Below are 127,948 nucleotides of genomic sequence, written 5' to 3' on the forward strand. Positions count from 1 at the left end.
CTAAGGCCACAGAGCGAGTGAGGACAGGGACAGGGAGAGCCGCTTCACTCCTTAGTATGGCATTCATAGGCTGAGAAGCTCTGAAGGTGAGGGTTCTAGTTTGGTGGGAAGCCACATGCGGCAGGCCTGTGCGTGGTTGCAGAACGGTTTTTAGTTGGCCCTGTGGTATGTACAAGACTCTCCCTGCATAAGATTCTTTGCATAAATAAATGGTGACCAGCTGTTAGGGCTTGTTTCAAATAGAAGTCTGGGAGGGAGAAGGTCAGACTCCCATGAAAGGCAAAATGTTACAATGATAGTCCAGCCCAGTCTGGCACACATCTGCCTAGAGACACTCACAGACTGGAAGCACTGGCTGGGATCTATCCCCAGGGCTGGGCTAGAGGGTCTGATAGTCTCTTTAAGTGCCCGCCACCAGTAGAGCTCCGCTCACCCAGGGAGCTGTGGTTTTTTTGTTGTTTGTTTGTTTGTTTGTTTGTTTGTTTTTTCAGTAGGGAACACATGAGACCGGGCTCCTGTTGGGGGCCTGTTTGGTGGAGCCCACATAGTACCAGTGACTTCTTCTCTCTTAACGGATGCCCTCCCCCATCCCCTGCCGCTCTCCTTGCCGCATAGCAGACTTTGAGACGGTACAGGTTGGCTGGGAAGGGAAAGGTCTCCTTCCTTAGGGCGCAGCCCCCAGCCTGTGCATGGTGGTCATGGCCCACCAGCTGTTTGTGACGCCTTGATTTGGGAGTAGCTGGTGACAAGTAAGGCAGAAAGTCACCCTCAGTCTGGGTGATTCTCCAGTGCCATTCTTTGCCTGCTGCCGGTGCAAAGCCACCATGGCAGTCTGGTCTGCCCCCCAGCCAGGCTCTCGGAGGGAGGCAGTGTCCTGTCCTGCTTGTACCCCTCCTCTCCCCCTTTCCCCGCCCCCCCCCCCAAACAGGGAACTCTGTCACTCTCCTCAGACATTTTGGATTATTATTATTACTGCTTTTCTTTTTTTGTTTTTTCCTCTGTGAACTCATTCATTCATTCACCCACCCATTCTGAAAAGATTTAGTTTGTATCTGCAGCATGCCAGGCCCTGGGAATACAGGGGTAAGCAGGACAGACATGGTCCCGAGTCACTGGAACTGACATTTCCCTGGAAGGGAGAGCACAGTCGGACAAAACAGAAGAGATGGAAAGAATGGCAAGTTGGAGAGAGTGCTGCTGAAGAAACAAAGGGGAGAGGCAGCAACAGGAGAAAGTCTACATAGAGTGGCTTTTCTGAGGAGGTGAATGTGCTGAGGCCTAAAGACTGAGAAAGAATCCGTCAAGCGAAGAATAGGGGAAAGAGAGACTGGCGTATGCAAAGGTCCTGGGGTGGGGCAGAGCTTGGTTCCCTTGTTGCATGAAAACCATCAGCGTGGCTGGCAGTGTAGTGAGTGAAAGCAAACTGAGAATATTCATACGGGGTGGCAGGCCCTGTGGCAGGCTGGTGTGGAGAGGAGCTGCACAGGTTCAGATAAGGCAAGGAGGTTTCACGGGAGTCGGGTGTGCGGTGCACCGACAGTGTTCCTTTCTGAACATCTGGTATATTCATTCTAAGCGTTTACTGGGAGCCTCGTGCTTGCCAGGCATGGTGCCGAGTGCTGAGGCAGATTAAACTTAGGACACACCTCTTGGAAGCAAAGAGGAACCCACGGGGATCTGTACTTTGGGTGACACGGCGAGAGCAGGCAGCAGAGCAGCAGTAGGGGCTGTGGCTTCCATGAATTCTCCGTGAAAAGCTTTCCCAGAAGGCACCACTCCTTTCCACCAATCCCCCTTCTACCTGCCAGCCTGAGCCTGGGGTTTGTTTGGGTTCTTGCTGCCAGGGTGGCTAAGTGCCACCCAGACCTTGTGGAGTGTGAGCCCTGGGGTCACTGCCCTTGGGAGGAGAGGGCGGTCTGCATTAAGGCACAGAGGCCTCAGCCCTACCTGCAGATGTGGTAGGGCAAACAGCACTTCTTTTTTTTTTTTTTTTAAATGTTTATTATTTATTTTTTAGAGAGAGAGAAAGAGATAGAGTGTGCGAACAGGGGACGGACAGAGAGAGAGACATAGAATCTGAAGCAGGCTCCAGGCTCTGAGCTGTCGGCACAGAGCCCGGCCCGGGGATCGAACCCACGAACTGAAGTCAGCCGCCTAACCGACTGAGCCACCCAGGCGCCCTGATAAACAGCACTTCTTAAAGCTGTAGTGCACTGGGTGCTTGTCACTTCTCCTCCGTGTAGGTGGAGAAATTGAGCCCTGGCGAGAAAGTCACAGTTGCTTGACTAGCTGAGAATTCTCTTTTCGATTTCTTGTTTGAAAAGTACTTAAAGAAATCGATGCCTTTATCCGCACAGCTCACGGATCTACCTTTGGTGCTGCGAAGATGGCTGACTCTTCCTGAGAGCGTCCAGCAGCTGTGTCCTGGAGAGCCCTGGGGTTGTGCATCCCGTGACCTTTATTCCTGAGGAAGGAAGTTATGTCTGGCCTGAGAGGCTCTGCACCCTGGTAGTTTTGGAGGGATCATTTCTTTCCTTACTTTCTTTGCTTTCCTTGCAGGTTTGTGGGAGGTGTTTCTAGCTTTTACCATGCTACCTCTGGGTGGCGCTGTGGAGAACATTGTCAGTGCTTAGGTAGCTTTGGGATGTGGGCTTTCAGTGGGAGACACGAGGGTGCAGTGAGGAGGCTGTGGCCTCCAGTGCCATGTGGCCCGGCTTCTAGCTGTTTGACTTTGGAGAAATGGCTTCACTTCCCTGAGCCTTGGGTCCATCAGGGGAGAAGGGAGAGAGTCGGACAGTCATTCCTGGAGCGGTGACGACTCCTTGCTCGTCAGGTGCTTGCTGTTGAACAACTTCCCTGCGTATGCCAGTGATTGCAAACTTGAGTGGGCCTCACAGCCACTTGGAGGGCATGTGCGCAAGCCCCACCTCAGAGGTTCCCATTCAGTAGGTCTAAGGTGGGGCCTGAGAATCTGTATTTCTCACATGTTTCCAGGTGATCCTTGATGCTCTTGGCCCCAAGTCCCCCCTTCGAGAATGACTGCATGGAGCTTATTTAATTCAGTCATCATGGCAACCCCTTCAACTTGCCATTCTTGTAATTGTCACTTGGCTGTTCAGGAAATTAAGGATTGGAGCAGGAAGTAACTTGCCCCGGGTCACACAGACATGAGGTGCTGAAGCTGCGATTCGAATCCAGGGCTGTGCTGTGCAAAGCCGTTGTTAATAGATTCTGTGTAAGGATAGTTGTGAGCCCTGATGTGGTGACTGCCGGGCAGGGCTGAAATTCTCAGTAAATGCTGCCTCTGGTCCCTGTACCTCTTGAGACCAAAACTGGATCTTTATACAAGATGATAATTGATACTAAATGGTTTTTGTTACTGTTTTGTGGTGAAAACAGAAAAGTTGGATGAGAAAATCCAGACTTGGGAGGCTCGGGAGCAGGACAGGGGCTGACCCGTCACAGTGTTGTTGGCCTCCATGGCCAGGAGGGGCCGCAGACTCATTTGCGTAGCCTCCACTTGGTATCCTATAGTCCCTACAGCAAGGGGGCTCCCAGCCGGGGCTCAGGGAGGTCTGGGAGCTCCCTCTCTCCTCTGACCATGGGGCTGTGTGAAAGGGCTTCCTTTTTAATGTGGAAATTGGTTTGATGCAAGCTAGCCCAGCCTAGCAGCCTTTCCTCTTTCTCTGCCTCTCCTGGTGCCCTTGAGGACAAATTGTCCATGCTGTGAGTCCCCCAAGCCTGTATAAATAGCATGGGTGCTCTCACGGAGGGCTGAGCTCCAGGGAAGCAATGGGCACCTTAATGCTGGGCCTTATAGGGAGGGAGCTGGAAAGTGGAGAGAAGGCAGGGCAGGCCTGGCAGTGGAACAAGGAGGAGCAAAGGGTCAGAGGGTGGAAATGCAAACGGCCTGCTTGAGGTGTAGCTTTAGGCTTCTTCCTATGCTCCAGTCCTATGTCTGCAGCAATGGTTCCCCTATGGAAGCTTACCTTCTCCTCTGGCCAGACCATAGGCAGCTTGACTACAAACTTGAGGCTTTATTAGGATTGTCTCCTGCTGAGATAAGGGGCCAGGACTGCAGGGTTCCAGGAGGGGCCGGTCTCCTCCCCCAGTCTCAGCCTGCTCTTGGGGCTTCCTAGGAGCATGTTGGCTTTCTTTCTCGATTCTCAGTCCAAACGTTTGTGCTAGGTCTCCATGTGAATTCTCTGGAAGCTGAGTTATCACGGGGACTTTAGGTAGTCCTTTCTTTGCCTGCCCCACTCCACCCCACCCCACACCCTTATTTTTTTGCTGGCAAGAAGGAGTAGATTCTGGGGAGTCGTGCTCTCGCATCCAGCTCCGCCAGCCTGGAGCAGGCCCTGACTAAGCTGGTACCTTCATCTCAGTGAGCTCAACCCTAAACTCTCTGGGTCTTAACTGGATTAAGGGCCTAGATTGTTGCTGAGGAGGAAGGAGGTACCTCAGTAATTGCTGGTTAAATCTACCTAACAATAGCCACATGTGGAGCCAGATTTGAGGGTTATTAAATATGAGCACCATTCTTCCCCCAAACATGCCTTTGTTTGCAGAGCTGGGCAACCTGGGGAGGGGGAGAGAAAATGCTGCAGAGTCAGAAAGGGGCTTCAGAGGCCCTGTCTCCAGGAAGGAACACATGCTTGGTTCATGGCGAAGCCTGGTGACCAGTGTCCCAGACCTGGCCTGGGCAAGCCGCTTTCTGGGGGCACCTTGCTCACAGCCCATGGATGGACTGTGTCTGACTGTAAGCTCTGAAGTCCATGCGTGGGCAGCTGCTGTAGCAAAGCCAGTCCCTGCTGCTGTTTTAGACAGTCTTGTCACCCTGCAGCAGCCACCAACAGTCTCAGGGTGACACAGAGGGACGGACAGGGTACAGTGCAGGGCCATCCCTAAGCCGGCCCCTCTGCAACTAGTGGGGTACATGGCTACATGCATTTCAGCTTTTTCCTGGTGCCCTTTTCCCACACAAGAGAGTAAAGGGCAAAAAAGTGTGATTTGACGGCATGCCATTGGCTTCAAACTCCGGATGGCTCAGTTTCCCTGCTCTGCGCTGTATGGCCTGTGTGCAGACTTTGGGTGGCATGGGCTCCTTGTGACCAGTTGCTTTTTTGGAGACCTAAGGTGGGCTCGTGTGTGTGCGTATCTGTGTGATGGGGAACTGGGTCAGGGAAAGGCCTGGAATAAGGGTGGAGCTGCCTGTCAAGGGGGTGTTGGGCTCCTCCGTGGCTCTCTTGTCCGGAGCCACGCTTCCCCTGAGGCTTGGGCCTCAGGAAGCAAAGGTCCAGCAGGCTCTAGGGCCCTGGAGGCAGGGTAGCAGGTGTTGGCTGGAGCAGAGGCCACACGAAGTCTGGGCGCTCAGGAAGGGCTCATGGTCACCAGCCCCTGGTCTGAGGAGCCCCAGAGCCCAGGGCAGACCTTCCCTTCGGAGGTTTTCTCTCCTGCTGCTCATCAGGCAAGGTAAACGTTGTCGACCATGGAGAGCAGAGTGCCAAGTCCTGCAAAGGGGTGCCTTTGCAGGTGACGGATCCTTTATTTTTGCTTTAAATTATGGATTTAAGTGACTCTGTAAACTAGGTTACTAAAAGTTAATTTTTAGAAAGGAACCTCGAATATAATAAAGACAAATGAAAGATAGGGAAATTACATTATTTACATTATATGATAGATCAAGAACATAGGTATGTTCTTACGAAGAAGTATAGATTTCTTGGGAGGATGGGAGGTAGTTATCAACCCTCCCATCATGCTGGGGGGTAGCCAGGGGTCACGGGGGGGCAGCTGGGGCCAAATGGCTACAGTGTTTCTGAAAGGCACTTTGGCAAACATTAAAATATGTGCACTTGAAAATAGGTACAATGCTTTATCTTTTGTCTGTTTGTACAGGGCTCTGTTTCTTACAATGTTTTTCTCCCATTTTTTTTTTTTTTTTTCTGGTAGTGAGCAGCAAATTTTCCTTCTGTGGATACAGTTATCTAATATATTTGTTACAACACTTATTATGTTTATATATTTACATTATAGTTGGTCCCGAAATGCTGTTATACATAGTGTCTACCCTGCTTGGGGTCCACATCACCAAGGTCAAGAGACCTGTTTCCAAGAGCCCTGTAATACCACCTGTTCTCAGGATTAAAGGCAAGAGAGAGGGGTGGGGGGAGCAATGGGAAAAGTAGGTGAAGGGGATCAAGACGTACAGACTTCTAGTTATAAGATAAATCGTGGAGATGGTAAAGTACAGCGTAAGGAATACAGTCAGTAACATTGTATTAATTTAGTGTAGTGACAGATGATAACTGTACTTATGTGGTGAGCCCTGAATTACGTATATAAATGTTGAATCACTCTGTCGTACACTGAAACCCATGCAGTATTGTATGTCAGCCGTACTTGAAGAGGAAAAAAAAGAGTGGGGATAGGATAGAAGATGAGGGAGAAGAGAAGTGGGCTTTGGTGTCTGTCAGAGATTCAAATCCCAGGAAGGAATGTGGGCCAAGCCCCTGACGCTGCACCAGCACAAGGGCAGGACTTGGTGAATGGAGCAATTGTTCCCGGGTGTGTAGGGTTCCTGTGACTGGAGCTTAGTCACCTGGGCCCGGTGAGCGGCGGCTGTTGATCAGGTCCGGTCCCTGCTTCTTGGTGCGCCTGCCTTCCAGGCATCCCCACGGGACAGCAGTCTACCCCCAATCTCACAGACCTCAGGGGAAGGAGTGCCCAGACTCCTGCTTACTAATGCATTCCATCGTCAACCCCTCAGAGCCAGGAAGTCCTCCTGTGTGTCTACACTTAATCCCCCTCACCAGATCTGAAGCTTATTTTCTTTCGCTCTTTCTTTAGGGGGAAAAGACTGAGATTCTGCTCAGGCAAGACATTTGACTTGCGCAGCAAGCGGCTCTATGTTGCAATCTCCCTGTGAAATCACTTCGCAAGGAGATCCAGGAGGGGGAAGTGAGAGGGGCTGAGGAACGAGGGGTAACATCCCCGGCTTTGTCCTTTAACGGCTTTTGGAAGGGACGACATCGCTGTATGTGCTCATATCTGCCCTTGGGACTTATATCCTCAGCGGCGTGCTCCAGGTCTCCATGTGGCCATTTCAGAGGAATTCGAGATACACTCTGACCCTGCTCCTCCAGCACACTGCCTTGCACCTCCTCCAGGGCTCCCGAGCTCAGGGCACGCGTCTCTGTTCATCTGTTCACACAATCGGGCCCCTGGGAGGCACCCTCTGGCACACCCCGTCTCCCGCCCCTGGGGCGATCCAGCCCGAAGTCTTGTTACTTTGATGTCCTACAGCCCTTGACTCTGTCCACTTCTGCCCATCTTTGCAGCTGCCCCCTAGTCCAGTTGCCTTTGTCCCCTCCCCAGCTGCAGCAACATCCTAGCCATCCACCCACTTTTATCTTGCCCCCCTGTTGGACCGTTCTCCATGCAGGGCCCAGAGCCAGCTCTGCCAAATACAGACTGACTCTTGGACTTGCCTGCTTTAGCCTTCCAGTGGCAGCTCATTGTCCTTTGTATAAAGACCAACTCTTTTGTGTGACCTATGATCCCTTATCTGTGGTCATGATGCCCCTTGCCCTCTGCTTCCCAGGTGCTTTGGCCACCTTCTCCCATTTCCTCAAACATACTACTTTCTCTCCAGGGCCCTGACACACGCTCTCACCTTTTCCTGGACTCCTTTCTGCTCTACCCGAGTCTACCAGGTTAATTGTCCCCTTAGATGTCAACTCAGTGGTTACTTCTGGCAAAATCTCCCCTGACCCTCAGACTAGCTCCTGTGTTGTTAGGAAAGTCTCTCCTAGGAGCCCCTGGACTCCCCCCTGGTTAATCCTCCGAAACTTGATTTCGGCTCAGGTCGTGATCTCGCAGTTCATGGGTTCAAGTCCCGCGTCAGGCTCTGCATGGATAGCGTGGAGCCTGCTTGGAATTCTCTGCCTCTCTCTCTGCCCCTCCCCTACCTCTCTCAAAAATAAATAGATTACCAAAAACCCCGCCACCGCCACTACCAGCAAAAGTTCTCCTAGGCCAGAATTCCTTTCCTGCGGCGTCCCTAGCTGAGTTTGCAGGGAGGCGTTCATGAGCGTGGCCGTTTGATTGACAGCTGTCTCAACAGCCCCGCACACTATAAGCTCTAGGACAGAGGAGTCCTGTTGGTTTTGTTGGGCGTTTGACCCGGTGTCTAGTGTGAAGTTGGGCATGCAGTAGGCACGTCTGTGGAATGAGTATTTATGTCTCAGTTTTGACAAGGATGAGGACTTTCCCAGCCTCCCCTTTGGGGATTGTCTTGGAGCCCATGCCTAATTCCCCTGGCATCCTTTCTCTGGCCGTGCTCCTTTCTCACCACCTGGGTCACCTTTGGGGCAGGGGGTTCAGTGTTGAGACCAGACATGAGCCATTCACCCGATGCCTTATGTAGAGCAGTTGTCAAACCCTGACCTACAATAGCTTTGTGCTTTTGCATGGCTGGTGTGCCGTCCATGGATGGTCTTTGCAAATGGGATTATACGCGATTGCTTGTGGAAGGGCTCTTGTTTTTTTTTATAGGAACCCTGTGGTAAAGAAAAAAACCAATCCTTTGGTAAAGCAAATGATGACCAGCTAATTTGTCCCTCCTCTGACTTCAGGTTAGTGTATGTACTGAAAGAACTTTGTCGGCCATCTTTTAGAGAAATGAGTGGCATCAGCTGGCCAGAAAATCCTTGAGGGAGTGAGGTCAAGGGGCCCTGGTGATGATGAGGTCTTCTTAGTCACCTGGTTCTGCCCCTCAGTCTCAGAAGTGAGGCAAAGGGCATTTGGTATTTCCCACAAATGAATTGTGACTGTTTCCAAACTTTCCATTGGGTTGAAGAGCTAATTCTGGGCATCCTCTCCTACCGCCAACAGACCCTCTCTCTCTCAGCCCCTGTGTAGCCCTAGCAGGTCAGCATGGATGGGGGAAAATACCACCTTGATGGTCCAGGTGGTCTCCTGGGAATGTTGGCCTGGGTTTTCATCCCGGTTTTGTCACTGGCTCTCTGTGTAAGCTGGATCGTGACTTCATCTTCTGAACTCAGTCTCCTGCCCGATACATCTCTTACAGGTGTGTGGGGCTCACTCAAAGGTAGTGTTCAAATCCAGGAAAGCCTGAGGGTTGAAATATACCAGTTAGCAAATTCTCATCTTCTAGTATGATTTTCAAATGCTTGATCTTCTCGGGTTTTTTGTTTTTTTGTTGTTTTTTTTTGAGAGAGACTGGGAGGTAGTGGGGGAGGGGCAGAGAGAAAGAGGAAGACAGAGAATCCCAAGCAGGCTCCATAGCTGTCAGTGCAGAGCCTGACACAGGGCTCAAACCCACGCGCTGCGAGATCATGACCTGAGCCGAAACCAGGAGTCGGACGCTCAACCGACCGAGCCACCGAGCTGCACCTATATCTTCTGTTCTAATGTGTAACCTTCGTGCATAGGTTCACCTTACTTCCCTGGGCCTTAGTTTGCCCATCTGTGAAACAAGATGGGTTGATTCTGCGTTGGCACGGAGGAGAACTAAATTCTCTCTCTCTCTTTCCTTCCCCAGCAAAGGCAGACAGACATCCCTAATGAACTCCCAAGAATGCAGTCCTTCTCAGAAGAGCAATCGGATAGCCTGCCAGGACTAAGCTACCCAGGTTTGGTTCAGGGCTGAAGCTGTTTGCCGGTCATGGAGAGTAAATGCTCACAAATCATCTGGGAGGTACGGACAAGAGAAGCAAGGTCCAGGGAAGCTGACTTGCCTAATACTTGGGAGGTAAGGACATCTATGAACTGACAGCTGGCTTTGGAAAGATTGTTTGGGTGGATTCTCATGTTAGGAACATACTGAGCAGGTCTAACCCCAGGCCAGAGTGGGCCATTTGTGTGTTCCAAAGGAGGCATCAGCTTTCTTTCCTGCCCATCCCCACCGCCCCCCACCCGGGGCCCTTGACTTTGTCCTCTGATAAAGGTCATTGTGTTTGTGTCCTTTTGTCTGCCTGCTTCCCCTCCTGGGGTGAACACAGTAGACCCCCACAAGGATGCTGCCAGTTCTTGCCAAAACAGATCCGTGGCCATGGCCATGGCCCTTCCTGGGGCCTGGGGCCTGAGAGCTTTCTCTGGAACAAGGATTTGGGGCTGTGTGTCCTAGGATGTGTCAGCCTTTAGAAGCAAGCTGATTTCCCATCTTTGGAGAAGTCTTTCTGCTCAGAAGTGATCCACGCAGAGTTATTTGGGGGGCAGGGAGGAGGATGGGGAGAATGTGCTGCCTCTCTGTGTGCATCCAGAAGTTTGAGTGTTTCTGGACGCTCCTCACCTCGCTTTCTTTATTGTTGGGTGGCTCAGGAAGGAAGGGTCTGCCAGGTGGGGCCTGAGCTGAGATCTGGAGTGAGGAGCCAAGTAGGCAGTGCGGCATTTGGTTTGGGCTTCCCAGCTCTGTAGAGTGGTTGCTAGGGGGTCTGCCTCCCCGTTCAGACCAAGGGTTGGAGGTCCCACGGGAGAGGCACAGGTCCTCTCTGGCGTCTGTCCCTTCTCGTCCCCTTCTCTATTTTATTCTTTCCACTTTGCTTAAGAAATTGATGTAATGAAGATGGTCAGACTCCAGTATGCGACTTCCACACCCCAGATCTAGATTCCCCTCCCCCACTCCGCAGGCATGTCCCAGGGGCCACGTGCCCCTGCTCGCGAATCCGGGCATCTCAAACAGGCGCTTGGCTCTGACCTGGTTATTTAACAAATTCATTTGGGGGCGAACTCAGAGATGAGGATCGGAGGAGAGAAAGAATTGTCTTTTCTTAACTGTCCCCAGGACGCCTTGAGCAGGCTTGGAGGATTCTCGCTAATCTAATCCCTGTCAGAAAAGGAACGATAAAACAATTCAGGATTTAGAAGCCAAATCCCCTTCCTGCGCTTGCACTGTTTCTGTATCTCTCCCTTCCCATCTCCCCCCCGTCTGCAATGAAGCCGAGGTGCCTTTCTCGGTGAGGGTTTCAGTGGATAAAGGATTTCATACTTCGCTCTTTCATTTTTCATATTTAAATTTGCTTTGCTCTCCGGTTTGACTTTCCACTGACCCTTGAAGAATTGGCGTATTTCAAGGAGGGGGAAGAGATCTCATTATAGGAAATGAGAAAAATGGAGCAGAGTTTTAAAACTTTTAATGACTAAAACACAGTGTTCCAAATCGGTATTGCATCGGAGTTGAAGTCACTGTTTGGTTACAAGTCTTTTAGGCCTAAACGGGGTTGATGACATCTGTTTAATTTTAGATGTCTGGAATACATTCTGAAAATAATGAAATCCAAATGTATGACCAAATTAGAGAACAATTTTATCTGCGACAAAGAAGTTTTTAAAATAAGAGCAAACGTTTCGACCAAACAGAGTTTTAAAAGACCCATCAAACCTTTGGTCATCTTGCCTTGACTTTTCCCAGTGGATCTCCACGGTTGAGAGAACTTTCCTTTCCTTTTTGTGTGAATCAGACGTTATTAAGTAATTTTATACCCATTTTCCTATCCTTTCTCTGGGTGTGCGCCCTGCTCGGTGCTGCCAGCCCTGGAGAGACCTTGTTTAGGGGAGTGAGGAACCTTTCCCAGGAAATCTCTCTTGGTGAAGCATAGGGCTCAGGTCACAGACACTCAAGGGCCACTTGTTAGCTGTTCCCTAATAAGCTGAGCAACCTGGGAGGGGCCCCAGGGAAAACTGAAAAGTGCAAAGGCCTTGCTGATGGAGGAGGGTCCTACACTGGTCGTGTGCTGTGTGACTGGGGCAGTTCCCTGACCCTCTCTGGGCCTCACTTCTTCCATCTGTGTGAGCAGCTGAGGATTCTGGGAGCCTTGTTGTGCTGGCTTCTCTGCTGGTAGGTTCTGTTGTGGTGAGAACCCCCTCCTGTTGGGAGGTGTTCCGGATAGTTCTTCTCCCACTTCCTGGGAGCCCAGCACCTAGGCCGATAGGGAGACTGCCCATGTGAGTCTCCTTGTGGGCAGACAGACACCCCCATGTCTACTCTTCGCTGCCGGGGTAGATCCAGTGTGTAGACAACTCCTCCATCCTTGGCAAGACTTTGATGTATAGACAGTAAGTGAATTATGGTCGCAGTTTTACCTGAAGTCTTAAAATACTTGGCTGCTTGGCAAGGTCATTCTGCCTTTCCTGGGTGTTTGCACCTTCCGAACATCTGTAGACTCTTATCTCCCTGCCTTGTCCCCTTGCTCCAGGGTCAGCTCAAGTCCTCCCCTGAGAACGAGCCCCTTGTCTCTTGAGTTCCCCCAGTGACTCTGCCCAGTGCTGTTGGGCCAGGCTCAGCCGGCCCAGGGCCAGCTTCCTGGACCATCGTCTACACATTTCACTCATGGCTTGGGCTTGTCTTGCTTCCCAAAGACAGGAGAAGGTTTCCCAAGTGTTTGCCTTTGACCTGTGACCACAGAAAAGCCTGGAAATGGGGATTGTAAGCCTGTGGTGCTTGGGCTTAAAGGCCTGGGGTGAAGCTTGGGCTTAGTGAAGGCTCTGGGCCTGCTGGCATCTGTGGAAACGAGCAGGTTGAGATGTTGGCTGCTGTAGGCAGATGACAGATGGACAGATAATGCTCAGGTGAGTCCCGGCCTGTCCAGAATGTTGGGCTGGGTCTGTACCTTTTGTCCGTTAGCCCCTTGCTTGTGCCATCTGGCTCCTTCTCAGGACTTGATTTTGTGGTCACTGTCCCCCCTCACCCCTTAGGAGGCATCATTGCCTGTGATCTGAGCACGATCGAAGGTTGGCGTGATGGCAGGTATATTTGCAACATTCCTGGGAACTCTCAGAGCCCCCATGGTCAAAAGGCATGGACTCTGTTACCTCAAGGACAGTGGGCTGAAATCAGCAAGAAGGAATTCTGGAGGGGACAGAGCTGCCCCTCTGACGACAGGTAATTGGTAAGAAATGTGAGGAGGGAATTTCATTTAGGTCTGGGGGCTGGGGGACAGAGAGCATGGCCCCCTGGGCTGGGAGTCAAGAGACCTGGCCCCTGCTCCACGTGACCTTGAGTGGGCCACGCGCCTTGCTGGGCCTCAGCTCAAACTCTGTACAATGTGAAGTCAATACCAACCTGATAGGCTCACGGGGGAGCCCGGATAATAAATTAGAGTTGAAAATAATGATAAAGATGGCATTTCATGAAGGCCCAGACAAGCGTGAGGTGTTTTCAGTTGTGTTGGTACTAGTAGAGATTTATAAGGAGTAGTGAGATGATGGTAAGTTTATCCTTACTGTTGTTGTTGTTGTTGTTTTTAACCCATTCGGGATGTTGGGGTTGAAAGGATGTGGAAGTAGGAGGCAGGCCTTGGATTTCCCGGTTTCTTGTACCTAACTCTCTGTGTGGCTTTGGGCGAGTCCTGCCTGTCTTTGGGTCTTAGTGGCCCCGTCTGTAAAGAGAGGTCTGTAGTTCCCATTCTTCTTTCTCCACCGGGCCACTCACAGGGTGGCAGGGTGGCGTGAGCCAGCGATTTTGCAGCCTGGAAGCACTGTCGGGGTGGGTTGGGCTGGCATTGATCGCCGCAGTTGCTGGAAAGGGCATCCAGGCCAAGATATCTTGATGCAAATCCAAGGGCCAGTGCTGGCCTTGGGGACTGTTCTGAGCTGGACGTTCCGCTGTGGCCCAGGTGTACCCTGTCAAGTAACTCTGTCTGGAGTGAGGGGCTGAGTGGACCAGAGGTTTGTCAGTGTGGCTGTAATTACAGCTCGTGCTGGGCAGGCATTATGCGTAGCTTAGTGTTCTCATGATGGCGTAGTGAGTTCACAGTGTCAAGGTTGGTTCCGGCTGCTTGGTAGACTGAAGGCATAAGGAGGCATAGGCACGTTTTGCCAGATGCAAATCAGAAGGCAGCCCTGGGGGCCAGGCGTGGTGCTGTTTCATTGTTTGGTTTTGTTGTACCAGACTTTAGTTTTCTGAGCAGTTTTATGTTCACATCAGATTTGAGGGGAAGATCCAGAGAGCTCCCCCATACCACCCCCCCCCCAGAGGCATAGTCTCCCCTATTATCCACCTCCCTGATCAGGGTGGGACCTTTGTGACAACTGATGAACGTTCACTGACCCATGATGATCACCCAAAGTCCACAGCTGGCATTAGGGTTCGCTCTTGGTGTTGTCCATTCTCTGGGTTTGGACAAACCTATGATAATATGTATCCTCTGTTATCATATTGTATAGAGTACTTTCAGCTCCCTAAAAAGCCTCTGTGGTGTTCACCTCTGCCCCCCACCTGCAATTGATCTTACTGTCTTGGGAGAGGTGAAAGGCCCTTGGCTGTAACATACGGGCCCTGCCTGTGTGACTCCAGAGCTGGTGCTTCTGAGCATAAGGCTGCCGGCTTGGCAGGTAGTCCCCAGGCCCAGGGCAGGTGTGGCCCAGGGCAGCTCGGGCAGGGGAGAGGTAGAGCGTTGGCCCGGGCTGTGATTCTTTCTCCCCTTCTCTGTCACCCATTAACTCTGACATAATAAGGACATTGATCGCCACCATATGGACGCTGGGCCTCATGGGAAAGGCCAGAGACTTGGGGGAGGTTGGGTGGGTGGTGGGCGGAGAGATGAGGAGATGGGAAGAGGCAATCCTTCACATCATGGTGACTGAGCATCAGGTCTGCACCAGGGACTGTGCTAAATGCTGGAGATATTGCAGTAAGCATGACAGATGAAGTCCCTGGCTTCCAGGGCTCATATTCTGGTGAGGGACACAGACAGCACACACATATATAAATAAATACGAAAGTTGTCAGTTGTGACAAATACACTGTAGAACATTAAAATTGGGTGATGTGATGGTGAACTCTTTTAAACTGAGTGGTTAGGGACAGTGTCCCCGAGGAGGGGACATTTCAGTGGAGATCCGTGTAACAAGGGGTCAGCTGTGAGAAAATCAGGGAAAAGCATTACAGGCAGATGAACCCACAAGTGCAAAGGGTTGGAATAATCCTGGTGGGTTGAAGATGTAGCATGGACAATGCAGTTGGATTTAGGAACCAAGAAGAGAGCGGTAAATGAGGGTACAGGCGAGGGAGAGTGTAGACCTTATGGGGCTATACAGGGTAATGTCTGGGAGTTTGGATACGATTCCAAGTATAATGGGAAGCTCCGGTGGTGATAGTGGTGGTGTGATTGGATTTGTGTTCTAAAAAGATCCCTCTGACCACAGAATGGACCGTGGATTTCAGGGAGCTAAAGTGAAGACAGGAGATCGGTTAGGCTAGTACAGGAGTGTAGGCGCAAAAGGATGGTGCTGTAGGCTAGGAGGGCGCTGTGTGGGCAGAGAAGTGGGGCATCAGGGTACGTTTTGAAGGTAGAGGTACTAGGATTTTCTGATGGGTTGGCACTCCATCGCGGCGTTGTCCCAGCCGAGGATTACTCCCAATTTCGCTCCTTCCCTCAGCCCCACAGCCATTCCTGAGATGGGGAGAGGAGGAAGAGCAGGCTCAGGTGAGAGGCAGTTGGGGGTGTGGCTTTGGACTTGGTAAGTTCGAGAGCCCTATCACTCATATAAGTGCCGCTGTCAAGGTGGCTGTTGTGAGCGTGGAGCCACGAGGAGGGTCGGGCTGGAAATCCATACCCACTGTCGCTGGCTTGGTGGTGGCATTTATAGTCAGAGACCGGGAGGAGGTGGTCGGCAGAGGAGAGGAGAAAAGGGGTTCACAGAGTGAATGCTGTGACTGTGCAGCCCATAGATGTGGGGGGAACTGGCCAGGAGGGGTGCCTGGGAAGGTACAGCCAGGGGCGTGTGGCATTCTGGAAGTCAGGAGGAAAGAAGGACTTGGGGGAATGGCCGATGTCAGGTGGGGATGCAGTGATGAATCCTGCTTGGGCAGGGCAGAGAAAACAGGGTGCCATGGATGATGATGTGCCAGGCATGTCCCCATGGATAGGCCACACAGCTCTTGAGTCATTTTGCCAAAATACGAAGCGGAAAAACGGGGTGGCAGCTTGAAGGGGATGTATGAGTCAAGGCAGCATTTTCGAGACACAGGAGACATTCCAGCAAATTTGTATGCTGTATGGTGATGCAGATGGGAGAAGCCGGTGGTCCTTAGGGGAGAGGGGACACTGATAGGAGCCACATCCCTGCCAGGGTTTGGGAGGTGGGACTTGGTGTGCAAAAGCAGGAGTGGGTGGTGAATAACAGCAAGTGTACTTTCTTCAGGCCCAGTCACTGTAGGGAAGGCAGAGAGTGTGGAGTCGGTGGAAGAATCCCTATGGTTCTCTGACCCCCCCTTGTCTGTGCCCAGACCAGACCTCTCTCCTCAACCTTTTGATTCCCCATCTGCCTCCTGATGTCTCCAGCAAAATGCCTCCGAGAATACTTGTCCTTTCCCCCTGGGGCATCCTGCTTTACCCCCTTTTATGGCCTTCCATGTTTCAGCCCATTCTCCTCCAGCCTCTTATCTCCTTCCTCCAGGGAGCCTCCGGGATTACCTTAGTCCACAGTGCTTTTTCCCCTGATTGGGCTGCTGGAGCCCTCAAGATCCAGGACCCAGATACACCTCTGGTCACTAGGCCTCCAGAGACCTGGGGGAGATGTACTTTCATCACCCCTGGGAGGGATGCTGCCTTGTCATGTCTTGGGTGCCATTGTTGTGAAGTCCTCTGCAGCTAGGGAGCAGGCCTTTGGTTTGTGGAGAGAGAAGAGATTGACGGTTTGGGCTCCAGAGTCTCACTCCCCTGGGTTCAAATTAGAAGTCCTTGCTAGTCGTACAACCTTTGGCAGCTTTTTAGAAGCCTCTCTGACCTCAGTTTCCTCATCTGTAAGGTCAGTTTAATAGGACTTAACTCCCTGGTGTTTGATGCTGGTTAAATGAGCTGACACACAAAAACAGTGCCTGGTACATTATCAGCACCCAACCAATAGCATCATCATAATGATTAATATGTTATTTTTTTCCCTACTGTTTCTTCAGTGGGACCTGAGGGAAGTCACTTGACCTTCCCATGCCTCAGTTTCTTCATCTGAAAACTGGAGATAGTCACGGTGTCCTCCTTAGGGGACCATTGAATTTTTTTTTTTTTTAATTTTTTTTTCAACGTTTATTTATTTTTGAGACAGAGAGAGACAGAGCATGAACGGGGGAGGGGCAGAGAGAGAGGGAGACACAGAATCGGAAACAGGCTCCAGGCTCCGAGCCATCAGCCCAGAGCCCGACGCGGGGCTCGAACCCACGGACCGCGAGATCGTGACCTGAGCTGAAGTCGGACGCTTAACCGACTGAACCACCCAGGCGCCCCATGGGGGCCATTGAATTTAATGAGCCGAAATGTGCAAAGAGTTTAATCCAACAGCTGGCACATAGTAGGTGTTCAAGAAGAAGAGCTTGCTGCTGGTGACGATGGTGGTGGTGGTAATTATCCCTCTGCCTTTCCATGTCCCCTGCTGAACCCCTGCTGGGGCTGTGGAGCTGGTTGCCTTGGGGGTCCTTCCCCCTCTGCCATGCTCAGGCCAAGGTGCCCCCCACCCCCACGCCTGCTCCCCCAAGGCTCAGCTGTTCACGCTTGGCTTTTCACCCTTCCCCATGAACCCATTCATCTCTGAGTCTCTGTAAGGTTACAAGGCTTTGAAAATTAATTTAAAAAAATCATACTCTTCTGACCCTTTAAACTTGATTTTAAACCTTCTTAGTGCTGTAATGAAGCCCAGGCTATTTGGGGCATTTTGAAGGAGTGTGGCTGACAGTGCCTTTTTAATTTACATAGAAACCTGGGAACACACATGGACCCAAATATGTATCTGTATAATTAAGGATAAAAATCATAATCCCCTAAGCAAGCTCTGCTAGTGAGCATCAGGTTTAATAGGGATTATGAGGAGGAATTAAAGTTGCCCAAGGGGTGCACTGAGAGACTTCAAACACCTTTCGGAAAACAAATTAACGTGCTTTTCAGAAATCATTTTCCAAGGGCGGCAGAGGGTTTTCCTCGGGCTTCCCTGTTTTCTTTTGAGATGTATTTTTAACACTTGTATAAACAGTTTGGGCCCTTGATATGGGGCTTCCTGTGCTCCTTTCATTAGCTGGTGTCTCAGCAAGAATTCGGCTCATTATCCGGGGCATTTTGATTTCCCTGGCCGCTGTTGCTGGTGCTGCTGCTGCTGCTGGGCCCAGCCTGGGGCCATCCTATTTTCTTTACTATCGCCTAGTGGTGTGGAACCAGTTGGTTTGTGGCATGGCTTGTTTCTCTGTCTTCCCACCCCAGCCCAGCTTCCCAGAGGTGCTCTCAGTTCCCTGGAGGACTGGACTTCTCAGGCAGGGGGCAGTGGCTGGGAGGTGGGAGGCTGGACCTACCTCAGGATCATCTGAGAAGTTGGCCGAATCGGCCTTCATCACCCAGGCTCCACTGGCCCCTTTGTTTATTTCCCCTTCCCCTTCCCTCAGGTGCATCTGCAGTGGACTATGTGGCCTCTACAGGTACTGAGTTCCCCATCACTGGAGGTGTTCAAGCGCTATCCTGGCTTAGGTTATGAGGGTATCTGTGCCCAGCTATAGAGCAGACCTGGATGGTCCTTAAAGTCCCTTGTAAATCTGAGATTCTGCAATTTACACTTTACACATGGACTTGGGCAGGGCTTTGCTGAACCTTTACAGCAACAAGGGTACACAGCACTGGGCTCCCCCCGTTCTGCTGTCCTTGCTTGGGGCGAAGAAGAATATGGTGCTCTCGTCTCTTCTGGAGGTTTCGGATTTATGCTCAGTTACAGGATTTCCTTTAGAAATTTGATCCTGTAGGGCCTCAGAACAAAAATTCCAAATGCGGTCTACCTAGGTTCCCTTTTAAAGCTCACTTTCTTCCTTGGCAAAACGGGAGTGATAAATGATAATAGCTAACACGTATTAAGTGCTTCCTGTGTGCCTGACATTGCTTACAAGCACTTGTTTGCTTATAACTACTTAGGCAGAAGTAGTATTATTGTCCCCACTCTCTAGAGCAGGACACTGAGACTCAGGGGGGTTAGTAACTTAGTCAAGGCCACAACTAGTAAGTGATGAATAATCACTTCCAATTATTCTAATTAGAACTATTCTAATTTTAATTATTAGAATAGCATCTAGTAATCAGCCTCTGGGGGTCTGCTGAGCCCTTCACAGGAAAGTGGAGGTGCTGCCTTGACCTACTCCGAGTAGAAAGCCAAGTGGGCATTGTCCAGCCATGGGTCTTGACCTCCTGAGAAGGCTCACATTAGTGCCTCTCAACTTGGTCAGTACCTTGGCTAGACCCAGCAGGGGCCAAGTGGTGTGACATTGCCTTTGCCGCAGAGGGCAGAGCTCCTGTGAGCTGGCCAGCTGGCAGCATCTGGGCTGGGCTGGTGGGCGTACATCTTCTAGAGGTTTTTCTCGGCTTTGCAAATGGGTTGGAAGTTGGAGGTGAGCTCTTTGCGGCTGATTCATGGTGAGTTCACATGAAGCCATGTGCCCACAAGTTGCTCTTACTTCCTGTTACTGTTGGTCAGGTGCCTGTGAGGCAAGAAGGAGGGAGCTTTTTTATCTTGAAGAGGGGCTCTTAGAAAAGGAGGGAGCAGGGGCTCCTGGGTGGCCTAGTCGGTTAAGTGTCCGACTTTGGCTCAGGTCATGATCTCACGGTTTGTGAGTTCGAGCCCTGTGTTGGGCTCTGTGCTGATAGCTCAGACATCGGAGCCTGCTTTAGATCCTGTGTCTCCCTCTCTCTCTTCGCCCCTCCCCTGCTTGTGCCCCCCCCCACTCCTTCTCTGTCAAAAACACATAAATAAACCATATATATATATGTATATGTATATATAGATGTATATACATACACACATAAAGAAAGGTAGGGAGCATATATTTCCCTGATCTGGAGGTGAGAACACGGAGAGGACTTGGCTGGAGTGCTCATGTAATCCTGCTTCCCATTGGAACTCTGTGTAAATCATCATCCACCCTCTGTGCCCACCCCCAGCCACCCCGGCTGCCTGCTCTGCCCTCACAGGGGTCTCTGGTCTCTTGTCTTGTGTCAGAGAGCTATGGTTACGAGGAGCGGGTGGCTAAAAGTCAACAGGAGACTTCTGCTGGGTTCACAGGTCTGGCTTCACCAAGGAGGTAGGATTTAGATTGAACCTTAAGGCACTGGTGAATTTCTGGCAGCAGGGAACGGGGCACCGTTGTTTCTGAGCACATCCATAGAACATGCGCCATGCTAAGCTTTCAACATCCATGCTGTTATTTCGTGCTCATAATGGCCCAGTGCTATGTTCTGCCTTTTATTGGTGATGGAACAGAAAGGGGAGATGACTTGGCCAGGTCACACTGGATCGGAACTCAGGATAAAAGCATGCCCCTGCTCTCTCCCCTAGCAGCTGGGGGAAAGCGTGAGCTATGGCAAGAAGGCCTGGGAGGACCTGTGGAGGTCCTCCACCTGGGCGACCAGCCGGAGGGGAAGGGTGGGAGGGCGGAGGTGGCACAGTGTGAGGCTGGTGCTGCTGCTGGTGGTGGCTATGTATGCCCAGAATGTCAAAGTCCTCAGTGGTGTGCTGGGACTGTTTACCAACCAGGTCTCTGGAGGGGTGGGGGGAAAGGAAAGAAAAGTAGCAAGCAGAAGGCCCTGATGTGAGGTGTTTGCTGATGCCCATGGTATGAATGTTTCCACCTTGGCCAGCTTCGAGTTACCAGTGTGATGGCAGTGAGCACTGAGTTCTCCTCAGCCATCAGGAGCTGCCCTCAGCACTTGCAGTGGCCGCATGTCCGTGGTGCTGGTGTTTGGGGTTTATCTGGGAGACAGTAAGAGAGGAGATGACTCTGTCAGAGCTTTTTATCAAAATGCAACTCTGAGGGTTGTCTAGTGGTGGGAAAAGAGGCTGGAGAAGATGGCCACCTGGGGGAGGCCAGTGCCGACCCCTGGAGCTGGAGGGGCCGGGACCTAGGGGAGGCAGCGGGTGGGGTCCCTGGAAAGGAAGGGCCAGATCCATTTGGTGTAGCTGATGTCTTTGCTTCTGTCGGAAACCTCGTGGGTCTCTCGCTCCAAACATGTGTGTCTCCGTGGGAGGCTTTTGGAGGCAGTGAGACCTCAGCGCCCCATCTCCCTTTTCCCCTCCGAGGTCAGGCTGGGCTGTGAGCAGTTTCACACGGGAGTGCTGGGCCTTCTTCTACACGGTCCAGTCCAGTGATTTAACAGCAGCAGCAACAACATTCCCCCAAGACATGACCTGGGAATTTTCATTTGGGAAAAAAAGATGGTCTTGGAAGTAAACCCAGTTGGGGAGTTCAGGGCCGAAGGGCACGTCAGAGTTTGTGCTCAGCTGTGACAGAGGCCCGCTGAGCTGCTGGGACCTCGTTGGGCCTGGGGAGGGATCCACAAAGGCCTTCTGCCCTGACCCGTGTGGTCAAGGAGACCGAGGCCAGGGGAGTGTGGCCAGACAGACAGAGCAGCGCTGGCCCAGAACCAGCAGTCAAGGCTTCCTGAGGGAAAGTGGTTCTAGCTGAACTTTGAAGTGTGGGCAGCATCTGGAAGTGAAGGGGCCCTTCGGGCAGTGTCTGAGGGTGTGTTTGTGGCAATCATCAGCCCCTTACTTGTCAGATCTGTTCCCTGCCTGGCTCTGTACACAGGGGCTGGCCCCACAAACTACAATTCCCAGGTCTCCTCGGCAATGGGTTCTGGTTAGGTCTGGCCCGTTGGATGCACCGACAGGAGAATGGAGGGGCAGGAGGAGGGGAGAGGAAGGGGCACTTCTTCCCCCCCGCCCCTCTCTGGCTTGGGAATCCAGCAGCAGTGTCTCCTCTGTGGCTCTGATGTCACTGTCTCACGTCTCCTCACAGTCTGGCTTCCTCAGCCTGATGAGGCCTCCTCCCCAACAGCCCTGGCTTCTGGGCTCTGGAATCGCTTCCTCCTAGTTTTCCTCCAGCCCTGGGGTTGGTGCTGGCTTTCTCTTGCTACTGCTGGTCTTTGCATCACCTCACTGTCCCCTGCTCGTCTTGCAGCTCTGTAACCAGGTCACTGTGCTGGCTTACTGGGCCTTGGCTGTGGGCTTTGCTGCCTTGACTGGCTCCTGACTGATCTCTGGGAAGAGACAAGGGGGCAGGAGAAGCCTCCCGGTGGGTGGGGTGTGTATCTTCCCCCCATCTTGCTCTTGGGTCAGACAGCCAAATCTGATGCCCAGCGACCTTCCAACTCAGCCTCTGCCTGTCTGGGCCCCTGACCCCTGAGCTTTCAGGGACTTCCAAACCTGATTCCAAGGCCACTGTCTGCTGGAGGCCTGGTACCTGGCTCCAGAGGCCTGTTATCATGTGGTTCCCTCATTCATGGGGTCAGAGCTACATACTGACTGGCTGGCTTTCATTCTTGCCCGACCCCCCTTGCTGACCCTGCCCTGACCTGCTCAGGTCGGAGGGACCTCGGACCTCTGGCCCAGGTCTCCCATTCTGTAGCTCCTCAGGAGCCCATATCTCAGTGGGAAGAAAGGGTGAGGCTGGAATTCTGTCTTGTGAAGGGGAAACACCTGCCCAGGTTTACGCAGCAGGGACAGGAGGCTCAGCCGTGGTAGACTTTCAGGCCACAGCGTGTCCCCCGGGGCTTCCAGGGAACAAAGCTGGGAAATCGCAGTCTAGTCCCTGCTTGCATTTCATGTGAAGATACGGGGGTCTGAGAGGAGCAAGAACTTTGCCAGAGTCACTCTGAGCCAGTGGTAGAGCGAGAGCTCAGGCTATGCTATGTCCGCCTGGCGCCTGGCGCCTGGCGGGCATGCTTCTGCGTCCTCAGCAGCTTCAGAAAGTACCATGGGATGGGCCAGATGTGAGCGTGCTGGGAGGCTAGTCTGCTTCCTGCTGCCAGAAGAGGCCTCTGCCGGGGCAGGGTGCTTATTCCCCAGAACCCTTGGAGGTCAGCAGAGGTCTCTTCAGAGCCTGGGGCACCAGGCCACCATTCTCCAAGTGCGGGGTACGCATGTGTGGCTGCCTGCCCCGGGCGTGGCCCTGGAGAAATCCCCAGGTACACAGCAGGTCGGTGCCAAGTTGCACAAGAGCTGTGGCAGCCGTGGTGCTTTGCGCAGGACTGAGAGGGCATCATGGTCCTGGGAGAGGGATGACTCAGCAGTGCTGGGCCTCTGGGGCAGCTGCCAAGGGAGGCCAACCTGGTGGGGATACCCCACCAGGGCGCAGGCAGTCTCTGGAGTCCTTTGGGGAGTGCCCTTGGCCTAGGTCGGTGACCTGCCATGCACACACTGAGTCCCCTCCATGCCCGCTCCCAGCTCTGAGGCTGCTGGACCATGCACAGCCCTCCCCAGGCTGAAGAGCTCCCCCAAAACTTTGGCACACTCGGCTGCTCTGGGCAGCGGACCTGGGTTTGCACACACTTGAAGTTGTGGGGACCTAGAGACAGACCATGCAAGGAGTTCAGTGGCTAGTCTCATCTGAGTGGGAGGTAGTGTCTGTGTAGGAGAGGGTCCCCAAAAGATGTCCAGGGAGGCTGCTGTCTAATCACAGAAGGCCTTTAATGACTGGCCTGCCCGGGGTCTAGTCTGTGAAAATAGGGAGCCATGGAAGGTTTCGGAGCAGGTAGGTGATAATGCCGGAGATGTGCTTCAGGAAGGTGGGGAGGGAACAGACGCAAAGCGTGTATGAACCTCCGCTAGGGTGGGGCAGGCCAGGCGAGGGTGAGGCCACACTGTGTCTGACCCAGGCATGGGAGAGAGCTGCTTCAGGCAGCGGCCATGGCGCTGGAGCCAGCTCAGTTCTTCTCGCTCAGCTGGTCGAGGTCTGAGGAGGAGCTGCTTTGGCCACTGTGGGAGGGGGACTGGGCTCAGGTAGACCGAATGACTTGAGAGCTCGCTGCCACCTGCTGACTGGCACCTTGGGCAAGCGACTTACAAGCCATTAAATTATTAAGCAAATTGAGACCCTCCTCTGAGCCTCAGCGCATCTGCTAATTGGGAGTGATCCATGCTTTCTAACATTGTTGTGGGCACTGATGGTAGGTAGTAGCCCAGCAGGGTGCCTGGGGGAAGCTGCTAACAGAGAGGGGTGGCCAATCCATGTGCTGGTTGACGATCCCCCCCAAAGGTCCAGTTCAACATCCTGCCTCTCAAATGTTCTGTTGGCCCACGTGTTCCTTTCCAAGGCCCCTTCCTTCACAACCTCTTTGAGGTGCCTGTGGGTCAAGGTGGATGATGTCAAAGCCCTACCCCTCCCTCACTGCGCCTTTGCCTCTCACTGTGGCTTTGGGTAGGACGAGGCAGGAACCAGCCTGCCCTCGAACCTACTGAGGTCACTGGAGGGTCACAGCTGACGATCCTGTGTCCTCACCCATGGGGCTGGGCCCTGAGTCGGCTCCCCCACCAGCGTTCAGCTGGTGGGAAAGATGCCCCACAGGGTGGGTGGCCTGACCAGGCTGCCTACACTTGTCACTTCTTTTTTTTTTTTTTTATTTTATTAAAAAAAAATTTTTTTTTTCAACGTTTATTTATTTTTGGGACAGAGAGAGACAGAGCATGAACGGGGGAGGGTCAGAGAGAGAGGGAGACACAGAATCGGAAACAGGCTCCAGGCTCTGAGCCATCAGCCCAGAGCCTGACGTGGGGCTCGAACTCACGGACCGCGAGATCATGACCTGGCTGAAGTCAGACACTTAACCGACTGCGCCACCCAGGCGCCCCTACACTTGTCACTTCTGAATCCCCCTTCTTGTAAAGGCTGTAATTGTCAAGCAGTTTCCTCAGAGACTTTTTAGTAAAGATATGCGAAAAGAATGTAGCTACTAACTGGACGTGTTTCTGGGAAGGCCCTGAGTTCTCTCTCAGCAAGAATGGGGCTAGGTTGGTAGGGGACGTGGACAAGCCCCTCTTCCTCCAGGGACCCCAACTTCCTTTCTGGGGCTATTGGAGCTGAAGATCAGGGCCTTCTTGTGGGCATGCTGGGGGTCCTGGCAGCATGGAAGAGGACAGAAGGCTCCCTGAAGTCAGACGAGGGGGAGGTGGCTATGGAGCTACATCTTGGGGGCCCCTGGAAGGGGTGGTGTCTCCCTGGAGGGGGGCGGTGCTGCCTCAGGTTGATGAATGGTTCCCAGGCCTGTTCTTACCCACGGACGCCACGCCCTGGGTTGCCCTGAGTGCTGCGTCCAGCTTGGTGGGACTGCCAGGCCTTTGTCTCCGTCAGTCCCTGGCTCTATCCTCACACCTGAGCCGTGAGCAGAGGTGACTGACACAGAGCAATGCTTTCTCGGCAAACAGGGCACTCCCTCCTTCTCTTGGGGACCTTCAGGGCAGGAGGCTACATTTGCCAGAGTGGAGGCCATGTGTGTGTGTGTATGTGTGTGTGTGTGTGAGAGAGAGAGGGAGACCTTTAGGAGGGTAAGGGGCTGGCGCTTGGGTCACACAGACAGCAGCCTGAGATGTAGTCTTGTAGCTGGAATCTTGGAGAGATTCTGTGAGAACTGCCTCCTTCAGCATGAGGGACAGGCTGAGGAGAGATTTTCCTCCCTGCACGGCGTCTGTACTGAAGACTGTCTTGAGCATCTGGAGAGACTGAGGGTGATGGAAGGCCTGAATGAAAAGGAGGCTTGTTTTGGCTTCAGTCTGATGCCCCAGGGAGGCTCAACCTTAGGAGAAACCACTGAGTCCCATGGTTACGCTGGGGGCCTGTGTGCAGGCAGATTGGACAAGCTGACCCACTGGCCAGATGACCCTGGTGTGTGACCTCAGCAGTGGCTAGTCTTGGCACTCCCTCCACTGATGGGTGTCAGTTCAGGAGGGGCATTGGGGCAGGGTGCCAAGGTCTGGCCCCATTGCAGAAAGCCTCCCCCTGCAGGCAACCACCCGGCTGGGCAGCCTGGGACTTAGAGTTCCCCCATAAAACAGAGTCACGGTGCTCTTGTCCATATTGGCAGGGGAGACGGAACCCAAACTGGAGAGAGTGGGTATAATGTTCTCAAGTGTAAGTTGTTCTCTTGTAAATTTTTAAATAAACCTTTGGCACCCGTTATGTCTTCATCCCGGGAAAGCCCTTGCTGATGCCAAAATTACAGAACTGTTTCAAAACGTGTGAATCCACTGAACTGATTTGAAGTTCCACATGAACACTGCTGAGATTAGAACTTTAATAGTTCAGGGGTGCCTGGGTGGCTGAGTCAGTTAAGCGTCTGACTTTGGCTCCATGATCTCAGGGTTTGTGAGTTCAAGCCCTGCGTCAGGCTCTGTGCTGTCAGTGCAGTCTGGAGCCTGCTTCAGATCCTGTGTGTTTGTCTCTTTCTCTGCCCCTCCTCCACTCGTGTGTGTGTGTGTGTGTGTGTGTGTGTGTGTGTGTGTGTGCATGCGCTCTCTCTCAAAAATAAATATTAAAAAAAAAAGAATGAAGATGAGGGGGTTAAGAGTTTATTTAGGGCAGGTATTAGTATTGCCATAAGGCTCACGTGGCTTTAAGGGAATGGGCCAGCTCTGCAGAATTATCACGTGATTCCTCATTGACATTGGTGCTGTAGGCTTATGGCAGAGTTGTAGTTTTGTATGCAGCTGGTTCTCCTTGCAAACAAGGCCTTGAAGTTATCAGTGCCACTTGGTTTGCCTCCATCTGTCTGCAGACATTCAGTCTCTGTGTTGGTATTAATTACATCAAAAGTCAGAAAAAGAGCTGGCCTGAGATTACATCTTTCTCCTATTAAATCCATTCTGGGCAATTTGACTTTGGCACAGCATGTCATCCAATTTTGTTGGTAGTTTTGTTTGTATTTAATTTCCAAAATTTCTTGGGCTTTTTAGGTATTCAGGAGTGATAAATAGGCGTGGAGGGCTCTAATGTTTGTTTCTATACATGTATGCCTTCAGTGACCAGTCTATCTTAGAGGTTCTGCTGTGTGACTGTGTTCCCGGCACATTCTAGGCACTACGGCACAGCAGTCAACATAACGGTAAAATTCCTGTCCTCCTGGAGTTTATAATCTAGAGAGGGTAATAGACCCCTCCCCCCCCCACCCCTCAAAAAAACCCAAAACAATAAAAACTCCACAAAACCAAAAGGCAAAACCATCCACACACAGTGAATAAATTTATGGTTTAACATTAGGTGAGGATGATGAAAAAGTTAGCTGGGGAGGGGGTAGAGTCAATGAGGAGGGGTTCTTAGATAGGATGAGGAAGACAGATCTCTCTGGAGAGGTGACATGGCTCAGAGACCTGAGTGAAGCCTGCTGATTGGGAGAAGAGAGTTCTAGGTTCGGGGGCAGTAAGTACAAAGACCCCTGAGATGGGGATGTGGTCACTGGATGTTGTATAATATTATTTTAATTAGGATATGAATAAAAAATGTGATACTGATCAACAGTGAGAATGGGTACTTGGGGTTTGGGGCATGCCGGCAAGCAATGGGGTAGCTTCTCAGCCTTCTGAGAGTATGGGAGCCCAGGGGGACTCCAGACCCAGGCAGAGGAGTAGTTGGTGGGGTCACAAGGTTCCCTGAGGCTTGCTAGCTAAGAGGTGGCACAGCAAATTGGGCCAAAGGAGAGCAGAGTAGCTGATGGCACCTTGTCCCCAAATCCAGCCCCTGACAGCATGGCCATCCAGAGGAGTTGTTCTCTAGGCTTAGCTGCACCAGAATAACCTAGAGGGCTTGTTAAGACAGAGGCTGCCTGGCTCCATGCCAGATTTCTGATTGAGGAAGTCTGGGGTGGGACCTGCCAATACCTTTCATCCTATTTCCCAGGTGCTGACATTGTGGCTGGTCCAGGGACCACACCTTGAGAACCTTTCCTGCTGGCATCTATCCAGAGTGACTGTGGAAAGAGAATAAGGCTCGAAGCCTCGAGGAAAGGACTGGTCCCGGTCCCTCAGGATGGTTGTTTGGCCCACTGGGTCTCCTGGAGAGTATCATCCATGATCCTGGTGCCCCCAGGACCCTGTCCAGGTTGGCACTGTCCCTTGCTGAATGTGGGTGTGTGTGTGTGACAGACATGGCTCGTGCCTCTGTGAATCCATGCTGGTTGCTGTGGTCGCCATAGTTGGAAGCTTCTTGGGTTAGAGCCTACAGCTCAGATGGGTGAGGGGGGACACACCTCTGGCCCAAGGCCCTGAGCAGGATGCCCTCAGGAAATAGGGGGGGCTGACACTGAGAAGCGGCAGCACTGTCATCCTCACTTAGTGGTTCTCATTCCTGCCCTGCGAACCTCAGGTCCAGTGCTCTGCTGCCCTCTCCACCCCTCCCCGCATGGGTATGTGTAAGGGCTTTCTGCTTTGGTTTGTTTTTCCAGAAAGGTGACCTGGTGTTGTTGAGGATGGACCCCTGGCACCCGGCTTGGTTTTCCTGAGTGAGGCCTTCTGTTGTCACAGGTATAGCTCTGGTTGTGGGTTGGAGTGTCAAGGGAGAAAGAAGAAGGGAGGCAGCCGGCTATGCTTGGTGGCCTGGAGGCCTGGAGGGAGTTGATGGAAAACATCTGAGCCAATGGCTCCGTGCACTCAGAAAATAAATCCTGGCTTCCGAAGAAGCTGCAGAAAATTGATTTTTCGCAGCTTCAGTGGTCATCCTGAAGGATTTGGTGGGGCGGAAACTGGGCCCATTTCTCATCCCTGTGCTCTGTGCTGTCGGGTCAGGTGCTGAACGGGCTTCTGTTAGAGGCAGAGAGGCCTGGGCCAGCCCCCAGCTCCTGTCATGTACCTCCCACTGCCCTGTGCAAATGGGGAGGGGTGGAGGGCCCATCTCCCTCAGCTTGCCCTCACACCCGGCTGCTTCTTGCCCGTGGCTTGCCTCTTGCGCCTGCTACCATGGACGTGAAAGGTGCGTGTGTTCATGCAGCTGAGCTGGGATTAAGGCATTTGTACACGGGTGCAGCTGTGGGTCTTTGGTGTCTGGGGCACTGTGGGGCAGTGGCGGGCGGATGCCTTGGGGAGCTCAGCCTGTCTGTGTCTGTTTAGTCCCTCGCTGAGCACTGCCGTTGGCTGCTAAGATCTCAATTGGCCACGAGCGCCACGCGGGCTGCCCCAGGGACGGGCCTTGTCTGGGGAGAAGGATTAGCTTTTGGTACATTTTCCCTTCATGTGTGGAGCATGCACTTAGCCCAGGCCCAAGGGAGCTGAAGGTTCCCACAGCCAGGGAGGGAGCCGCAGCTACAGACTGATGGTTCCCGGAGCTCCTGTTGGCTTTGGATGATTTTATGGAAAACTTGGCTAGGGTGTTGTGAGGCATAGCTATGACCTCTTGGCCCAGCAGCCAGCACAAGGAATGGCTTAGCCTTCCTGAGACGTGTGGTGTGGGCTACGACGTCCCTCCCCCGGCCAAGAGTCCAGGGGACAGAGGACTTGGCTCTGCCCCAACTCTACCCCAAACCCTGAGACACCCTGGACACCTCCCTGCCTGTCTCTGGCCCCCAGCCTGCTCCTTGGCTATCAGGAGGGAATAACCCATTCCTTGCTGGGGTGGTGAGAATATCCACTGAGATGGGACTGGATCTAAAGTGCTCACCCTAGGGGCGCCTGGGTGGCTCAGTCAGTTGAGCATCCAATGTCAGCTAAGGTCATGATCTCACGCTTCTGAGTTCAAGCCCCACCTCAGGCTCTGTGCCGACAGCTCAGAGTCTGGAGCCTGCTTCTGATTCTGTGTCTCCCTCCCTCTCTCTCTGCCCCTTCCCCACTCATGCTCTGTCTCTCTCTCCCTTAAAAATAAATAAATTAAAAAAAAAAAAAAAAGAAGTGCCCACCCTTTGTCTGCCCGTGGAGGTGGGAAATCAGATACAGCAGGAGTCCAGGCCTCTGTTGAGGTCTTCAGTTGCCGTTGGTCAGGTTAGGAATCTGGAAACGGACCATCTTTCCTGGTGGTCTTCAGTGGCATGGCCTATCAGTGCCTTTCCCCCTGAGCAGCGGTGCCTTATATCTCTTGCACGTTTCCATCTTTCTGGACTCATTGGAAGGAGCTATAAGTGAACACACTGCCAAAAAATATCAAGTTCCTCAGGGAGTGGTGATGCTCAAACCTCTGAAAAGTGGCAAGCATTTCGGTATTTCTTGTTCCTTGTTTGTAGTGGCAGCATCAGTTACCTACACCTCATGGCCCTGATGTGTGAGCTTGGGGTTGCGGTGGGGTCATGAGCGGGAGGAGGAGGGAAGGAAAGGGGAGCGCTGGACAGTTGATCAAGGTGGAAAGTAAAGATACTTCCTTTAGGTGGAAAGTGAAATGGGAGGGACGCCTGGGTGGCTCAGTCGGTTAAGTGTCCGACTTCGGTTCAGGTCATGATCTCGCGGTTTGTGGGTTCGAGCCCCACGTCGGGCTCTGTGCTGACAGCTCAGAGCCTGGAGCCTGCTTTGGATTCTATGTCTCCCTCCCTGTCTGCCCCTCCCCCACTCATAGTCTTTCTCTCTCTCAAAAATAAATAAACATTAAAAAATTAAAAAAAAAAAAAAAAGAAAGTGAAATGGGAACCCAGATAGAAATAATAATAACGTCATATGACACTGTGATAGATATCAGTATTTTCCCCCAACTTGGACCTGCTCAGGGCTTATATGCCCTGGCATTTCATAGATATAAAATATTAATATCATAATGTTGTTAATAATAATAATTCTTGGGGTGCCCGGGTGGCTCAGTTGGTTAAGCATCTGACTGGCTCAGGTCATGATCTCACAGTTTCATGAGTTTGAGCCTACGTTGGGCTCTGTGCTGACAGCACGGAGCCTGCTTTGGATCCTCTGTCTCCCTCTCTCTGCCCCTCCCTCCACCCAAAATAAATAAATAGATGTTAAAAAAATAATCATAATTCTTAAAGAGTAGCTCATTTTTTATCAGACCTGTATTTACAGATACCGCAAAGTGCTAAGCACTTTATTATCTCACGTAATAATCTCAAGAACCCTGTGGGTGATTATTATTTCCATGTCAAAGTGGGGGAAAAAGAGGCTGAGAGGTGGCGTATCTTGTCTGAGATTCACTGAGGCAGATGATGGGAGCCAGCAGCTTGGGGCTGGAACTCGGACAGAACTTGGGTTCGTCCTAAGGATACCACTTCCTGGGTGCTTGGTTTTGCCTGGAAGGGGCAGATCAGCGGGAGTGTGCATGCTTGCCTTGTAATGAGGACGAGGATGATGATCCAGGCCATGGTTAAGGACCAAGCTCTGGAGCTGGACTGCCTGAGTCTGAATGCCCATAATACCGGCTACCAGCTGGTTGGGAGTGGGGGCTGGTGGGGGGGGGGGGCAAGATCCCGTGCCTCATCTGTGCCTACCTCAAGAGTTATCAAGAATTTCAAACTGTTGATACCTGTGAGGGTCCTACATAGACAGGTGCTATTAGTATATGCTGATTGTTGCTTTTACACATTCTCACACGTCTGCACTTGGGAGGTGTTTCCTGGGTTTTAGAACCTTGAGATTGGCAGGTAATGGATGCCTGATAAATATTCACTGAATGAAGGAATGGAATTTATCAAGTGGCTTGGAGGTCTCACAGTAACCTTCTCTTAAAAGGATCCTCCCCATAGCCTCCCCTTGCCTGAGACCGACCCACAAGTGGGGCTGAGCATGGCTCTCATCCACATTGGCCAGCACGAGTAGGATGGCTTGGTTGGTTTGGCGGGATGGTCATGGCCATGGTCCTCGTGGACCCCAGTGCCTGCGGGAGGCGCGGGCCTCTTGAGGAGGCAAGTGAAGGCAGATGGCAGCTCTCTGGCCTGCAAGGTTGGGGATCAGGGAGGCTGGCTGTTCTCTGAGGAGAGGGGGCTGCTGCATGTGGATGTGTGAGCTCTGGAGCTGGAGCCCTCCCCTGAACCTCTTGAGGGTGCTGGCGGAAAGCTGGGCCATCCAGAGCAGGAGGCTGCCCAACCTGTCAAGGTTAACAGATAGGCTTTGGCCCTCCCCTAGGAAGCCATTCAACTTCTCCCCTGACTTAGGCCACATTGTTTCAAAGCATGTGGTATAAACTACTAACCACCGGGGAATTGCTTGAATTAACAAACTCGTTTTTCCCGAGACCTGAGGTTGAACTTGAGTGAGGAGTTCAGGGCTCTTTCCAGAAATCCAATAGATCAGGAGAACTCATGTTACACCATGTTTTCAACCTTGATCAAATGCACATTTTGCGTGGTGGGGCCTTCTCCACGCCTGCACACTTCCAGCTGCACCCGATTGCTCAGAACCGTGGCAGACCAGAGTAGTAGCTGGCACCCGGGCCCGGCTTTGAGGGAGCCAGCCTCTCGCCTGAGTTGCAAGGCGTTTCAGAAGGTTTCCTTTCTTCTCCTCTCCCCGAAACTCCTGCCTCTCCCACACCTAACCGTCTGAGTACTATTACTAAGAGGAGGTATAAAGGTTTTGCCAAAATGATCCTGGGCCCTGGGCTGAGTCATGGGCCCCAGCTCCATTTTCTCCTATGTCTTGTTGCTGCCTGTGAAGATGGGCTGGGCCTGCCTCCCTCCATCAGAATGCCTGGCCCAGGGGTCACCGCAGATCCAAAAGGTCAAGAGGAGTTGATTTCTTTCCTGCTACAAGCCCCACCCACATAGCCACATCTGAGCCTGAGCCTCTAGTGGGAGCTCAGGGGAAGTCCAGAGATGGCTCTGCATCTTAGAGGAGACAGCCCTATCCAGTAGGCCGTGGGCTGTGCAGGGACAAGCATTTCCTGTGTGGTGTAGGCTGAAAACCACAGGGAACCTTGGGTATCAGGGTGTGGGAAAGGTGGGGCTCAGGGGAAGAGTTCCTACAAGAAGGATGGGCTTCTTGGAGGAGGTGGGGTTGCATTCGTAAGCCCGAGAGAGGAGAACAGGTTTTGCTAGACTGATGTGGAACTTCCCAAAAAGCAACACTGCTCCTCAAACCCTGTCTCCTGACATCTGAATTCTGGGGTTTCAGTTTTCTTGAGGGAAGGGGTATGTGACCCAACCTAGTGGTTTCTAAACCTGGCCCAGCATCCTGACACCTGAAAGCTTTGTAACACTGTTGCTATACAACCTCACCCCAGACATACCCAGTCAGTAGCCTTGGGAGGCTCTACACATCTGCACTGCCACAGCACCCCGGGGGGTCACAGTGCTGGGCCCCATTCCAGAGACCTAAACTATGCTCCAACCACTTCATTCCCTGCTGGTGGCTGCTAGGGGTTCAAGGACATTTGTGGAGACAACTTTGATGGAATCTCCATGAGTTTCATTGTATTTGTGGCCTGGAAGTAAGCTCCCAACTCAGCTCAGGCAATTGGAGGCAAGTTCTGGATTACATGACTCTGGGCCCAAGGGGTAGGAGATTGTGGTTCAACTACTCCCCTCTGTTGGCCTCTCTGTACCTGGGCTTTCACCCTCCCCTCTGCCCCTTCACCCCGGCTTCTGTCTTCTCAACCTGGGGCAACTTCCTCAACTTCAAACTTCTCAGTTTTAGGAAATGTTTACATTTTTCAGCAGACTCTGCTGCTGCACCTGTAGATATCTTAGAACTTGCTCACTTCTGAGTTCCAAGGCAAGGAATCAGATTGACCCAACTCATAGGTCAGTGGTAGCACTATGGAGTGTTACCTCAGGGGCAGACAGTACAAAAGATGGCTGTCATCAGGCCAGGGGTGGGGCAGGCAGGTCACGGCCCTGCCCAGCCAAGCCCAGCGAGTCTCTGTGTGTTTAGGTAGAATCTTCTGGGAAACAGCACCTTGGCAGAAGCATCTCCCCCAGGGAGATGTAGAGCAAATGGCCTTGCTTTGTTTCATCAGAGGAACTCAGAGTGGTCCTCAGAATCTTTGTCCTCCCTGGTTACTCTCCTGGCGGCTGCTGGTACTATAGGCATGTTCCTGGGAGGTTGTCACCCAGAAGAGGGTATGTCAGCTGACTGCACGAGGGCTGTGTTGTGTGTGTGTGCGCTTCTTTCTGCTGGGCTGGCACCTGGCTTGGAAGAGCACTTAGATTTGAATCCAGGAATATTTTTTTGCCTCTCCCCTCATTCTTCCAAAAGAGCTCCCCAGGGCTCAGGGACCCCTGAGCACTTCCTGGAGGGCATGCCCATAGGGATAAAGAAACTCCTTCAGTTTTGTGCTCCTTTGATGGCCATCATAGCTCCAGGTGGCTGAGGTCCATGACCAGAGTGTGTTCCTGCTGGGCTTCCTGTCTAGGTCAGGGCCACATATCCTGGCTTTTGGGAGTTTTCCAAAAGGATCAGAGCCAGTGATGAACGTTGCCACAGCCTCTCCTGAGCATGACGTATTAGTTATCTGCCAGAAAGGTTCTGACAGAGACACGCCAATGCCCTTGGTGGGACTCCCGGAAACAGTGAGGGTGCACGTGCTAACTCTGGACACTGTCACCTTCCTGCAGCCCGTGTTCCATGTGGACGCATGTGTACTATTTATGAAGCTAATAGGCTTCTTGATGGAGGGCGATGTTTACATGCTATAAAAAGTCCATTAACTAAATTTAAGTCTCTCTAGAGATCATGGGGCTTAATCTGTATTCTGCAGGTGACATGGAAGGAACCAGAAATCCCAATGACCTCTTCTGTTAGTCTTTGACTGGGATCGGAGATGTGAGCCTCACTGAATGAGTAGGTAGATGAATGAATGCATGAGATGTGTGAGAGCATAAGAGAATGATATGGTCGGGCCAAGCGTTTGTCTTCTAAGGCTTATGAGCAACAGTTAGGCTATTTTTAGCTGAGTCTTCAGTAAACAGCCTTTTATTTTGACTGCCAAGTGGCACAGTAAAAATTCTCTATGGTAACAAGACAGCTTTGTTATTTTTGAAGATCAAAGTGTTTTCAAATGCCATTCCCTGTTTTTAAATGAACTATTGAGACAGCATTTTTGGGTTTTTTTTGGCTAAAGACTTTGACCAGGTTGAGAATCAGTAGGTGTTGAACTTTACCTGGTGTTACATTCTAAGCCTGAGATGAGGATTGTCTCGGAATTCAGGCAGGGCCCTTTGGCCCGTCTGCAAATGGGCCATCTCTGCTGGGTCCCTCTCCTACCATGCAAAGGTCACCCAAGTCCCTGAGTTGGAGACAGGCACCATGTTTGTTTGAAATAGGGTCTCTGCTGCTCTTCCTGGGCCACAGCAAACCTTGGCGACTCAAAGACCCCCTGATCCAAAAGGTTTCCGTGATCACCTCACACTCCCACATCTCATGGAGAGCTTCCACCCTATCCCTCTTGGGGCTCACACTTGGGAATAATCCAACTGTGAATTCCCAGAAGCCAGCCCCAGACCTCCTTTTCTGGAGGCCTTTTTTCAACCCATTGCTCGACAGGTAGAAAATAGTCACTGATACAGTATCAAACAGCACAACGTGAGGTGGTGGGAAGGCATAGAATGACACCTTAGATCCTGGGAGGCAGGTGCCATGGGAAAAACAGAAACTTGAGAACCAGGGGATCCTGAGCTTGAATCCTGGCTCTTGCACTCACTAAGTATATGACCTTGGTTAAGGGACATGACTCTCCTGTGCCCCATTTTGCTTACTTGTAAAATGGGGATGTTGACATCTGTACCTCATGATTTGTTTTGAAGGCTTTGTGAAAATAATGATCATTAAGTTCCTGTGCTCAGTGTAGATAGGTGAGAACAAACTTAAAACAGCCTGGATCTGAATCCTGGCACTACCACTCAGCCTGCATTTCCAAGAGACCGAGTGACTTGCAGGTTGCCTCCATCAATGGTGTGCTGTCACCTCCCTCTTAGTGATGTCCAATGTCTCAGGCCCTGGGCTCAGCCTGTTGGTGGGGATGGTCATGTCATGAGTGCTTTCTGCTTGTCACTTGGGCCAGCCACAGGGAGGTGGCCCCATGGGCTATGGCTGCTGCCTGGCTCCTGTGCCTATGTTGGGGCTACAATGACTTCATGATCATCCTCCCAGTCTAGGTTTGTAGGATTTGGAGGAGAAGGACCATAGCAAGCTCCCTGTTTACCAGGCAGGCCCAGGAGCCCACCCAGCCTCTTGATTGCTAGCAGGCCTCAGGACTGGCCAGGCTGTGGTGCCCCACCCAGCCCTGACCTTGGGGCCCGGAGACCCCGTAGTGCCCTGCTTGTCATCCACAGCCCCGTCAGGGTCGGCTCGTCGCACCCAGGGGCTGCCCCCACGTTTTTCGGAGTCCCCAGCCGAGCACGCCGAGTTATGTAATGCTGCTGAGCCAACATTTACGAGTCGCGGCCAATTTGCTGGCCTCGAGTTACACTGTGCAGATGCTCTGCGTTACGGTTGGCTTTTGTCTCGGAGGCCGTAAGCAGATAGCATAACTCCGCTTACCATTAGACGTTCCGCAAATCATCTGGGCTCGAGCGTGCTGCAGCCAGACAGTTCATTTATGCTGCGAATGGTATGATTTGTAAAGTAATAAATTTCCCGTCTCTCTGCCAGCAATAAAGTACAGCAAGCAGGCAAAGCCAAAGCCCTCCAAAAATACGCTGGCTCCCAGTGAGACCTGGAAGAGAGTTGTGTCAGATTCTGTCTCTCTCTGTTCCTGCCTTCATTGGATTCTGGGAAATCAGGTTTGGGCCATAAATCCCCCTCTACCATCTGGGTGACTCTGGGCCCCGGCACGGACTTGTTATTAGCATGTGTAATTGGCCCCCACCATGACACATTTGTCACTTCCTGGGCCCCTGTCGATTCTGGCATTAAAGGAGACAGGAGTGATGGAGAGCCCCACCCTCTTGGTGTGCTTGGGGCAGAAGCAAGGCTCTTTGTCCTGGGAAGTTAGTGGCAGACAGTCATGGCGGTGGGCGGGTGTCCTGGTGGGAGCTTCTTACAGCCTCCTGTGCAAGTGTGCAAGGGCATTGTGTCACCCACTGCACGGGGATCTCATTGTGAAGGTGGCTGCTCTGAGTAGCAGGTCAAGGACAGAACTGGACTGAGCCTTAGGGTATCTGGGTACCCCTTTCCTACACTACACAAGACCATTTTGCTGCATTTCCTCTGAGCTGAGGTTTCCATGCTGTTCTTTAGTGGCCCTTAAAGGGACAGTCTCCTTCAGTCTGGGCAGTTCTGCCATCACCTGCAGAGACCCTGGGCTTTCACAGAGTTCTTTGTCTTGTGTTGGGTGGGGGTGTATAGATTCACCCCTCCTGGGGGTGCTTGAGAAAGGCCTGAGCGATGGGAATTTGCTGTTGGTAAAGCTGCTTCCCAAGTTGGAGGCCAATCTTGGAGGTGGGTAGTAGGAGTGTGGGAAGGAGGTACCACGGCCTTCCTGATTTTGCTGTCTACACCACAGCCCTTCCACCGATGGGCCTACTACCCCTTTATCTCCTTCCAACCTGGGTTAGACCTAACTACCCTCACTCACTGCATGTTGACCTTGGGCCCTTGACCTCCCTGAGTCTGAGTTTGCCCTGAGGTGGATGATCCTGCAGACGCAGGTTTCAGTAAATGCGGACCAAAAGTGCGGATTCCATGCCCGTATTGGGTTCCCCCCTCCCACGGTCCAGTGTGCGTGAATCCCTCCCCTCCTTGCCCCAGTTGGGCAGTCAGCACACAGCGTCTGCCCTGGAGGTGGCAGCTTGGGAGGTGATGTTTCCATCCTGACCGAAGACTGGAAAGTCTGACAGAGAAGTTTGTCGGAAAGCAGGGGCGTCCCGCATGAGCGTCAAGGGGAAGACTTGAGTCTTGGACCTTGGACCTTGTTCTGGGGGAGAGTAGACAAGGGTAGTTGTGATGACCCAGGGCCACGAGGACAAAGCTGCTTGTCACAACCTTTGTCTCTTTGGAGAGAGGTGAGGGCTGTAGGCAGAGAACATGGTCAGGGCTTAGTGGTCAAAAGACTGCAGAAGAGAGGGCGTAAAGGAAGAAATCGTTCTACCCTTGTCGGAAGGGATAACCTGAAGCTAGTGCTGACACTCCAGGGGGTGAGGAGTCCCAGGACCCGGGACAGGGTGACATTCCAGGGGGCCAGGAGCCCTGGGCAGGGGACCCAGGACAGGGCTCCTCCCCAGTCTGAGTGTCAGGTGCCCAGATTCCATGTTGTCTAGACACAGCTGGAAGGGTCAGTAGGGATGGGTAGAGGGCCCCATGATTTTGGCAGGATGTCACAGATCCCTCTTCTTCTGGCAAAATGGTTGATGTTTGCTGAGCAGCCATGATGTGCCAGGCCCCGTGTGAGGCACTTGATGCGTATTAGCTCTTTCTCACAATCCTTATAACAGCTCTCTGAGTAGACATCAGAAGGGGAAGCTGAGGCTCAGTGAGGTTAAATGATTTGCCCGAATTTTCCCAGCCAGGAGAGGAACGGAAATGGGGTTCCTGTCACATCAGAAACTTCCACTAGACCGCAGGCTCTGTGAGCGCGGAGCCGCGGCCAGTCCTGCTCCCTGCTGAAGGCCCAGTGTACCTCAAGGTGGCTGGCCCACACCAGGACCGGGTGAGACAGCCCGTGAGCACACACACGGGCCAGGTGTGCGAGGTTCTGAGGCCGCTGCTGGGGTCTCTGGGGCTCCACCTGGCGGCTCTGTCTGCCCTGTGGCAGCCCTCGTGCCTTGCCCGGGGGGTTGCACTTGCCGGTGGGGAGACCTCGGGTTCCCGACACCTTTCCCCCAGCTCCTCAGACCCTTTAGGTCCCAAAGAAACTTTTGAGTCACGTGTTTCCCTTGGATTTTGGTGATTCGTGATTCATGTTTTTGAGGAAGGCCGGAGAGTGACTCATGCTGATTTAATAAGCCTACGAATATTTTCAAGAAGCGGCTGATAAATCGCTGGCTGGCAGCCCTTTCCCCCATGGCCGCCAGTACCAAGTGCTCAGAAATCACCAAGTTAAACAAGTCTGCAGAAAATTCAATCTCCCCAGCATTATTTTCCTTATTTGAGCTAATAGCGTGCGGCGCCTTTCTTCTGGCACTGTGAGGTGCACCAGGGGGCCTGTGGAGAAGGAGAGCACATACTTTACTTCCAGCAAGTTCCTGAAGGTTCCACGGTGATCAGGGGTGCTAGGACCTCCCAGGGTTTCGCTTGTGCCCTTGGAACCAGCCTGCTGTGTCGCTGGGGGAGCCGGCCCCGTGCCCCGGCGCCTAAATGACGAGGTAATGTGAGCGAGGCCCCTTCTCCACAGAGGAATGAGAGCAAGGCCGACAGCAGGCGTCCTGGCCTCTCTGGGCCATGTCAGGACTCTCACACCTCGGTCAAGCCCGCTGAGCTCAGGTTACTTGGGATAAACAAGTAAAGGTGAAATGTGGCGGCTGGGAGGAGTAGGCCAAGGTGACAGGGCATGTGGCACATCAGACAGCTCTCTGGTGACTGAGAGGATCCCTGACCTGTAGTACGTCTTGACACCGGGGTTAATCCTAACGGGTTACAGTTCCATGCCGATGGCCCGCATATCTCTGCTCCAGCACGCTCAGGCCGGCTGGCTGGGGAAAACATTCAGAGATGCATTAAGTCAGCATCTGTACAAGGATCCGGTTACTGTTGGCAGTCTCTCATTTGGGAGCTCCAAGTCCCTTCCGAAACTCCTGTAGTCACGGGAGGGTGGGGGTGGGTAGGCCACGGGAACGAGGAACCCCGTTCCGGTGTAAGAGACTCGCTAAATCTCATCTCCTTTCCGTAAGTTCTTCAGTGTCCCCTCCCCACGTTACTGAGCCCCTAGTGGAAAGTTAAGCTCAGGGCCAAGTCCAGCCAGAGGAACAGGGCTCCGCCCTCCCAAGTGTGGTGCTTGGTTAGAGTGAAGCCTTTCCTCCCCTCCTCTCCTCCCTCCTTGTATTCATCCATCCGTCTGCAAAATATTGATTGAATGTGATAGTGTATGGAAAGCATTTAGCATCATGCATGGCTCAATAAAGGTTAGTTTTTGCTAGGCGAAAAGCGGTGAGTAACGGTACACACTGGTGAGGGTGCTATGTGAGACTGGGTATCTTGGAGACAATCTAGCTTTATCCCTCGCTGCAGGTGGGCACACTGAGGCCCAGAGAGATACAGAGAGAGACTAAGGGGGGGTCTTACAGTAAGCATGTAGCTAAGCCAAACCTAGGATGTGGGGCTCCTTCCGCTGTGGCGTGTGACTGATGCACTGCCATGGGTGGTCTGAGTAAGCTTCCTGGAACGGGTGGGTTTGAGATGAACCCGGGAATGAGCCCAGCAGCAGGGAGAGGGGCGGGTGCATGGGGTAGTGGAGGGTGTTGCAGCAGAGAAGGGCCTGGGATGTGGGAGGGGGACCACAGCCCTCTCTGTAACATCATTTGAGGAGCCCTGAGAAGGCTTTATTGTCCCCAACTCATTCCCTGTGTTACCACCAGCAGATGGTTCTTTCTGGCATGTGCAAATCAGACATAGTGGCTCTGGCACTCAAAGCTTGGTTTGCTTGCCTGCCTCTGTGCTCAGCAGGGACCCATGGGTCCAGGCTGGATGTCGCAGGCCAGGAGTGGATGCTAAATGCATCTCCCTGGGGAGAGGAAACCCTTTCAGTCACAATTTGCTATTGGCCCCTTGCATCTGTTTCCTGGGGCTGCTGTGACAAATAACGACAAACCTGGTGGCATGAAATACCAGAAATGTATTCTCTCTCAGTTCTTGGGGCTAGAAGTTCAAAACCCAGGTGTCAGCAGGGTTCCTTCCATCTGGAGCCTCTGAGGGAGTATCTGCTCCACACCTTACTTAAGGCTTCTGCTGGCTGCTGGCAGCCATGGTCTTTCCTCGGCTTGTAGCTACATGACTCCCATTTCTGCCTTTACCTTCACGTCACCTCCCCCTCTTCTGTCTGTATCTTCTCTTCTTTAAAAAAATTTTTTTATGTTTATTTATTTTTCAGAAACAGAGTGAGACAGAGCATGAGCGGGGGAGGGGCAGAGAGAGAGGGAGACACAGAATCCAAAGCAGGCTCCAGGCTCTGAGCCGTGAGACAGAGCCCGATGCAAGGCTCAAACTCACGAACTACGAGATCATGACCTGAGCCAAAGTCAGACGCTTAACCGACTGAGCCACCCAGGTGCCCCTGTATCTTCTCTTCTTAGAAAGACACGTGTCATTGGATTTAGGGCACACCAGTTAATCTGGGGTAAATTTCTTAACCGCATCTGCAGAGATCCTTTTTCCCCATAAGTTCACGTTGACAGATTTCGGGTGGATGTGTTGAGGACGGCCACCATTCCATCCACTGTGTCCCTCCAGCCATATGAAAGTGTAGCTTGAGAGATCCCAAGATAACTTGACGGGATGAGGAGACAAATGTGGTTAAGACACTGTAGTGGGGACAGTAGGAAAATTCCCAGAAGTGTTTGGGCCTTGGACACAGGTTTTTTGTTTTTTGTTTTTTTAAGTTTATTTATGTATTTTGAGAGAGACAGGGACAGCATGAGTGGAGGAGGAGCAGAGAGAAGGAGAGAATCCCCAGCAGGCCGTGCACCGTCAGTGCAGAGCCCAATGCACGGCTCAGACACACGAACCGTGAGATCATGACCTGAGTGGAAACCAAGTGTCAGATGCTTAACTGACTAAGCCACCCAGGACCCCTGGATACAGATTTTTTTCCTGAGACTGAAGACTTAAGGCCCAACCTAGAAGTGATGATCAGGGCTGTATGGGCATTCAGCTGGGCCTGTTGACAATCCACCATGTCAGAGATGGAACGTTGTGACCACAGCCTGCGCCTGGAATGGTCCAGAGCGCTGCTGTCCGGTAGAATTTTCTGTGATGATAGAAATATTCTTGAGTATCTGAGCTGTCCAGCGCAGTGCCTTCCCGTGTCTGTGGAGATATTGAAATGTGGCTAGTGCAACCGAACGCCTCCGTTTTTCCTTCTATTTAATTTCAATTAATTTAAACTTAAGTCGGCCTGTGTGGCCGGTGGCTGCTGTGTTTCCCAGCACAGCCCCAGAACGTCTTGATTTGACCCTTTCCCCGGGTCTGTTCCTCATTTCACTATCAAAAATAAAATTCATCAGAAAGAGCTTAAATTGCTCTTGGGCCGTTTTAGGTGCGTAATGCTTCGAGTTTTAACTTTTGGCCGAGAGACAGAGGCCAGATGGAGTTGACTTGGTTTAGACCGAAGACAAGAAAAGGTGGCTTTTACTCTTCGAGTGAAATGGAAAGGACGAGTGTTTTCCTCTTGACACTCTTGTGGCTGACAGTTGCCGGGTAGTTAAGCTGGAGGAGCAGCTAGCGAGGCCCAGTGAAATCTATCCTCAGAAGGAAGGGAGACGTGAGAGCCCATGTCTCCTCCTTTGGCCCGTGTTTGGGAATCTGTGAATTTGAGGTTCGCTGCTCTTTTCCACGGCTCCTGGAGAGCCACAGACAACATTTAGCTCTCATAAAGCTATTTCACCCAAATGACTCCTTGTTTCCCTGCTTCCCAGATGGATACTATATACTGTCTTGCTTTAGAGTGAGGATATTTATTTCTGCACACTGTTTAGACATGATCTTAAGCAACACTTCATTTATTTACACGTTTGCATGTTTTTGACCCTTGGGGATGAAAAATCAAGTGTTTGCCTGCAAGCAGAATATCTCAGAGGAGGTGGCTCCAGGGGTGAGAGGGACTGCGTCGGCTAGACCGACGCGGGGCCTCAGCTCATCTTGCCTCTTTCTCCTCGCTTCTTTCTGGCGTGTGTTCATCAGATTGGGTGGCTCTGGGGTGTGAAGCTCAGTCCATTTGCCGCCTCTGCGTCCATGTTCAACGGGAGCCCGTGGGTCCAGGCTGGAAGTCACAGACCAGCACAGCCGAGGGTTCGGTAATGCGGGCAGATCGGCCTGTTTTAGGTGAGGCACTGCGGCAGGAGGGGAGCGCTCAGGGTCATGCTAACACTGCACTGTGTACATGTAAGACACAAATGAGGGATTTAGAGGCGAGGAGGCTGATGAGTGTTGCTAGGCAACCCTTCCTCTGGGTCTGGAGGTAACATAATCTCTGGGAGCAGCCTGGGAGGAGGGCCTCCTAAGGACAAAGCTGAACTTCTGTTCCTGTGCCTGCCTGGCCTACCTCTAGGAGGGGGCGGGAAAGGTCGGCAGAGCCACGTTGTTATATAAGCTGCTTGGATGACGGATGCGTCCGTGGCTTCCATGTTGGTCGTGTTCTCTTTTTCTTGTATTTATTTGTACCTTGCCTTATACAAAAGAGGATCTAAGGGGCTTTCAGAAATACAGATGCTACAGCAGGATAAATACAGTAAATAAAGGTAGAAGCTGGGCAAAGGGAAAAGAAGGGTAAGAACAGGGGTGTGGCTGGTCAGTCAGCAGGTATTTATTGAGTATCGACCATGCACCCGGCTCTGTGGCTTTAGCAGTGAACCCAACAGCTGTCAGCCCTGGTGGTGCCTGCTCTCCTAAGGCTTACAGTGTTAAAAAAGAGGTGTTTTTTGGTTTGTTGGTTGTTTTTTAAGCCACAGGTCCAGTGGCTTTTATTAGCTGTAGGCTGCAAATTAGACTGAGCCTCCTTAGCGGCCAAAGCAAGAGGGGAACACAATGGTGAGGGGCTGCATGTATTCTCAGTGTTGTATTGGTTACAGTAGAGCAACCACAGTGAGCCTCATTCTCCTGCTCTGTACATGCAGAGCACAGCAGAGGCCCCATCTGCCCCTGTGCAGTCAGCCCCCTGGCCCCCCGTGTCACGGCTGCCTCATTTCAGGTACCAGCTTCCTGGCTGGGTCCAGAGTCAGCCCAGATGTCCTGGCCAGCTGCCCATGGTGAAGAGCTTGAGCATCTGGGGCCTGGTGAGTTCTTGAGCTCTCCCTACACCCTCCCAGGTGCCATGTCTTAGGCTAGACTCTCCCTTCCCCCTGGGATGCCTCCATCTCCGCGATTGTGACTGTGTTCTCCCCTTACCTGTTGAGGGGTCTCCATAGTTTTTGCTGTTCCCCCTACTGTCACTATGTCATTTGGTTCTCCCAGAAACACCTGTAAGCCAGCTGCGATTTCAGTCATCTTAACCATGAAAGGAAGCAGAGGCGCAGAGGGCCGGGCAGGTTGCTGGAGGTCCTATAGCTTCATGACTGTAACCCCTATCTTTGGCCTTTTCTGATTTGGTATTCCTTATTCTTCCTATAGAGGGAGCTGGCTTGCTCATAGACCCTGGAGGAGCTTAATCCGTCAGCCCCTGGCAGCTCTTTGGGAAGCAGGAAGCACTTCATCACCCCCTTCCATTGGCAGAAAGGACCTCCTTTTGTCCCATGCAGGGGTGTGTTGGGCAGCTCTTGGCATCTGGGAATCCATCCTCCCAAGGCAGTCATTTTGTTTGTCTTTTTGTTCATGTGTTTGTTCAGCAAATACTCATTTATTCAGACATTGCGGAAATACTTCTTAAACATGCCATGTACTGTTAACCCCCCATCCTCCCTGCCGACAAGGAGCTCAACGTTCATCTGAGGGAGAAACGTCAGTACATGTGAGGTTAGAGGACAGCGTGAGAAAGCTATGAGCATGACTTAGTATGAATGCTAATCAGCAGACTAAATTCGTGCCGCCTGAACAAACAGGTCATGTGTTCTCATTCCAGAGCTCCCCTCATCCTGTGCCCCTTCCATATGTCTCTCTCTCTTTGGGCAAAATTCACTGTCATGTGCAAGGGTTCAGAATACAACACACTCCGTACGAGTTAGTCGTACAGAAGTTAAGAAGGACCTCACCTCCTTGTTCTTGGAAGCATACTTCTGTTAATGCAACTTTTATTTATAGTAGCCTACTGTTATAAGACAGAGCCTGTGACAGGTAAGCCTGCAATACCCACCTCTTGTACGAGCAGTACTTTCCCAAGTGCCTGGAGCTCTGGGGCCCATTTCTTCCCGAAGAATGTCCAGGGAATCTTTCTTACTGACGAGAGGCCATGTTGCTTATGTGTCCCCCTCTAATGAATGTGGCCCACACTCACCTTACACAGCAGTGGTTTGGGGTGGATTTCAATGTTTTGATCCCTCTTTAAAGAGAGCAACCACAGCTCTTCCACTTATGAATTCTGAAATACCCTTTTGCAGCCACTGGGGTGAGAGATGATTGGGCCGTCGTTAGCATTCCATGCATCTCCTTGAGATACAGACCTGCATAAGTAAAAACATACTTCTGTTTTCTGAGATCCAAGGTACCAATCTCAGGGACTGTCAGACGGAATCAGGGGGCAGCCCGTGGGTAACATTCTCAGACTTGGTAAGTAGCTGGCCTGCCGATAGAGGAGATTAAGGTGCTTTTCATCTCCTTGCCCCTAATGGCAATATCTCTAGTTTTTAAAGTGACTTGGGAAAGTCTTCCTTTGAACAGTCAAGAGATTGTTTCAGGAAAAGCGAGTCCTATTCTAAACAGCTTGCCTGGGGGATGCTGCTGCTGAATTGTAAATGTAGTTACAGGAATTTTCCCTTCTATTTGCTTAAGAGTGAGGGTTTGGCTTTCTGGTCCAGCAGTTGATGATGTCCTACAGTGCCCCGAGGCTCCTCACACCCTCCCCAAGTCGGACTGTGTGTGGAGGCCTCTGGTACATTAGGGGCTGTCTCCGGACAGTCAGATCATCTCTCTTTATGTGTCTAAGGACTCATCTGCAGGCTGGCCCTGCTACAGGGGCACTGCCCTGGTGCCGCAGTCTGAAACTAGCCTTAGCCCTCAGCCCATTACGTTGGGTGGGTGGACAGGAGGAAGGCACCCTTGAAGGCAGTAGGCTGACAGAGGGATCATCAGTGTAAGAAAATTTAAGTTAACATTTAACTAACCCCTCTCTCCTTTACAAAATGGAGGCTCCGAGTGTGGACTCCAGAATCTAGAGTGCTTGGGTTCAAGTTCTGGTTCTCTAGTTATTAGCTGTGTGGCCTTGGTTGAGTCGTTATGTTTCTTTGATCATGAATTTCCTCAACTGGAAAGCAGTGCCTAGTTTACTGAGACATGAGAAATGAATCAATGCATATAAAAAACACTGCCTGCTTTACCTGTTGTGTGCTCAACGCACATTTGTTGGTATGATTATTCTAATGTTATTCATTCTTTCTTTGTGCACAAATTCCTTACCTCATTACCATTCATAGCTTATGTACAAGGAGCTGTGGGACTAGGGGATAAAAGTAAGATTTCATTTTAATTTCATTAGAAAAAAATAAATGCACATAAAGTAAAAGTGTGTCAAAAAGCATATAAATACCAAAAAGGAGGGTTTGTTATTAATACTGATATTTAATGAGAACGTCCACCTAGGCTGTAAATTGCTGCAAGAGAAAATTGCTCCCACCCTAACAATAAGAACAAACCAGACAGTTTATAAGATCATGTACGTTCAAGTCTGTCAGAGATCTGAGGACACAAGGTAGCCTGATAAAGAAAAATCCAAAGGGGGACAGTCTCTCCAAAGAGAGAGGGGACACCGACCATTTCATGTTGGGCAGAACAGCACGAAGAGGAAGTAGTTGTCGTTGAAGCAAGTAAGAAGGAAATTGCTGAAATTGTAATGAATTTTTTAGAGCAGAGTGTGAGCTAGTATAACTGTTTAGAATTCTTGGAAACTCTAAACCCAAGAGGTGTCTCCTCGCTCACTTTTGTCTATGAGGCTTCACTGAGAGCTTACAAGCAAGATTGGGAGCGAGACAGAAGAATAGAGAACTCTCTGAGTTGCAGCCATGCAGGACCTGCTTGAGTCTGCAGTTAAAGCAAAAGAAACAATAAAAACCCTCCTATGTTCCTGACCTTTCAAGAGTGAGAGGGAGAGGTTACCTACTAGGGGGAAACAGGGAACACTGGACCCCCTTCTCGCAGAGGCAGAGGTACACAAGACCTCTCTAGCACTGAGGCTAGAACAGGAGAACCGAGAGAAACTCTTTTGTGCCAAGAAACCCTCTTAGGCACTGCATGGGAAGGAGTCAGTGGTCATGTGCTGCTGGGTGAGAACTGGAAACCTACCCAAGTTCTTTATTCTGTACTGAGTATGAGATAGTGGTCATCTCAGTCCTGGGGAAGGCGGGGGAGCTGAGAGTGATCCTCTCTGAGCACCGCTATGTAGAGCTACCTGAATACGTTGTCCTGAACACTGGTCTTGCAGTGAGCCCCAGGCAACAGTGTACCACAAGGAGGGGGGAAGGACTGCTGAGAGAGTCTCTTCTGTAGTGTAGAGCCTGCTGAGAGCATTGGTAGTGTAGGAGCATTTAGATAAATTCTGTTACCTTAGCTTCACCCTAAGTACGGGGTACTACTAACTCCGGTAAGCCTCAGTATGAGATATGATAGTCTCCCACTAAGAAAATTTGAAGCCTGTAGTACACAGACTATAACTAAAGCAATAACCAAATCCCAAATCAGCTCAACTATAGACTAAACACTAAGTCAACTTCTCACCTTAACAGTCTGATAGAAGAAGAGTGTTCTCCATTTTGGGGAATATTTACCTCAGTCTGTACTATATTTTGTACGCAATGTGTGGGATTCAGTATAAACTATGACACACGCATCCCAAACAATGATATGACTGCTTGTCAAGAGATAAAATAATCAGTAGAACAAGATTAGAGTTGGCCCAAATCGAATTATCAGACAGGTACTGTACAATAACTATGGTAAATATGCTGAAAGATCTAGTGGAAAAGGTGGGCAACATGTGTGCATACATGGAGAATTTCAGCAGAGATGAGGAAGCTATAAAGATCTTTAAAAAAATTTTTTTTAATGTTTATTTTGAGAGAGAGAGAGATTGAGCAAGTGGGGAGCGGCAGAGGGAGAGGGAGACACAGAATCTGAAGCAACTCCAGGCTCTGAGTTGTCAGGACAGAGCAGACTTGGGGCTTGAACTCAGGAACTGTGAGATCACGACCTGAGCTGAAGTTGGAAGCTCAACCGACTGAGCCATCCAGGTGCCCCCTATAATGAAAGATCTAAATGGAAAAGCTAGAAATGAAAAATAGGTTGCAAAATTCTGTTGATGGACTTATCAGGAGATTGGAAACAGCAGAAGGAAGTATCAGTAAACCTAAAGGCAGGTCAATAGCAATGATCTAAATTGAAACAAGAAGAGAATAAAAGAGAGAAAACATGAAGCAGAGCACCTGAGGTCTATGGGACTCTGCCAAAAGGTCTAATCTGTGTGGAATTCAAGTCCTAGAAAAGTTGAGAGAGAAAGGGCAGAGAAAGTATTTGGAAAGATAAGAATCGTTTTCCAAAACTAATGGAAAAAAAAAAAAAATCACAGCTGCAAGACTTCTAGAGAACCTCAAGCAGGGTCATAGTCACATTGCTAAAAGCAAAGGACAAAGAAAATTGAAAGCAGTCATAAAAGAAAAATCTCATATAGAAGAAAAATGTTTAATTTCTTTTTTTTTAATTTTTTTTTAAATTTTTTTTTCAACGTTTATTTATTTTTGAGACAGAGAGAGACAGAGCATGAACGGGGGAGGGGCAGAGAGAGAGGGAGACACAGAATCGGAAACAGGCTCCAGGCTCTGAGCCATCAGCCCAGAGCCCGACGCGGGGCTCGAACTCACGGACCGCGAGATCGTGACCTGGCTGAAGTCGGACGCTTAACCGACTGCGCCACCCAGGCGCCCCTCTTTTTTTTTAATTTTTAACTAGGCTCCATGTCCAGTGAGGAGCCCAGTGCAGGACTTGAACTCATGACCCAGAGAGCAAGACCTCAGCTGAGATCAAGAGTTAGACACTTAACTGAGGGAACCACCCAAGCACTCCTAGAATAGCAATGTTAAGAGCAGCTGAACATCCAATTCTTGATTTCAGCTCAGGTTGTGATCCCAAAGTTGTGGGATCGAGCCCCACATCAAGCTCCATGCTGGGCGTGGAGCCTGCTTAGGATTCTCTGTCACTCTCTCTCTTTATCTTTTTCTCTCTCTCCTCCTCTCCCCACCCCTTCTGCCTTCTCTTCTGCTTGCACTTTGTCTCTAAGGAAAAAGAAAAAAAAAGAATGACATTTGACTTCTCATCAGAAATAATAGAGATCAGAAGACATTAATGTCATCTCTACAATGTTGCAAGGGAAAGCAAAAACTCTTGCCAATCTAGAATTCTATATCCTGTGAAAACTATACTTCATAAATGAAGATGAAATATAGACATTTCATGATTGAACAAATCAGTTTCCAGGAGAGAAGAAAATGCTGAAAGGAGTTCTATAGATTGAGTCTCTCTCTCTCTCTCCCTCTCTCTCCCTCTCTCTCCCTCTCTCTCCCTCTCTCTCGCCCTCCCTCTCCCTCCCTCTCCCCCCTCCCTCTCTCTCTGTCCCCCTCCTCCACTTGTTCACTCTCAAAATAAATAAAAATAAACATTAAAAAAGTACTTTTAAGTCTCTAAAAATAATTGGTCATTTAAAGTAAAACTAGTAACAGGAACATGGGGATTTATAGTCTTTTAGAGCTAAAACCTGTGGCAACAGGAACACAGTGGGAAGGTTGTAATCGGAAATATATTGTCATTAAGGTCTTACATTGTTCATGAAGTAATGTTTTTTGAAAGTTAACTGTGACGAATTAAAGATAAGCCTCTAATCTCCAGAAAACGCCTTGAAAATAAAATATAAGTAGGCATGCCTAAAATGTTAATAGAGGAGTTGAAATGAAATACAAAAATACTTGTTTCATCCCCCAAATTCAGGATAGGAATAACAGAAAAAGGTCATAAAGGAAAAATAACAAGCCCAGATTTGGTATATTTAAAATAAAAATATATAAGTAATTGATTTTAATGTAAATGGATTAACTTTCCCAATTAAAAGGCCCAGAGATTGTCATACTGGATTAAAGTATATGGAGTATATGGAGCCATATGTGGTTTATAGAAAGTACAACATAAACATAAAGTCGTGATCAGGTTGAAAGTAACAAGTTGGGAAAAGGTACCATGTAAACACTATGCATAGGAAAGCAGGTGGTGCTATACTAAATTCATAATGACTAGGCTTCAAGATGATTAAAAAGATGAAAGGGGCATTTTCTAATGCCATTAAGGGTTAATTAACCAAAAGATGTCAAAATATATTTGTATCTAATAACAAAACTCCAAAATACATGAAGCAAAAATTGACAGAATTAAAGCTGAATCCTATCTGAAGAATTTAAGCCTTTCTCTCAGTAATCAACAGGTTGAAAGATTAATGAGTATCTGGAAGATTGAACAACACTGCCAATGACCTGATGTAATTGACATTTATAGAACACTCCACCCAACAGAAGCAAAATTAAACAACACACAACGAAATAACCCATGAGCCAAAGAAATCATGAGATAAACCAGAATATATTTTATTTATTTATTTATGGTAACATTTTTTTATTTTTGAGAGATAGAGAGAGGCAGAGTATGAGCAGGGGAGGGGCAGAGAGAGAGGGAGACACAGAATTTGAAGCAGGCTCCAAGCTTTGAGCTGTCAGCACAGAGCCTGACTCGGGTCCCGAACTCCCAAACTGCAAGATCATGACATGAGCTGAAGTTGGACACTCAACTGACTGAGCCACCCAGGCATCCAAAAATATATTTTAAATGTAAAGATAATGAAAAGATCACATCAAAAATTTTGACTGCACAAATCTTAAAGGGACATGTAAAGCTTCACGTGCTTATGTCAGAAAATAGGAAAGGCACAAAATCAGTGATCTTTGTTTGTAGCAGGCTCTGTGCTGTTGGTGCAGAGCCCAACTCAATTACTGTGTGATAATGACCGGAGTCAAAATCAAGAGTCAGATGCTCAACCAACTGATCCACCCAGGTCCCCCTGTTTCTATCTTAAAAAGCTAAAAGAGATGAGCTGATTAAACCTCAGTTAAGAGTGGAAATCATTGAAATAGAAAACAAAGAAAGGGCATATCAGCAGAAACTGAAGTTGGCTTGTTGAAATGATTAATAAAATTGATAAACACTTAGGAAAAGTTATTGTTTAATGGATAGAGAGTTTTAGTTTTGCAAGATAAAAAGTTCTGAAGATAGGTTATACAAAGATGTGAATACACTTTTTTTTCCCAAATTTTTATTTAAGTCCTAGTTAGTTACTATAGAATGTAATATTGGTTTCATTAGTAGAATTTAGTGATTCATCACTTACACATAGCACACAGTACTGAACACAAGTGCCCCCCTTAATGCCCATCGCCCAATTAGCCCATCCCCACCTACTTCTACAACATCAACCCCTAGTTTGTTCTCTGTAGTTAAGAGTCTTTTATGGTTTGCCTCCCTTTCTTTTTTTCCCTTTTGCCTATGTTCATCTGTTTTGTTTCTTAAATTCCACTTATGAGTGAAATCATATGGTACTTGTCTTTCTCTGACTTATTTCGCTTAGCATAATATACTCTAGCTGTAGCCACACTATTGCAAATGGCAAAATTCCTTCTTTTTGATGGCCGAGTAATATTCCAGTGTGTGTGTGTGTACATCCATCCATACATACATATATACATATCGCATCTTCTTTATCCATTCATCATTTGATGGACATTTGGGCTCTTTCCATAGTTTGGCTATTATTGATAATGCTGCTATATCATCAGGGTGCATGTGCTCCTTCCAATCAGTATTTTTTTATCCTTTGGGTAAATACCTAGTAGTGCAGTTGCTGGGTCATAGGGTAGGTCTATTTTTAACTTTTTGAGGAACCTCCATACTGTTTTCCAGAGTGGTTGCACCATTTTTCATTCCCACCAACAGTGTAAGAGAGGGTTGCCCTTTCTCCACAGCCTTGCCAACATTTTGTTTCCTGTGTTGTTTATTTTAGCTATTCTGACAGCATGAGATGGTATCTCATTGTGGTTTTGATTTGTATTTCCTTGATGATGAGTGATGTGGAGCATCTTTTCATTTGTCTGTTGGCCATCTGGATATTTTATTGGGAAAAATACCTATTCATGTCTTCTGCCCATTTCTTAACAGGATTATTTGGTTTTTGGGTGTTGAGGTTGATCAATTTTTTGTAGATTTTGGATACTAACCTTTTATCAGATATGTAATTTGCAAATATCCTCTTCCATTTTGTCCTTTTAGTTTTTTTGATTGTTTCCTTTCCTGCACAGAAGCTTTTTATGATATGAATGCACTTAACACTATTGAACTGTAGACTTAGAAATAGTTATGAAGGTAAATTTTATCTATTTTTTAACCACAGTAAATAATTATAAAAAGGAAAAAGAAGACACAAATTACTAATAATAGGAATAAGAGAGAGGACATCATTAAAGATATTAAAAGGATAATGAAGTGATGTTACAAACAACTTTATGCCAGTAAATTCAGTGCCTCGGATGAAAGGGACAAATGACATGAAAAACATAACTTAAAAAACCAAAAGAAGAAGAAATAGAAAAATTTAAACCTATATTCATGAAAGAAATTGAGTTTGTTATTGAACATTTTCCCACATACAAAACTACAGGCCCAGAGAGTTTTTCTGGTGCATTCTTTTGCATATTTAAGGAAAAAGATAATACCTATTCTACACAAACTTTTTCAGAAAATAGAGTATTATGGAACACTTCTCTACTTTTTGTAGATCCAGCATTACTTTGACACCAAAACCAGGTGAGGATATTATAAGAAAAAATTACAGATCAAAGTTCCTCATTAACATGGGTATAAAACCCTTAAGAAAACATTAGCAAATAAAATCAATAATACATAGAAGTGGGTAGAGTTTATTCTAGGAATGATATAATATCTAAAAACCAGTCAGTATAATTTGTCAATCTGTATTCACTGATATAATTAAGGGAAGAAATATATTTCTATAGATGAAGAAAAAACATCTATTCACCTATTCAGCATCTATTCATGATAAAAACTCAGTAAACCAGCAACAGACGGGAGCTTTTTCAACCTCACAGGTATCATCTACTACTAGAAATCTATAGCTAACATGCTTATTGGTGACTAAATGCTTTCCTCCAGAGACTAAAGACAAAACAGGAGGTCACTCTCAAAACTTTAATTCGGCTTTTTACTAGAAGTCTTAGGTAAGGCAATAATATTAGAAAATGAAATGAAGAGTATATAGATTGGAAAAGGAGAAGTAAAGTTGTCTTTGCTTATATGTGACGTGATTTTGTTTTTCTTTTCTGGAATATGTGTTTGTGTATATATATATATATATATATACACACACACACACACATATATATGTATAAATACACACACATACGTATGCATATATATATATATATACACACACACACACATACACATATACATATGTATATGTATATATATTCATATTCAGGAATAGATTTTAGTGATTCATCACTTACATATAACATCCAGTGCTCATCCCAACCATTGTCCTCCTTAATGCCCTTTGTCCCTTTAGCCCTTCTCCCCACCAAACACCCTGCCAGCAAGCCTCAGTTTGTTCTCTGTGTTTCAGAGTCTCTTATGGTTTGTCTCCCTCTCTGTTTTTATATTTTTTTGCTTCCTTTCCCCCGTGTTCATCTGTTTTGTATCTTAAACTACATATATGAATGAAATCATATACTTGTCTTTCTCTGACTTATTTCACTTAGCATAATACACTCGAGTTCCATCCACATTGTTGCAGATGGCCAGATTTCATTCTTTTTGATCGCTGAGTAATATTCCATAAGACACATCTTCTTTATCCATTCATCCATCAATAGACATTTGGGCTCTTTCCATACTTCGACCACTGTTGATAGTGCTGCTATAAACATTGGGGTGATATGTCCCTTCAAATCAGAGACACATTTTTGTATCCTTTGGATGAATACCTAGTAGTACAATTGCTGCATTGTAGGGTAGCTCTATTTTTAATTTTTTGAGGAACCTCCATACTGTTTTCCAAAGTGGCTGCACCGGTTTGCATTCCCATCAACAGTGCAAAAGGGTTCCTCTTTCTCCACATCCTCGCCCACATGTGTCGTTGCCTGAGTTATTCATTTTAGCCATTCTGATAGGTGTGGGGTGGTATCTCATCATAGTTTTGATTTGTATTTCCCTGATGATGAGTGATGTTGAGCATTTTTTCATGTTTCAGTTGGCCATCTGGATGTCTTCTTTGGAGAAGTGTCTATTCATGTCTTTTGCCCATTTCTTCACTGGATTATTTGTTTTTGAGGTGTTAAGTTTGATAAGTTCTTTATAGATTTTGGATACTAACCCTTTATCTGATATATCATTTGCAATATCTTCTCCCATGCTATCGGTTGCCTTTTAGTTTTGCTCATTGATTCCTTCGCTCTGCAGAAGATTTTATTTTGCTGAGGTCTCAATAGTTCATTTTTGCTTTTGTTTCCCTTGCCTCCAGAGACATGTCAAATAAGTTGCTGCGACTGAGGACAAAGAGTTCGTTGCCTGTTTTCTCCTCTAGGATTTTGATGGCTTCCTCTCTTAGGTTTAGGTCTTTCATCCATTTTGAGTTTATTTTTGTGTATGGTGTAAGAAAGTTGTCCAAGCTCATTCTTCTGCATGTCGCTGTCCAGTTTTCCCAACACTGTTTGCTGAAGTGACTGTCTTTTTTCCATTGGATATTCTTTCCTGCTTTGTCAAAGATGAGTTGGCCATAGATTTGTGAGTTGATTTCTGCATTCCCTATTCTGTTCCATTGATTAGGGTGTCTGTTTTTGTGCCAGTATCATACTGTCTTGATGATTACAGCTTTATAGTATAGCTTGAAGTCTGGAATTGTGATGTCTCCAGCTTTGGTTTTCTTTTTCAGGATTGCTTTGGCTGTTTAGGGTCTTTTCTGATTCCATACAAATTTTAGGATTGTTTGTTCTAGCTCTGTGAAGAATGCTGGTGTTATTTTGATAGGGATTTCATTGAAGATGTAGATTGCTTTGGGTAGTATTGACATTTTATTTGTTATTCTAATCCATGAGCATGGCATGGTTTTCCATTTTTTGGTATGTGTCATCTTCAATTTCTTTCATAAGCTTTCTATAATTTTCAGTCTATAGATTTTTCATCTCTTTGGTTAAGTTTATTTATAGGTATTTTAGGAGTTTTGGTGCAATTGTGAATGGGATCAATTCCTTGATTCCTCTTTCTGCTGCTTCATTATTGGTGTATAGAAATGTAACCAATTATGTGACATGATTTAGTACAAAAAACTCTTAAGAGATATTTAAAAATGAATACAACTAATAATTTATTGTGTGATGTTGGAGGATATAACAAGTTATGATTCCGTATCCTAGCAATGGACAATTAACGATGACACATTAAAAATTTTTTTTAAGTTTATTTATTTTGAGAGAGAGAGTGCAAGTGGATTAGGAGCAGAGAGAGGGAGAGAGAGAATCTCAAGCAGGCTCTGCACTGTCAGCACGGAGCCTGATGCGGGGCTTGAACTCAGAAACTGTGAGATCATGATCTGAGCCAAAAATCAAGAGTCAGAGGCTTAACTGACGGAGCCATGCAGGTACCCCAAAGATGACAATTTTAAAGTACTACTTATTACAGCATAAAAAATTAAATACTTAGGGCTAAATTTAATGAAGCGTGCTTAAGATAGAAAGTATAAAATTTTTCTGACAGAAATTTAAGAATAGCTAAATAATGAAGAGACTAACCATGTTATAGGTTGGAAGACTTGATATTATTAAAATGTCAGCTTTCCCAAATTGATCAGTTTCAACTGAAAGACTGGCAGACTTTATCTTTGAAAAAATGGTTTTAAAATTGATATGGAAACCAAGGGGACTAGAATAACTAAAACAATATTGGAAAAATAGAGTAAATTTGGAATACTTATCTTACCTTATGACAAGACTGACTCCTATAGCTACAGTAATCAAGACAGTGTGGTAGTGATGAAAGGATGGACAAATAGAGAAATGGATCAGTATAGAGTCTATATATAGATCCGCAGATAGATGGTCCAGTGAATTTTGGTCCAAGAATGTCAAGGAAATTCAATCAGGAAAGAAAATCTCTCCACTAAACGGTATGGAAACAATTGGATATCCAGTAGAAAAAAAAAGAATCTTGGCTTCTACCTCTAAGTATATATAAAAATTGATTCAATATGGGTCATTGACCTAAACGTAAAAGCTAAAGCAATAAAATTACTAGAAAAAACTTAGAATATTTTTGCAACCTTGGGCTACATAGGGAAAGATTCCTTGGAGAGGTCACAGGAAGGGTGGTCCATAAAAACAAAACTTGATAAATGGATTATATGAAAATTAAAAATCTGTGCTTATCAAAAGACACGTTAAGAAAATGAATAGGTTAACACATATGTTAACTTATCGGTAACCTATAAGTCTGACAAAAGAGTTGGATCCAGAATATACAAAAACTCCTACAATTCAGTAATACTAAAACAATCCAATTAGAAATGAGCAAAAACAATTTGAATAGAAACTTTTCCTTAAAGAAGATACACAAATACCCAGTAACACATGAAAAACATTTGACATCATTAGGCATCAGGGAAATGCAAATTAAAAGCACAGTGAGTTAACCACTGGAGTTACCCACCAGAAGGGTTAAAGTGAAAACAGGTGACCGAGTGAAGTGTGGGAGGGGTGTGGAGGTCCTGGAACTCTTGGGCATTGCTGGTAAGTCTGTGAAATGGTATAAGCACTTTGGAAAACTGGCACTTCCTTAAAAAACTAAAAATACATTTACCCTATGACTCCCCAATACCACTCTTAGGTGTTTACCTGGGAGAAATGAAAATGTATTTTCGTATAAGTTCTTGTATCAAAATGTTCACAGGCATCTGGGTGGCTCTGTTGGTTAAGTGTTCAGCTCTTGATTTCGGCCCAGGTCATGATCTCACGGTTTTATGAGATTGAGCCCTGCATTGGGGTCTTTGCTGACAGTGTGGAGCCTGCTTGGGATTCTCTCTCTCACTCTCTCTGCACATCCCCCACTTGTGCTCTCTCTGTCTTTCTCAAAATAAATACACTTTTAAAAAAAAGAATGTTCATAGCAGCCTTATTCATAAAATTCTGAAACTGCAAAACAGCCCTGGTGTCCATCAGTGAAGACTGAATGGAAAAACACAGAGGTGTAGTCGCATAACAGAAAACTGAGCCACAGAAGGGAATGGACTGAGCTAACATGGGCAATATCATGGATGAATGTCAAAAATATGATGAGTGAATGAAGGTGCAAAAATGTGCATGCTATGTTGCGGTGCATTTATGAGAAACTCTAGAATAGGAAAAGCTAACTTATGGCGATAGGAATCAAATTAGTGGTGGATTCTGGGGGTGGAAAATTGAGAAGAGGTGTGGGGAAATTTTGGGGTGAGAGAAATGTTCTGTCTTTGTATATATTCATCAAAACTGATTGAAAAGAACACTTAAGACCTAAGCATTTCACTTTTTGTAAATTATACCCCAGTTTTCAAAACGTGGGCTAAAAAATCATTTTCTTACGTTGAACTTTAAATTATAGTTAACAGATTTGAAGGAACGATATTTAAAACAACCCATTGATATAACCATTACATTATGGTGGGGAAATGCTCTGATAAGGACTGTCAGAAACCTGATTTAAAATATTTAATGGGGTGCCCGGGTGGCTCAGTTGGTTAAGCATTGACTTTTGATTTCCGCTCAGGTCATGATTTGACAGTTTGTGGGACTGAGTCCTACAGAGGGCTCTGTGCTGAGTGCAGAGCCTGCTTGGGATTCCCTCTCTCTGCCCCTCCCCCATGCTCGCTTTCTTGCTCACTTTCTCAAAGTAAATAAATAAGCCTAAAAAACATATATTTAACTAGAGCTACATACTGTCATTATCAAACCCAGATCTAACCATTCAGCATAAACTTCGGGGGGAGGCAAGGAGGCAGGTAAGAGGCGGCCCCTGCCTGCCTTTTGGTGAAATCACAGCGTCCGCTGACAGGAGCTTCAGTGGTATCTGTTAATCACCTGTTTCTGAATCTGGAGTTTAGGAAATTCTCTTCACCACATTTCAAAAGCTAGGGAGTCATCTTGGTTATCTTTTGGAGGAACCCTGTTTATCCCCCTCTCCCTGTCCATGACATCAAAGACTTGGTTTTGTTGCAAAACTGTCTGGCCCAATGGCGTCAGGCTGGCTCTCCTTGGGAAGAGTTTCGAAAACAGGGATGACTCAGAGCTCCTCTGAGGAGCCTTTGTCCCTCCTCTTTTCCTCCACATGCTTTAGACCAGGGTGGCCAGGGGGACCTGGTTCCCATGGGAATGAGGACCAGTAGCTTTGCTGATATAGAAGTGGGGCTCTGTGAAGATTTGGAGCTAAGCCCTCCCTTCTCCCTGTGGGGGAAAAAAACCCCTCAACCCAGGCTGGGGAAGGGAGGGTTTATTTGCTCACTCGCCTTTTTTTTCCCCCTAGGTTGTTGTTATCGGTCATAGTTTTCATTGACTACGGAGTCAAACTGTATTCCTTTCCTGAACTGACAGAGCATGACTGGTAAGGGTCAGCTTTGAGTCTGCTCTTTGCTTTTTTCCTCTTTTTCTTTGAGTGCGAGCACATGATTGACATCCTTGTCTGGTTCTTAGGTGAGAGGCTATTTCTATTTGTTCGGCTCCCCTTGTTTCCCCTGCTAAAATACATTTTGTTTTTCTGAAATAATAGAAATACTAATTTATGTATTTTTAAAACTAGGGACGTTAGCTGAATTCATCTGTGGACGCAAATGGAAGGAAAGGTGGTTTCCCCACTGGTTTCTCTGCTCCCTGACGTGAATTGTGGGAAGTTGAAAATCTGGGTTGTTGCTTCCTCTGGTAACATTTCCCATCTCCCTAAATCATGCCACAGATGTGAAGTTTCAGTTTGATTTGGATTCTGGTATTATGCTTACAGAGGTACATGAAGACCCTGGCTTCGTAAATCTTTTTTGTTTTTCCACTTTTATTTTTAAATGTAGTTAGGCCCAAAGTTTATGTCCATTTAGCTGACCTTTTCAATAGTAAGAGCTGTTTTATAAGGCAGCAGAAGTGAAAGTTATCAGCAAGGCTGCTTAATGTAAAGTATTTATGAATGAACGTGCAAAAACCAATCTGGGGGTGTAAAACGTGGGGCTGTAGTCAGGCAGAACTGCTTGCGACTTGAGCCTTCTTTGCAGTCAAGCATAATTCATGCTGCTGTTAGCCCTTAAAACAGGAAATAATATACCCATTTAACTTAATCACAATTTATATTACATGTGCATATTTCTAAACAAATGTTGTAGATGGAGAGTTTGGTAGCAATAATATTTATGAATTACACTTTTAGTTAGCAAAGGAAATGTGTGACCTCTTACATTTGGTTTGACATTTGAATTTGGTGTTCAGTATATTTGACAGGGGTGATGGATTCTCATTAGCTCCACGTATAAACAGGAAATGCTTCCTTGGTGAACAGTTATTAATGTGGGACATCCCTGAATTTGAATGTTTAGTTGCTTTTTCTGCTGGAGACTGTGAAACTTGCTTCAGGTCTCTCTTTAAAAAAACAAAAAACAGAAAACAAAACCCAAAAAGTAAAAAACTAGGTTTTAATTTTGTGTCTTGCAAACCTGCCCAGCATACAAATTTATCCAACATCCAAGCTCTGAGAAATGGGAAATGGTTGACAAACTGGTGGCAAGTGAGGTCACTGAGGTCTGAGAGACAAGGAGCAGCCCCGGCTGCAGACACCCCGCCCCCGCCTTGTGGATTTTGCTCGCCTTAATTTCTAAATAAGATAACCTATAGGAATTAGAACGCGACATGGGGGCACATTTGAGTAAGCTCGTACTTAACCTTTACTCATACCAGGATTAAAGCAGTTCGTGCAAAACGGGAATCAGAACACGTTTGTGATGTGGCTTAAGGCAGCAATCTCATTGTGAATTTTTAGCACTCAGTTGGTATTCTGCCATGATACCAGGAAATGGAAGCTGGAGGAAGGGTGTGGGGAGCTAGGAGAGACCTCTCATCTCGGACGGGAACGAGGGGAAACCAGGCCAGTGGGCTGGTGTCTGCAGTGGGCTGGGGGTGGGGGTGGGGGACCCTGCACTCAGCCCCCTCTGAGGAATGCTTAGAATCTAATTAGAAGTTAGTGAGAAACCCGGAAAGTGAAGCTGGCAGGCCCTTAATCTGAATTTCAGGTCTTCAGAAGGAGAAAGTAGCGTTTTTATTGTTGGAGGTCAAAGTTTAAATTTAGTTTATATCAGATTACCAAAATACACTTTTGGTAAGGTTAGATTCTCATGCTCGGAGAGTCGGAGTGTAATGAAAGCAAACAGGGCCAGAGATAATCCCATTACAGATGAACTCTTCACTCGAAGCTCAGCCATTTGGGAACCATAATAATACCATCTCAGCATGAAGATAAAGGCCAAGAGCAGGGCTGCGAAGGAACCTCGCTGACCATCCTGTTTAATATATCCCCTTCCCCTCCCGGCACGCCCTGCCCTTGAGTTGGTTAGTTTTTCTTCTGCTTCCCCTACTAAAATTTAAGACCCCCGAGGGTAGAGATTTTTGTCTATTTTATTCACCGCTCTGTACTCACCAAGTAGACCACAGCCTGCCTCATACGAAGCACTCACCAAATATCTGATGCATGAATGCGTGAAGAAACCTCGTTTCCTTTGAGCAGAAAGCGAAGGTTTTTAAAATCAAAGATTTTTTTTTTTCAACGTTTATTTATTTTTGGGACAGAGAGAGACAGAGCATGAACGGGGGAGGGGCAGAGAGAGAGGGAGACACAGAATCGGAAACAGGCTCCAGGCTCTGAGCCATCAGCCCAGAGCCTGACGCGGGGCTCGGACTCACGGACCGCAAGATCGTGACCTGGCTGAAGTCAGACGCTTAACCGACTGCGCCACCCAGGCGCCCCTAAAATCAAAGATTTTTAAACTAAGGTAGGGGGCCAGCCTATCTTTGGATTTTAGGAGTAGCAGTGATTGCCTCGGAAGGAGGAAGGTGTCATCATTCCTATGGGTTCTGGAAGGGAAGCTCCAAGTCGTAGACTGGGGGTGGGGCGGGGGGGTTGCTGCCAGCTCTGAGGCCATGAGGTCAGGAGTCATACCTGCCCTGGTGCCTAAGGCCTTGCACCTAGCTATGGATGCTCCGTAGCTATGCTCCATGGCTGAGTGTCCAGCTGGATACAATTAATGAGGAGTTCTGTTGGAAGAGCACTCAGTTGTCTGTCTGGAAGGTACTGTCTCCCCCCTCAGGACCATGAATCAGTCAGTATAGGCTGAGCCGGACCAAGTGAACACCTCCAGGGGCCGACTGGAAATGGGCGGGCGGATTCTCCTGCGCATTCCCAGGATATGCACCTAGCAGGTCCATGTCATCCAGGTTGGGGCGAAGCATCTGAGACAAGGGGCTGGCTGGCAGGAAGGGACACATCTCTCCTCAGAGCCGGCTTTGCTGTTCCTGAGCAGTGTTCCTGAGGCAGAAGCCTCAGCCAGACATTCCAGGATTTGAAATAAAAAGTGTCACTGTTTTTGACTAAGGATGTGCCTTTGGAAACCTACCCTCCTTATCTTGATTCCTTCTTTACAAATCATGGGAAGTAGACCAAACTGCTTATGCCTCTAATGAAAATAATTCGCAGACGAGCCTTTTTCCTCCTTCCCCCACGGAAAATAATCCACAAACTGTCCTCTTGTATTCAAATACTCCCTTAAGAATATTGTTAGGAGCCACTGTTTTCTTTTGGTCTCTCAAAACTAAACATTGTCGATTTGTGTTCCAAGCCCCAGATCCCAACTCTTAGCTCCCAGCCCCTTGGTGGTATTATCGTTCTGCCAGACACTACGGCAGGAAGGCAGAGGCTTCTGCAGCAAAGACCAATTCCTTGAAACGACTCTGATCCTTCACTCACGGCCTGAGCTCCTCTCTGGCGTGGCACCTTGCAGGGAAGCATGAACCTGTCAGGTCTGGTTGTTGCCCTCAGCAGCTTAGATACCAGCCGGCAAGATGGCAGCTGTCTGGGAGCTTCCGAGTGGGGCGGGTCGGCCTGAGGTGGGGGGGGGGGGGGGGCTGTGGGAGCGAGCTGGACTGGGCTGGGGGTGGACACAGCTCTGTGACCCCAGAGGTGATGCTCACAGGCCTGCGGTCCCTGGGGGAGGCGCCCATCCTTTGGAGGGTCTGCCTTTGGCTCAGCCTGTGGCTGAGAGCTCTCTGGCTGTGAGTCATTCCCCAGAGAACCGATGCAGTGAAGGGAAACCGAAACCGCTTCTTTGTGGCGGCTGGGTGCCGACCCACGCTCAGACTCTCGTTTACCTGTGCCACTGAGGCCGGCGGAGCTCAGGAAGCATTGTTGGGCACCGCAGTGTGCCAGGCCCTCTCCTGGACCCCGGCCTGCCGTTACCCGGCTCGTTCACAGCCAGGGCCCTTTTGTTCGGGCTGCTCCAAGCTTGTATTCCCCTAATCCTCCATTCATCCAAGTCCTTGCGGTCTCAAAGCCAGGGGAGCCTCCGCCATGAAGCCCCCCCAGAATACCCAGATCCTGCCTCTGAATCCGTGTGGATTTTCAATGGTTTCCTAAGGGCTTTGTGTTTCCTAGAGCTCTGTGAGCTCCTGGAGTGCGGGGGCAGTGTCGCTGCGATTAAGTAGTGCCCTCCCCATGTGAAGGCTTAGCTACCTCCTCTCCCTTCCCACTGGACTTTGTTTTTTGGAATGAGTAAAACATTCCTGCCTAAAATATTGTAAAACTAACGTGTTGATGCTAAAAAGCCAAACAATATGGAGTATATACAGAAAAAGTTAATAGTTCGTGGGTCTTTCCTTCCAGTCTCATTCCCCGGGGGATACCGGTGTTCGCGATACAGCTGTTCACTACATGTACATCTCTTTCCATACACAGACAAACTTCAGTTAAAATGCATACACGTATATTGGGATTTCACTTTTTCCTCCTTATTTATGAAGTGGAATGTGGCTCATACTAAACATCTTCACATTGCTTTTCAATGAAGCACCCCATCATGGTATGGCATTAGTCAATTTGCTTTTTAAAAAAAGCCTCCTTTATCAATAAGGGGCATAGGCAAAGTCATCCTTCTGACATGCATGAATAGCTTTTAAAAATAATAAGAAATTGGGGCGCCTGTGTGGCTCAGTAGCTTAAGCATCTGACTTCGGCTCAGATCATGATCTCACGGTTTGTGGTTCAAGCCCATGCGTTGGGCTCTGTGCTGACAGCTCAGAGCCTGGAGCCTGCTTCAAATTCTGTGTCTCCCTCTCTCTCTGCCCCTCCCCACTCATGCTCTGTCTCTCTCAAAAATGAAATAAACATTTAAAAAAATATTAAGAAAATAAAAGGAAAATAAAAAGAAGTAGACGCAGTAATAAAAATGAATGATGTTAAAGGATGATGCATTATAATACGTGGGTAATTAATAATGAAAAAAAAAACCATCCTGACTTCTTTCTGGTAAGTTGTCATTTATTCTATTTCCCCTACTACCTACATCATTTATCTTGAGTGGTATCACACAATTTACTCAGTACTTCACCTGAGGGATTGATTTTAGTTTTTTGCCCTAACAAACAATGCCACAATAAACATTCTTGTAGGTATGGCCTACTGGACATAACTCCTAAAAGTGAGGATTTGGGCATTTTAAATTTTCTTGGATGCTTCTAGACACTCTGGCAGTGAATGAGTGCTGCTGCTTCTCTACACCCTCCCCAGCTCTAGCCTAGTTTGCTTTCATTTTGTCAATCTGATGGGTTACATTTGTTATTTAAAAAAAATGTTTAATGTTTATTAGTTTTGAGAGGGAGGGAGAGAGAGGGAGAGACAGACAGACAGACAGACAGACAGTGCGAGCGGGGGAAGGGCAGAGAGAGTGGGAGACAGAATCCGAAGCAGGCTCCAGGCTCTGAGAGGTCAGCACAGAGCCCAATGCGGGACTCAAATCCATGAACCGTGAGATCATGACCCGAAACGAAGTCGGACGCTTAACCCACTGAATCACCCGTGTGCCCCTATACTTTTTTTTTTTTTTTAATTTAGAACATTAATTTGCCGGGAAGCCATCTATGTATAGACATGCAGAGGCATCTAGTTTTATGTGATAGTTGCTATTGGACTGACTGAGTATCCACAGGGGGAAAAAACTGAAACAAAATATCCTATCCCACTGACTACACCTGTGTCATATATGGAGTTACTCTACCCTTGTGATATGTTAGGTTCCCAGGCCTTACTTAGAAAACCTTACCTTTGGGGTAGAAGACAGCACCCATTGTCCACATAACATACAAGGCATCCACATGAGCACCAGGTAAATCTCTCTTGGCTTGACATTTAGCTGTCAGCAGAGAAAGGGGTGGGTTTGGATCACTTACGCTCAAACTCAGTCCTATGCAAAGCTCTCATAGCAGCAAACATCACTTCTTTTGGCTTGGAAAAAAAAACCCACCAAATTTTGAATTATGGCAACCCCAAGCGGTGCCCTAAATCACCAGGCTTCTTACGTGCTGGTGACAACAGAGCCCGGGTGTAAGAGGTCCTGGTCAGAGGCACCCTTGTCCTCGGGAGGTTTGGGGGCGGTGTCTGTCTGGCTTTCTTTTCAGTATCTACTCCGGGGCTGAGATTTTCTTTAGGCCAAGTTTCAGCCTGGAGCAAATTTTTTATGGCTGTGAGCTAATCCCCTAGCAAACCCTGGTTTATATAGAAATGCTGACACAGTGCTAGTTCTGGTGATTCAACTGGGGCGGCTGGGCTATTTATGGTTCCCTGATGCCAATCAGGGATAATTCTCATTAAATAGAATCAGTTTCTGTTGGGACAGGGATCCCACTTTTTCTCCCCATTGGGGTGGTGGAACTTCTTGCCCCGAGACCTGAGCAAGTGGGCGGCTGCCTGTTGGGAGGCCTGCCTGAAAGGCGGCTCGAGCTGCAGTAAGTTGCAACCAAGGTGGGCTTTTCATCCTGGGATTGCAAGAGCCTTAGAAACAAATAAATATTTTCATCTCCTATTTTGTCTCTGGGCACTGGGCCTAAAACGCGTCTTGATTCTTCTCAGTGAAACTAGGGGGAGAAGCTGAGGATGACTTAATTCCCTTTTCCTCTTCCCCTTTCGGCACTTCTTTCTTTGTTCTGAGGATTTGGAGCAGGGGTCCTGAGCAGCCACTGTTTGCGGGCATGAGCCAATGGAGCTGGATCTGGGGGCGTGACGCAGTGTGCATCCTGGACGCCTCTGGCCTGTGCCCAGTGTGGGCAGCCTCCGGGTGGGGCTGATGGGGACACGGTGTGGATTTGGGACTAACAGGAGGGGCTGGTCCTTGGGGTGGGCTTCTTTTCCATCATCAGCAGATAAGAATCTTCAGTTTTAGTTTGAGCCTTTGGAAGAGCCAGGAAGCATATTGTTTCCATTCTTTGATTGTCTCTTTTTACCTAAGGGCCAAACTTAAAAAAAAAAAAAAAAAAAATTTGTGGTAAACTAGTCATAACATACAATTTAAACATTTGCAGGTATACAGTTCAGTGGTATTAGGTAAATTTACACTATTGTTCAACCTTGACCACCATCCATCTCCAGAGTTCTGCCTCTGCCCCAATTGATGCTCGGTCCCCGTTAAACACTAACTCCCCACTGCCTGGGGAGACAGGTTTTTGTCACTCCAGGATGAGGGCATTGGAGCCCTGAGCTCTGAAGGGTCTGAGGTAGGTAGAGGGGGGAATTGACCTTGCGGATGCCATGTGGCCTGGGTCCTTTTTATACTCCTTTTTCCCCAGGGCCACCTGCCAAGTTCAGTTGTCACTGCTACCCAGGGTCCTATTAGGATGGCTCTCAGGGGCCCCAAGAAGCAGCCATCTCCCTATGAAAGGGGACCCGCTTCACCTTGTCAAACCTGTCCCAGGAATATTCATGGGATTAGACAGGCCGGCAAATGTCATTATCCCCTTTTGTCAGGGGAGATGCTGAGAACAACAAGGCAAGCAATGTGCCCAGTTATCAAGTGGCCAAGCTGGGACTTGAACTGGGGCCACTTCCCTCCAGAGTCTGTGCCCTAACTAACCAATTCTGGGTATTTATCGACAGATGCTTGGCTCTCAGAATGGTCCCCAGGCCAACAGGGTCATCCCAGGAGCACCCAGCTTTTCCTTTAGCTCATTGAGGCCTCCAGAGTGGCCCCAGCTCATTCATGGCCTTTGAAGTGAGCCATGTCAGAAGTGGGGCAGCCTTGTATTTCACCAGCTTTTATGGGGCCTGTCAGGGGATGGAAGCACTTAGAGATGGCAGGCAGATAAAGGATGGGCCGGGCCTGCCTTGATAAGGTGGCCCAAGATGGGGGGAAGTAAGAGGGAGGGGAATTGGACACTGAAGCCGCCAGGGCTGTGGTTTCTGCATGGGAGTGTGATTTCTGCCAGAGCCGGAGAAGCTGTGAAGACAGGCTGGCGGCCACAGGATTTAGTGGTTTAGCTTTGTTGAAATCCTCAACTTCAAGGACTTCCTCTGGTGACTGAGTTTTGTTAGGCTAATTAAGAGCAAGCCCCGAAGAGTGACTGGCCAGCTGAGGAGGAGGAACAAAAAGGGTGGGTGAGGGATGCCCAGATGGCTGGGGAGGAAGGAGCTCGTATCCCTCCTGATGGGCGAGGGCCTGTTCATGACCCCCAAGACAGATGGTGAGGAAGATCCTGGGGTGAGGACCTGTTCCACCTTTGACGGCTGCTCTTCCTTCCAAGGACTCTTCTTCTCAAAGCCCTGCCAGGCCTGGGAACCCATCTGGGGCTGGGACCAGTGGGGGCCTGGACCCTGGTGGTGCTTGTGCATCCTTGAATTCAGGGTCATCATCTTGCTCCCACAGATGAGCCTGGCTGGAGACTACAACTTGGGACATGTCTTGTGAGGGGTCATGGGCTTGGGATGAGGGGAGGAGGCTGAGCATGGGGCGGGGGAGGGGCCAGGCAGGGGCAGAAGGCACTCTTGGATGAAGGGCTCCTCAGGGCTTTTCTGGGTTCAGAAAATAGGAAGGGTCTTGTTAACTAGTCTAATCCTCCCCTGAACCCCTGTGATGTGAGATGGGTATTATTATTATCCCTATTTTACAACTCGGAGAGTTTGAATAATTCATCGAATGTCACAGAGAGTGTATTTGAACCCACATCTGATTCCAGAGCCTCTTAAGTGCAGGTTATAGAACTGGCAGAAATGCTTGTTTTGGCCGTCTGCCTTCACACAGATGGGAAGAGTCAGGCGTGGGATAAGGTCTAGCTCACCTATGGCCTGACTTCAGTTCCCTCAGCTTAAGAGGCTTCCTGGGTGCAGTCTGTCAGAAGCCAAGCTTGTGACAGGTAAGGGTGAACTTGGAAGTGCCCACTGGGCCCTCTGGGGGATAGCTGTCCCCTAGCCTGGAGGGCTGTGCCTACTGCACAGTGCTGGGAACAGGACGGAGGAAGCCTTGGAAGGCAGGGCCATGTGGGAAGTCCCTGCTCACACCCCAAGAAGCCGAATAACAAGCCAGGCGCTTCCTGCCATGGAGAATGGAGCAGGAGGCAAGGCAGAGGAGCCAGCTGAGGCACAAGAGGTAAGGGAGGAGGTCTGGGAGCTGGGAGCTCTTGCCTAGGGTGGAGAGCAGGAAGCTGGGTCTGGTAGGATGAGCAAGAGTTGGAGGGTAGCCCCAAGTCAGGGAGAGCATTGCTCCTAGGCAGAAGAGCCTAGTGGTCTTTAGGAGTTAAAAATCCTGGCTCTGCTCTTTGTGGCCTTGAACAGCATGACCTCTCTGTGCCTTCCCTCATCCCTGGGGATAATGATAGTACATGCGGTGTGTGGTTGTTTTGAAGATCAGAAAAATTAACGCAGATAGAAAGCTAGGTCTGTACCGAGTAAGCTGTGGGGTGACTGGGCTGTGGGCTGCTATTACTTTCCCAGCTGAGAAACACGAGTAGCCACACGTTGGGGCGAAGGTAGAGGAAGGGGGCCGGCTTCTTGGCCTGGGAGTGGGTAGGCCACCCTTGTCTTCCTGGCTTGCCTTCCTGGCCACCTTCTCTCTTACATGGGTCTTCCCAGTACGTCATGTCCATGCTGCCAGAGAACATTTCCTGGGACTGGTAGTGTTGCTCCAACCTGATTAAGAATTGAAGCTTGTAGAGAACACAGTCCTAGACAGTGGAGAGCCTTGCACACTTTTTGCTTTAAGAGAAAGAGCATGTAGGTGGGGCAGAGCAGCAGAAGGAAAGAGAGAGAGAGAGAGAGAGAGAGAGAGAGAGAGAGAGAGAGAGAGAAAATGTCAAGCAGGCCCCATGCTCAGCACAGAGCCTTAATCCCACGACCCTAGGATCATGACCTGAGCCGAAATGAAGATGGACGCTCAACCAACTGAGCCACCCAGGCACCCCTGCATCATTTGTTGATTGGTCTTCATCCTCCCCATGAAAGGCCCTGGGAGGACGAGCCAGCCCTTGGTTTTGACCTCAAAGAGCTCATAGTCAAGACAGCAGACATTCATTCATTCCTGAATTCACTCAGCTACCACTTCCTTAGCACCTACTTTGTGCCAGGGACCTTTCTAGACACTGAGAACCCTGTAGGAAACAGGACAGTCAGCTCCTGCCTACATGCCAGACTGGTGGCTTGCGTTTCCAGAGTGGCCTCAAGATGCATGGGATCTGCAGTGGCCAACCTGATTCTTAGTCCCTACTCTGTGGCAAGCACTGGGAGTCAAATAGTAGATGATATGGCTGAGTGGTTAGCACCTGGGTCTCTGGGGTCAGAGAGCCTGGGTTTATATCTGAGCTCTGCCATTTCCTGCTCTGAGACGCTACACAACGGACTTGACCTCTTTGTACCTATTATTTGTCTGTAAAATGAGGATACTAACGAAACCTTCCTCAAAAGGTTATGAAAAATGAGATGGTGTATGAGAAGTGCTCAGCCTTCAGCACCCTAGCAGTACTTACAGAATGTCCCCCTGTCAGGACCACTGTCGTTCTTGCCCTCTCCTTGCCTGTAGGTGCTCAGAGCAGACCCTGGAAGGACTCTCCTCTCCTTCTAGTTTATTACAGGATTTGACATCAAGTAGTATTCAAAAAATAAGGTGCACAATTCTGGTTCCAAGTTAACTGAGTTCCTTCCTTTCTAAATAATCTTCAACAGTTGGTCAGAAAAAAACGCGGATAACCAAATGGAAAGATAGTCGAAGACTTGAGCAAGCAGCCCACAGAAAAGAAAATACACACAGCTTTGAAGCAAATGGGAAGAAGCCCAGCCTTAGCTATATTTTTTAAAATGTCTATTAACACAGCCAGATGCATTTTTCACTTTGCAGACTGGTGAAGGCTTGCACGTTTCCTGGTATCTTTTGTTGCACAGGGTGTGGCCAAGAGGCATAGTCCCACGTGGTGGAGAGTAGGAGCTAGTGTTAAGACCTGTGGAGGAAAGTTTGGCAAAATGGTGTTAAAAATGTACCATCCTCAGGGCGCCTGGGTGGCTCAGTCGGTTAAGCGTCTGACTCTTGGTTTCAGCTCAGGTCATGATCTCACAGTTCATGGGTTTAAGTCCATGCTCAGCACAGGGCCTGCTTGGGATTCTTTCTTCCCCCCGCCCCTCCGCTGCTTTCTTGTTTTCTCTCTCTCTCTCTCAAAATAAATACATATTTAAGGAATGCACCATTTCTCTGATTTAGCAATCCCACATGCAAGATTTTATCTTATGGGTATGTCCATAAGTAAATGCAGTGGTATGCCTTTGAGGACATTTGTTACATCCCTGTTTATCCCAGAGAAAAAACAGGGCTAGAAACATCCCCCGATAAAAGACTGGTTAAGGTACATCTGTGTAATGGAATACCCACAGCTGTTTAGAGGGCCTATTCTGTATTTTGGAGATCATCATACATCGCCAAGAGGCACATTAAGTAAGTTAACAGAACAAGGAAAGTTCCTAGCAATATGCATAGAGTGCTCTCATTTGGATAAAATAAATAAAAGGTATGTGGCAATACATATGTTTATGTGTTTGGAAGCATACCCTAAGAAATGCCTAACAAACTTCTCACAGTGACTTGATTTTCTTTAGATATAGGTCCCTAGGAGCTTGAGAAGAGAGGGAGACCGTTTATCCTACCTTTTGTTTTTTTATGTTTATTTATTTATTTTAAGAGAGAGAGAGAGCGCGCGCGTGCGAGCGCATGTGCAAGAGAGGGAGAGACTCTCAACCAGGCTCCATCCCCAGCAGAGAGACCTACATGGGGCTCTATCCTGTGAAACTCAACGTCATGACCTGAGCCAAAATCAAGAGCCAGACACTTGAGTCACGGAGCCACCCAGGCACCCCTCACGTACCTTTTCATACTGTCAGAATTTTTAAATTATTTGCATGAGTTACTTTTATAATTTTAAAGAGAAAAAAACCATTGAAGCTTCTCATTTGTAGTTAAAACATTTTTAGTTAAAAGATGAAACCTTGTTTCAAGTTGTGTGTGTGTGTGTGTGTGTGTGTGTGTGTGTGTGTGTGTGTGTGTGTTGGGACTGATAAAATGTTTTCCTTTGAAATCCTCCTAACTGCCCAAGAAGTTGCTTTCCAGCATAGTCACCCTTGTAAATGGTTCAAGCACAAACCAGGGTCCTGCTTTGCTTTGATTAAAGTGAACTGAAAGCTTGGAGATTAGATCAAATTTAGGTGGGCTGGGAGCCCTTTCCTGCCCAAGAGCTTTAAGAATTGGTAATCCAGTCCCGTGTCCTTGTCTCCTCTGTAGAAACAGAATACAGAAGCCCACAGGGCAAGTCCTGGGATTCTCAGGGCTCCCTTGGAGCCAACCTTACCGTGTGCTGATTTGCAGATGTTCTTCAGGAGAGTACACAGGCAGGTGGTCCTGGGTGGCTATGACTCAAGTGATCCTCTATTGAGTTAGCAAGGCTGTGCATTTCCTACGAAGGCCATCAGGGCAGCTTTTATGTGTGTGGAATTTGGGGCATAATCTCTGCTCTCTCTGTCCCTGGATCCTTGGTAGCTCCTATCATGAAGGAGTCAGACAGGTGGGGCCTTTGGAAGAAGCGGCAGGCACAGCCCACAGGTGGTCTCTATAATGACCCTTCAGGAGTCACAACACCCCTATCTTTTTCTTCCTCCTCCTCCTCCTTTTTTTCCATTTAGAATCTTTTATTCGTTTTTGTTTTAAGTTTAATTTTATTTTAAAGAAATATTCATTTATTTTGAGAGAGAGAATGCACATGCATGAGGGTGCCAGTGGGGGAGGGGCAGAGAGAGTGGGAGAGAGAATCCCAAGCAGGCCCCATGCTGTCAGTGCAGAGCCCAACACAGGGCTCACTCAGTCCCACAAACTGTGAGATCCTGACCTGAGCTGAAATCAAGTGTCGGATCTTCAAGCAGCTGAGCCACCCAGGTGCCCCTTAAATTTAATTTTAAGATAAATGTTGCATTCGCCCGTAGTTTAGGGAGTCAAGTAGTTCTAGAAAGAAGGCTTGTTGCAAGCGTATGCACACACACACCCATCCTGAACTTTTCCTTCTCCTGCCTTTTCTACTTCCCAGAGGCAACTACCTCTCATAATTTAGCTGATTCTTTTGATATTTACCTCTATATTTGTAAATAATGTGTTTATATTTATGCTCCTGGGATTTTTCAGCTTTGGGATTGTCTGTTGACTTCTCATTATGGAAGATGAGGATTCTATTCTTTTTCATCACTACCCACGTCTTGTCTCCTATCATTACAAAATAGCCGTAGCATAATTTTATTAGATCAGTATTCAGTGATTAAAATATTTTGACCCTGAAAACACAATTCATGGCTGAACTGTGCTGCCTCGTACTTTCTTGATGAACATTTCTTCTCTGGAATTGATTATCTTTTTTTCTTCTCCGTCCAGTGTTTTATTATCTGTCACTAATTCAACAGCATACTGTCCTCCAGTTGAGTAAAATTAGTCTCAAAGTTGTTTTCACAATGCCCGTTCTATTAATTTCCTTTTCTTGAGGAAAGATCTCCCAGAACCTTCTGAGCTGGGTTGGGAGCTTTCTAGATCTCTCGGCAGCTTTTGTTTGGGGTTTCTTCACTCTGATCTTGGTGATCCCGCGAGTGTTCTTTTCTGTTGGATCTTCTGTTTCCTGGATCCTGGATCCTCCTCCTTCCTCATTTTGGTGGAGCACATTTTTTCCCCATTTACCTACAAAGAAGTGAACAGTCATTTTGGTGTGACCTTAAACGTCTGAACATGCCTTTATTCTCTCCTCATACTTAATTGATGGTTTGGCTAAGTATAGAATTCTAGGTTAGAAATAATTTTCTCTAAGAACTTTGATGGTCTTAATGCCACTATCTACAAGTGTCCATTGTTGCTAAGAAGACCATTATATGAAATCAATCCGTCTCTCCCTCCCTTCTCCAGGCACTTTCTTTTGTTCTTCTTGTTTAGAAATTTCACTATGCAGCTCCTTGGTGTGGATATATTTTTACTCATTGTGTAGATTGCTTAGTGAATTTTCTTTGTTTTGAAATTCATATCTTTCAATTCTGGTTATTATTTGTAATCCCCCCCCTTTTTATGTTCTACCTCACCAACCCCTCCTCAGAACAAGTATTGTTTAGATATTGGACCCCCTGAACTCTTTCCCCAATATTCTTATTTTTCCTCCTTTTTTCTGTCTTTTTGTCTTCTTTGTCGTTTCTTGAACTTTGTCTTTAAAGTTTTTTTTTTTTTTTTTGCATTTTTTTTCTGCCATCATTTTTTAAAAAATTGCCAAAGGTTCTTTTTCATTATTTTCTAAACACTCCATTTTAAGAAAACATCTTGTTCTTGATTCACAGATGTAATATCTTCTCTGAGAATATTATAGTTACTGAAAGTTTTCTCCTTGTTCCCTATGTAGTTTGGCCTCTGTATTTCATATTATCATTTGTTTACATTTCCTGGTGATTCTTGATTGTCTGCTTATATTTACAAGTAGAGGTAACTAAAAAGCTGATTTGAAAGTTCTAGATGCTTAAGTAGGGCTATTTAAACTATGAACTTAGTGTAGCAGAAATCTACCTGTGCTGTTTTCATAAGGAATTGTCACTGTTGGCATCTTTTGGACTTTTCTCTTGCATTAATCTGATTACTTAAAGAAATTGTCCTCAGTCTCCTGCCTGGAGGATATATTTCTAGCTACCAGCATTCTGTGAGCTTAGGGGGAGAAGCAGGCTGTTTCTCTTTCACTATATGTATCACTAGTCTGCTCAGGCTATCATAAGAAAACACCACAGACTGGGTTGCTTACACAGCAGAAATTACTTTTCTTACAGTTGTGGAAGCTGAAGATCCAAGGTCAAGGTACCAGGAGGGCTGGTTTATGGTGAGGCCTCTCTCTTAGGCTTTCAGAAGACCACCTTCTTCTTCTCCTTACCCAGTCTTCCTTGTGTATATGGAGAAAGTGGATACTCTGGTGTTTCCTCTTCCTCTCTTGGGGCCACCAGACCTGTTGGATTAAGGACCCCACCTTATGACCTCATTTATTCTTAATTACCTGCCTATGGCCCTGTCTCTAAATACAGTCACATCAGGGGTCGGGGCTTCAACATGTATATTTGAGGGGGACACAATTCACTTCATAACGTTTTGTAGAATCTCACTATTTCTGTGTTCATTCTGATACTGTCACCTTCAGCTATGCTTCGTGATCTTGAGACTGTTTCACCCTTTTTGGAAGGATTCTTTTTCTTTAAATGATCTGCTGGAGTGGTGATGAGGCTGTCACTTGGCTACCTAAAATGAAGATGGGCATCTGAAAGCTTGGAAGGTTCTTAAACAGATTATAAACCAGTCCCCCTTTTTAAAAATGTACATTTGTCCTCACTTCTAGAAATAATGTGATTTTTTATTTTTATTACTGTTGACTTAGGACTATGTTTTTTGGATCTGCTGAATTGGTTAACCCCTTATCCAGATTTCAAAATATTCTCTCCTGTTTTCTTTGTCCTTGAGGATTATACCATAAAACATCTTTTTGTTGTCAATTAGTGGTGTTTCTGGAGAGAGTAGAGGTAAGTGTATGTTTGCTTAATTCTCTTTCTTTAACTGCACACCATATGTCTCCTTTCCTCAGGTGGATGCCCATATGATGAGTTAGACTCATTCCATCTCTCCCTCCAATCCAGCGTTTCCATAGAAAATCTCCACTGTGTCCACATATGTTTGATTTTGATGCATTAATTGATTCTTGAGGACTGATAGTCTGACATCACTTGACTGAAACATAGGGTGTGCCTTCTGGGCTTATCACAAATACACAAATCTTTTTAATAAACTTAGAAAATGATTTGTGCTTTGAATTGAACAAAACCTCCACATTTTCTTGAGCACCATTTCCTTACATTTTAAAACTTGATATATTTTCAGGGGAATCCAATCCATATGTGGTTGGGTTTTTTGTTTTGTGTTCTTTTTCTTTTAATACATCATAATATTTCTTCATAAAGCACTGCTTAAGTCAACATTCTTTATTAGCTTTTTTCTTAAGCCTTTTTCATTAGCTTTTATTTACAGCCATTTTTTTTTTTCAAAATTTCCCAACCACAACTGAACTCCCAAAGATCTGAGTCTCATTTGAAATGTTGACTTTTGTTGTGTTCTAATTAGGACAGACCAGTGTTTTCTAAAATCTTGTAGGCTTTGTCTGTGTTGCCCAGATGAGCAAATCTACATCCAGAACCCATTCCACAAAGCATCTTGCTACACGTTACTGTAGCCCAGAAGAAAGCACCTACCTGCAGCATACCTCTTGCTGTGGTCATCTGCTCTGCCATTGCGTAGACGAGAGTAGAAGGAGATATGCCCTGCCTTGGGGAGCTCACATCTAGTTGGAAAGACTAGGAAAGAAGGAGAGGCTGTATCATTTCTTCATACCCACTATGTGCCCGGTAATGGACTAGGCACTTTGCCATTATTGTCCTATCTAACCTAAGGATAGAGACATGTGTTTCATCGAAGCCTTCATAGTAGGCCTTCAGGGTAGATATAATTGTTATCCCCATTTACAGAATAAAGGTACCAAGGCTCAAAAGTTACTTAATTTGACCAAGATGGCACAACTAATAAGCGGTTGAGAGCCTGGTTTACAGTGTAGGCAGGATTCCACCATATGGACAGCAGGGAAAGGATTAGGTACGTGGCCTAGAGTGAGTATTCACTAATGATATGGAATTGATGTAATGGAGCCAGGGATACATTGGATGATACAGAGGGACAGAGTGTAAGATGGAGAGAAGATATGTGAAGGCTGTCACCATCAGGGAAGATGTGCTAGGGGGACTGTTATCCTGTATCTGTCTCCGTGTGCACTTCTGCCATGTGCATCCAAGTCACTGACGTCTGTTTCCCGGATACCATTAGGGCCTGCCAGCTGCTCTGTGCACTTTCCTTCTTGCTCTGTTACTGTCCGTTCTCCACACGGCAGCCAGAATGATCCTTTTTTAATTCAAGGTAAGATTTACCTACGGTGAAATGCACATAATTCAAGTGTGTAAACCGATGACATTTTGACAAATGTATATTCTTGCGTAACCAACACCACAGTCAAAACAGAGTATTTTCATCACCCCAGAAAGTTCCCTTATGTCCCTTTGGGGTCATTCCGACCTCTGATAGGCAACTATTCTTATTACTACAACCATAGATTAGTGTTGCATGTTCTTGAGTTTCATATAAATGAAATCACACAGTGTATACTCATTTGTGTCTGGTTTCTTTCACTCAGCGTAACGTTTTATGATTTACCCAAGCTGCCGTGTGCATTAGTAGTTCACTTTTTAAATTGTTGAATAGCGTTTCCATTGTATAAAAATAGCATGGCTTATTTATTAATTTTCTTGTTGAAGGAGCTGTTGGGTTGTTAGAGTTTGGGGCTAGTATAAATGAAACCATTACAAACATTGTTATACAAGAGATTTTGTGGACATACATTTTTCTTCTTTTGGGCGAGCAAGAAGAGTGCCACTGGTCATAGATAAATATATTTCTAACATTTTAAGAAAATGTCAAAACTTTTCAAAGTTGTTTCACCATTTTACACTGCCACCAGCAACATATGTGGGTTCTGTCTGTGTCTTTCCCACTGGACATTAGAACAGGTGAAGACAAGGAAGGCTGACAACATTTAACATTGGAGGGGCAGGGGAGCTGGGATAATTGGATATTGATATGGAGGAATACAAAGCTTGACCCTATTATCTATTTCAAATTAGTATTTGGAAATAAGGTGTGAGATAGGAGTCAAGGTTCATTTTCCTTCCTACTGTTAGCGAGTTGTTCTAGCTTTGTTATTATTATTATTATTATTATTATTATTAATCATCATCTGGTACTATTTGAAGAAAGACTTTCCTTTTTCACTTGAACTGCCTTGGCTCTTTTGTCAAAAGTCATCTATGTGAGAGTGTATTTCTGGGTTATCCATTCTGTTCCATTGGTATATTTGATGATCTTTATGCCCCTGCTATGCTATCTTAATCTTTAAAAATTGTTATTGAAGTGCAATTGACATAATATTATATTAGTTTCAGGTATACAACACAGTGATCTGACATTTGTATGTATTGCAAAATGATCACAATAAGTCCAGTTATGTTAACTCATCACTGTACTTAGTTACCATTTCCTTTTCTCATGATGGGACCTTTCAAGATCCACTCTCCCAGTTACTTAGAAATAGGCAGTACAGGATTAGGAGCTGTAGTCACCATGCTGTCCATTACATCCCCATGACTTACTCATTTTCTAACTAGAAATTTGTACCTTCTGGCCACCTTCACCCATTTCACCCTCCCGACTCCCTTAACCTCAGGCAACCACCAGTTTGTTCTATCAGGTTTTTCTTTGTTTTGTTTTTTTTGTTTGTTTGCTTTGTGTTTTTGTTTTAGATTCTACATATAAGTGAGATCATATGGTATTTGTCTTTCTTAGTCTGACTTATTTTTTATTTAAGACTTCTTTAATTTCTCTCCTATCTTGTAGTCTTCAGTGTAGAGGTCTTACTTATCTTTTATTAAATTTATTCCTAAGTATTTTGTGTTTTATGATGCAACCGTAGATGGTATTGTGTTTTTATTTATTTATTTATTTATTTATTTATTTATTTATTTATGGCACAAGTGAGAGAGGGGCAGAGAGGAGAGAGGAAGAGAGAGAGAGACAGAGAGAGAAGTAGGGCTCAAGCTCACCCAAAATGGGGCTTGAGCTCACCCGGAGTGGGACTCACGCTCATCAGGGAATGAGCTCGCCCAGTGGGGGGCTCGAGCTCTCCTGATGTGGCACTTGAACTCTCAAACCGTGAGATCAGGACCTGAGCAAAGTCAGATGCTTACCCGACTGAGCTGCCCAGGCACCCTGGTATTGTGTTGTAATTGTTTTGCATTTTGACTTTTATTCTGTGACTTTGAAAAATTCCCCTACTAATTCTAGTAGTGTGGTTTTGGGGGTGGGGGGTATATATTTTTTTATAATTTGCCACATAGACAATTCTATATCAGAAGGGAGACTGTTCTATTTTTTTTCTGACCGATCTCTATGGCCTATTTGTTGGTTTAGTTATTTATTTAGCTTCATGCCTTGAAAAGCTCTCCAGTACAGTGCTGAATGGAGCTAGTAAGAGTGTATATCCTTTGCTTGTTCTCTATCTTAGGGAAGAAAGCTTTCAATAGTTCACTATTAAATGTAATATTTTTCTTGCTGTCATTTTTTCATAGGTGCCTTTGTAGTTGACAGGCTCTAAGATGGCCTCCAAAGACTCCCACCTCCTTTTATTTACACCCTTGTGCAGTCTCCATTCCTCGAGTATGCACTGGGCTTATTGACTTGTTCTAATGAATAGACAGTGCAGAAGTGAGGAGATGTCACTTTAAAGTTTAGGTCTTAAAAAAAACTGCTTTTTTTCATAGGGTTCATTCTCTCTTGCTAGTTTGCCCTGAGGGAAGCCACATGCCATGCTGTGAGCTGCCCAGTGGAGAGGCCCATATGGAAAAGGACCGAGGGCTCTCTCCAGCCAACAGTTACTGAAGAAATGAGGTCCTGTTTCCAACAGCCCGTGAGGAATTGAATCCTCTCAGCAGCGATGTGAGTGCCCTTGAAAGTCTATTCTCTTCCAGCAGCATCTTATGGCATTTTCAGAGCAGACTGAAGCCCAACTGGCAGAGGGACAGAGGCTACTCTTCCGAGAGCTCTTGAGGTGCTCTGTTAAGCCACACCCAGATTCCTGACCCCAGAAACTGTGAAATAATAAATGTTTGTTTTTCCCTCTCATTCCTGATTTACCAAGAATTTTCATCGTGGATTGGCCCTGAATACTGTCAAATTCTTTTTTGCACCTGTTGAGGTTGTTATATAGTTTTTATCCTTTTTTCTGGTAAGGTGGTGAATTACATTGCTTTTCAAAGAGGCCCCACGTGGTTGTAATGTATTATCCTTATTATATATTATTGGATTCAATTTGCTAATATTTTCTTTAGGATTTTTGTATTTATGTGGGATATACTGGTCTGTGGTTTTGTTTTTCTTTTTGAAATAAAATTCACAATTTTAAAGTTAATGTACAATTCGGCAGGTTTTAGTAATTTCACAGGATGTGTATACATCACTACTGTCTAATTTCGTAATGTTTTTATCACCCCAGAAAGAACCCCTGAACCCATTAGCACATACTCCCCCCTTCAGCCCTTCTCCAAGCCCCTTGCAACCACGAATCAACTTCTGTCTCTGTGAGTCTGCCTATTCTGGACATTGCTTATAAATGAAATCATACCGTACGTGGCCCTTTGTGTCTGACTTCTTTTATTTAGCATGGCATTTTTAAGGTTCATACACGTTGCAGCCTGTGAGAGTACTTCATTCCTTTTTATGGCTGAATAACATTTTCCAGTTTGGGCTGTTAGGAATAGTGCCGCTTTGAACATGTGTACACGTTTTGATGTGGACATATATTTTCAGTGCTCCTGGAGATACACCTGAGAGTAGAATTTCCGGGTCATCTGGTTAAGTCTGTGTTTAAGTTTTTGAAGAACTGCCAAGCCCTTTCCCACAGTTTCCCACCATTTTAAATTCCCACCAGAAACGTTTTCCAGTTTTTCCACGGCCTCACCAACACTTCTTATTCTCGTCTTGTTGATTATAGCCATCTTCCTGTGCATATAGTGCCACCTCATTGTGGTTTTGATTTGCGTTTCTCCAACGGATAATGATGTTGAACAACTTTTCATGTGCTTATTGCCATTTGATTATCTTCTCTGGAGAACTGTCTACTCAGCTCCTTTGTCCATTTTTTGAAAAATGGGGTTGTCTTTTTATTATTAGGGTGTAATGGTTCTTTACAGGTTGTAGATACAAGTCCCTTATCAGATACATTAGTTGCGAAAATTTCCTCACATTCTTGTGGGTTGTCTTTCTACTTTCTTGTTGGTGTCCTTTGGAGAATAGACCTTTTGTTTTGTTTATTTTTAAGACAGAGACAGAGCATGAGTGGGGATGGGGCAGAGAGAGAGGGAGACACAGAATCTGAAGCAGGCTCCAGGCTCTGAGCTGTGAGGGGCCCTAAACTCACAAACTGTGAGATCATGACCTGAGCCGAAGTCGGATGCTTAACCAACTGAGCCACCCAGATGGCCCTAGAGAAGAGACCTTCTTAATTTTGATGCCTAGTTTATTTTTTTCATTTGTTTCTGTTAAGTCATATCTGCAAAACCATTGCCTTATACAGGGTCATGAAGATTTATGTCTAATTTTCTTCTAAAGACTTTACAGTTTTTGCTCTTCCATTTAGGTCTTTGAACGATTTAAAGTTTGTTTGTTTATTTATTTATTAAAGTTATGTTGAGAGAGAAATAGACAACAAGTGGGGGAGGGGCACGGAGAGAGGGAGACAGAATCCCAAGCAGCACTCTGTACTGTCAGTGCAGAGCCCCATGTGAGGCTCGATCCCACCAACCCTGTGAGATCATGACCTGAGCCAAAGTCAGGAGTCAGACTCTTGGCTCTGGGTGACTGAGCCACCCAGGTGCCCCTCTTTGATCCATTTCAAGTTAATTTTTATATAGAGTCTAAAATAAGGATCCACAGTCATTCTTTTGCCTGTAGATCTCCTATTTTCCCAGCATCATTTGTTGAAAAGACTGCTCTTTCTTCCATTGACTTGTCTTACCACCTCTTGTCAAAAATCAGTTGGCCATAGATGTTTGGGTTTTGTTTTTATGGAATCTCGGTTCCATTTCATTGGTATGTATGTTTATCCCCCAGGCCGGCACCACAGTTTCTTGATTACTGTAGCTTTGTAGTAAGTTTTAAAAATGGGAAGTGGGAGTCTTCCAACTTTGCTATTCTTGTTCCAGTTTGTTTTGGCTGTTTTTAGTTTCTTGAGTTTTTATATGAATTTTAAGATTAACTTATCAATTTCCACAAAAAGGCATCTGGAAGTTTTATAGGGATATGTTCAATCTGTAGATTAATTTAGGGAGTGTTGCCATTTTAACAGTCTTAAGTCTTCTGACTCATAAATATAAGACGACTTTCCATTTATTTAGCTCTTCTTTCATTTCTTTCAACAATGTTTCGTAGTTTGTAATTTTCCTGTATTGGCCTTGTCTGTTTTTTGTATGAGGGTAATGCTGACTTCAGAGTATTAGTTGGAAACCATTCCCTCCTTTTCTGATTTCTGAAAGACTAGTGTAGGGTTTCCTTATGTGTTTCTTTTAACTCACCTTTAGAGCCATCCAGTCCCGAAATCTTGGGAATATTTTAAATTATGAATTCATTGTTTTTAAAGGATAAAAGGAACTATGTACCAAAATAGTCAATTTTACTGTGTACTGTTAGAAAAGAAAAGAGAGCTTTTCAGATTTTTTATTTCTTTTTGAGGGCATCCTGGAAATTAGCATCTTTCAAGAAACTTCTCCATTTCTTTTTAATTGACAAATGTATCGGCCCGTTTATAAAATTCTCGTTATTGTTTTAGTGTCTGTAGAATCTGTAGTGAGACTCTCTGCCCTTTAAATGTACTGTTTAGAATTAAATTTTTATTTTGTAATTAAATGTAATCATAGATATGGTTGGATTTGGTTTAAGTGTACTGTCATGCAATATTTATTTTTCTGTTTGTTTCTGCTGTTTTAATACATTTTAAAAAAGCATTTTCCCCTGTTTTTCTAGAGTAACTGAGTTTCTTGATGATTGCATTTTAACTCCACTAATGGCTTATTAGGTTCACCTTCATTTTACTGTGTTTTTTTTACTTTTATTTTTAGTGGTTGCTTTACGTTTTAACATCTTTAACTTGTCACAGTCTATCTTTAAGTAATTTTATGCCACTTGATTTACAATGTGAGAACTTTACAATAGCATAGTTGTATTTACCCCGTCATATCCCTTGTGCTATTTTATTTATTTATAAAATTTTTTTTAATGTTTATTTATTTTTGAGAGAGAGCAAGAGAGAGAGCGCGCAAGCGAGTGAGAGCACACAAGCAGGGGAGGGAGGCAGAAAGAGGGAGACAGAGGATCCAAAGAAGGCTCCACACTGACAGCACAGAGCCTGAGGTGGGTCTCAAACCCACAAACACAGAATCATGACCTGAGCTGAAGTCAGTCACTCAACCGACTGAGCCACCAGGCACCCCACCTTGTGCTGTTTTAAAATTAAATCTTGGATCCTGAGAAACTCAACAGAAACCCATGGAGGAGGGGAAGGAAAAAAAAAAAAAAGAGGTGAGAGTGGGAGAGAGCCAAAGCATAAGAGACTCTTAAAAACTGAGAACAAACTGAGGGTTGATGGGGGTGGAGGGGAGGGGAGGGTGGGTGATGGGTATTGAGGAGGACACCTTTTGGGATGAGCACTGGGTGTTGTATGGAAACCAATTTGACAATAAACTTCATATATTGAAAAATAAAATAAAATTAAATCTTCTACATAAGCCATAATGCCATGTATGTATGTATATTCATTTGCATAACAAAATATCTCCTAAAGGAAATTTTGTAACTTTTTATTTTGTAATAACTTGAGACTTAAATAAAAGTTAAGAAATGCACAGAGTTCCTATATACCCTTCACCTGGCTTACCCTGTTAACTAGCATCTTGTATAGCCATGGTACAGTTACTAAAAGTAAGGAATTAGTACTGATACAAACTGTTAACTAGACTTTATTCAGATTTCACCAGTATTTCTACAAATGTCATTTTTCTGTTCCAGGAGCCAATCCAAATTCCTTCATTGTACCTAATTATCACCCTCTCCTTAATCTCTATCAATCTGTGGCAGTTTCTTATCGTTATTTATCTTTGATATTCTTGATACTTTTGAAGTTATTTCATGGAATGTCCCTCAATCTGGACCTCATGTTTTTTCATGATTAGGTTGAGGTTGTGCATTTTTGGCAATGATGTTATCAGGGGCATATGATGTCGATACATCTGATTGCTGGTAGGGTTAACATTGATCGCCTAGTTCAGGCAGTGTCTGCCAGGACTCGCTACTGACAGGTACTTTTTTTCTTAACAAATATCTTGGAAGAAATACTCTGAGACCAGGGGCGCCTGGGTGGCTCAGTCGGTTAAGCATCTGACTTCAGCTCAGGACATGATCTCACAGTTTGTGGGTTCAGGCCCCACCTCGGGCTCTGTGCTGGCAGCTCAGAGCCTGGAGCCTGCCTCAGATTCTGTGTCTCCCTCTCTCGCTCTGTCCCTCCCCACTCACACTCTGTCTCTCTCTCAAAAATAAATAAACATCAGAAAATTTTTTAAAGATTAAAAAAAATACTCCAAGACTCTACTAATATCCCATCTCTTCTCAAACTTTCTCTCACTAATTTTAGCACCCATGAGTGGATCTTGTCTGCAGCACAATTACTGTGATGTTCTAATGGTGATTTTCTATTTCCCTTATTCCTTCTGTCTGTATTAATTGGAATCCTTCTGTAAGGAAGAGCTATTCCTTCCACCTCCCTCTCCCGACCCTCATTCTTTCTCTTTCTCTTTTTCTTTCTCTCAGTGTTGACCCACATATATTAATTTTATGCTATAGGTTACTCTCTCACATGGCGTCTTGGGACTCAGATTGCCCCAGCGTCGCCATTGGGAACTCTTAGAGGTTGATTCATGAACCCTTTTCACATGTCCTCATCCTTTTTTGAGCTCTTCACTTTCTGGCACCCACGGGGCTCCACGCCTCCTCTTGCGTTTCCACTGCCCCAGCTTTGGCTTTAACCTGCGCACCCAAGGAGCCCCGGTGGTGGCGGTGGGGGTGGTTTTGTTTCGTTTTTGTTTTCTAATGGGAGAATAGGATTTAGAAGCTGAGATCTGGGCAGTAAATATAGTCGTTGCTACTGGGATGTCATTGTTTCTATTAGTTCTAGTACCCCAGCTTAGATGTGTGTATACTAATATTAATAATACTAATCCATGGATATACTCATTCACATTTACTTTTATCCCTGTCTCAATATATTTTATTTTATTTTTTTATTTTTTATTTTTTTCTCAACGTTTATTTATTTTTGGGACAGAGAGAGACAGAGCATGAACGGGGGAGGGGCAGAGAGAGAGGGAGACACAGAATCAGAAACAGGCTCCAGGCTCTGAGCCATCAGCCCAGAGCCTGACGCGGGGCTCGAACTCACGGACCGCGAGATCGTGACCTGGCTGAAGTCGGACGCTTAACCGACTGCGCCACCCAGGCGCCCCTCAATATATTTTAAAAACCATTACTTCAGGGGCGTCTGGGTGGCTCAGAAGGTTAAACATTGGACTCTTGATGTCGGCTCAGGTCACGATCCCATGGTTCGTGAGTTCAAGCCCCGCCTCAGGCTCTGTGCTGACAGCCTGGAGCCTGCTTGGGATTCTGTCTCTCCCTTTCTCTGTCCTTCCCCCACTCCCTCTCACAAAATAAATAAAGAAACCTAAAAAAAAAACCCCCACTATTAGTTCATATTGATATTTCTGGTATTGATCCTCGTATCTGCCCCGGAACCACTGTTCCTTCTGACCCTCCTCATTTACTTATTTGTAACTACCTTTTCAGATGGTTAGAAACCTGGTTTTTATTATTTGCAATATATCTATTTATCTTTTCAACTCTAGCATACATGTAAAGTTGCTTGAAAATTCCTAACCCATATCTCTGTGAGAAGCAAGTTTACTAACTACACCACCATATTTGACTGCATTTTTTTTCTCTTTAACTGTAGAGTCTCTCTCAAAATAGAGTTTTTGACAGTTACTTAGGTTAGTTCTTTTCTTCCCTACCCTGAAGGGTGTGCTTATACTGTTCTTTGTAATACACTTAGGAAACATTTGTGTTCCATCTGGGGTTCTTAACACATCCCTGTTGATTGTATTTTATATAAATTTACATGCAGTGAATTTGCTCTTGGTCGTGTATAGTTCTAAGAATTCTGACAGATGCATAGTCATGACTGCGTCACCAGAGTCCTGAAGCAAAATGGCTCTGTAACCCCCCAAATTCTCTTGTGCTTCCCTTTTCATCAGCCTTTCCCCACCCTCTGTTCTTGGCAACCACTGATTTATCGTTTCGTTGCCTTTCTCAAAATGTCGTAAAAATGGAATCAGAAAGGGGCGCCTGGGTGGCTCAGTTGGTCAAACGTCCAACTTCGGCTCAGGTCATGATCTCACAGTCCGTGGGTTCGAGCCCCACGTCGGGCTCTGTGCTGACAGCCCAACGCCTGCTTCAGATTCTATGTCTCCCTCTCTCTGGTCATCCTCTTCCCACTTTCTCATAAGTAAATAAAACGTTTAAAAAAAAAAAATGGAATCAGACAATATGTAGCTTTTTAGGTCTGACTTCTTTCATTTAGCCAAATGTAGTTAAGATTCAACCAAGTTGTATGAATCATTAGTTCCTTTTTATTACTGAAGAGTATTCCCTCGTATAGTTGTCCCACTGCAGTGGCATTTATCCATTCACTGGTTAAAAAGCATCTGGGTTGTTTCCAGATTTAGGTGATTAGGAGTAAAGATGTTATATAAATGTACAGGGGTTTTGTGTGAACGTAAGTTTTTATTTCTCCTGGGTAATTAAGTAGGACTGAGAATTTTTGGTCATACAGTAGTTCTGTGTTGAAATCTATAAAAACCTGACAGATTGTTTTCGGCGGGAGCTATATCACTTTGCATTTCCACCAGGAAGGTATATGAGTTCCAGTTGTTTTGCACCCTTGTCAGCAGTTGGTATTGTAATTTTAAAACATGTTGCACACTGTACTAAGTATGTAATGATCTCATTGTGGTTTTAACTTGTATTTGCCTAATGACTAATAACATGGAACATCTTTTCGTATGCTTATTTGCCCTCTCTATATTTTTGATGAAGTGTCTGTTTAGATTTTTTGCCCATTTTTAATTAGATTGCTTGTTTCTTTTTCTTGTTGAGTTTTGAGGGTACTTTACATATTATGGAAACAAGCCCCTTATTAAATACATCTTTTCTTCTGTTGCATAGCTCATCTATTGCTTCTTGTACCAGTGTATTTCATGGAGCAAACATTTTTCACTTTGAAATTGAATTCGCTTTTCCTTTTATGGATTATACTTTTGGTGCAGCTAGACCATTTTGGGGAGAGTTAACATTTGAATAGTATTGAGTCTTCCAATCCATAAACACAGTGTATTTTTCCATTTACTTAGCTTTGATTTCTTTCATCAGGGTTTATAGTTTCATCTACAGATCCTGTATATACTATGTTATATTTACACTTAATTATTTCAGTTTTTGGTGATACTTGAAATAATACTACTTTATTAATGTTGAATTCCAATTGTTCATTGCTAACATAGAGCAGTACAATTGATTTTTGTATATTGACCATGTACCTTATGACCTTGTTAAACTAGTCGTAGGAGCAATTTTAAAGGTGTTTTTTAAAACTTGTCTATGTGGACAGCAATGCCATCTGCTAATAGAAACAGTTTTATTTCTTACTTTTCAATATGCATGCCCTTTATCTCTTTTTCTTGATGTACTGCACCTGCTAGGACTTTGAGTACGATGTTGAATAGAAGGGGTGAGACAAGATATCCTTGGCTTATTCCCAGTGTTAAAGAGGAAAATGTTCCATCTTTCACTGTGAAGTGGTTTATTAGTGGTTTGTTCTGTAGATGGCTTTTATTAGGTTAAGGAAATTTGCTGCTGTTACTCGTTAGATGAGTTTTTATTATGAGTGGATTTTGCACTTTGCCACGTCTTGGTTTTTGTTCTTTCATCAGCTCACACAGTGTATTACATTGCTTGACTTTCAGATGTGGATCCAGCCTCGCATTCCAGGGATAACCCCACTGGGTTGTGATGTATTATTCTTTTTATGTATTGCTGGATTTGACTTGATGGTATTCTGTTGAGGATTTTTGCCTTTGTGGTCATCAGGGATATTGTTCTGTAGTTTCTTTCCTTATGATACGTTTCTCTGGTTTGGGTATTAGGGTTATGCTAGCCTCATAAAATAAGCTAATATTTTATCCTTGTCTCTTGTCTGTCAGACAATAACTTAATTCAATTAACTGAATTTAATTTTAGTTTAACTTTGTTTTGGTCAGAAAACAAATTTTGTTTGATTTCGGTTTTCAAAAACAAATGAAGGCTTATTCTGTGGCTCATTAATATGCTCCATCTTGGTGAAATATTATGTGTACTTGGAAAGAATTTTTATTGTAATATTTTTGAGACGCATGTTCTCTGCATGCCAGTCTGGAGCTCTGTCATTAGGTGCAAAGACAGTTGGGATCACTATGTTTTCCTGATGAGCTGAGCCTTTTATCATTACATAGTCTTCCTCTTTATCCTTCGTACGTTTCCTTGTTCTAGAGTCTGCTTTGTGTGATATTAATATATCATTCCAGTTTTATTTGATTAGTGTTTATATACGTCTTTTTCATCCTTTTACTTTTAGCCTATGCATGTCTTTGCATTTAAAGTAGATTTCTTGAACGCAGCTTACAGTGGGACTATTTTTTAAAGGTACAGTGTCACAATCTGTCTTTTTAAAACATGTTTTAATGTTTATTTATTTTTGAGACAGAGAGAGACAGACTGAGTACGAGCAGGGGAGGGGCAGAGAGAGAGGAAGACCCAGAATCTGAAGCCGGCTCCAGGCTCTGAGCTGTCAGCACAGAGTTCAACAAGGTGGTTGAACCCATGAACTGTGAGATCATGACCTGAGTCAAAGTCAGACACTTAACTGACTGAGCCACCCAGGCACCCCTACAATCTGTCTTTTAATTGATGTTTTTGGACCATTTCATTCAATGTAATTATCAATATTTACATTCAGGTCAACCATTTTATTGTTTTTCTATTTGTCTCCTCTCTCTTGGTTTTTGTTACCTTGTTTCATGCCTTTTTTGGATTAACTGATTATTTTTTTAGTATCCCATTTTCATTTATCTGTTGGCTTTTTGATGATATCTTTTTAGATATGTTTTTTTGTGGTTGCTCTAGAGGTTATACACCACAAACCCAACTTTTCAGTCTACTTAGAGTTAATGTTTTACTATTTCAAGTAAAATGTGGAAGATGACTTACAGCCAGGCAGATTCTCCACAACCCTTCTCTTTATGCTACAGTTGTTATGGGCATACATTCATTGGGCCTTTCTTTCAGGGTTCCGTTGATGACCACATTTTCTTTCAACAACCACGTGTGTTTTTAAAAACCTAAAAGGAAAAAAATAGTCTATTTTACTTAACCATCCTGTTTCTCTTCTTTCACTCTTGAAGATCCAAGGGTCCTAACGGGATCATTGTCATTTAGGGTGGAACACTTTCTTGAGCATTTATTTTAGCACCATTCTGCTGGTGACGAATTCTCTTAGGTTCCTTCATATGAGAATATCACTATTGTGCTTTCATTTCTGAAGGATATTTTCACTAGACAGAGAACTCTAGGTTGGTATTTCTTTTGTTTCAGCGTTTGTGTGGTGTTGTTTCACTCTCTTCTGACCCCCGTGGTTGTGATACGATTTCAGTGATATTTCAACTAGTTGTTCCCTTATATATAATGTGTTGTGTTCTCTAGCAGCTTTCAAGAGTTTTGCTTTATCTTTGGTGGTTTTTGCAGTTTGATTTTATTGTGCCAGGTGTGTTCCTTGCTTTTCCTATGCTTAGGCCTCCTGGCACACCTTGTTTTGTTGTGTTGTGCTGCACTGCATGTCGCAGATACTGCATTTTTCACAAATGGGAGGTTTGTGGCAAACCTGCACTGAGCAAGTCTAGGGGTGCCATTTTTGCAACAGCTTTTGCTCACGCTGGGTCTCTGTGTCACATTTTGGTAATTCTCACAGTGTTTTAGACTTTTTCACTATGAAAATTTTAGGGTTATTTGTGATCACTGATCTTTGATATCACTATTTTAATTGTTTCGGGGCTTCCTGAACTGAGCTCATAATAGACAATGAGCTTAACTGGTAAGTGTGTGTGTTCTGACTGCTCCAGTGACTGGCCATTACTCTGTCTCTCTGATCTTGGGAGCACAGGCTGTGTATGAGATTGTTCGTCATACTAGCTGGTTAACACCTGGGTAGTATTATGCTGGGCATGTTGACATGGCTGATTCATTGGTGTCATTCAGAAGCATGACATACTCACTTGGCTGTTCTGACACGGGGACACTTTGACATGGTCTAAAGAAAAACATTTAAAAAGTATTAAAATTAGAGCTTATATTTGTTTTATTGTCTAATGATGTGAGAAGTAGATATCCCTGACTTAACCCCCATCCCCAAAATACGACGGTCTAGAATGGAGGAGGCTCTGGATTGTGGTTGGGGTGAGGAAGATGTGATTAATTTTTTTTAAACTTTTAATTTCTTCTCGGTAGGCAGACATTAAGACTAGGCTGATTTCTTTTTGGATGATGCATGAAAATACCCTACATCTTTCTGAGAGGCCATTCTTCACTGGGCATCCAAGGGGCAGGCCTGGGAGTCCAAGCACCAGTGGGAACCAAGGTCAGGGTGGTCCCTGACCCATCAGAATGGAGGCTCCACACTCTCAGAGCACTTGCTGTATCCCCGTTGCCCCAAAACACTTTGATTCCCATCTCCCTTGTGCCACCATGTCTGCAGCCTTTCCCCTTGTGGGCTTATCCAGAAGATCGCTTGGGTGTGGTGTATGAACACAGACTCTGTGCTTTTTCTTAAAACTGCTTTTTTGATATCTCACGGTTTTGATTGCTCGCTTTTGGCTTTCCTTGGAGCATATGCTGCCTTAGTAGAAACAGGAGCTCAAGTCAGAAGGCTGTCTCAAATCCCAGCTTTACTACTGGGAGAGGTTGTCTATGGAAAACATGAGCTTTCAGGTCATGTGGACAGGGGTTCAGCCTGGCTCTTACCACCTAATTGAGCAGGTCAACTTCTCTGAATCTCGGTGCTATGGACTAAGTTGTGTTCCCTCAAACTCATAGGTTTGAGCCCTAACCTCCATTGTGATTATATTTGAAGATAGGGCCTTAGAGAAGTAACTCGGTTTGGATGAGATGAGGGTGGGGCCCTCATGGTGGGATCAGTGCTCTTGTATGAAAAGACACCAGAGAGCTTGCTCACGTGCTTGGTCACTACCCCCTCCCCTCCGCCCTGCCGTGTGAGGACATGGTGGTAAGGTAGTTTGCAAACCAGAGACAGAGCTCTCACCAGGGCCTAAGTGTGCCACCACCCTGATCTTTGACTTCACAGCCTCTAGAACTGTGAGAAATTCAGCTGGTTGCTTAATACCACCAGGCTTTGGCATTTTGTTATGGCATCCTGAGCGGACTAAAATGCTTGGTTTCCTGCCCTGTAAAACAGAGGTTATGATACTTTCTTTATAGACTTTAAAGAATTTGAACTAATTGTATATCCGTGAGTAGTAGCCTTCATATACCAGGCATTTCTTTCATTAATAGTACCACGGATATCAATATGATAATTAGAAATAACAATAGTTTTCATTTTAGGGAATGGGATGTTCCTCTGGAATGAATGATGACGATCAATACAAGTTTGCTTTCTTAGGCAACAAATGCTAAAACAAAATACGTTTCTGAACCAAATAACATCTATCACATACTTTCCTGCCTTCTTAAATGGTAATCTAAAGATAATACCTCATTGGTAAGGATCTGGTTTTCTCAAATCTGTTTCATGTATTTGTGTTTGCGATATTGGGCATTTTTCATGTGCTTATTTTCCATCTCTATAGCTTCTGTGATGAGCTTTCCAGATCTTTTACACATTTTAAAAATTGGGTGGTTTTCTTATTGTTGAGGTTTTTAAAAAAAATTTTTTTTAAGTTTACTTATTTATTTTGAGAGAGAGGCATCATGAGATGGGGAGGGGGGGGGGGAGAGAGAATCCCAAGCAGGCTCTTGCACTGTCAGCTCAGAGCCAGATGTGGGGCGTGAACACATGAAACTGTGAGATCATGACCCGAGCCAAAATTGAGAGTCGGATGCTTAACTGACTGAGCCATGCAGGTGCCCCTTTTATTGTTGAGTTTTAAGAGTTAACCCAATATGTGGGCTTTCTTTTTATTCTCTTAACTGTGTTTTTGGCAGAGCATAAGTTTTAAAGTTTATTAGATTTCACCCTATCACATTATCTTTACATGGACGTGCTTTTGCTGTTGCATCTAAATACTCATTGCCAAATCCGAACAGCTCTACACCTATAAAAGTAATTGAGTTTGCTTTTTAAAAACCTATACACAAGGAAAACTCCAGGCCCAGGTGGTTCCACTGGTGAATTCTATCAAACATTTAGGGAATACCTAATAGGAATTTTATACTAACTCCTTCAGAAAATACAGGAAGAAGAAATACTTCCCAGTTTGTTGATGAGGACAGCATGACCCTCATAACAGAACCTGACAAAAGAGTAAGTAAACTCTTGATCAATATCTTTCTCGAATGTGAGAACACATGAGACACATTAAGGAGACAAAAATCCTTCATGTAACTGTATCAAAACAAATCCAGCAATATGAAAAAGGATAATACATCATGACCAAGCTGTGTTTATTCTAGGAATGCAAAGTTGATTTAATATTTGAAACTCAATCAATATAAGCCACATAAACAGAGTGAAGGAGGAAAGCAGTGATTATCTTAAAGGCATAGAAAGCGCATTTGAGAAAATTTATCAGCCATCATTATAATAAAAATGAAGCCAATTAGAAAGCGAAGGGAATTCTTCAACCCAATAAAAGGCGTTTATAGAAAATCTACAATTTACTTCACGTCTGTTGCTGAAATAGGAAGCACTTTTCTCCCAAGATTAAAAATAAGATAGTGTTGTCCTCTCTGGTCACTTCTATTCAGCGTTGACCTGGAAATCCTAGCTAATGCCAAACGTCAAGTAAAAGAAGTGAGGTATATGGATAGGGATGGAGGAATTAAAATTGTCCTCATTTGGGGGTAATATGATCAGATATGTAGAAAAATCCTAGGAATCTATGAAAAAGTAACTACAACTGAAAAGTGAATTTAGCAAATTCAGAGGCTACATGGTCACTTTTGTAAAGGGATTATAATCTGTTTTGTCTATATACTCGGAGCAAACAATTAGAAAATAAACTTCAAGAGAGAATTCCACTTGTAGTAGTTATTAAAAAAAAAAAAAACCCATAAAATATGTAAGGGGAAATGTAATGGAACGTGCATAGAGCTCTACGCTGAAAACCACAAAACATTACTGAGGATATTTGAGGAGACTTAAATAAATTGAGAGAGGTGCCATGTTCGTGGATTGGAACATTCAGTATAGTTAAGATGTCCATCCTCCCCAACTAATGCAATTCATATCTGTCACTGTGAATTTTTTTGTAGAAATTAATAAGTTGATTCTAAAATACATATGGAAATGCAAAGGTCCTACAACATCCAAAGTAATCTTGAATAAGAAAAACAATTCGGAGGGGCACTGGGTGGCTCATTCAGTTAAGCGTCAGCAGAAATTCAGATTTCTGCTTAGGTCATGATCTCATGGTTCATGCATTCGAGCCTGTGTTGGGCTTCTCTCTCTCTCTCTCTCTCTCTCTCTCTGCCCCTCCGCAGCTGTCTCTGTCTCTTTTTCTCAAAATAAATAAATAAATAAATAAACAAACAAACATTAAAAAATGGAAAAACAAATTTGGAGAATTTAAACTGCCTGATTTTATTTCATTATTATTAATTTTTTTAATGTTTATTTATTTTTGAGTGAGAGACAGTGTGAACCAGAGAGGGGTAAAGAGAGAGGGAGTCACAGAGTCCAAAGCAGGCTCCAGGCTCTGAGCTGTCAGCACAGAGCCCGACTTGGGATTTGAACCCATGAACTTCAAGTTCATGACCTAAGCTGAAGTTGGGTGCTTAACCGACTGAACCACCCAAGTGCCCCTAAACTACCTGATTTTAAAGCCTACTCTAAAATTACAGCAATCTCTAGTATGAAGATCAGAAGACAAAAGTAGCAAAATCAATGATATCTATAAAAATTAAGTGGTACACAAAATTAAAAATGTGGAATATGATATTTTCATAAAACTCAGAGGTGGAGTTAAAATGTGGTGCTTTCAGATGTATTTGAATGTAAGCAACCATTAACTTAATGTAGACTGCTATTTACATAGCATGTTATGTATGAACCTCATGGTAACTACAAACCTATAATAGACACACAAAAAATAGAAAGGAACCCACACATAACACTACAGAAATTCATCAAATCATTAGGGAAGAGAGCAAGAGAAGAAGAAAGGAACAGAGAAGAACTACAAAAACAACAAGAAAACAGTGAACAAAATGGCAATGAGTAAATACTTATCAATAGTTACTTTAAATGTAAATGGACTAAATGCTCCAATCATAAGACAGGGTGACCTAAGGAATGAAAACAGAACAGAACCCTTTTTTTTTTTTTTTTTTTTTGGTGTCTGTGAAAGACTCATTTCAGACCTGAAGACACAGACTGAGAATGAAGGGATGCAAAAAGATAATCCAAGCAAATGGAAGCAAAAGAAAAGCTGGGTTAGCAGTCCTTGTGTCAGACAAGGCAGACTTTAAAACAAAGACTAACAAGAGACAAGGAGGGCATTACATAATGATAAAAGAAGAGATCACTCCAACAAGAGAATACAACAGTTGTAAATATCTGTGCACCCAACATAGAAGCCCCTGAATACATAAAGCAAATATTAACAGACGTAAAGGGAGAAGTTGACAGTAATACAATAATAGTAGAGCACCCCACTTATATCAGTGGATAGACCGTCCAGGCAGAAAACCAAGAAAGAAACAGTGTCTTTGATTGACACATTAAACCAGATGGACTTAACAAATATATACAAAACATTCCAGCCAAATATACATTTTTTTCCAAGCACACATGCAGCACGTCCAGGATAGATCACATGATAGGGCACAGAACAAGTCTCGGGAAATTTAAGAAGATTGAAATCATCAAGCATCTTTTCCAATCACAGCAGTATGAAACTAGAAATGAATTACAAGGAGAAAATGGGAAAAACACACACACACATAGAGGCTAAAAAACATGCCACTAAACAACCAGGGGGTTATCAAAGAAATCAAAGAGGAAATAAAAAAATAGCTGGAGACCAATGAAAACAGAAACATAATGGTTTAAAATCTTTGGTATACAACAAAAACAATCCTAACAGGGAAGTTTGTAACAACACAGGCCTACCTCAAGAAACAAGAAAAATCTCAAACAATCTAACCTTATACCCTTTACATGTAGAAAAAAAGAACAAAGGCGAGAGCTAGTAGAAGGAAGGAAATAAATTAGAGACTTAAAAAATAATGGAAAAGATCAATGAAATTAGAACTGATCCTACACTTATGGTGAGCACTGAGTAATGTAGAGAATTGTCAAATCACTATGTTGTACACCTGAAACCAATAAAACATTACATGTTAATGATGATTCAATTTAAAAAAGAAGAAGATGCTATAATTAAGAATTCTTCAAATATCACTTTCTTGTCCCTGGGGAATGCAGTGACATGTTCTTGTGTTCAAGTCAATGTGCAATATCTAGAAAAGATTATCATAGATTTTGCAGTCATTCTCAGACTAAAATATCCCAAGCATTGCATTAATCTTTTGAGGAGACACAAGATGAACCATAACTGATTGATCATAAAACAAAGAAAAGAGCTGGTTCTTCATAAATAGAAACAAAATTGAAAAACCTTTTGCCACCCTCATCAAGAAAAAGAGCATACATACACACATACATACATACATACATACATACATACATAAAATCAGAAATGAAAGAGGATATGTTACAACCAATACTACAGAAATACAAAAGATTGTAAGTGACTACTCCGAAAAAGTAGACACCAAGAAATTGGACGACTTAGAAGAAATGGATAAATTCCTGGAAACATACAATCTTTCAAAACTGAATCAGGAAGAAATAGAAGGTCTCAACAGACCAGTTGCTAGTGATGAAATTGAATCACTGATCAAAAATCTCCCAGCAAACAAAAGTCCAGGACAGGATGGCTTCACCAGGTGAATTCTACCAAATATTTAAAGAAAATCTAATCCTGGTCTTTCTCACACTGTTGCAAATAATGGAAGAGGAAGGAATCCAGATCAGTGACGGCTGAGTATTAAGGTTCAGGGCAGGGGATCCCACTGTACTGGGGCTCAGTGAGGGATAGAAATTTTGGGATAGACATGTTCTGTGTCTTTTTTTTATGTTTTTTTTTTTTTTTTTAATTTACATCCAAGTTAGTTAGCATATAGTGCAACAATGATTTCAGGGGTAGATTCCTTAATGCCCCTTACCCATTTAGCCCATCCCCCCTCCCACAACCCCTCCAGTAACCCTCTGTTTGTTCTCCATATTTAAGAGTTCCTTCTGTTTTGTGCCCCCCCCCCCCGTTTTTATATTATTTTTGCTTCCCTTCCCTTGTGTTCATTTGTTCTGTTTGACTTTTGGAATTTTTTTTTAACTTTTTTTTTTTTTTTTTAGAATTTATATTCAAGTTAGTTAGCACATAGTGCAACAATGATTTCAGGAGTAGATTCCTTAATGCCCCTTACCCCTTTAGCCCATCCCCTGTCCCACAACCCCTCCAGTAACCCTCTGTTTGTTCTCCATATTTAAGAGTCTCTTATGTTTTTGTCCCCCTCCCTGTTTTTATATTATGTTTGCTTCCCTTCCCTTACGTTCATCTGTTTTGTATCTTAAAGTCCTCATATGAGTGAAGTAATATGATATTTGTCTTTCTCTGACTAATTTCAGTTAGCGTAATACCCTCTAGTTCCATCCACGTAGTTGCAAATAGCAAGATGTCATTCTTTTTGATTGCCGAGTAATACTCCATTGTGTGTGTATGTGTATCTATATCTATATATCTATATCTGTATCTGTATCTTGATTGTGGTTGTGATTACATGACTATATATAATTACCAGAGTGAATCAAACTGTATCCTTAACATAGGTGAATGTTACTGACTGTAAATTATACCTCAGTAAATCTGTAGATTAGGAAAATATTTTAAATATAAAAAAACTGACACTTCCAGGTGCTAGTGAGGATATGGAGTAACTGTAACTGTCATATACTGTTGAAGTGTTTAGCATTGGACAGTCTCTCTGGGAAATGGCTTGGCAGTTTCTTTTATTTAAAATTTTTTTTAATGTTTATTTTTGAGACAGAGGGAGACAGAGCATGAGTGGGGGAGGGCAGAGAGAGAGAGGGAGACACAGAATGCGAAGCAGGCTCCAGGCTCCGAGCTGTCAGCACAGAGCCTGACCAGGGCTCGAACCCACCAACTGTGGGATCATGACCTGAGCCGAAGTTGGACGCTTAACCGACTGAGCCACCCAGGCGCCCCAATGTTTATTTTTTTTTTTTTTTCAACGTTTATTTATTTTTGGGACAGAGAGAGACAGAGCATGAACGGGGGAGGGGCAGAGAGAGAGGGAGACACAGAATCGGAAACAGGCTCCAGGCTCTGAGGCGTCAGCCCAGAGCCCGACGCGGGGCTCGAACTCACAGACCGCGAGATCGTGACCTGGCTGAAGTCGGACGCCTAACCGACTGCGCCACCCAGGCGCCCCCCCAATGTTTATTTTTGAGAGCATGAGCAGGGAGGGGCAAAGAGAGAGGGAGACACAGAATCCAAAGCAGACTCCACGCTCTGAGCTGTCAGCACAGAGCTGTATGTGGGGCTCGAATCCACGAACCGTGAGATCATGACCTGAGCTGAAGTCAGATGCTCAGCTGACTGAGCCACCCAGGCACCCCGGCAGTTTCTTTTAAATTCACATTCCCGCTTAACTGTCTTCCATTTCTAGGTATTTACACAAGAGAAATGGGAATATATGTCCACCTCAAGACTAGTGGTAGCAGTTTCATTCATAAGACAAGGAAGGCCTTACATAATGATAAAGGAAGGGATCCATCCAACAAGAGAATACAACAGTTATAAATATCTGTGCACCCAACATAGGAGCACGTAAATACATAAAGCACATATTACCAGCCATAAAGGGAGAAATTGAAAGAAACTAGAAAGAACCCAAATACTCATCAGTAAGTGAATGGATAAACAAATTATGGTACACTCGTACAATGATACAGTGGAATACTGCTTCAAAATAAGAAACAAGTTGCTTACATACACGATATCAGAGTCTGAAACCCATTCTGCTGAGCGACACAGAAGTACATCATATGTGATTCCATTTGCGTGAAGTTTTAGAACAAGCAAAACGATAGTGATTGAAGTCCCATTCATCATTGGCTGGGGTGAGGGTAACCGAGTGCCGAAGGGTACAGCGGGGGTTTGTACCATGCTGGTTACGTGTGTATGTGTGTGTCTGTGTGTGTCTGTGTGTCAACGAGCAGCCACATACACAAAAGGGATGCATTTATTTCACGTAAATTATGTTTTAACAAAGTTAGAAAAAAAGATATCTACCAAGACCCTCAGTTGACCGGAAGTTTTACCAGGTTCCTAAAATCATTGCCTAATTTGGATATTCTCATTAAGATCCTGCAGCCTGACTGGAGGCATTCTTAGTTTAAAAAAAAAAAAAAAAAAAAAAGAGGAGGAGGAGGAGGAGGAGGAGGAGGAGGAGAAAAGAAGAAGAAGGAGAAGAAGAAGAAAAGAAAGAAAGAAAGAAAGAAAGAAAGAAAGAAAGAAAGAAAGAATGAAATGTAAAAGCTTCTTCTTTAAAAAGGTCTAGTTGGAAGGTAAGGTCACACTCGTGAGGATTTTTCCTTGCCACCATTTAACATGAATTTTGTACCTCTCCAGAGATGCTCTTTAACTTGTTTCCCAGCCCGGAGCAATTCTTGTAGGACAGGGAATTGCATTTTTAGTTCTAAGGACTCAGCATGCTTTCTGCAAAGACGAAGCTGTCCTTCTGATTTCTGGAAATATGACCAGGGGCTGGCTTTTCCAAGAGGGCCACTAAGTCCCTTGTTTATCTGTTCATATCTATTGCACACATAAGGAACTGGAGGCTATTTAGATAATTTCCATGGGGAAAAAGCCCTTGTTATTTCAATTACCTAGTGATGGTCATTTAAAAACTGTATTTTATCTAGGTGATTGATCCACTGCCCCCCCCCCTTGGGGGTGACAGAGATCTGCTGTATTGGGAAGTGGACTCTGTTATTGGGGGCAGGGATGCACTGGGCACAGGGTCAGTGCTTCACACACATCACCTTGTTTAATTTCACCCTCACGACGGCGCCTCAGGGACCTGCCATCATCTCCACCCTTCACCTGTGGCTCAGGGTCACTGTGGGTGAGCGGTGCTGCTTGTCAGTTGGGGAACAGGATTCAGGCCTGGGACCTTACCCCCAAGACCCCGATCCTTCTGCAACACCTCACTACAGAAAATAATTTATGATCCAAAGATGGTCAAGGAAACAGTCCCACTTTTATTTTCTCTGAAATGCCTTTTTGCTTCACGCTGCCCGCTATGAGTCACTGGCATGTTCCGCATATCAGTGGCTCAGGACCATGGCAAGGGACAGTCCACTGCCACATCACCATCCCGCAGCTGCCAGCACGGACCTGTCTCTGAAGTCCCTGAGAGATTGACCCAAGCTGGTTCCCCCCTAATTCTGCAGAATGTTTGCCTCCCCACCTCTCAGCCCACCTGGAAGATCCCACACTTTTCTTGTGAAAAGACCAACCAAAAGTTCTCAGGGTTTCGAGAGCTTGTGTTACCCCCTCCTCTACCAAGCGCATTTTACACTGGATTGAATTTCTCCTCTTTATGCAGGAATTCAGCCCTGTGCACACGAATATCACCAGAGTCATAAATATTAAGAACGGATTTTTTCTTTCATTTTTCTCCTTCTGCCCCAGCGGCAGTACGGGCGGCAGAACCAGGCAGGTCTGTAATTCTGCATGGGCCGTATGGGTTCTGCGGGCTCCCTGGGGGCGGGGTGCGCCGGGCCGGGTGGTGCTGGCGTTACCAAGACAGGAGCAATGCTTTTGTGCGTGTTTGGAGGCTGGGGGAAGGTTCATGGCCAGGTCACTGCGCCAGCATTCTTTCCTCGGCCACGGCGGCCACGGTGGGCCCCAACGGGAGAAGCCCAGGCAGGGGGGCACGGGTCTCGGGAAGCCGAGCTACAGCTGCTGTGTTTGGTTTCCCTTTGGTCCCAGGGATTTAGATAAAAGGGCTGCTTTTATTGATTGGGGAGAATGGGGGAGGGAGGAGGCTGTAGAAGCCAGCCTTTGGCTTTTTGTTTTTCTAAGCAAACATTTATTGAGCATTTACTGTGTGCCAGGCATCATGCTAAATGCTTTTCATGCGTTATCGGTTTGAATCCATGTGACACCCTGCCGCTGGAGTCTCCTTTTTTTTTTTTTTTTTAATTTTTTTTCAACGTTTTATTTATTTTTGGGACAGAGAGAGAGACAGAGCATGAACGGGGGAGGGGCAGAGAGAGAGGGAGACACAGAATCGGAAGCAGGCTCCAGGCTCTGAGCCATCAGCCCAGAGCCTGACGCGGGGCTCGAACTCACGGACCGCGAGATCGTGACCTGGCTGAAGTCGGACGCTTAACCGACTGCGCCACCCAGGCGCCCCTGGAGTCTCCTTTTGACTGAGGCAGAGACTGTAGCTCAGAAAGGTTAAGTAATCTGCCCAAGGTCACACAGCTTATAAATGGGGCCGAATGTGGGCCCAGGAGCCTTCTGTCAACGCACTATTACTGTGGTCCCCTCGCTGCTCTCCCCACCCCCACCATTGCCACCAGAGCTGTCTTTCTGGGACTCAGCCCTGCTCTGCAGTCATACTGGCTTCCCTTTTCCCCTGTGCAAATTCACACGGTGATTTGAGCTCCCCTTCTTCCCCCCCGGAGTCCCACTGAGCCGGGGCCTCTCCACCCTGTGCTTCTGTCCCTTACACCTTGTAGTCCTTCACAATACCTGAGCCCAGGCCTCCTGCCAGGCTCTCAGAAGCCCCTCCTGTAGGGATCCACTCCCTCCCTGCCAATCACATCTCCTGTCTCAGTGCCTTTGGGCCCCTGGCGTGCATGGTCTTGGTAAGATGGGGTTCTAGAGGTTAGGAGAGGACAGGCCCATGGTGGGTATTCTGCTAATGCTTGTGATACTAACTTGCGTGGGAAAACTTAATTTTTGCCTCTCTCTCCTTAGCACCCAAGGTGTTTGATGGTCTCAGGACTCTTTCAGGCTCCTGCCCCAAGTGGCCTGGCCCCCATCCCTAAGGCCTCAGTGGCCATTCCCTGCGTAGGAATAAAGGGACAGGAAGAAATTGACCAGTTTTGGAGATGAAGGCACTGCCTCTGGGTGCACAGGTGGGTTGAGGCAGGTAGAGAAAGATGACGACCCAAGGGCCCAACATCTGGAAGGTAGATTGGGGACCAGTCCTCGGCTGAGGATCTGGCTGGCTCTGGACAGACATGGGAGATGCTGGGGTTAGACATGGGGCTGGCCAGGGGTAGACCTGAGACGCACACAGGGGTGCAGTGAGAGGGCAGGTGAGGGGACTCTGAAAGTGCAGGTGTTACCTGGCTAACAGGAAACCAGAGGGGCAGGGATTATCCAATTTAAGGTCACAGAGACAGATGCCATTTGCTGAAATGAGTTAGGATCCTGGCTGGGTATTTTCGTTGCAAAAAAAAAAAAAAAAAAAAAAAAAAAAAAACCCTCACCAAGGTATTACTGGGGGATCAGTGTTACCCACTCTGGTTAATGAGCTGATAATGCTTCCATGGGAACCTTTTCACAGAGCCCTCAGGGGAAGTCTCCTGGACCTCAGTTTCCTCCTTGGTGGTATGAAGGCCTGGCACAGCAGCCCTCCTGCCATGCAGGTGATGGTGCCCAGGAGAGACTGTCCCAGCCTGTGCTGCAGACAGTGATGAAGGGACTGCTCTAGTAGGTAGCACTCCTGAGCACTCGCTCTGCCGGAGGGGATAGAACGTGACTATGCTGCTTCCGGCCTTTCCCGTGTTAACAGTTCATTAAGGTTCCATCGATTCTGAGTCGTCATGAGAGTTTCTAGGTTGGGGGGCAAGTCTCTTGCCATGCCTAGCCTAACATGTAGGGTATCGACCGGTTCGTTTTGATCCTGACACCCCTCAAAGCTGGGCAGGGGTGGGGGGTTGAAATTCTCATTTGTGAAATGGAGCTGATACGGCTCCGACAGGGCAGGTCACTGTCCCAAGGTCACACAGGTGAGTGGCGGAGGTAGGGGTGAGTCAGGTTTGGCTTACTTGAGGACTCTTACCCGGGGTGAGTCTGCGGCCTTGATCTGGCCAGCTCAGCCGTCCGTCCTCTCTCCCGGGCTCTCCCAAAGCACACGGATCACAGGGTGTCCCGACCACGTTTCTCTGCATCCTCCCCTTGGTGAGGCCCGGTGGATTGTGGCTGGCACAGCCCTTCTCTTCCTGAGCTGGTGGGCCATGTGTGCCTGGTGGCCTTGCCCTCTGTTCGACACACTTGCTCTGGAAGGCTCTTGGTGGAGGCAGCTTGGGGCAGCATTGCTTTGTTTATAGTTAGTTCCCAAGCTTGGTGGTTCAGATGAAAACAAAAGAGAATGACAGTTTGGGTGACCACACTGGCCTGCAGGTGTCTGTTGCTGCTCACAGAGCACTTCCGTACCCATGGTTATGTTGGAGAGGCCCAGAGGCTGACTTCGTCGCCGAAGAACATTGGAAGGTTGTCTGGAACAATGACCAGGGCCTGTGGCTTGCTGACTGCTGCTATGTGAGTGCCGAGGGGCAGGGCCAGACTGTGGGTGAGGGCTCGTGGCCTCTGATTCTGCTGCTTTTCTGGTGTGTGAGCCGGAGGGTGTCGCTTAGTCTCCATGCCCCCACTTGTGAAACAGAGATGATCAGGAGGAGGAAGGGGAGATTGGTGATGACAATAGGTGCTCCCCATGTGGGGTGCGTGAGTCCTAGCAGGGACCTGATCATGGAAGGCAGCCCCTAAGCGGTAGAACTGGTGTGGGTTGCTGTGATGGCCCTGGGAGAGGTGAGTCCTCCCAGCCCCCTCCTCCCGTAGGCTGGAAGGAGGCCGACTGGCCTGCTGACCCCGCAAGACAGGTTCCTCTGCAGTGTGGGCCCTGCGCCTGCCCAGAGCCCCTTCTGCACAGGAGACACATGGAGATCCTGTTAAAGCCCTGGCGTCCATCGTTCAATCAATCAGGCTAATCTGCCTGGCCCTCGATAAGGGCGGGGATCAGGTTTCAGGGAGATTTTCCCGGGATTACTTCTAGTAGCCGCTCAGTCTAGACGGGCCTCTCAGTTACAGGCGCACAGACAAAGGCGAGGACCGGGAGTGCCTGGCCGCGAGGCTGCCCCGAGCCCTGCCTTGAGCTTCTCCCTCCCTCCCAGCCCCTGCTGTCTTCCTGGGGGGGCCGGGGCTGGGGAGAAACGGGCTCACACCCCAGGGCCCTGGTTGGTGGAAGTGAGGGTCCTGAGCCCCTGCAGTGTGCCCAGCAGGGCCCCATGGCGCCATTGCGATATGAGGATATGAGCGGCTGCTGTCTCTGATGTACTCCCTCTGTGCCAGGTGCCGTGAAGGACACAGCTCGCCTTGATCCCCTTCAGTGACCTTATGGTGTTGTCACTCTTGTGCCCATTTTAAAGATGAGGCCACTTGTGCACAGGAAGGTGTGGTCTCCACCAGACAGCGGTGGAACTACGATGTGAATGGAGGCCTGTCGCCGAGGTTACTCTGGGAACTCGGGGTAGGGATTAGCTATCGGAAGAAGGCTGTCCAGTGCTGCGGGGAGAGGCAGTGAGGTCTACCTGCGTGCCCCCCTTCTGGGTTCTCAACCTGGTTTTGCTGTGTGCTCTGGGACCTGGGCAAGTTACTTTTGGATACCCATTTGCTCATCTGTAAAATGGGCCTGATCTCTACTGTGCCAGACAGGGACATTGTGTGGGTCGGCCAAGAGAACGTGTGTGAAATGGTTTTGGAAATTGTGGAGTGCTGCATTACTGCCAGTCACCGGCTCCTAGTTTGCTGTCTGGCCATGAATGAATGGATGGATGGATGAATGATTCTGAATAACCTGCCTTGTAAGGTAGAATCAGTGAATCTTGTCTACTCCCTGTCTCTACTTCCACCACTCCCACTGATCCCTGGAAATGTGGGGAGCAGCCCTGGAGGCCAGGTGCTCCTAGTGGAAATGTGGGGACAAGCTCAAGGCCACAGGGGACAGGGAGCTGCCGGTAGGACCTCTCTCTCCAGTTTTCCTGGAAGATGAGCGGGAGGCATGTTCGGCCTTCACCCTTCTGGGGTCACACCTGTGTCTCCCTCTCAGATACTGCCGTGTCCAGGGGAAATGTGCCTGATCTTCTTGGGCTTTTGGAATAGGGAATAGCCCAGAGAGGGAACTTAAGGAAATGTCCTTTGGGGGCTAGACTGTCAACTTTGGTCATGTATGTGTATGATCAAGGTGGAAGGAGACAGACAGACAGGAGGCGTATATGGCTCTTCATCTGAGGACTCCTTTCCCTTGAGTTTGCAAGGTTCTATATTACTTTCTGGTTCACGTCTTACCCCCATGCCCTCCAACAAAGTTAAACACTTAACTCAAGAGAACAAAGTATCACTGGTGTAATGGATTAGCTTTTCCCAGAGCAGCAAAAACAAAAGTCAAAACAATAAAAAACAATTATAGCAAAGTTTACAAGTTCGATGAGACCCTCAGGCATTGTTCTTCTATATAAGTAACTTCTAACTCCAGCGTTTTTTGTTTTAAAGGTGTCAAATCAGAAACTGACCTTGTCTGTGAATGTTGGAGGGCAGAGGTTACACAGAGATAGCCTTGGGTGAGCTGACATGCATACCCCTTCCCCAGGAATGTATAGCTATTTGACCTATACACTGTGTTCTTCAGATCGGAGTATATAATGATCAAGGGAGCGTAGTGAGGAGGGAAGAGGAGGTCTATGTGCAAGGGATACTGGAGAGAAGCATGCCGAGCCCATGGAATTTTGAGCCTCAGTGACCTGAGTTTGAAGCCTGGATTCACCATGTTACCAGCTGCGTGACTCAGGAAAGTCACTTAACCTCTCTGAACCTCTGCTTTCTCATCTGCGAAATGAGGAGAATGATAGGACTTAGGTCAGGTTGTTGTTGTGAAGATGGGTCCAAGATGGACAGGCAGGACAGGGCTGTGTGAGGAGGAGAAGGCTTTGCCCTTGGGAGGATGATTGTGGGGAACTGTTGGCACAGCCACGAATCAATAGACTGGGCCTTCGTTGTGGATTCTGGGGGTGTTTAACTTGCCCTTTGTAATCGGCCTTGGGTGCCTCGACTCATTTCCATTTTCACAAATGCATCAAAAATGCCACTGGGCTCAGAACAAATGCCAATTTAACTCTGTAATGGAGTCTTAAATTTCCACCGAGCCATGCATGGCTGCTCCCAGCAAGATGAGCAGAATTACAATGAAATCAGCATGTGTTCATGGACGTTGACTGTGTTATTAGCATCTCTGGATTTGATGAACCTTGATCTTTTCCATGGTCCACGAGCAAATGATATCAGTGAAAAAGAGGTGGGAAAGGTACCCTTGGGTGCAAACCAGAGACATGCACTGCAGAAAAGGAAAAATGGTGGCATTTCTGCCACCTTCTCTCTGTAGAGTCTTGAATGAATCACTTGGCAGCTGTGGATCTCAGTTCCCTTAATCTGTCAGATGTGATCGTTCCTGTTTGGTCTACCCAGTGGGCTTTTTGGGTGACCACGTGAAAAGATGTACCAAAAAGATGTTTAAAAACAGAATTTTGTACAGATGTGTAGAATTGTTATGGGTGGATAACCACTGGCAACAGACGACTTGTCGGATTTTGTAGTTACGTTTTCACTTGCTGAGATCTGTGAGCAACTTGGAAACTAGGCCAACCAGGCAAGGGTTTACATTTCTAGGAACCCACATTTTGTGTGTTTTTTCTAATTACATATTCTTCCATTTCTAGAAACCCACACTTTGTGTTTTGTTTGTTTGTTTTTTGATTAATTACATATTCTTCCAATAGAGCAGCTTGGAGGCTGAGCATTGCCTATGTGCCTTACCCGTGTTATCTTATTTAGTCCTCCTCACAAACATAGGACACGTGTCCTATTATTTTTTCTGATTATTATTTATTGTGGTGATGATACTGAGGCTCAGACAAGTGAGACAACATGCCCCAAATCATACAGTTAATAAGAATTGGTGTTGGGGCACCTGGGTGGCTCAGTCAGTTGAGTGTCTGACTTTGGCTCATGTCATGATCTCATGGCTCTTGAGTTCGAGCCCCACGTCAGACTCTGTGTTGACAGCTCAGAGCCTGGAGTCTGCTTTGCATTCTGTGTCCCTCTCTCTCTCTGTCCTTCCCTCGCTCATGCTCTGTCTCTGTCTCTCTCTCTCTCTCTCTCTCTCAAGAATAAATAAAACACTTAAAAAAATTTTTTTAAAGAAGTGGGATAGTGTGTGAGGCCCTGAAATCCATTGTCCTCTAGTCTGGCCAATAAGCCCATTACAAATATTTGATCTTTCCTCTGTTTCCTTTTTCCCTCCTTTCTCTCTTCTTCAGTAAGGCAGTCAAAAACTCATTGGGTGTTGGTATGGTGGAGTGAGAAAGGAAACTTGGCAAATCCTCTCCACCCCAAAACAGTGATAAAACTAGACAAAAGTGTCCAAAGCAACCATTTAAGAGTTCTAGAAACTCACCAAAATCATACATTTCCGATAAGAATGTAAAATGATACAGCCACCTTGAAAACCTATGTGGTAGTTTCTTAAAAAGTTAAACATAAACTTATCATCCAATCCAATATCCAATTTTAGGTATCTCCCTGTACAGACCTTCTTTGACTTACAGCAAGTTTATATCCCGATAATCCCATCATAAGTTGGCAATAATGTAAGTGGCAAATGCATTTAATACACCTAACCTACTAACAACCTAGCTTAGCCAAGCAGACCATACATGTGCTCAGAACACTCACATTAGCTTACAATTGAGCAAAATTGTGTAACACAAAGTGTTGAACATGTCATGTCATGTATTGAATATATAGTACTGAAAGTGAAAAACAGAAGGTTTGTATGGGGACAGGGTGTCTGTAAATTATTGGTGGCTTATCTTCAAGGTTGCATGGCTGGCTGGGAGCTGTGGCTCCCTACCCCTGCCCAGCAGTGAGAGAGAATATCGTAACTGCCTATCGCTAGCCCAGAAGAGTAAAGTACAAAATTTGAAGTGTGGTTTCTAGCGACTGTGTATGGCTTTTGTTCCATCATGAAGTCAAAAAATGGTAACTTGAACCATTTTCACTCGGGTACCCTCTGTCTTGGTTTTCTCTTATTGTCATAACAAATCACCACAAGCTGGGTCACTGAAAATGACACAAATGTATTATCTTACTGCTTTGGAGGCTAGAGGTCCAACAGGGTCTCACGGGGCTAAAATCAGGGAGTCAGCAGGGCTACCTTCCTTCCTGGAGGCTCTCAAGGACAAACTTTGCAGTTTCTACAGGCTGCAGAGGATCCCTTGGTTCATGGCCTCCTTCCTCCATCTTTAAAGCTAGCAGCAGTGGGCAGAGTCCTTCTTACAGAGCATTATTCTGACTTCCTCTTCTCCTTTGAAAGGACCCTTGTGTGTACGTTGGGCCCACCTAGGGAGTCCATGGTAATCTTGCTTTCTTAACACCAGCTGATTAGCAACCTTAATTCCCCTTTGCTCTGTAACATAACATAGTTACATGCTCTGGGGATTAGGTCATAGACTTCATATAAAAGAATCCAGGATAATCTTGGTTTCTAAAAGTTAGTTGATTAGTAAGTTGGGGCATCTTTGGGAGCCATTATTCTGCCTTCCATACTACCCACAGTAAAAGAAAGTATGTGTCCACACAAAGACCTGTACATGAGTATTCATAGCAGCACTGTATGTAGTAACCCCAAACTGGTAACAATCCCGTTGTCTGTCAACTGGTTAATGGATGAACAAAATATGACATGTCTATAAAGTGGAATATGATGTAACAATAAAAAGGAAGTGCTGATGCATGCTACATCATGCCTGATGAACTTCAAAAACCTGATGCTAAGTGAGGTAAACCAGGTGTAAAAGATACATTTTTATCTTTACAGGGAAATTCCAGAAGAAGGAAATCTGTGGAGACGTAAGCAGGTCATTGGGTGCCTGGAGCTGAGGAATGGGGTCAGTCTGAAATGGACACTGGCAAGTTTGTTGGAACGATGGAAGTGTTGTAGAACCAAATGGTGGTGATGGTTATACAGTTGTGTAAGTTGACTAGAAAATCTTTGAGTTGTATACTTAAGCTGGGTTAATTTTATGGTAATTTATAATTCACTAAAGCTACTTGAATAAGGAAAGCATTTGTGCCGGCCCAACAGGCAACGTGACCTAGCGGAGGTTGAAGGCCACAGGAGGAAGGTGGCTGAGTGTGGTGGCAGCTTAGTGGATTTGAGAAGTTGGTCCTACACACAGGGATTGAGCAGATAAGTAAATACACTAAGGGTTAAGGAGGCTGGTTTTCCAGGTGTTAGAGGAGGGAGTCACTGAAGAGGAAAGAGGGAAGTGAGAACGAACATAGTTATGTTAGACTGGTATTGGAGATATGTGTAAACTCGTGGTTTTCAGTATAGATAAATGTAGAAAGTCGCATATAGGTAAATATTGCATATACATATGTATATGTATCTGCATTTGCAAATGTTGGTGAGCTCTTTCCACTGGAAGGCCTAGCAACCAGGACAAATGGCACACCGGGTTGCTCAGGTAATGGTTTCTAATAGCATTTTCCACTAAAGGAGACTAGGAATCCTTGGAGAAATGGCCGATTCCAGGGCTGGGACAGGAAAAGTACACTGTGCTAGAAATCTTTTCTGCCAGAAAGCAAGGAGATGATTAACAAATGAAGTGGGCACGTTGAGAGGACACGGAAGCCATCTTGAAGGGGCTCCCATTGGCACAATCTGGGACATTTGAGCATCAAAATATATAATGATGGTAATGGTTTAACACCCACAAAACTGCATCCCATGAGCCCACACTGGTGTAAATGAGTAAGTGTGGAATGAGAGAAAGCTCCACTTCACTGTAAAACGCCAACCGATCCATGTGGAAGGAGTCATGGGGTTAGATAAATCTCCATTCAGGGGCGCCTGGGTGGCTCAGTCGGTCGAGCATCCGATGATTCTTGATTTCAGCTCATGTCATGATCCCAGGGTCGTAGGATTGAGCCCCGTCAGGCTCTGTGCTGAGAGTGGAGCCTGCTTGGGATTCTCTCTTTCCCTCACTCTCTCCCTCTGCCCCTCCCCCTTGCTCGCACGTTCTCTCACTCTATCAAAAAAAAATAATTGGGGAAAAAATAATTATTTAAACTTGTTTCACATTTTTTAAAAAGTTTTAAATTTTTAACATTTTAATTCTTTTAATGTTTATTTTTGAGAGAGAGAGACACAGCACGAGCAGGGGGGGAGCTGAGAGAGAGGGAGACACAGAATCCTAAACAGTCTGCAGGCTCTGAGCTGTCAGCACAGAGCCCGTCGCGGGAGCTCGAACTCACGAATCGCGAGATGGTGACTTGAGTCAAAGTTGGACGTTTAACCGACTGAGCCACCCAGGAGCCCCTACACAATTTTTAAAATTCATTTGCATGTGACGATGTGCCAGGCCTCATTCTTCTCTGTAATTTGGAACTTACTCAGGTGTGAAGCACTCTTCGCTCCTGAATGGTCACAGGCTACTGTTTCTTCAAGTTTCTTTTCATCTGGACAGTTCTGCACTCTTTCTCTCTGTGTCCTTGCTCGCGATTAGCAGCTGTCCCTGTCTGCTGTTGCCACTGTGCCACCTACAGGTGCGCCTGCCTGTCATATGCTGTCTGCCCTGGCTGGAATGCCACAGGAACAAGCCCATTGGGGGCCGTGTCCCTGGCTCGGAGGGACTTGATGTGCGAGGAAGAGGCCTGGGCTTTCTTGCGTGGATGTTGTGACCACTCTTGTCTGCCCAGATTCCTTGCAGTCTATTCTTTAGCTCCGAAAATGTTCTAAAGAGGGGAGATTGCCTGAGGATTGGGTATTGGTCGTGACCACCTTTGGTTTGGGGAGATGTCTGGTTTCTTTTCTTGTAGGAGGGTTGCTTGACAGACCAACGTGAGAATGAGGGGTCACCCTGCTGCCCAGAGGTTGCCAGATGTCAGTAGATTAGCCAGTGCCACCTGCACAGTACGGTAACCATCGACAGCCTCTTGTGAGGGTGACTTCTGGGGTGCCATCCAGGGAAATACCAGCCGATGATTCTGTATTATGAGCTGAATAATGGCCTGCCACACCTCCACACTCAGATCATTTTGCCATTTCCTCCCTTGCCAGCCCGCATTTTCCGTGAGCCTCTGCATTTCTGTGTTGGCTGGACCCCTCAGCCCCAAAGCTGTGTCTGTCCTTCCTTCTTGGGGCCTGTGCGGGGAGTCGTTGTGAGGGCAGATCTCTAAGACGAACTGTCATCTTTGGAGACCACACTGCCAGTGGCACCTTTGAGCTTGGGGATCTGGGCAGGACGGATGGCCCTGGGCTCTGGGAAGCCGTCCCAGGAAGTTTGGTTTACCACACGCAAATAGACGGTCATCGTCCTGGAGCTGGAAATTTGGTTTCTGGACTCATTTTTATATGCTGTTTATGTTGGCCACTGTCCTTGGAACAACCTTGGCCAGCTGAGGGTTGAGGGAAATCGTGCCTTGTCCACTTGGAGAGGGTCATTCAAAAAGGTATGGGTTGTCTGGTCAGGAACTTTTCTGATAGGGTTGGCATGCCCCTGCCTGGCACAGCTTGGTTTTGATTTGGCCTGAGTGCCCTCTTGGGAATGGTAATAGGGGGTATGCCATGCCAGGAGAGGCCCCAGCAGCCAGCTTGCATCATGTGGAAGGCACTTTTTTCCCAAGGCACAACCATCATGAGCCGAGGAGGGTCTGCCTATGTGGCCTATGCACGAGAGCCTTTAAAATGTATTTGGTTGTATTGTATTTTTAATATTTTATTAAGTTCCTTTTAAAGTGTTTTGGAGCCCCAGCTGCTTATGCCAAAAGCCAGACCCACAATTCTTTTGAGGTCTACCCCTCCCTCCCTCTCCTTCTCTTCTTCCCCCGCCCTCTGTCTTTGTCTCTCTTTCTATCCCCTCAGTTACAGGTGTTTCGATGTAATCAGGTTTCCATGAGAGGAAAGCCTGATTTTGCCCTTCACCTCCCAGGAATGACCTTCATCCATTTGGGTTTTAGCAAAGGGTGTGTCTGGCCTCATCTGTGATTTGATCTCTCTTCTGAGCATGTCTTAAAGGCCATGGCCTTCAATGGATTTTTGACCAAATCTGCATCTTCGTGGCCACATCCTCAATTTGGTGAGGAGACCGCTCCGTGTCACAACTCTGGAAACCCAGGGACATCAGGACCCCTCACTTCTGCTTGTGAACTGGTTGGTCTTTGTCTGAGTTCACTTCTTTCTTGTAGTACCCTTTGAAGTACAGGCAGTCATATCAGCTCACACAAGGGATCATCTTTCCTGATGCTTCTCTGCCAGGAGCCACAAATAGATGAGGTGTCTATATTTCAGTTTTCCACATCTCGTGGGCAGCATTTTTTCTGCCATGTAACCCAGGTGCCATGTTTCTATCCCTCTTTAGGTTCCCTTACCACTAGCTATCCAGTGCCAAAGCCACTGTGCCAAAGTTTGGGTTGGCATAGCACTCCACCTGTAGGTGCCGATTTCTGTTTTACTTTGTGCAGCACAAATACCTCCCAATAGGTCCAGTGGCTTATGACAAAAATATGTTTTATGACTCAGGGTTCTGTATGTCTTCTGTTTTGCTCCACGCTGTGAGTCAGGTTCAGGTCGTTGTACTTTTTGGGCCCCATGTTGAATGGTACCTGCTGTCTAAGTCCCTCTCTTCTCATGGCATGTTCCAGGGGGTGAGCCCCAGCTTATAATTCTTTTTTTTTTATTAAGAAAATTTTTTTTGGCTTAGTCAGTTAGGCGTCCGACTTCGGCTCAAGTCATGATCTCATGGTCCGTGAGTTCGAGCCCTGCGTCGGGCTCTGTGCTGACAGCTCGGAGCCTGGAGTGTGCTTTAGATTCTGTGTCTCCCTCTCTCTCTGCCTCTCCCCACCCCCCCCCCCAAATAATTAAACGTTAAAAAAAATTAATGTTTATTTTTGAGAGACCAAAAGAGACACAGCACACATGGGGGAGGAGCAGAGAGAGAGACACACACACAGAATCCAAAGTAGGTTCTAGGCTCCGAGCTGTCAGCACAGAGCCCAATGTGGAGCTTGAACCCACAAACTGTGAGATCATGACCTGAGCTGAAGTTAGACCCTTAACCCACTAAGCCATCCAGGTACTCTTATAATTCTTAAAGTATTTCTTTCATGTCCCCACCCCTGTCCCATTCTCTGCCACTTTCTGAGTTGTTTCTTTACATCTTTTCTAGTTAATTCTCTCATCAGCTGTATTTATTCATTGGGCTTCTGGTTTCATTTTTCATTTCTAGGAGTTCTAGGTGATCCTTTCTTAATCAGATACACCGGATCAATTTTAAAATGTTCCTCTCCCATTGTGTTTAAGCTTATAGGCCTTATTTCATATCTGTACCTTGGCCCTTGGGGGTCAGTTTTGCTGCCCTTCCTGCTGACTCTTACTCACAGTGGTTTCTTTCCTTGGGTGTTTGGTAATTTTTCATGGTGAGCTCACATTTAACCGGTTATAATCTGCAAGATCCTGGAGAGCCTGGGTTGAGCGTGCGTTCTTTCGGAGAGATTTTGTGAATGGTTCTTCTTGGTGTCCAGTGATGTCATCTACCTGAAGACACTTGAATTCTACCTATCTACTTGGTGTTTCCTTGACTGAGGAAATGCAGATTCACCCAGGTGAGAGCAGGCTTGGGCCACGAACTCCATGGGACACTCCCTGAGTATTTCTCTCTCCGAGCCAAGGCTGGAGATGGCCAGGTCTCCTGGTTGTCTCCTTTTCCAGTGAGTGGATTGCCCGAGGTATAACTTTGAGAGTCCTAGGTCCAGACAGAGGTCCTAGTTTAGGCCTCCCTCTTTTGTAGGTCAGAGGCTTTTTTTCTGCTTCTGGGATTGGCTGATGACCTTACGGCAGCTCTGGTTTCCGTACTTACATGGCTTGGGCATCTTAATTCAGCTAGAGCTCTTAGCATTGTAGATTTCCCACACCTGTTTGTTTGTTCCCTCCCTCCCTCCCTCCCTCCCTCCCTCCCTCCCTCCCTTCCTTTCTTCCTTCCTTCCTTCCCCTTCGCACTTATATTTATGCTTACTGTGTCTCACCCAGCATTTCTGGATGATTATGGTGGGCGGGTGACCCAGCACATTGGCAGGAGCTGGAGGCCTCCCTCTATAATACACTTATCTCAGCCCTCCCTGGGCACACAGAAGGTCCTGCTTCTTAAGAGGCCTCAGGGGCTCGGCGCAGGGGCACCCAGGGGAAGGAAAAGACCCAATTTCTCTGTATGGGCTTCTTGTCTGAGAGAGGATAGGGCATACAGACACAAGGAGGTTGAAGAGGAAGGGACCCCTGTGCATTTATTGAGCACCTATCGGACATGTGCAAGATCCTGTGTCTGAACCACGCCTGTCTACTCCTATCATCTTACTCCATCCTCACAACAACTTTTGAAAGACTCAGAAATGTCAAGCAATGTACCCAGGGTCTCACATCAAGCCAGTGGGCTGAGCTGAGAAGCCAAGTCTACCCCTTCTCCTAGTCCAGTGCTTCTTCAGAAGACGAGGTGCAGGCGGGCCTGCCTGCCCGGAGCAGGTGCGTGGGAGGCTGCATGACCTTTCATGGACAAGTCCGCTTGCCTGAGTCTCTGAGCTTGTGTGTGCAACATGGCGGTGGGCACCAGTGAGTAGGGGCTTTGGGCAGATTTCCCCCCTCCCCTTTTCATGATGGTTGTGGAAGTTCCAAAGGAACAGATAAGTAAACCTCTTGAATGGGGTGCGGGGATACTGTACTGCATGTGAGGGCAGGGGGCTGTGGTGTGGTTGGGGCTAGAGGGGCCACATCTGGAGCCACTGGTGAGCGGGGCATGGACGCTTTGGGAAGAGGGACAGGTGTGTGTGTGTGGATGGGGGCTTGGCCAGGAGACCATGTTTCAGACTCTGTATGAGTCTAGCTGCTGTGCTGTTCGGTCATTGCCAAACACTTAGCGGCCGTGACTCCCCGGGCCCCGGACCCTTGGGTATTTTTTTTTTTTAATGACGATTCATTCCCAAGGATGGCAACAGCTTTAGCCCACAAGTCTGAACTTAGATCTTGTCTCCCAACCCAGTGGTGTTTGCTTATGCCTTTTCCGTTGAGAAAGTCCCATTCCGTGTCTTCTCCCTGGCACTGCCCCCACCCCCGGGCAGTCATGACATGTCAGGCTCCAGCATATGGTCGAGGCAGAACAGAAAGAGACTGCTCCTCAGGGTGCACGGGGCCCCTGGGCTGCGTCCCCACCGCTGTCCCAGTCAGCCGGGGCAGGAGGCTGTCACTCACAGGAGTGCTCCGGGACAGCTCAGCTGCCCCAAGCAACGCCTGGAGCTGGCCATAGGTTCACAAAGGCTTCCTGGCCCAGCAACTTGCAAGCTGGGACCTCTGGGTGGGGTTCTGTGATGGGAAGGGAAACCCCAGGGCTGGGTGGGGAACAGAGTGGTTAAGAAAGCAGACGCTGGAGTCAGACAGAGCCGGATTCGGGTCCTGGCTCTGTCACTTGGTTTGTGACCTCGGGCAAGTTCTTTAACTTCTCAGAGCCTCAGTTTCCCTGCCTCTGAGAACAGGAGTAACAACTGTACGTGGCCCTGTGTGGCTGCTGAGGGCCTTTCACACAGGACCCGACACGTGGTAAGCAAGCAGTAAATGCCACCTGTTGTTGTCATCGCCGTCCATGTTGAAGGGACCCTGGAGCCCATGGTGCCCGATTGTGTTGGCTGTGGTCTGAGCAACAAGAGGAAAGCCCAGACGAAAAAGCCCAGTAACTTAGAACTTGGGTGTAGAAATTGAGTGGTCAGTGTTGGTGCGATTGTGGCCCTTTAGCTGTGGAAGGAGGCTGTCTGAAGGCCCAGAGGGGTGACCCGGTGGTCAAAGGGGATGACCCCTCCCCACAGCATTCTCCAGAAGCCTGGCAAGTAAAACTGCTGCTCCCCACTCAGATCGGTTGGCTAGAGGCCAAGGAGGCTGCAGTGATGCACCCGTGCCTCAACCTGACTTGGGCTTCCAAGGGCCTTTCTTTTTTTAGAAAAAAAGTTTAATGTTTATTTATTTTTGAGAGGGAGGGTACAGGAGAGGGGCTGAGAGAGAGGGAGACATGGAATCGGAAGCAGGCTCCAGGTTCTGAGCGGTCAGCACAGAGCCCAATGCGGGGCTTGAACTCTCGAACCACGAGATTATGACCTGAGCTGAAGAGACAGTCACTCAACTGACTGAGCCACCCAGGGGCCCCTGCAAGGGCCTTTCTTAACCTGAAGTGGCCTGGGTTCCTGGGGATGGGAATCCGGAGAGAAAGCAGACACGTGAGGACCCCAGAAAGAATTAGGAGAAAGCCACCAAGCCTGTTGTTTGGGAAAGGATAGCTGGTCATTCTCTAGCCTGCAGGGTGCTTGCGACTGCGGTTGTATCGGGCCCTGCAGGCTCAGTCATCTGCAAAAGTAGGCATTCAACCTGGGTATCTGGGCTCTGGAGCCCGCTCTGGAGCTGGCTGTTCTCAGCTGTAGTGTACCTGTGTGCCTGGGGGCTGTCCAGAGCCTGCTCCCTGGGCCCTCCGTGGCCCTGCACTGCCCACGTTTCACAGTCTGCTAAGATTTTGCAAGATGGGGGTGCCTGGGTGGTTCACTTGGTTAAGTGTCCAACTTTCACTCAGGTCATAATCTCCTGGTCGTGATCTCTTGCAGTTCGTGAGTTCAAGCCCTGCGTCAGGCTCTGTGCTGACAGCTCAGAGCCTGGATCCTGCTTTGGATTCTGTGTCTCCCTCTCTCTCTGCCCCTCTCCTGCGTGTGTGTGTGCTCTCTCTCTCTCTCAAAAATACATAAACATTAAAAAAAAAAAAAGGCATTCGCAGGATAGAAAATGGACTCAAAAATCAAGTGGCAGGAGTCTTGCATTTGAAGCTTCTCAGGTGGTACTATGAAAGGTCTGTGTGGGGTGCAGTCTGGTGGGGAATGGCTGAGGGCATCATGGACTCTGGGGCCCACCCAGCCATGGGAAAGGGACTTTGTGTCTCCTGGACCAGAAGGTACTCTCACAGTCACATTCGTCAGGTGACACTAGGAGCCCAAGAGCTTTGTAGGGAAAGCTGTACATCACTGAATGGATTTCCTTCCCTTGGTGACAGAGATTCTGTTACTCCTTTCCTGATAATGACAGCTTACCTTTCTGTTTTTGTTGATACGAGGAGCATTTATGTCCTGAGGGTCTTTGAAGACCCTCTCGTCGATAGAGTCCTGCCCCCCAAAGATATCCACATCCTAATCCTCAGACCCTGTGAACGTGTGTGTTCCCTTGCATGGCACAGGTGACCTGCCAGGTGTGATTAAGTTAAGGGTTTGGGGATGGGGAGCTTACCCTGGATTTTCCTGTTGGGCCCATTGTTTTCACAAGAGCCCTTGTCAGTGAGTGAGGGAGGCGGAGTGTCAGAGTCAGAAAAGGAGAAGAGATTATGGAAGCACAGGTCAGAGAGAGGCAGAGAGAAGTTAGAAGATGCTTCTGGAATGGCTTTATAGAGGGAGGAGAGGCACAAGCCCAAGGATGCAGGCAGCCTTGGGAAGCTGCAAAAAGGCAAGGAAAAAAATTCTCACCTTGAGCCTCAAGAAGGAACACAGCTTGGTGACGCCTTGATTTTTTGTGTAGTGAGACACAGGTGGGACTTGTGACCCCCAGAACCGTAAGATAACTTGTGTTGTTTCAAGTTACTAAGTTCACGGTAATTTGTTATAGCAGCAGTGGGAAACTAATACAGACACTAAGACCTGAGGTTCGGTGCAGGAGACGGTGAGTGCAGTGCGTGTCCTAGACCCACCCCAGAGATCTGTCTTCTGCCTCACCCTCCTGGGCTCCAGAGCAGGGCTCCAGACCGCCCCTCTTCAGCAGATCTTCATGGGTGGGTGTGTCCTTAGCCCATGTGTCCTCATGAGCATGCGTTTCCTTCAGGGTTAAGTCTAACAGCACATTAGGAGCAAAGAGAAGGGAGGGTAATCACACGTGACATGGAACCACCATTCCATGCACCTTCTTTCCTATGGAGTCAGGACTGTGGGCTTTTTGACAACACTTTGTCTCCCTTTGGTTGCTTTCTTCCACAATTTTTGGCTCTGGGTCTGTGCTCCAGAGTACAGAAGCTCCCAGGAAGGTGAGCGCCAGTCAAGAGATGGGTTTCAAGTGCGGTCAGGGAACCACAGGGAGCCCACTCCACGTTCATGGCTGTAGAGAAAGCCAACATGGCCATGGGATCTGTGAGCTTTTTTTTTCAGAAATACCTTTGGCTTTGGTGTATCCGAGAGCAAGCGCTAAACCACTCTCTTCACCATGGCTTGCAGAAGTGAGCCTACAACGGGCAGCGGGCTTTGTTGAGAGGAACTGTTGGGTTGTGGGGATGGACAAGCGGGGTTCGGGGCGGGGGAGGTGAGGATGGAGGCAAACAGCCTTGGGGTTTTTCTTTATTTAAGGCCTCAGGAATCTTCCCTGAACAGGCCAGCCTTTGCCCATGGAGGGCTTCCTTCCAGAACTGGATTGGTTTGCATATCCCTGGACCTTTTAACAACTTAGAAAAACACATCAGTTCTTTGGATAAAGAGGAATTTAGCACAGACATTTACCATGGGCTTTAGGCATTTCAAGGTTGTTATAAAGGAAGCTGGGGCAAAAACAAAAAGGCAGAAGGACTGAGACAGCACTGCTTAATTTCCAGCACTGATACAAGACTGGTCCCTGGATCTTGAGCAGACCCTCTGTACCTGGTTCTTAGTTTCCCTGTCTCCTACGTACACATTCCCCCTGGGTCCATCCACTTCTGACTTGTACCCTTCACTGATTCCAGGCTTGTACATGGCTGCAGGTTTGCAAGACTTCACATCGAGGAGTCCTTGATCCATTCAGAAACAAAGAGAAACTGTTTTGTGAGTTATTAAAAAAAATTTCCCTTGGAAAGTAAGAATTCCACAAAGGTAGTTAGCAGACAGTCCTCAGAATTTGCAGAGAGATACCAATTGTCCCAATAATTCCAGAGCAGGGTGTGGCAGAGAACTAGATGCCAGCCTGCTGCCCCTCCCTGCCCCACCCCTCCCTGAGGGCAACCAGAGGGGCTCCCATCAGCCTGGCCTCCGCTGGCTGGGATGCTGCAGGGACCGGCTTCTCAGGAGCCACAATTACCAACTGCCTGTGGAGTGAGGGTTTGATCTCCGACAGCAGATAATAAATTGTTCCCATGCACTAAACCAATTCCCCTGAGCACTGGAAACGTGATAATTCCACCCTCTCTCTGCCGTCACTAACTCACACCAAGAAACCACACTAAACCATGATGCTGAAATTAAAATAATGTCTTTGTAGATTTGCTGATTACGAAATTCTAGGTGGGTTTCTTGACACTAAGTTTTTCTCAGTGATTAAGGGGCTTGCTGTCCTCCCATGCCTGGGGTACTTGGCATTACAGCATTTATGGTTGTGGCCCTGGAGCCTTGAGGAGCTGGGACTGAACCCAGTTCTGTCCCTGTTTCCTATGTGACCTTAGGTAAGTTATTTAACCTTTTCTGTTCCCTTGTTCTCAGGGGAGAATGGGATCTTCCTCACGGAGCTGTTAGGGCACTAAGCTACCGTTTATTGAGTGCTTGCTGTGTGCTGGGGCACATGTACCCTTGCCATAGCATTCGCGGTGACTTCATGGTGGGGGTGTCCAGGGGGGTAGTATTGTTCCTATTTTATAAATAAGTTGTAGACCCCGAGAAGCCAAGTGACTCACCCAAGTCCACAGCTGGTGAGCAGCACAGCTGGGACTCGAATCTGGAAGTGGACTCAAATGTCCTCTCACTCTATCTTTATTTTAATGTTTATTTATTTATTTTTGAGAGTGAGCAGGGGAGCAGCAGAGAGAGAGAGAGAGAGAGGGAGACAGAGAATCTGAAGCAGGCTCCACACTGTCAGCACGGAGCCCCATATGGGGCTCAAACTCACAAGCTATGAGATCATGGCCTGAGCTGAAGTTGGACGTTTAACTGACTGAGCCACCCAGGGGCCCGCAGTCTTATGTCCTCTTTCTCAACCACTGAGACAATGCTTGCCCTTGGAAGGGCTTGCGTGCAGTAGGTACGCAGTACAAATGAACGGACAAAGAGAAGAGAGCTGAGTGCATTGTCCGTAAACCTGATCCCAAGGAGTGTGTCAGGTCTCATGCATGAAGCCTGGATTCCCAGGATCTCAGCATGATGGCAGGCAGGCAGATGGCCTCCTCGGGGATTGTTCCAGGGCACGGCTGAGCAGCTGTAGGCCCTCTGGAGTGCCTGAGCAGTCTTCTCCCCTCCCTCCTGGGCAGGCAGGGATGTCTAGAGTTCGAGCCCAGATCCTAGATCCTGGAGGCAGGCGCAGCATTGCTTAGATTTAAGGAGTAAGTTCAAAGCAGAAAGGAAGCTCTCTTAAAAATGAGGGGCAGTGTGGGTGTCAGGGCCAAGGGAGGATGGTTGAGAATTCCCAGTAAAACTTTACAGCTTCCGCACTTCTGCTCCTCTCAATCTTCCCATGAAAACCGCGCATCTGGGGGAGTGTCTCGACTGAGTGAGGCCAGGAGCCACCCATTAGCCCCGCCAGGCAAGGCTTTCCGGCTTCATTAGTGCCCGCGCACGGCCCTGGTGGACGGCAGCCGGCTAATTGGGGGCCACACGGTAGGCCCGCAGGGAGGAGAAGTGGCCACCAGTGCCCGTGGGGGCCGGGATGGCCCCGACGCTGCCCGCCCACCCTGCTGGCCTGCATCTGAGCAGAGGACACTCTGCTCTTGTCCCTTTTATGTGTATTGACTTAGCGGAGTGCAAACATGTTAAAAGTTCACTTTCTCCTTTATAGGAGTCTATAAAAAGGCTCTTAAACTGGAGTCCTAGGGCTTGAGTGAGACAAATGTAGGATCAGGCCTTAGGGATGGTGTAGTCCGTCCCCCCGCCTTCACGGAGGTGTGAGCCCATTTCGGATGTTGCTTCAGCTTGAAGCCTGGAAACCCCAGCTTGGCTCATACAACCACAGCAGACCCATGCCAGCGGGCAGAGGGGTCCGGATGTGGGGGCTGCCTGTGCATTCTATCTCTGGTGTGTCCCTAGTGAAAGCTGGCTGGCCTGCTTGGCTCTCTGGGGTGTAACAGCAGGAGAGTCGGCCTTGCCCAGGGCCAGTGAGGGGTGCCTGAGATCCCGGGGTCTCTAAGCAACTACAGAAGAGGAAGTGTCCCACATGCCCAGCATCTGGCTAAGTGAGCTTCCTGATCATTGGCCCTGGTGACTTAGAGCCTAGGATGGCCTGCTGGGGTGCTGGAGAGGGTGGGGGTGCAGGATAGACTTGTACCTCTGGGGTCCTTGTGTGGCCACAAGAACCACAGAGCCCACGGCATGCCCTGTCCATGTAAAATGCTCCCTTTAAAGAGTGACTTGGTAATCAAGTGATGAGCCCTGTAGTCAAGACTTGCGGGTTGGGGTGGGGGGTACAGTTTGCAGGCTTTGGGAAATTGGTTTTGTTCCTCAGCCCTCAGTTTCTCCATTTGTCAAGCTGGTGGGCCCTCCCTGCCCTGCCTTGCCTGCCTCTCAGGGTTGTCGCAAGGCTACAGCAGGAGAGCGGCATTTGGGAATGGTGGGTGGGACAAAGGTGCTTTATGGCCCAGAGGGACCTGATCTGCAGAAGGTGACCCTGGCACTCCTTTGTTCAGCAGACAGCTAATGGAGGGGTGAGAGAATGAATGTGCTGGGGCTCACTCCCAGGGCCTGGCCAGTCACTGTGTCCTCCTCGCTGTGTCTCAGTGTATTCTATTCTGTAGGTATGGCTTTGGGCAGGAACACAGGATCTGGTCCCACTCACAGGCACACACCCTGGGGCATCTCCCTGATACTGGCTGTCCCTTTTGGCTCTGCTGATCTGCCCCTCGCATTGGGCCATGCTGTCCGAAGAGGTGTGGCAGCGCAGCGGGGGCCTCCATCTGTGGTCTCCCCACATGGCGCCTGGGCCCAGTAAGCAGGTCCCTCTGGGCACCAGGGGTGGTTGATGGGGCCAGAGCAGCCCCAGTGGTCAGCAGCAGCCTTCACAGGCCTGTCCAGCCCAAGGTATTCCTCCCGGCAACCAAGGGAGAGCATGAGCCTTGGCCTAGGCTCAAACAGGTATGAGCTTTCCTGAGAGCAGGAAGTATTCAAAGCTAAGAGAAAGGCAGCAAGGGGATAGAAACCTTTTGGAAAGAACAGTTACCCTCCAAGTGTAAATCTGGTCAAAGCACAGAAGAAGGTTAGCGTGGGTTCTGTACCTGATGGGCAGGCTGGCTTTCAAGTCCAAATTGGCCTTGCCTCTCTACCTTGCTTGAATTCTTTACTCTCTCTGAGTCCATTTTGTCACAAGTAAGGTGGCGATAGATCACAAACTGTAGAGTATTGGGGGGGGGGGGGGGGTGGAGTTTAATGCAATGAGTGTGAGGCACCCAGCGCAGTGCCTAGAACACAGAAATGTTCACTACATGGATATTATTATTTCTCCCACCATGATTTTCACTATCGGTAGCATAGAACCATTGATTGATCGAAATGCCCTGGCCATGGTTTTTGCTCCATATGCTAAGTTAAATGGTATGAAAAGCTTGGAGTGTCACCCTGAAGAGCTCCACCAACTCAGGTTCTAGAACAGTGTTGCCCAATACAATAGCCACTAGCCACATGTGCCCACCCACTGAGGACTTAAAATGTGATAAGTAAAAATGAGAAACTGAATTTGAAATTGTACTTAATTTAATTTTTATTTATTTATTTATTTAAAAAAAATTTTTTTTTTTCAACGTTTATTTATTTTTGGGACAGAGACAGAGCATGAACGGGGGAGGGGCAGAGAGAGAGGGAGACACAGAATCGGAAACAGGCTCCAGGCTCTGAGCCCTCAGCCCAGAGCCTGACGCGGGGCTCGAACTCACGGACCACGAGATCGTGACCTGGCTGAAGTCGGACGCCTAACCGACTGCGCCACCCAGGCGCCCCGAAATTGTACTTAATTTTAATTTAAATAGTCTCATGTGGTTCATGTGTACCATATTGGTCCTGAAGGTTCTAGAAGGTTCCCTCCAAACTGGACATGGCCTAGGTCTTCTCTGAGCTGTGTTAGCACCGGATGGAGAAGGGTTTACTAATAACTCCAGCACTTCCAGCTACAAACAATAAGGTTGGGGTTACACATGGTATTGGTAACCACCTGGCCAGATTCCTTTAAACTTGGCCCACATGAAGATGAACCGGCTACTCTCAAACACTGACCATAGCCAGAGTTTGGATTCTGGCCATGGCAGTTGCCTGGCTTCTAACCTTTATGGGAATCAGAGCAATAGTAAGAAATAGATCACGTTTATTGGAGTATTTGGCCCCGACACTGTGTTGCCAACTCTATTTCACAGACGAGACCACACCCCCAAGAGGTGGGGTGACTTAACTCGCTCCTCCTCCCTTCTCAGACCACAAAAATAGAGGCCCAGCCGGTCTCGTACTATCGGAATGCCAAAGTATGGCTCAAGGTCACGGGATGCAGGGCAGTGTTTCCCCAGCCAGAGCGGGGAGTAACTTCCCATTTTATAGCTGTGAGAGTGAAGGCTCCGAGGGTCCAGAGGACCTCCCCAGAGGTCACAGGGAGTTGGTCATTCCACGAGGAGGCAGGACGGTACTCAGGGCCCGCTGGTCCCTGAAGATCACTTCTCCTGTCACCCAAGTCCTCCCTGCCCTGCTTCGACTTCCTGTGGCCACTGTCAGGGTGGACAGGCCACACCACAGGGCACGTCCACACCAACTGGAGCGAGGGCAGGGCCCCGAGTGGGGTGGTCCTGCCTCAGCGGGGTGGGGTGCACTGGTGGGGGACTGACAGCTGATGGCCTTAATGGGCACATTGTCCCCTTGCTGCCGAGAGCACCGCCCGGCCACTTCCTCACACGCCGCGTGCTGGATGAGCTCATGTCTGAGGCTGCGGGCGGCACAGGGCAGCCGAGCTTGGCTGCAAGGAGGCCCGGGGCCCGCGAAGCCCGAGCAGTCTGGGGCCGGCGGAGTCGTGAAGCAGAACGTTGTAATGAGCGACGCCGGCTGGATTTATGGGGCTGCGCACGTGCGCCTGGCCTTCCTGCGAGGGTCTCCGCACGGGAACAAAAACAATTCCTGGCCCGAGAACGGCGCGACTGGGTCTTAACAAGAGCCCACTAATTACTGGAAGGCCCCGGCCAGGTCCCCAGCCTGTGGAGGAGCAGAGCGTGGGGCTGGTTCCTGTGTCAGCTTAGGCTTTGCTGGAGTCTTCGGTCTCTACTCAGGAGGCCCAGTGGGAGGCACGAGACATGCCACTTGCTACCTATGGCATTGCAGAAGCCGCTGACCTCCTCCTCACTTTTCCTCATCTGTAAAATGGGGCGATGTGCCTTCTGAGGCCAGGGGGTGACAGCATACCAGAGTGAACAAGGGTGGACCTCGCAGATGGCCCGTTTCTGGTTCTGAGTGTTGGTTATATGCCTCGTTCTGCTGTGTGCCTTGCCGAGAAACTTCACCTCTCTGAGCCAGGCTCCCTCACCTAGAAAGTGGGGATAACGGTGTTCAGTTTGCAGGGTGACGAGGAGGATTTGACAAGAGAATGCACGTGGACTCCTTAGTGTACCAGGTACTCAAACCGCTGCCACCTCTGCACGCGGTCATGGCTGGCTGTGTGACTGTCATCTTCCTACACAAGCATTCGAGTGGCAGATGGGTTCTTGAAGGCCCTGTGTCAGTGTGATTCTGCAGCTGTGCTGTGGTGTCTGGGCTTCAGAGGGTCAGACCCATACCCTGTCAGGGGCACGTCGGAGACTCATAGGGGCCGACACGTCCCTTGTCCTCTTTCCGCTGGTAGAATCTGGGCCTTGGACTGAGAGCGGGGCTTGTCCTGGGGCTGGGTCTGTGAGCAGGAGATCCCTGACTCGGGCTTGCGTGTTGGGCTATCAGGAAGTGGTGCTAGTCTCCCTCCAAGGACACCTGCCCTGTGGCCAGTACCCTTGCCTGGAAAGTTTGTGCACCAGGCCCCCTGGCACGCAGGCAAGAAGCTCTTGGCTGCGATAACTCGGAGGTCTCTCCTGCAAACATTTTCTACTGTTTTCCCTGTTTATGGATATCGTGGATTTAGCATCTGGCCAGAAAGTTCCCATGACCACTCCCTTTTCAAATCGAGAGCCAAAGAAAGCAGAAGCACCAGATGCCACGAGATCTGGGCTGTGGTTAGCAATGTGGTGAGAGGGTGCCGTGCCGGGGCCTGGGGCCAACATCACACTTCACTCTGAAGCCACCGTGTGCCCGCATGAAGCGAGAGATCCAGCAGGGTGGTACCCCTGGCTGACTTGCACAGGGATGGATTTTCGGGAACGACCATGTTCTCCCCAATCTTCTCACTGCCTTGTCTGACTCAGGCGGTCTGCCTGGTGACTAGCCTCTGAGGTCCTGGTGGAGTCTGCTCACGCAGTGATTCCCATCTGGGTCCTTGGGGTAAGACACCGAGGGTGCCCCACAGGGCAAAGGCCCCTCTCCCCGGCCTCACGGAGGGCAGGGTTTCTTTTGCTTGTCCACTGCTGCACGCTTAGGGCCTCGCATACTGATGGGTCCAGAAGGCTCAGGGGATGTGTGTGAGTGAGTGATCCTCGCTGTGTGATGGGGAGACAGCCGTGTGAACACATGACAGCCATCCAGGAGGCACAGTGTTGTGGCTGCTGAGTGTGCCTGGTGCACCGAGACAGGGCACCTGGCCTAGACAGAGAGGGGATCAGGGAAGGCTTCCTGAAGGAGGAGGAATGGAGGTCTGAGAGCAGAGACCTGAGGGTTGAACAGGATGACGAAGAAAAGGTGGCCGTGGCGTGTTCCAGACTGAGGCGCTGGCATACACGGTGGCCTGAAAGCGACGTAAGAGAGGCGTGCAACAGTCTGTACTGGTGGAAAGACGGGGGGAGGCAGGGAGGTGAGGCGGGGGGAGGCTGGGCGGCCTTCCTCGGGACCCAGGCCCATGTCCCCTTCAGGAGGCAGCTTCTGAACTTCCGTGGGTCCCTCTTCCCTTGACCGTTGTGCAAACGGAAATGCTGTGCCATCATCCCAGCCCGTTGTGAGGCCTGAGGCAGCCGTGTGCATGCACGTGTCTTGTGTGCTGTAAAGGGCTGTGTGGCTGATGGCTCTGGATGCTGCCCTGTAGAGGCCCTGGAGTGACTGGGGCCACTTGAGGTCCAGAGGTCCAGGAGGGTTCGGGTGAGGGCCCCCTGCCTAGCGAGGTTGTTTAAGGGAAGTTGTGAACATCCCCTTGGTCATTTGGATTTGCCCAGAATTAAGGCCGTGAGTAAGTGAGAGTTCCTCACGGTTGGCCTATCCGTGAGGTGGCGTTTCCCTAACCGAGATGTGCCACAGGGCCAGGTGACCTCTCTCCGGGCCTTTAGGGGCTGCCTCCAGGTGGGACGCCACGGGCATGACCTCCGTGGGACGTAATGAGGAGCTGCCGGGGTTCAATTAGGCGCCGAATCTGGCACTGCACCGTGTGACTGACAGCTCATTACCCCACTGCCATTTTGGGCGGTGGAATTTAATCTCCCAGATGGCAAGCAAATCAATTTGTCCATCCACTGCAGCTGAGCCTGCTCGAAGCCTACTCTAATTTATTCTCTTAAGCTTCAGAAGCCTTGCCGTTTCAACGTACAGCAATACCAGCTTCCCTGGCCAGCCTGGGCATGGGGTGTACAGGCAGGCATGTGGAGAAGGTTGAGTGGGCGGCCTGATCGGGCGGCTGGAGTGCTCAGGCAGGGCCCATGCCATCAGCCAGGGTCCTAGTCCAGGAGGCTGGGCTCATAGGTGGGAAGGTTGTATGTGGGAATAGGAGTGGTAGGACATCTAAGTCCCTGAGACCAAAGTTGCCGGCCCCAGGGCTAAGGCCAGAAGGCACTTTGGCCAGCATGGCACAGGTGATCTGCTTCCATGCATTCTAGGGCTGGGTTTCCCCATGCTGTGGTCATGGGCCTGCTAGAAGATTTGGAGGCTGTAATTCTGGGACTCTGCGCTGTCTGCCCTCAGTAAAGTATGGTCACAAGCCCACAGCCGTGGCAGGGACCTTCACCTTGCGACACTGGGACAGCATTCAGGGAAATCCGAGGCCTCTTCCTCCGCGATTATGGTGCCTGTGGCATGTGCTCCAGGGCACATGACGCCCCTGCTCGACTTTGGGTGCAGGGCCCCAGCAGACTCTGGAAGGCAGTCTGGGTGACCCCTCTAAGCATACTCAAGGGGGCTGTTAGCAAAGGTCTGCATTTACGGGGCAAAAACAGCCTCTCCGAGGGGAAACTTCAGCTGCTTTGTGTCCTGGGTGATCCTGTTCAAGGTGGGTGTTTGTCTGCGTGTCCCTCAGTTCTGCACTCTGCTGACATGGGGCTCTGGAGTCTCCTTAGGCGTGTGAGCGTGGGGGGCGTGGGAGGGGTGAGTGTCGCTTTGGTGGTAGAGGGATCTGAGGAAGACAGTACCTTCTGTGGAGAGAGCATTCGTGAAACGCTTTCTGGAGTTGGACAAAGCAGCCCGGCTGAGTTGGTTTTTAGGGGTCAGGGAAAGGCCAATCTATTTACACACCTTTGCTAAGGAGCATGGCGGGGCAGTGATGGCGGCCGGGATTAATGAGCAGTTTTATTGCCTCGCCTGTCAGGAGGGTCATGGGATATTATTTTGATATCGGGGGGCCCCCAGAAGCAAACACATCGGGTTAAGTTATAAACAGAAGAAATGCCAAAGGAAAGGTGGCCTCACCCCTGGCCATTGAGCGTTTCCTTTTCTTCTCAGCCAGGGATGGGCCCAGGACCCTCCTCCCACCCCGGTGCTTTCAGGGGGATCCCTCTGAGGCCGCACCAAAGCCAGCTCCCAAGATAACATTGGCCGGTGGCGCCGGGCCAGGAAAATTAAACATCACGGTTGCTAACGAAAGGAAACGTCCGGGCCATCCCCCAGCCTCCGCTGCCTCTGACAGAGGGAGTGCCGGCCCACTCAGGGTGAATGATGACACAGCCCGAGTGACATGTTGAGGAAACTGCCTGAGGACTGCCTGCGCCCGGCCCTGACCGGCCTGGTTGGGTCTTCCTCCCCTCCGGCCTCGAGATGGGGACCAGGATTGGGACTGCGTGACTGGACGAGAGACGGAAGTGACTGCTCATCTCTTGTTTTCTTCTCTTGCCTTCTTGCCTTCTTGCCTTTTCTCTGTCAGGGCAGACAGCCGCCTGACCCTGAACGGGCAGGAGGAATTCTGCCAGATAAACACAGGCACAGATGGACAGCTCCACATGCCGGGGCCAGAGCCAGGGATCAGGGGCCATGGCGGATGTGGCTGGCCTGGCTGCACGTGGGGTGCAGGTCTGGGCTTCTTGGCCCCCGGCAGACCCGTAGCTCCCCTGGCTGGCACCGCCAGGCCTGTGTGCTGTGTGGCCACTTACCATGTATCACCCTGACCTATGAAGTCCTGTCTATGTCTTCTGCTGCACAACCCCCACCCCCACCCCCTGCAACACTGAGCTAGTGCGCCAAGCTCCCTCCCGAGTCCCTGCCCATTTAGCACGCATGTCTCTGGGTCTCCCACTTGGCTGGACAGAGGCAGGGTCTCACCTGCCTTTGCCCGTTTGAGGCTCTTTTCATAGTAAGTACCCAGTAAATCCCGTTGGCCCCTAGATGGCTTTAACATACATTTCTATTCATCTGTCCTCTAACACGTTCTGTTCATGCTGCCAGGGCTGGCCACACACGACCTGTCTGGAATAGGCAAGAAGGCCTGCCTAACTGCAGCAGAACTTGGGAGTACATACCAAAGGAGAGGCCACCTTGGAGGTTCAGAGAACATACAATGGGGAGCACTTTGTTTAGTTAGACAACTGGGCTCATGTCCCAGCGCTAGCACTGAGAGCTGTGTGACCTTGGGGAATATGCCTCACCTCTCTGTGTTGTAGTTTTCTCGTCTGTAAAATAGGGATAGTATTACCAACATCACAGGGTTGCCATCCAGCTGAATGGATGTAGAGGACTGGGATATGGGTGTGCATACACACACACACACACACACACACAGTAGTTATTACTGTCATATTAGTCCCAGTTGGAGCTGTGGTGCTGTGTTAGATCTCAGACGCAGGAGGTGGAGGAAATTGTCTGGATTATTGAGGGCAGAGCCCAGCTGCCGAGGGCAAGGGCTGCTCCTCAGGAACAGGGAGTGGGGGGTGGCTGTTGTCTATCTAGTGCCACCACCAGATTGCAGGGCTGCACAGCCCCTAGCTTACAGAATAATTTCATTTTTGGTAAATTTCACTAACTGCAACAGCTCTTTTGAATGGAGGCATGTGTGCATTTCAAGTTTTCCTTGCAGTTACACCAAGTTTTCTTTCAAGTAATGAGCTGTTTTCTTTTTCCCCTGTAAACATGAGGCTGACATCAGAGAACAATTTTTGATCCTGGTTTTAAAAACTAACTGGGTGGTTTAGACATGATGGGAATCCCAGGCAGTTGGCTGCCTCTCTTTTCTGTTTCACTGAAAAGCATTTCTTCAATGAGCCCACATCTCAGGGGCGAGACGCACTTTGGATTAGTGAAAGTTTAGAAACATTTAGGTGATTATGGTAAATAATTCACGCAAATCCCGACAACTGCAACTTACTCTTTTGTGTTTGCTGGAGGAAGAGCCTAAGCTGGCTCCCTTTCCTGCATTTGCTTCCCAGTCCTCTTAGTGCCATCTAGTGGAGGCCCCTTGCTAAGTAATAGGATTTGCTCCTGTGGTCCCTTCTCCAAAGTTGAGGAAATGCAATTCACCTAGAGGCCTTTTAACCCTCGGTTCCTTTTGTGTTTCAGTCTCCAAGTTAGAAATACCACCACGGTGGGGGTACCTGGGTGCCTCAGTTGGTTAAACGTCTCTGCTGTCAGCACAGAGCCCACTTGGGAGCCTCCGTCTTCCTCCTCTCTCTCTGCCCTTCTCCAGCTCGCTCGCTTTCTCTCTCTCTCTCAAAAATAAGCATTAAAAAAAAAATACCACCATGGTTAACTGGATTTCCTTTTGTTGCTGATAAGAGTGAGCCATCAGGGGCCCTGCACTGTAGTTGTCAGCATCTCTGCATCTGAGTCTGGTGGTGACTTACTAGTCGTGTGATCACTGGGAAGTTACTTAACTTCTCCCAGCCTCAGTGTTCTCAGCTGCAAAATGGCTCTGAAAACAGGAAGTGCCCATTGAATTATCCCTGAGGCACAATGAAATTATGCCCCTGAGGGGCTCAAGACAGTGACTGGCACATAGCAAATGATCACCATCCCCAGCTAACAATAGCACGGTTTATTTCTCGTTATCCTGCATGCTGAGGATTCTACCTATAGACACAATGCTCTTGGGTGAATGATTGTACCGTGTGGTTTGTCCGAGCAAACACTTTGAAGATACTACTTTTGACCTGATGACATTTTAAGATGTGTCTTGAGAAGACCACAATAAAGTTTCTTTCTTTCTTTCTTTCTTTCTTTCTTTCTTTCTTTCTTTCTTTCTTTTTTTTTATCAAATTCTAATCAAGAAGTAGGAAGTGTAGACTCAGTAGAGATCTTGGGGAAGAAAAGTAAAAGTATTAACAACACCTTA

General features: G+C 47.3%; 1 long non-coding RNA gene across 1 annotated transcript; it reads left to right on the forward strand.

The window, feature by feature from the left end:
* Positions 1-6,610: 6,610 nt before the first annotated feature.
* Positions 6,611-116,626, forward strand: LOC123603943. Its single transcript, XR_006715121.1, has 4 exons — positions 6,611-7,036; positions 9,566-9,775; positions 28,191-28,269; positions 116,160-116,626. It is a non-coding gene; the product is annotated as an uncharacterized LOC123603943 (long non-coding RNA).
* Positions 116,627-127,948: the final 11,322 nt, after the last annotated feature.

This window comes from Leopardus geoffroyi, chromosome A1, assembly GCF_018350155.1.
Source record: "Leopardus geoffroyi isolate Oge1 chromosome A1, O.geoffroyi_Oge1_pat1.0, whole genome shotgun sequence".
NCBI lineage: Eukaryota > Metazoa > Chordata > Mammalia > Carnivora > Felidae > Leopardus > Leopardus geoffroyi.